This window comes from Rhinatrema bivittatum, chromosome 4 (genome assembly GCF_901001135.1).
Source record: "Rhinatrema bivittatum chromosome 4, aRhiBiv1.1, whole genome shotgun sequence".
In the NCBI taxonomy this organism is placed as follows: domain Eukaryota; kingdom Metazoa; phylum Chordata; class Amphibia; order Gymnophiona; family Rhinatrematidae; genus Rhinatrema; species Rhinatrema bivittatum.
The window spans coordinates 23734169-23878347 of NC_042618.1; the positions used below are offsets into that span (position 1 = coordinate 23734169).

A 144179-nucleotide genomic window follows, 5' to 3' on the forward strand; every position below is an offset into this window, starting at 1 on the left:
GGTGTGTGTATATGTATTAGAGAGAGGGAGCATGTGTGCGAGAGAGGGAGGGACAGAGGGAACCTGTGTGAGGGGCAGTACTGAGAGAGGGGTCAAACTCTGGGACTGGCAATAGAGTGGAAGGGGTTGAGCCTAGAGGTGGAGGGGCGAGATACTGGCAGGTGACCAGGGGAGTAGGCAGAGCGAGTGGAAGGGACACTCTTACAGTGAATTTCTAGGGAAATTCTGCATCTCTACGTAATAACTTTTTTCTGTATTAATTTAAAATGTAATTATTTAAAGATTGTCATGTAAATTGTTATTTTGACCAATATAAAGTTTGCAGAATTTTCAGAATTTTAAGTTTTTGTGTGCAGATTTTTAAAATATTTTGTGCAGAATTCCCCCAGGAGTAAGGTTATGCATGCAAACTTACGGCTCCATATTCAGCAATCTTTAGCCAGCTAACTTGTAAGTTAGCTGGCTAAAATGTCAACTTTTTAATATTTGGGCACTCATTACCTGGCTAAAATTTAGCTGGATTACGTAAGGGCATTCTGAGGGCATTTCTGGGTGGAGTTATGTCAGCTGAATAACATCCAGCTAACTCTGATCATGCCATAGGGCCATGCTAAAGTTAGTTGCATAAACTTACCTGGCTATCTTTAAGATAGCCAACTATATTCACTGATGCAGCCACACCATTGAATAATTCCCTAAAGTTAGCCAGAGAAGTTTATCCTATTAACTGGGTCATTCAAGTTGCTTTAAGGCTCTAACGCATGTTATATTGAATATATCATGTGATATATGTGATATTTTGCATCTCCCCACCCAGATACCCTCCCATATCACAATGACTTTCTTTGCATGCAATTTGCATGTTTGAGTAATGCAAACGCATGCAAAGAAAGTCATCAATAAGCAATCTATGCAAATATTGTATCGCAGATGACCAAGAAGGTGGTCAGCTGTGATAAAACAACATCGCCTCCTAGGTAAGTGTTAGATGTGCGGCAGGAGCCCCAGGACCCTAACACGGGTCCCGAGGCTCCTGTCATACATAGGGACAGCAACTCTGAAACAGCCACGTGGGCTCACATGTTCGCCCGCATGCCGGCTCACGCCAAAGGATGCAGCCATTTTATAGCATACACACGTGTATGCGCACAAGCTATAAAATAGCCTGTATGTGCATACATGTGCACACAATTTTATATGGACGCACACATGTCAACACAAATGCCGCCCCTACCACGCAAGTGGAGGAGTGTTAGTAGATAAGGCCACCGATGCAATTAACCAGTTTTCCAAGCTCGCTCCCAGTTCACCCAGGTAAAAGATAGGACTTCCTAATCCCCCTAGTTAATTAGCCTCCTTGCCCTTAAAACCCCGCTGACTCGTCTAGTTTTTTTTGTTTTAGGACTCACACGCCATCCGTAGCAGAAGTAAATTTACATTGTAGGGCACCCCGGCGTGCGCTTGTGTGAATAAGTATTTACGCGCTGGTTTCAGTCATAAATCCCTTTCTCGTAACAACATTTTTGTGCGCGGACCAGGAGATACACGCATATGTGGGTGCCCTTTAAAATCCGTCTGGTGCGTGCCGGCCCGACTTCTGCACATATCTCCCGGGTTTGGCGCGGGCCGGGCTTTCAAAATTCACCCTTTAAAGCAGCCGTCATAAAACAAAAAATAGTGACCAAATGGGGAGGTAGAGTGGGGATCAGTGCTGACCCGTTTCAACCCGGCGGTCCCAACTGCCCCCCAAATTAAAATTTACTGCAAATGTGCACGCGGCGGCGGCCCCCCCCACCCGAAGTCTAACCCCCGCCCCATCAGCCCCCAGCCGATGCTCCAGCTCCTCAGCCCCGCCCCCCTCACCTTATCCTGGATCCCGCGTCAGGGAAAGGTGCACCCTCGCACACATCCCAGTCGGCACCAGGTGGCCTGGGTTTGATCCCCGGACCTTGCCCCAGTCACATGGCTTGGGTGAGGTCAGGTCGGCGCCATTTTGGAAAATGGCGCCGACTGGGATGGGTGCTAGGGTGCACCCATCCCCGACGTGGGATCCAGGATAAGGTGAGGGGGGGCTCTGGAGGGCGGCAGGGGTGAGGGGCTTGAGCATCGAGGGTGAGGGATGGGACTACTGATGCTGTCAGGGGGACCAGGGGGTGGGGGTGGGGTTATTGATGCTTCAGGAGGGCCAGGGTGGGGAGCTTAGATTTGGGGGGGGGGGGCCACCGCCACTGCGTACATTACTGCAACTTATTTTTCATGTCTGGCAGAGTCGGGGCCTCCTTGACAGGTGGCCTCAGGTTGAAAAGGGGTCAACACTGACTCCCACTCAACCTCCTTGTTTGGCTACGTTTTTTTTTAGGGGTGAGGGATAGCGGCCCTTCAAGATGATGGCGGTCCTGTGTTTGGGCCGCCATCACGTTAAAGGGCCACTTGCTGCGTTCTTTTGTGTTGCGGTGTTTGGCCACGACACAAAAGAAAGCACCATACAGCCATGATGCTTTTTTGGGGGAGGGGCCCCACTAATGCGGCGACACCCCCCCCCCCCTGTGATAGTGGGACCCCCTCCTGCGAGACAACATCATGGCTTGATGAATGTAGATGTAACTTTGCAGTCTAGCCAGTGACTGAATATTACCCCCATCTCCCGGAAGTGTAGTTAAGATTTTTGTGTTAAATACACCTGCATTATATTTTGTGCATCTTAGCTCATGTTATTTTATGCTGCACTAATAGGTGATGAGCTCTTTAGCATACTTTTGCATCTCATTCCCATATTAGCATAGATTTTGCACTAAATCCAATGCAAGCCAGTTTATGTGCATTAACAACGCTGTTAGCTTACATTAACAGCTTGCATTATATAATGCAGGCATTTATCACAAATAAACGCATATTAACATTTGTGTTACCATCAGCATAATTTAGAACAGGGGTAGGCAATGCTGCTGCTTGAGTGCCATAAACAGATCAGGTTGTCAGGATGCCCCCGGTGAATATGCATGAGTTGTATTTGCAGGCACTGCCTCCACTGTATGCAAATCTAATCTCATGCTTATTCATTGTGAGTGTCCTAAAACCAGGCCGGTTTGTGGCCCTCCAGGGATGGCGTTGCCTACCCCTGCCTTAGTACGATGGCCCCTGAGTAAAGGTACTTAGAGAAGGAAGCCGATGAAGGGGGAAACACACAGCAGTCCCAAGCCTCACAGCTTTCTCTGAGTGAGACTGGCACAAGCCACCCCACCTCTCAGCAGATCCGAATCACAACCCCAATCTCAATCCGCTCTGCTCTTCAATTTGCCTCCCAGCAAACCGACATCCCATCCCCCTAAGTCTAACAGGCCATTCAAAGGATCACCCTGGGCCTCTCTTCACCTAACAATAATTAGATCACAATAATAATAATAATAGCAATAACAGTTCATTCTCTTCCTGTGGCGCCATTGCAAGTTTTAAATCCGAGAATGACAAATATGTATCCGACTGTCAGCCCTGTAGCTGAGTGTATGGGATTCAGTATCCTACAAAGTGTACTGTGACCCTGTTGGCAGATGACGTAAAAATCCAAATTTTAAAAAAAGCAAAAAAAAAAGGGTACAGCCTGTAAGGCAGCTTGCTTGCAAGGTCTTGAAAAAGTTCATCTTCTGCACAAGGATTTAATTTTCTGCAAATGCAGAGAGGGGGAGGAAAAAAAACCCCCCCCATACAATACAAAATCTTGTGCAGAACGCAGCATGGGACTTTTGCCCAGAGATGGTAAATTTAAGAGCTGGACACTTTTTCCTTCTCACAGGTGGAGGAAATGCAACCCTTGTGCAAAGGACGTGCTCTTTGACGAACGGGACGCCTGGCAAAGCTTTTCACTCTCTGATTGCCTTCATGATGTGCACAAATGAAGTTCGAACAGCAGTCTGCCCTACAGTGAGGACAGGGCACGGGGAGGGGAGAGGGATCCCTAGGCTTGCGGCTTCACCCTAGCATTCAGTAAAGAGGAAACCAGCAGAGGAATTAGCTAGAGATTATACATTTTATTAGGCCAACAACTGGCTTAAGATGCAGGTTTCGTAAGACCACTTAAAGGTCTTTTCCTCAGGCAATGTCTGTTTGTCATTAGGGAAGCCCAGCTGCCACCCAGATCAGAGCTGACTTGTATTACTCTGGTATTCTACTTATTATTTGTTGCGTTCACTTGCTTTGTGCACAGCCCGAAGGGCTTCTCCCTACAGCAAGAAGTTACCATACCGAGCTTATTCATTTGACATTAGCTTGGCCATCCAGCCAAGCAGCCAAGCTCCAAATTAAAAGCAGAGCGCTCTGGAATTGCTCAAGCAGCATAACCTATAGCCAGAACACAAAAAAAGCCAAACAATAAATCATTGTGGACCAAAAATCAATACATAAACAACATATTTACATTGTCAGCCTTCTCACTCTGCTTTTGTTAGAGATGGTACAGAAAACTTGAGCTAGTCACCTTTTAAGAAGATAACAGAGCCTCTTTAAAAGATGGATGGGATGCCATGTAACCTTCTTCACTGTGGGGTTTTTTTTTTTCCCCTGGCAGTTTCTATTTGCTTCTTTTGGCTTCTAGTTTAACCAAAATCGGCCTCCACTGCAGTTATATGAGCAAGAAATTTTGTTCATAACTTCCCAAAGCTTTTCTCACTCTTTACCCCCAGTCCATGCCAACCCAACAACTGTAGTGATGCTTGTCAGCCAGACAGCACAGACTGGTGCTTCCTCCAGAGCCCAATACACACATGCCATGAGCCTCCGAGTCTGGCCATGTGGTGTCGCCGTTGTCCAATGGACTTCTCCTCGCTCCCCGCCAGGGGCTATAAGCGTTGCCTTCCGTCTGGCGAGCAGAAGCTAGGTTAGGGAAACGAGGCCCAGTCCCCTGAACGGAAGGGTGCAGCACTGCCACGGAAGTCATCAGGCCAGCCCTATTAACTCCCTTCACTTAGAAAAATGCAGATGATTAGGGGCTCAGTGACAGCAAACCCAATCATCTTGCACACCGAGTAAAAAAAATATATATGGTGAGGCACAATTATTACAAAACCCCAGACAAAGTCAATGCACAGAGTCCTTCAGGTTAATATAATCAAAGCTTATGTTAACCACAAACAAATCTCACACAAATATTAAAAAAAAAAATATGAAAACAATTTTGAAAAAATGAATGAAAAAGTTTTTAAAAATTGAAAAAGTGAGAAGAGGTCTGTTCGTGCACTTATCTCAAACCTCCTCCTTAATAGGAAGGGTAAAAATAAATATTCCTTAGTATAATTATTACATACCAACAAAAAACATTTTTGGCAGGTAATTTTCAGAAGCCAGCAAAGGGCAGACTTTAACTCTACTTACAGAGGGTCACAGCAACTGACGGTCAGGACCAAGGCACCAGAACAGAATCAGGAGGCAGAAGCAGGGTCAGACAGGTAGGGTCGAGGCAGGCAGACTTCATGAAATGTGAAGAGGAAAAAACAAGGTAGCATCAGATGGAGTCAGTTTAATCACAGTCAAGAGGCAAGCAAGGCAGCAGTCAAGGCAGTCAGGAATCAATCTGGGTCACAGGAGAAAGGCAGCAAAAAACCCCAGCAATGCACATGACCACAGGAACCAAAATCTATTGCTCAGGCATCGGTTCTCAGGACTGAGCCTTCTTTTATAGGAGAGTAGTGATGATGTCATCAGAGCAGACCCAGAGGAAATCCTGTGCACTGGGCCTATGAAACTGCTGAGTTGGTGAGGGCCCTAGACAGAACTGCAGGATACTTCAAAGGAACAGGATGCTGAGGGCCATGCTGGATTCAAGACCTTGAGGGAAGGGATGCTGACCGCTGTGAGGCACCCTGTGGTCAGCAGTGTATTATATCAGGTGTGATATGCTCTCCTCCTCCAGAGGGGAGGAGTTAGCAATCTGTTGTCGCTCACCCCACCAGGAGGGCGGAGTTAGCAAACTGTTCTGCTTTTCTCCTGAAAGGGGAAGGAGTAGCAATCTGTCATGATCTGCTCCTCCAGAGGGGAGGAGTTAGCTATCTGTAGTGCTGACCCCTGCTGTTAGATGCTCCTGTAAGGGAAGGAGGTAGCAATCTGTTATGGATCAACTCCCTAGGGAAGAGGAGTTGGCAATTTGTTCTATGACACTCTTCTGAGGAGAGGAGCTAACAATAGGTATATTGTACTTCGCTACTGAGATAGCAATCTATCATGCCTCCGCTACGGAGTAGCAATCTGTTATATATAGGCTGCTGGCAAGTCCCATAGAAAGAGAAGGTAGCTATCTAGATAATACTTCCGTAAGTGGTCGGCAGTGGTTGGCTCCCACAGAATGATAGTAATATAAGGAATGACCACTTGGAGGAAATGGTGAATCCCTGGGCCGATGGCAGATGACAGCTCCCCCAGGAGGAGATCCTGAGAGGAACCACCAGCTAGGCTAGAATATGAAGTAAACACAAATAGTTCTTTATTAAGCTGGAAGCTGGACCACCAGTGGTGGCAGTAGTGAGTCAAGGTGTCCGGTAGGGCTGAAGTCCTTCTGATATTGGAATATAATCTCTGGGTCGCTGAGCTGTAGAGAGAGACTAGAAGTAGTGAGTAGACAGGGTATACTGGATACAAGATGGTACACTGACAATAGTAGATGTCTGCAATGGTCTCTATGCCACAGAGAGTCTTCAGTACATTCAGGAACAGGAGCCGTAGGCGAGCACTGGTTCCCACAAACAGTCTGTAATATGAACTCACAATTTCTGTATATGAAATGGCTTCTAGAGTAGAAGAGAGTCTATAAAGGATTCTAGGAACATGGACCCTTGTGGAGCCAGTACCGGTTCCTATCTGCAATCTTTCCAATATAACTCTCGATCTCCGTATCTGCGATAACGTCTTGGACGGAAGGGAGTCTTCAGAGCTATAGGAATGTAGGCCCTTGTGGAGCGAATACCGATTCCTATCTCAATAGAACTCACTGTGTTCACATCTGTGATCGCTTCCAGGCTATGAGGAGCCTTCTGAGTATTCCGGCAATCTGAAATCAAGAAGAGAGAGCGGAGCCCCCGTGAAGCAGGTACTCCTGGTAAGTTTGAAAAGGCCGAGCAGTGGAGAAGGATTCCCCTGGCTGACTCGGATCGTTGTTGCAAGTATCGTGGACTGCCGAAGCAAGTCCTGATGGAGTTCCTTGCTAACTTGTTAGAGGTTAGCAAACAAAGACCTTTTAAAGTGAAAATGGATGACGTCACTACGGGGGGACGCCCCCGAGGTTCACGCCCTAGCTGGTACAATGTCTGGAGCGCGCGCCCTTACATCATCAGGAACATGGCGGATCCGTAGCGTCGAGCCAGCCCGGGGACACCGGGACCAAGAGGCAGGGAGAAGCCGCGGCTGCATCTGTCCATCAGAGCCGAAGGGAGTCACTCCCAAGGTAGAGAGGGTGGAGCGAGGGGCGAGAAGAGGCACGAACGCAACAAGTTGGAGGCGTACATGTGGCCAGTTATATCTGCTCCTTAGGAGGTGTAACTTATCATATGTGCAGGTACATGCACTCTTATGAAAATCACAAGTATGCTTGTAAATGTTTTTCCCACCTCTACTCCGCATACACAACCCTGCTGCTCTCCGATCACCCCCCAGTAGCCTAGTGAAAAAATATGCAAGAAATCATGTTCTGCTTATACTTTTCCCCATACTACCACCTGGATAATTTTCAAAAGCAGAGTTTCAAGTAAATACTGAGGCTTGTGCATGGAAATTCTGTTTGACATTCTCTACTTAATTATCAATGGACTATAGTTCATTTTGAGCTTGCACAAATATTCAAAATGGTCAGTACTCTTAATGCAGAAAATGGCTGCTCCAAAGCTTATTTCAGAAAACTGCTCCAAAGGTGCTCTAAAACTGTTCAAAAGAGAGGTTTTGTAAATGCCAGGGCAAAGATAAAATGTGATTACCAGGGGCAATTCTATAATGAGGCAGGGTAAGGCGGCCGCAGAATTTTGAGGCGGCAAACAAATGCCTCTCTCCGAGCGCCACTGAGGTGTCCATCTCACCCTGCCTGCCCCTGCCGCAGCTGCCCCAGGTCAGGCCAGAGGCAGCCAAAGAACGGAAAGAGGCTTGGGGCAGCCACTGGAGCTCAGGCCGGTGGTGGCCGAAGACTGGAGAGAGGCCCCATGTGAGAGAGAGAAGCAGCTTGCTCATGTGTGTGTGCACGCTTGTGAGAGAGGCAGCGAGTGTGTTGGTGAGTTTGAGAGGCAGCTTGTGTGTATGTGAGCGTGTGTGTGCTTGTGTGTGTGTGTGAGTTTGAGATGCAGCTTGCTTGTGTGTGTGTACTTGGGTGAGAGGCAGCTTGTGTGTATGTGCGCGTGTGTGAGGTAGCTTGCTTGTGTGTGTGTGAGTGGAAGCTTATGTGTGTATGTGTGTGTGTGTGTGTGTGAGAGAGAGAGAGAGAGAGAGATTGTGAGCCTGGGGGGGCTGAGAGCATGTGTGAGAGTGCTTGGGGGCTTATGAGACAAAGCATGTGTGAGAGTGCTTGGAGGGGGAGCATGTGTGAGGGTGCTTTTGTGTGGGTGCCAGAGAGAGGGAGCCTATGGGGGGCAGGGGGGGGCAGAAGCAGTAGGGTGGGGGGCACCATTTCATCCCTCGCCTCAGGCTGCAGATTGCCTTGAGCCGCCTGCTATTACATTAACCTTACTCGCCTAGTGCCAGGGGGAAGAGCATTTCAAACAAAACATTTTTTTTAGAAAAGCAGGCAAGCACACGTAAGTGTCTTAATCGTAGGAACATGTTTTGCTTTTTCTGTTGATCAGAATTTTCCTTTCTGTTCCAGCTCATTGAAAATGCTAGTTTTGTAATCCTATTGCATAAGATAAAGCAAAAACAAACAAAACAATTCTTTCACCCTATATTTGCTTTACGACTTCTGGTGCTTGTAAAAATCTTTGCTTCTGCATGTTACCGAATATCTCCTTGCCTTCCTGAATTAACTAATCCAGTCTCGCTCTCTTGCACTCTCCTTTTAATGAGGTGCACAGTTCTGTGGTAGGGCCGTATTTACTATGCCTTTTCCCCACAGACGCTCAATGGAAGGAAATGTTTAGTAAACAGGCCCCGCAGCCATGTTCTTCATTATTGACAGGGAGGAACACTTTCAAAGAACTACGCATGGTGCACGAATGCACTTATAATGCCGCACGTAGATCCATGCAAGTATTTTGTAAGCTGCACGGATCTGACTCATGCACATTATAAAATACGCATACGTTCACCCCTTCATGAATACATGCAATGCCTTGCTTTACCCCCTATTTTAAAAATAGACATGCATATATTTTACATGTGAAAAAGGTAGGACTTAGTGGCGCGAGTCGGCATTTACACTCGACCTCGGAGAATTTCGAAACCTGCAGGCACGAGTGAAGTTACCAGTTTTACCGCTTAGTCCCCCCAGTCTGCCCAGTCCTTCTCTGGGTCATCGAGACCCTCCTGGTTCTTCAGCCTGCACGTCCATCCAGTCAGTACCACAAACAATGTGTTTATTATCAATCAGGCCGGATAACTAGCAGGTGTAAAAAATACGCAAGCCAGCTGGCACGTGCACATGCTTAAGTATCTTTTAAAATAGCAATTTACACCTGGGACTGTTGCCCTCTAGGCCGCCCCTTTTTTTTACACGCGTATATCTGCGCCCAAAAGTGACAATGCCCACACATTTCTTACTTTTATAAAATATAGGATACTCGAGTACAAGCTACTTGCATGCGTAGATGCTCATTTTTACGCACATAACCTTCTGAAAATTCACCCCAGACTGTTTACAAACTATGTATTGCTGGCTTGTTATTCAAGCCTAATAGCAGTCTCTCCTTTTCTGAAATCTGTAGAAGGGGGGGTTCTGGACATTGAAATTATCAATGTTCCAGCATGCCCTAATATTGAAACGGAGATTACAGGAAAAGCAGGAGCACAACATACTCAGCGTTAGCCAGAGCCAAGCTCCTCAAGGCATGGAGAGGCTCCTGAGAGAGTTCTTATACTGCCCTCTTCTGGAAAAGCTGTGTTAAGCTCACTTCTTTAACAGAATCCTGTCTTCATAATAACTACAATGAAACCGCTATTTATGAGCTTTATAAATGTCTGAGCCTTATAAAGGGACTATAAGAAAAAGCCTTATCTAGTCAAGTTTAAAGCTTAGATGAGAATATTTTTCCCTTTATACAACAGTGATACTAATATGTAGCAAAGTGAAGCAGATGATGATTTACATGCGGAAAGCCATCTATTTAATATATTTCGGAACATTGTTGAATTAACAATACTGATGTTTTTAATATTTGTGCCACTGAGTGTATGTATGATGAGCGAGTGTGCATGGGTGGGTTGACATGGGTGAGTGATGTTTTGTAATTAACCTGATAATTTTAAATGCATTTTTCTGGGTAGTATATTCAATTAATGTGTAATATTTGTGTATTTTCTAAAAGAAAATGTGTTTAACATATATGGATACACACTTCCTTTTTTCAATGTTCCAGCATTATTTGATATAGTTCCCTACCCCATTACCAATTAATGGCATCCACCTAGAGCAGAGGGTCCCAACCCTGACCTGGGGGACTCCCAGCCAGTCAGGTTTTCAGGATATCCACAACGAATATGCATGAGATAAAAATGCAAAAAACCTAACTGGCAGGGAGGGTTCCCTGAGTACGAGTTTGAGGAGCCCTGCAACATATCATTGTTTTTGCAAATTCCGCATTTCCTTGCCTTCTTGTCTTTTTGCGTCTCCTCGTGGTGCAGAGTTCTGAAGCACTGTCTCTTCAGGGTTTCTTCTGTTTTTATGACTGCTTTCTAAATAACAGGAGATGGCACCTCTTCAGGATCCTAAAACATGGGGATGAACTAAATCACATACAAAACAACCCAACAAAAAGCCATGAAGTTCAATGGTTTATGGTAATCATGTGCACTGTCAGGTCAGTTCCTGGCTCAGCTTTTCTGCTTCCCAGGTCAGCCAGGGTTGGGGATGCCATAGAGTCCCCGGATGGGAAGGGGTTCCAGTCATTCAGCAATGGTGGCACCTAGTGGCTGGATTTAGGGTCCAGGACTGCAGGGTTCTGGAAGGAGCCCCGGTGCATATAGGCATCACTACAGGATGGCAAGGGGTGTAAACGTGTTGTGTAGTATTTTACGTCTTCTTTATACCTGAGCAACTTAGATTCTTTTTGGACTTAAAGAAGATTTAAAAGCTTTTCTGGCAAGGTTTCTATTGTGATTAGAACATAAGAACATGCCATACTGGGTCAGATCATGGGACCATCAAGCCCAGCCTCCTGTTTTCAACAGTGGCCAAACCAGGTCACAAGTACCTGGCAAGAACTCAAAAGTTAAAAGACCTCATGCTGCTAATGCTCGGTAATAAGAAAAGGCTATTCCCCAAGTCAACTTGGTTAATAACAGTTTATGGACTTCTCCTCCAGGAACTTATCCAAACTATTTTGTTTTTTTATTTTAAGTTTTATTTAAACATCAAGCACACAACATATGAAGAAAAAAACAAGCATAGCAATAATTTTGCAAGAAACATCTCTGGATGTGGGTCTGAGAGTAACACAGTACAGTACAACACTAAGCTAACCCCCCCTATTTCTTGTTTCCAAATATTTCCAGTTAGGCTTCGATACTTTTTCACACAGAAACAACTTTTTGCACAAAGCATATGTCATTCTCTCAATAACTGCAATATCATGAATCTGATTAAACCAGTGAGAAGGAAGCGGTGGAGACTTCCAATATCTTACGGCAGTAAATCCGGCAGCGTGGATGAGGTGATTGCTAAGTTTATACTGGGCACTCGTCAGTCATAAATCAACCCAAAATCCAAGAAGGCACAACGCTGGAGATAAGCCCACAGGTCAGCCCAATATCTGTCACAATCGCCCCAACCCGTTTCTAGAAATCCATCACCAGTGGACATGCCCCCCGACACATGGAGATGTGAACCCTCATCCCCACACCCTCTCCTGCACCAGCTGGATGCCCCTGTAATAAAATGCACATAATATAAGGGATATCTGTAAGCTCTTCTCACAAATTTATTCATCAGCTCTGCGGCTACAGATAGAAATTTTGTTTATTCTTTTCCAACCTCTTTCTGTCAGTCGCAACCCCAGCTCCTTATTCCACTGAGCAATCAGAGCTGCATTAGCCTTTTGCCCTTCCAAGATGAATGCGATTGCTCTGTATAAGTGGGAGATGACCCTCTTAGTGGGGCCGGACACCGTGAGCACTTGTTCCATACGTGAGAGCTTCTTCTTTTCCCACGTCATCCCTTTGGCTTTAGATAATTGAGCCTTTATTCTGTCATAGTTCCCTCTGGTTCACATAGAAATATAGAAACATAGAAACATAGAAATGACGACAGAAGAAGACCAAACGGACCATCCAGTCTGCCCAGTAAGCTTTCACACTTATTTTTTCATACTTATCTGTTACTCTTGTCCCTTTTAAGTAACTTTTTGGTTCTATTTCCCTTCCACCCCCGCCATCGATGTAGATAGCAGTGCTGGAGCTGCATCTAAGTGAAGTATCTAGCTAATTGGTTTGGGGTAGTAACCGCCGTAATAAGCAAGCTACTCCCATGCTTGTTTATCCAGCCTGTGCAATTCAGTCCTTGTTGGTTGTTTGAATATAAATCCTCCTTTCTTCATTACCCCTGCTGTTGAAGCAGTGAGCTGTGCTGGATATGTATTCCAAGTGAAGTATCAGGCTTGATTTGGAGTAGTAACCGCCATAACAAGCAAGCTACACCCATGCTTATTTGTTTTACCCAGACTATGTAATTCAGTCCTTGTTGGTAGTTGTCTGAATATAAATCATCTTTTCTTCATTCCCACTGTCATTGCAGCAGAGAGCTATGCTGGATATGCATTGAAAGTGAAGCATCAGGCTTATTTGGTTTGGGGTAGTAACCGCCGTAACAAGCAAGCTACTCCCCTGCTTTTTTGTGGATGCAAATCCTTTTTTCCACATTTCCTCTTGCCGTTGAAGCATAGAGCAATGTTGGAGTCACATTAACCGTGTATATGTTTATTGAATAAGGATATTAATCTCCAGGTAGTAGCCATCATTCCCGCAAGCCACCCCCATGCCTCTTCTCTTCATTCACAACCTCTAGACTTTATGGATCCACAGTATTTATTAGGGATGTGAATCGTTTTTGAACAATTAAAATTATCGTCAGATAATTTTAAAATCGTCCTAAATCGTCAGAGTGCACGATATAATACAAATGCCCCCGATTTATCGTCATAAATTGTCATAAATCGTTAAATAGGGCACAGGAATTATTTGGGGGAGGGCGGGAAAACCGGCACAACAAAACAACCCCTAAACCCACCCCGACCCTTTAAAACCAATTCCTTACCCTCCCCCACCCTCCCGAACCCCCCCAAAATGTTAAATTACCTGGTGGTACAATGGGGGGGGGGGGGGTCCCAGCGCGATCTCCCGCTCTCGGGCCATCGGCGCCATTTTGGCTGCCACTAATTAAAATGGCGCCGATGGCCCGATAAAAAAAAAAACCCACCCGACCCTTTAAATCGACCCCCCTTAGCCTCCCCCCCCCTCCCGACCCCCCCAAAACTTTTTAACATTACCTGGTGGTCCAGGGGGGGGCCATCTTTACTCATCAGCCCTATAGGGACTGATGAGTAAAGATGGCGCCGGCCATCCAGTGCTCCTGCCATGTGACAGGGGCCAGCCAATGGCACGGATACCCTGTCACATGGTAAGGGCAAAGGGGCATCGGTGCCATTTTATTTTAGCGCAGCTGATGCCTGGGAACGTGAAATCGCTCCCCGAGGCCCCCCTGGACCACCAGGTAATGTTAAAATGTTTTGGGGGGGGGTCGAGAGGGTGGGGGAGGCTAAGGGGGGTCGATTTAAAGGGTCAGGTGGGTTTTGTTTTTTTAGCGGCGCGGGCCTCCCTAAAAAAAAAATTAGCAATGTGAATTGGAACCGGAAATGATTCCAATTCACATATCTTAATGATCAGATTTCCCCCCCCAGCCGAACCTGATCGTTAAGACGATCTGGCACACGATTCCCATCTCTAGTATTTATCCCACGCCCCATTGAAATCCTTCACAGTTTTGGTCTTCACCACTTCCTCCGGAAGGGCATTCCAGGCATTCACCACCCTCTCCGTGAAGAAATACTTCCTGACATTGGTTCTGAGTCTTCCTCCCTGGAGTTTTAAATCATGACCCCTGGTTCTGCTGATTTTTATGCAACGGAAAAGGTTTGTCGTTGTCTGTGGATCATTAAAACCTTTCAAGTATCTGAAAGTCTGTATCATATCACCCCTGCTCCTCCTTTCTTCCAGGATGTACATATTTAGATTTTTCAATCTCTCCTCATAAATCATTCGATGAAGACCTTCCACCTTTTTGGTTGCCCTTCTCTGGACCGCCTCCATCTTGTCTCTGTCCCTACAGAGGTACGGTCTCCAGAACTGAACACAGTACTCCAGGTGAGGCCTCACCAAGGACCTGTACAAGGGGATAATCACTTCCCTTTTCTTACTCGATATTCCTCTCTCTATGCAGCCCAGCATTCTTCTGGCTTTAGCTATTGCCTTGTCACATTGTTTCGCCGACTTCAGATCATTAGACACTATCACCCCAAGGTCTCTCTCCTGCTCCCTGCACATCAGCCCTTCTCCCCCAATCGAATACAGTTCTTTCGGATTTCCACACCCCATATGCATGATTCTGCACTTTGACCACTCTTCCAGTTTCCTTAAATCCCATCTCCTTCTCTCCACTCCTTCTGGCATGTCCACTCTGTTGCAGATCTTAGTGTCATCCACAAAAAGACAAACCTTTCCTTCTATCCTGTCCGCAATGTCGCTCACAAAGATATTGAACAGGACCGGTCCCAACACTGATCCTTGTGGCACTCCGCTCAACACCACTCTCTCTTCAGAGTAAGTTCCATTTACCATCACACATTGTCTTCTGTCCCTCAACTAGTTTGCAATCCAGGCCACCACCTCGGCACTCACTCCTAAGCTTCTCATTTTATTCACCAGTCTCCTGTGCGGAACCATATCAAAAGCTTTGCTGAAGTCCAAGCTCTTCCTTGATCCAATTCCTTGGTTACCCAGCCAAAAAAGTCAATCAGATTTGTCTGAGAGGATCTTCCCCTGGTGAATCCATGCTGCCTCTGGTCCAGCAATTCTTCCGACTGTAGATAGTTCACTATTCTTTCTTTCAACAGCGACTCCATTACTTTTTCCACCACTGAGGTGAGGCTAACCGGTCTGTAGTTACCAGCCTCTTCTCTGTTTCCACTCTTGTGAAGCGGGACCACCAACGCTCTTCTCCAATCACTTGGCACCACCCTCGTTTCTAGGGATCTATTGAACAGGTCACACAGCGGACCCGCCAGCACATCTCTGAGTTCCCTCAGTATCCTGGGATGAACCTCATCAGGCCCCATGGCTCTGTCCACTTTCAGTTTCCACAGCTCTTCCCATACATTCTCTACTGTAAATGTAGTTATATCTACTCCATTCCCTTCCAGTTTCTAAACATAAGAACATGCCATACTGGGTCAGACCAAGGGTCCATCAAGCCCAGCATCCTGCCTCCAACAGTGGCCAATCCAGGCCACAAGAACCTGGCAAGTACCCCAAAACTAAGTCTATTCCATGTTACCGTTGCTAGTAATAGCAGTGGCTATTCTCTAAATCAACTCAATTAATAGCAGGTAATGGACTTCTCCTCCAAGAACTTATCCAATCCTTTTTTAAACACAGCTATACTAACTGCACTAACCACATCCTCTGGCAACAAATTCCAGAGTTTAATTGTGCGTTGCGTGAAAAAGAACTTTCTCAGATTAGTGTTAAATGTGCCACACGCTAACTTCATGGAGTGCCCCCTAGTCTTTCTATTTTCCAAAAGAGTAAATAACCGATTCACATCTACCTGTTCTAGACCTCTCATGATTTTAAACACCTCTATCATCTCCCCCCTCAGCCGTCTCTTCTCCAAGCTGAAAAGTCCTAACCTCTTTAGTCTTTCCTCATAGGGGAGCTGTTCCATTCCCCTTATCATTTTGGTTGCCCTTCTCTGTACCTTCTTCATCGCAATTATAACTTTTTTGAGATGCGGCGACCAGAATTGTACACAGTATTCAAGGTGCGGTCTCACCATGGAGCGATACAGAGGCATTATGTCATTTTCCATCTTATTCACCATTCCCTTTCTAATAATTCCCAACATTCTGTTTGCTTTTTTGACTGCCGCAGCACACTGAGCCGACGATTTCAATGTGTTATCTAGTTAACTTGTAACTAATGACGGTCCTTCTCCAGGGTCCTCTTTAGTGAACACAGAACTGAAGTATTTGTTTAATATTTCTGCCATTTCTTCGTCTCTCTCCATACATTGATCCTTTTCACCTTTCAGTTTCACTATATCACTTTGAACTTTTCTCCTTTCTCTGATATATCTGAAAAATGTTTTGTCACCTCTCTTTACCTCCTTGGCAATCCTCTCTTCTGCTTGACTTTTTGCCATCTTGATTAATTTCTTCATCTCCCTCAGTTCCAGCAGATATTCTTCTTTGTGCTCCTCCCTTTGGGATCCTTTATATTTCTCGAACGCTATTCTTTTAGCCTTTATTTTGTCAGCCACCTCCCTTGAGAACCAGATAGGTTTCATTCTTCTTTTGCTTTTCTTTACTTTTCTTCTAGATCATATTCGTCCTGTAAATTCTCAAAAGAGATCCAGCCTTCTTCATCCCACAATTGCCCCAAATACTGGAAACCCTCCCATGCCCAACTAACCAGACCCAGGTGGAAAGTAGCTATGGTCGAAGATGGGTTGTCTCTTATCACTGCCATTGGAGCGTGAGCCCCTATAGTTAGCATCAGAGTCTTACATAATCCTCTTCACACCTTCATCATATGTGCAATTATAGGACATTCAGAAGTAACCCAGAAGCCTGAAAAGACGTGGGGGATAAGCATAGCAAAAGTGCAAAATGTAATGTTCCTGCCCTATCCGATTCAAGAGACGCCCATGGCTGAGTACAGGTATAAGAACATAAGATATGCCACACTGGGTCAGAACAAGTCCAGTATCCTGTTTCCAACAGTGGCCAAGCCAGGTCATAAGTACCTGGCAAGTACCCAGATATTAAATAGATCCCATGCTACTGATGCCAGCAACAAGCAGTGACTATTCCCAATTGTTTAATAGCAGTTTATGGACTTCTCCTCCAGGAAATTATCCAAACCTTTTTTAACACAGCTACACAGGTTGAATTAACCACATCCTCTGGCAATGAATTCCAAAGCTTAATTGTGCATTGACTGAAAAATAACTCTCAGATTATTGTTAAATGTGCTTCTTGCTAACTTCATGGAGTGCCCCTAGTCCTTATATTATCCGAAAGAGTAAATAACTGATTCACATTTACCTGTTCTAGTCCTCTCTTGATTTTAAACACCTCTATCATATCCCCCTTCAAACATATCTTCTCCAAGCTGAACAGCCCTAACCTCTTTAGCCTTTCCTCATAGGGGAGCTGTTCCATGCCCTTTATCATTTTGGTAGCCCTTCTCTGTACTTTCTCCAGTGCAACTATATCTTTTTTGAGATAAGTCGACCAGAATTGCACATAGTATTCAAGGTGTGGTCTAACCATTGAGTGATACCAAGGCATTATGACATTCTCTGTTTTATTTGCCATTCCCTTCCTAATAATTTCTAACATTGTTTACTTTTTTAACCACCACAGCACACCGAGTTTATGATTTTAATGTATTATCCACTAAGACGCCTAGATCTCTTTCCTGGGTGGTAACTCCTAACATTGAACCTAGCATATAACTACAGCAAGGGTTATTTTTCCCTATATGCATTACCTTGCACTTGTCTACATTAAATTTCATCTGCTATTTGGATGCCCAATCTTCCAGTCATGCAAGGTCCTCATGCAATTTATCACTATCTTCTTGTGATTTAACTACTCTGAATAATTTTGTGTCATCTGAAAATTTGATCATCTCACTCATTATATCCCTTTCTAGCTCATTTATAAATATATTAGAAAGCACCGGTCCAAATACAGATCCCTGAGGCACTCCACTGTTTACTTTTTTCCACTGTGAAAACAGACCATTTAATCCTACTCTCTGTTTCCTGTCTTTTAACCAGTTTGCAATCCACAAAAAGACATCGCCTCCTATCCCATGACTTTTTAGTTTTCTTGGAAGCTTCTCATGGGGGACTTTGTCAAATGCCTTCTGAAAATACAAATACACCACATCTACCTGTTCATCTTTGTCCACATGTTTATTCACCCCTTCAAAAAAATGTAGCAGATTTGTGAGGCAAAACTTCCCTTGGGTAAATCCATGCTAGCTGTGTCCCATTAAACCATGTTCATGTTTATGTTCTGTGAATTTGTTCTTTAGAATAGTTTTCATTATTTTTCCTGGCTCTGAAGACAGGCTCACTGGTCTATAGTTTCACAGATCACCTCTGGAGCCTTTTTTAAATATTGGGGTTACATTGGCCACCCTCCAGTCTTCTGATACAATGGAAGATTTTAACAAGTTACAAGTTATTACTAATAGGTCTGAAATGTCATTTTTCAGTTCTTTCAGAACTCTGGGGTGTATACCATCTGGTCCAAGTGATTTGCTGTTATGACTCTGCGCTTACCTCCGCAGCGCAGGAGCCGCTGACCTTCATGGCAGGAGCTGTGGACTGTAATCTTCAGTGCGGCATGGAGCCGCGCCTATTGAGACTCTCTTGTGGCAGGGAGTGCCGCTGATGCCCTCTTCAGCCTCGCGGCCCAGAGGCCGCGGTCCTCAGGCGCCCTTGTGGCATGGAGCCGCTCCCCAGCCTGCCTCCTGCAGCAGAGAACAGCCTTCGACGCTGGGGCCTGCTTCTCGGCCCAGCCCTACTTCTCCGGCGTCAGCGGCTGCATGGCCGCTCTCCATGGTTCTGACTTCCTCTTCCTGTTTCCTCCTAGGGCGCGGGCCATGCCTCCTTCATAGATTTAAAGGGCCATGGCCGGAAATGCCATGAGCCCCACCTGGACTCCTTCCAGGGCATCTCCTGATCTTCCAGTCCTTAGTTGCCTTCGCAATCTGTTATGCGGACAGCGGCCTTCGCAAGGAGTTAGTTCCTTTCCAGGACTTCTCGTCTTCGCTCTTGCTGGTATTTCCTGTTCTTCGTGGGATCCTTCATTGCTCTTCATGTTCCTGGTCTCTTCTGGATTATCCCTTGTCTTCCTGATGTCTCTTGGTCTTCCTGGACCTTGGTTCCTGGACCTTGGTTCTTCATTGCTACCTTCTCTGGCATGCCATGTCGTGTCTCGTCACCTCGTGGCATGGGCCTGCCTTCTTGTTTTGCACCACTAGTCTCCGGAGGGTCATCCTCATTTGAAGCCAAGTCTCGTCTTGGTCCCATGTTTCATGCCTAAAGCCAAGTCTCATCTTGGCCCCTACCCTATGCTCGAAGCCAAGTCTCGTCTTGGTCCCTTACCCTGGAAATCGTCTTGGCCCTCGGATGTTCAAGTGGCTGCTCCGTCCATGCCTAAGACTCTGACTGAACCTGTGCCATTCCAGCGTGGTCCGCGACCAGCCACGGGCGGCTGTGTAGGGCGCGCCTTGGTACAGGCTTCTACTGAATCTTCGCCATGTTCCGGCTTCAACTACCACGTATTCATCTGGAGTCTTCTTCGCACTCAAGCGTAGTCCGCGACCAGCCCATGGGCTGTGTAGGTAGCGCTGCATCGCAGCCTCAACCCAGTACTTGACTTTGTTCCTGAACCTTGATCCTGAGTCTTTGTGCTCAAGCTTCTCGTCTGAGTTTTCACATCCCAAGCTTCTCATCTGAATCTTCATGTCCCAAGTCTCCTGTCTCAGTCTTAATGTTCCAGAGCCTTCATCTGCCCTCGTCTCCTGTCCGGCCTGCTGCCATTGCCGCTCCCAGCAGCAGGTCCAAAAGGGCTTGGAGTAGTCGGAGGACCACTCAGAGATATGCAGGTCGGCAGGGGCCAGGGCTTGGCCTCGACCCAGACAATTATCTGTCTCACCAGCCTCGGTGTTTCCCCGGAGCTCCTCTCTGGGTTCACCGAGGTCCAAGGGCACACATCTCCTATTCTCGTGCCGCAGCTGCTCATAGCATCTCTTACTACATCTAGCCAAAGCCTGCATCTGCATAACAGATTGTGAAGGCTTCTCAAGGCCTCCCTTCACATAACATTTGCTACTTTTCAGTTTGTCAGTCTGGCCTACTACATCTTCCAGGTTCACCGTGATTTGGTTCAGTTCATCCAAATCATCACCCTTGAAAACCATCTCCAGAACAGGTGTCTTCCCAACATCCTCATTAGTAATCACAGAAGCAAAGAATTAATTTAGTCTTTCTACAATGGCCTTATCTTCCCTAAGTGTTTCTTTAACCCCTTGTTCATCTAACGGTCCAACTGACTCCCTCACAGGCTTCCTGCTTTGGATATTGAAAATTCTCTCTTAGCCTGTCTTATCAATGTTTTACATTTAACTTGCCAATGCTTATGCGTTTTCCTATTTTCTTCAGATGGATCTTTCTTCCAATTTTTGAAGGAAAATCTTTTGGCTAAAATAGCCTCTTTCATCTCATCTTTTAACCATGCTGGCAATCGTTTGGCCTTCCTGCCACCTTTCTTAATGCGCTTCTAAGATGGTATTTTTAAACAGTTTAAACCATTCTTGATACCCAGCAAGTTCTCCCAAAGTAGATGGCAACCAGTCAGAGTTAGATGATCAGATAGTGAGGTGCAGGTGAGAAGCCTAGCTCAGGAATAGCAAAAGTAAGATCACTCAGAAGAGCTGAAGCTATAAGCATTGTTCTCTGTGTTATGAATGAGCGGTGTTTGGGTGGATCCTTAGGTACTGTGGCAGATGATCACGCCCACGGGGAGGAGCCCCATGAGGATCCACAGTACTGGGCTAGACTCAGAACGCACAAACCCAGTTAGTTCTTTATTAAACAGCTTTGAAGTGTGCCACCAGAGGTGGCAGTAGTGAGGCAGTCTGGTAGTTGCAGTCTCAGGGACCTCGGCAGAGGGAACCCTTCTCACCCCGTTGGTCTTGGGAGGTTCCGAAGCAGGTTTCCCAGCAAGGAAATACTGTGGATGAGATAGACTGAGAGTTAGTGTACTCACTAGGTGTTTGCTGTAGATAGGCGATTCCACCAGATTGTAGAAGTAAGTGCAGGCACCGAGTCAGGGAGAGCAGGCCCTCGAGGAGCGAGTACCTGTTCCCTGTAAGGCACCTGAAATAAAGCAGAGGGCCCCAGAGGAGTGGGTAACCAGGTTAGCAGTTACCCCGAAGGGCAGAGAGAGAGAGCTTACAGCGGCAGCACAGAAGCGGCAGAGTAGCATAGACAAGAACGGAACGTATCCAGAATCAAATCCTTGCTAACTCAATGAGCTAGCAAAATAGTAGATGTTAAATACCCAGATGGCGTGACGTCAGTAAGGGGGAACGCCCCCGAAGTTCATGCCAAGGATTGCATAAACACGTGGGTGGCGCACGCGTGCACACCCTAGTAGGTACCTGGGAGGAGCATGGCAGGAGGCAGCACCATAGCCGTTCCAGGGACGCCGGAGAGGTTGGCTTGTAGACGCGGCGGTAGCCATCTTTCCTAGGTAAGCGGGAGGAGCCGTGAATAAGGTGAGACAAAAGGGGCGAAGCCGTCTAGCACCGAAGGATGCAACACTCTGATCATGGGGAACACATAATGCACAGAAGCAGAAATCATTCCCATAAAGCAGTGTGACAGAGCGCCGAAACTATGCACAGCTGCAAAGTGGCAGAAGTTATATTTGAGCAAAACCATGTGTTTTCTGGCTAAAGAATAAAACAGAGGAAGTGGATCAATTTTATCCCTCCACTTCAATTAATTAGACAGTGAGAGAGACACTGGGCATGGTTACTACTGTTGCTTCAAAATGTTGCCCAGGCTGTAAACAAGTAGGAAGTGAAAAAGTCCCAGATAGCTGGGTGGCGGGTGGGCGTGAGGATCGCCTGGTAACATGCCTACCTGGTGTGAAGGTGGCGGACCTCACGCGTCACCTAGATAGGATTTTAGATAGTGCTGGGGAGAAGCCGGCTGTCATGGTACATGTGGGCACCAACAACATAGGAAAATGTGGGAGGGAGGTTCTAGAAGCCAAATTTAGGCTCTTAGGTAGAAAGCTTAAATCCAGAACCTCCAGGGTAGCATTCTCTGAAATGCTCCCTGTTCCACGCACAGGTCCCCAGAGGCAGGCAGAGCTCCGGAGTCTCAATGCATGGATGAGACGATGGTGCAAGGAAGAGGGATTCAGTTTTGTAAGGAACTGGGGAACCTTTTGGGGAAGGGGGAGTCTCTTCCGAAGGGATGGGCTCCACCTTAACCAGGGTGGAACCAGACTGCTGGCGCTAACCTTTAAAAAGGAGATAGAGCAGAGAAGAAGGAGAGCATTGCCTGGGTCAGGAAGTTTTCCCGACCCTAACTATCTGTATTACCTACGTTTCAGTGCTTGGTGAAGGAGATGGTTTCGGAGGAGGAGGTGAGCCCCGCCCAGGACTTGACTGGCGCGCCACTGATGTCATCGGGGGAGGGTCCAGTAGGGTCTTAACCGGACCCCCCTGCGGCGCGAAGTCGACACCGGCGCGCTCCCGAAGCCGCACGCGCCAAAGGGGCGCACGGCTTTGTTCAGAAATTGTAAATTTTGAAACTTGGAACTTTGAAAACTTTTTCTTAAAAACCACTCCAAGGTAAATGCTTATACGAATGTAAAAAAATAAGAGCTGTATTACTTTTAATTATTCTTCTTCTTTTCCACTCGAAAGGCTTTAGATTGAAATTAATAATAGAGAATAACATTGAGAAGGAGGATAACTTCTATTTGTAGATTTTATGCCTCATACAAAGCGGAAGGCCTGGATAAGGGAAGCAATGGCTTTGTCTCCCTTACCGGGTTCAACCCAACCTCAAATTTCCTCCTTTTTTATGTCTATAACAAATAAGTTACCGGAGGCACAGGCCGCTGTGAATGAGGATACTGAGCGAGTATCCGATTCCCTGGCCGAAGCCATCTCTCTCAGCCCCGGAGCTCCCAATACACCAATAGTAGGAGATCCCTTTCTTGGAAAGGAGTCTCCAGATCTAAATAATATGATTAATAGTGAGAAAGGGATGGAGAACCTAGCTGTAGGGGGAGAGAGGGATAAATCTAAAGATGATTGTATAATACCGGTCAAGTCATCTGAAATAACTATGGATATACTCTGGGAGGCGATTAAATCCTTAGAGAAGGCAATATTAAAGTTAACTAATGTCAACTTAGAATCTTCCCAGAAAATCCTAGAAGTAGAAAAATCCTATTAGTCTTCAAAAAAATAGAAGTACATGAAGAGCATTTGAGAAAGATAGTGACTTTGCAGAATAATACTATTAAAATGGAAATATCTAATTTGACAAAAATGGAATATATGGAAAATTGTTTAAAATATGTAAATATGAGGATAATAAATTTTCCGTATTTAAAAAAGATTTCCCCTAGGGAAATGTTTAAAGAATATATAGAGCAAATATTGAAAATGCCTAGTCAGTCTTTCCCACCTCTATCTAAGATATATTACATTTTACAGAGATCACAATCAGGAGATTCGCCACCAGAGCAATCCATGAATGTTACAGATCTCTTGGAAATAACTACTGATACGGATATACCAGAAAGAGCAATATTGTTTGTTACCTTTCTTTTTTCCTCTGAAAGAGATACTATTTTGCGTATCTTTTTACGTAATAGATTAAAAAAATTTCATGGTCACCAGATCTGGATGTATCCAGATCTTGCTAGGGTAACCCAGTTAAGAAGACAGCAATTTCTTAAACTAAAACCTGATACTCTAGCAAGAGGGGCTAAATTTTTCCTACGTTATCCCTCAAATGCGAATTATGGTATAAAGATCAGAAATATGTTTTTCGAGATATAAAAGCATTACAATCATTCTTGGATGCCCACCCCCAAGAAGCAGTGATAGGATGAGAGCATAAGAAAATATTGTTGTATCTCTATTCTGTTGTAGCGGTGAGAGTTTTCTCTCAATACCTTGGTATCGCTTGTTATTACATGTTATCGCCTTTCGATATACTTGAAGGATTAGTACTGTATTATGGATCGTAGAAATTAGTTAAAGTGGGTTTAAAATAAGATTATATTCTGTTTTCCTAGTATCCATATATCAGTCGATTTCTGTGATATTTTTGGTTGTAATTTGCTGAAAATTCAAAATAAAAAATGAAAAAAAATAAAAAGGAGATAGAGCAGCTTTTAAACTAGAACAAAGGGGAAAGCCGACAGTCGCTCAGCAGTGCATGGTTCGGAGGGAGGTATCTTCAAAGGATACTAATGATGCATTAGAATTAGGGCATCCTGACAGTGAGGTTCCAATAATAAGAAAAGTAGTCCAAGTGCCTGTAACTAAAAATTCACCTGAGCTAAAAAATTCTAACTTATCCCTATCAATTAAAAAGCAGAATGAAAATACAAACAAAAAACAAACTTTGAAATGTTTGTATGCTAATGCCAGAAGTCTAAGAAGTAAGATGGGAGAATTAGAATGTATAGCAGTGAATGATGACATAGACTTAATTGGCATCTCAGAGACATGGTGGAAGGAGGACAACCAATGGGACAGTGCTATACCGGGGTACAAATTATATCGCAATGACAGAGAGGAGCACCTGGGAGGCGGTGTGGCACTTTATGTCCAGGATGGCATAGAGTCCAATAGGATAAACATCCTTCATGAGACTAAATGCACAATCGAATCTTTATGAGTAGAAATCCCTTTTGTGTTGGGGAAGACTATAGTGATAGGAGTATACTACAGTCCACCTGGTCAAGATGGTGAGACGGACAATGAAATGCTAAGAGAAATTAGGTAAGCTAACCAAATTGTTAGTGCGGTAATAATAGGAGATTTCAATTACCCCAATATTGACTGGGTAAATGTATCATTGGGACATGCTAGAGAGATAAAGTTCTGGATGGAATAAACGACAGCTTTATGGAGCAATTGGTTCAGGAACCTACAAGAGAGGGAGCAATTTTAGATCTAATTCTTAGTGGAGGACAGGATTTGGTGAGAAAGGTAACGGTGGTGGTGCCGCTTGGCAATTGTTATCATAATATGATCAAATTTGAATTAATGACTGGAAGGGGACAGTAAGCATATCCACGGCTCTCGTGCTAAACTTTCAAAAGGAAACTTTGATAAAATGAGAAAAATAGTTAGAAAAAACTGAAAGGAGCAGCTACAAACGTAAAAAGTGTGCAAGAGGCGTGGTCATTGTTAAAAAATACCATCCTAGAAGCACAGTCCAGATGTATTCCACACATTAAAAAAGGTGGAAAGAAGGCAAAACGATCACCAGCATGGTTAAAAGAGAATGTGAAAGAAGCTATTTTAGCCAAAAGATCTTCATTCAAAAATTGGAAGAAGGATCCAACAGAAGAAAATAGGATAATGCATAAACGATGGCAAGTTTAATGTAAGACATTGATAAGACAGGCTAAGAGAGAATTTGAAAAGTTGGCCGTAGAGGCCAAAACTCACAGTAAAAACTTTTAAAAATATATCCGAAGTAGAAAGCCTGTGAGGGAGTCAGTTGGACCATTAGATGATCGAGGAGTTAAAGGGGTAATTAGAGAAGATAAGGGCATCGTGGAAAGATTAAATAATTTTTTTTGCTTCAGTGTTTACTGAAGAGGATGTTGGGAAGATATCTGTATCGTAGAAGGTTTTCATGGGTAATGATTCAGATGGACTGAACCAAATCACGGTGTACCTAGAAGATGTGGTAGGCCTGATTGACAAACTGAAGAGTAGTAAATCACCTGGACCAGATAGTATACACCCCAGAGTTCTGAAAGAACTCAAAAATGAAATTTCAAACCTGTTAGTAAAAATTTGTAACCTATCATGAAAATCATCCATTGTACCTGAAGACTGGAGGGTGGCTAATGAACCCCAATATTTAAAAAGGGCTCCGGGGTGATCTGGGAAACTACAGACCAGTTAGCCTGACTTCAGTGCCAGGAAAAATAGTGGAACGTGTTGTAATATCAAAATCACAGAACATATAGAAAGACATGGTTTAATGGAACAAAGTCAGCATGGCTTTACCCAGGGCAAGTCTTCACAAATCTGCTTCACTTTTTTGAAGGAGTTAATAAACATCTAGATAAAGTTGAACTGGTAGATGTAGTATATTTGGATTTTCAGAAGGCGTTTGACAAAGTTCCTCATGAGAGGCTTCTAGGAAAAATAAAAAGTCAAGGGATAGGTGGCGATGTCCTTTCGTGGATTACAAACTGGCTAAAAGACAGGAAACAGAGAGTAGGATTAAATGGACAATTTTCTCAGTGGAAGGGAGTGGGCAGTGGATTGCCTCAGGGAGTAGCTTGCTATGACGGCAGTTACTACCCCTAAACAATTAGCTAGATACTTCACTTAGTTGCAGCTCCAGCACTGCTAACTAATATCTATGGCAGGGGTGGAAGGGAAATAGAACAAAAAGTCACTTACAAGGGACAAGAGAAAAAGATAAGTATGGGGAAAAAAATGTAAAAAAAAAAGTGAAAGCTTGCTGGGCAGACTGGATGGACCGTTTGGTCTTCTTCTGCCGTCATTTCTATGTTTCTTTGTAGAGTAGATAAATCACAAGCAGATTTATTTATTTAGTTATTTAGTTATTTAAAAACTTTTCTATACCGTTGTTCAGTAATATACCATCACAATGGTTTACAAATAGGCACATGAATAAATTCGAAATAGATTGTAATTTAACTAGTAGGTGCCGAAATTGTTCAGTTACATGATTCAAATATATGTATTGTGTATTGTAATTACCATTATGGACTATCCATACATGCGAGACCATACATGCGAGACCTTCTGAGACTGGAAAATTGGGCATCCAAATGGCAGATGAAATTCAATCTGGATAAATGCAAGGTGATGCATATAGGGAAAAATAACCCATGCTACAGTTACATAATGTTAGGTTCCATATTAGGAGCTACCACCCATGAAAGAGATCTAGGCGTCATAGTGGACTGGATAACACATTGATATCGTCGGTTCAGTATGCTGCGGCAGTCAAAAAAGCAAATAGAATGTGGGAATTATTAGAAAGGGAATGGTGAATAAAACAGAAAATGTCAGAATGCCTCTGTATCGCTCCATGGTGAGACCGCACCTTGTGTACAATTCTGGTTGCCACATCTCAAAAAAGATATAGTTGCGATGGAGAAGGTAGAGAGAAGGGCAACCAAAATGATAAGGGGAATGGAAGAGCACCCCTATGAGGAAAGACTAAAGAGGTTAGGACTTTTCAGCTTGGAGAAGAGACGGCTGAGGAGGGATATGATAGAGGTGTTTAAAATCATGAGAGGTCTAGAACGGGTAGATGTGAATTTATTTACGCTTTCGGATAATAGAAAGACTAGGGGGCAATCCATGAAGTTAGCATGTGGCACATTTAAAACTAATCGGAGAAAGTTCTTTTTCACTCAATTTTCACTCAATTAAGCTCTGGAATTTGTTGCCAGAGGATGTGGTTAGTGCAGTTAGTATAGCTGTGTTTAAAAAAGGATTGGATAAGTTCTTGGAGGAGAAGTCCATTACCTGCTATTAATTAAGTTGACTTAGAAATTAGCCACTGCCATTAGCAATGGTAACATGGAATAGACTTAGTTTTTGGGTACTTGCCAGGTTCTTATGGCCTGGATTGGCCACTGTTGGAAACAGGATGCTGGGCTTGATGGACCCTTGGTCTGACCCAGTATGGCATGTTCTTATGATAATGGAGGGGGGAGGGGGGGGAAACAGCCCAGAGACGAAGGAGGGCTAAAGCAGCTGGATGCAGAGTGAGCCCTGATGGAGGGAGGAAGGCAGAGCCTGCAGAGCAAATTTGCAGAGAGCTGCATCTGTCGGTCCACCTGAGAGAGAGACAGTAACAGGACAGAAGTGTACCAGCGCCAGGTCCCAAGCCAAAAGCAAAGCGGGTTACCACAGCAGGAGCCTCAGTGGCTGGAGGAGAGAGCCCAGAGGTAGCAGCAGCAGCAGCTGAGACAACTTACAGACTGGATGAACTGAACCCGGCGGTGTAGGTTAAGAAAGCTCAAGCTTCCTGCAGGCGCATGCAGCATAAGAAACGCCTTGCTTTCAGACTGAGTGAGCAGGCGTCGTGACTCGGTCCCTCTTTTTCATTTCTTCTGCGGCTGCACCTGCTGAAAAAGCCGGCTGTTGTGGCCCCGGACCGTGCCCCGGGTCCCCCACCTACCTCGAGGCCGGTGCGGGCCGCCACAGATCCGATTAGGCCTGTTCGGGCCTCTGCCGCAGCTCTCCCTCCTCGAGGGAGACGCCGGCGTTTTGCCGTGGCTGGCCCCGCCCCCTAGGCACGCGCGTGCGCAGGGGCTGGAGATTTAAAGGGGCCAGCGTGGGAAACCTCAGGACTGCCCCTGGATGACCTCAGATGCTCTGGCTTATTTAAGCCCTGCTTCCTGGTTCTTTCCTTGCCTTGCAACAAGGTTCCTCAGCTTGTCCGAGTGCTAGTTGCCGCTGTATCCTTGGATTGCGTCTGTCTTCGACCTGGCTTGCTTCCTGACTCTTCTTCTGCTTCCGCCCCTTGGTTTTGGTAATTGACGTCTGACTTCCGGCTTCTGACCTGGCTCCGTTCCACGACTTCGTCTCCAGCTTCTGTTCCTGGTTTGGTATTGACTTCTGACCTCTGGCTTCCGACCCGGCTCCGTCCACGACTCCGTCCCCTGCCTCATCCCTGGCGTTGGTGTGTACCTCTGACTCCAGGCTTCTGACCCGGCCTTGCTCCTGGACTCTGACTTCGGCTTCTTCCTCACCTCAGGCATCCGGTACTTGCTGGCCCAGAGGATTCTCCTATGTCCCAGCGGCTCGGGCTCTCACGGGCTCCTCCTGGGGGAGCCATGGGCTTCCCAGGGTGAAGACTCTTCTACTACCTGGGTCCAGCCGTTGTCCACCTCTTCAGCCGCTGCCTGGGTTCTTGGTCGCATAGGATCCCACCTAAGTCCAAGAGGTCCGGGTCCCTACGGGCTCTCCCCCTGGGGGGACCTCGGACTTCCGGTGGTGAAGCCTTTCCGAGTCTCTTCAGTGCCGCCTCCCGGCTGGGACACTCACTGTGGGCCTCCGCAGCATACCATCCACTGTCTCAGCTGGCCCAAGGGTCCACAACCGTAACACAGGCAGCTGATTGGTGCAGCACTCCACCACTTGTCACAGCTATAGTTAATCTGATTGGCTCCCGCAACAAGCGCTGGTAGGCCACGTTGCCTTGCTGCCTTGCCCGGGTTTTATAGTGTCCGGTTGCGAACCGTACAAGCAACTAGAAAATCGGACCGTCCGGTTCAAATCCGGGCAGAATGAGGTGCCTGCCACCAAGCAATATCAGCAGGGGTGGGGAGAAAGAAGGAGGATCTGTGGTCTACCACTCCTCCCTGCCCTGGTCCCCAAGAGAACGAGCCATGGTCCACCCTTCCCCCCCCCCCCCCCACTCCAAGGAAGAGAGGGCAATCCTGCAATCCTCCCTCCCTCTGAGAAATGCTACCTCTGTTTCCATACCAGATGCAGGCCGATGCAATGCAGTGCGCTCAGCCCAGTGCACGGCTCTACGCCCACTTGGACCCGCATTTCGGATGCGCCTCCAAAACCCCTTATGCAATAAGCGGCGATATCAACCGAAAAAAGGAGTAAGTGAAAAAAAAATGGTTTTTTTAAAAGAAATGTCATGGGCGGTCAGGTTAGGAAAACGGACGCGCAATTAACCAGCGTCCGTTTTCCTATCCCGCACTGACAGCCGACCTCTCCTGGTCGCCCGATGACGAGGAAGGCGCCAGGGATGCTCAGATTTCCTCTGGCGCCTCCTTTTTTTTTTTTTTACCACGGCAGCCCATTTAAATATTAAATCGAGTGCCCGGGAGAGGTGGACCGGCGCGCGTCAGGAGATCGGGCGCTCAGTCGTGAGGCATGGGGCCTGCATGGCAGGAGGGTCATCAATCAGTCCTCTCGAATGTCTCTCTCTCCCTCCTCCCCTGTAGAACTTCCTCTATTACCACTGGAGGAATGGAGAGAAGGAGTGACAGCCACTGATCCTCCGCCCACCCAAATTCCTTCCCTCCTCCCCATCCCCCCCCCCCCCCCCCCACAGGGCCATGCACAGTAGGAAAGCAGAGCTGCTCAGGGATCTCCCCCTCCGTGAAAGCGTTCTCGCAGGTGCCTCGGCAGCAGGAAGGGCCGTAAAACCATCTTCTCTCTCCCTTTCCTGAAGAGCCGCCCCGGTTGCCAGGAAGGAGGGAGAGGGGAGGACAGTACGGGGAGGTGAGGGGAATAGAGAGTATTTCGGAAGGGAGAAGAGGGATGAGCGCAGGAGGAGGCAGAAGAAATCGCAAGAGCGGCCAGGAAAGGGGCAGAGCGTGGCTGGAGGAAGAGCAGGTGGCAGTGCTGAAGAGGGAAGGGGGAGAAGGTATAGACAGGAAGGGGGATGAGTGCAGGGGGGTGGTACTGCGGGACCTAGGAGAAAGGTGGAGAAACGGAGGAAAGAGCAAAGGGGAGGGAAAACACCGTTGGAAGGGGCGAAGAGAGAAAGTGTACGGGAGGGAGGTGGAGAGTGAGAGCAGCAGAGCCCAGGAGAGCGTGGAGGAGGAGGAGGGGGATGGAGAATAAAGTAATGAAAGAAGGAAGGTGAGACAGACGATGAAGGACAGAGAAAAGGGATGGGAAATCTGAAAGAGAAAAGAAAAAGGAAGGAGGACAAGGCAGCGCCAGGGGCACACAATTTCCCCCAAGTGCCATCCTTTTTACCGCTTCACCCCATTTAAATCAGGCGCCCGGGAGAGGTGGATCGGCGTGCATCGAGGGAGCGGGCGCTGGGTCACCAGCACCCGTCTAACGTGCGCCGATACTGCATGGGCCCTGCCTGAGAGCTGATCCAAAGTCTCAGAGCCTGGATGCTGCACGGTACGGCTCTCGCTCTCTGGCTCACAATTCCCTTCTCCGCAGAGCACATCCTCCCCCCACCACGGAGTCCTCGTAGTGCCCCTGGGTCCTTATATTTAGTGATAACTAAGGGCGTTCCTAGCTATCAGAAAATTGCTTATTTTGAGAGCAGATTATTACAGCCTTTTCCTCCTCACTTCTGACCACTTTAGGACTTCAAATTGTTATCCAGCAAGGTTTTCTTGTAGGGGGCAGGGGAGAAGAGAAGTAGCTCATGGGTGTGTGTATGGTTTTGGGGGGGGGGGGGGGGCTGGGGATGTAAGCGCCCGAGCCCTAAATCCTTTAAGACCCCAGCCACACCTCCGTCTCCCTGCACCTTCTCCCTTTCTCCCCCTGCTTTCTCTCCCCTGCCTCAAAGGTCCCTTTGCGTCTATGCCGACTTGTTGGCTCAGTCGACCCAAACGTTGGTGATGATGGAACGCTCCTCCCCAACTGACTGACAGTGGCGGGTTGGGTTTAGAAAACTAAAGGTTTGGGCCAGTGTTTTCCCCTTTGATCATTATGGATTGTGTTGGCTGATAAATCTGGCACAAGTGTTGCAGCAGAGTAAAACTAGCGCCATCCTTTAATGAGTCAGCCCCCTAGGAAGCCTTTCTTCACTCCCCAGTGATATCCTAATCAGTGTCACCTCCTTGCTGGCCCACTCATGGACCCCCACACTCCTCAGAGACGCTCCCTGATTAACGTCTTGAAAACTGGCAGAATACAATTTAAAAACTTATTGACCTTAGTATGTAGCATTACATTTCAATGCTATCCACAAATGTTCCCTGACTCACTGCCTGCTCCTACCTTCTCTTCTGCCTAGAAGGATTCGCTATTCTTCAACACCAGTGAGTGCTACCATCTTCATGTACTGATATTTGTGGGAAAAAACCTTTCTTTCTTTGCACCTCCTCTCGCTATGGCTGGATACCTGGCTGCTGCGGCGTCTGCCTGCCATCCTCTCTGGTGTCCCCAGACTGGCTTGGGCGCTGCCTCCCGCCATGCTCCGCCGGTACCTTAGGGCGCGCGCGCGGCCCTCACTCTTATTTCCTACTTGGCGTGAACCTCAGGGGCGTCCCCCCTGTGATGATGTCACACTGCCCAGATATTTAAAGCCTACAATGTTTGCTAGCCTTTGAGTTAGCATGGGGGTGATCTTACGGATCGGATTCACTCTCTGTACGCAGCTACTCTGCCTCTCCAATTTCCATTGGACTCTTAACGCTAACGGGGTACCCGCTCCTCGGGGGCCTCACTTGCATTTCAGGTCACTATCAGGAAACCGGTACTCGCTCCTCGAGGGCCTATGTTCCCTGACTCGCTGCCTGCTCCTACCTTCTCTTCTGCCTGGAAGGATTCGCTGTCTTCAACACCAGTGAGTACTACCATCTTCACCTCAGAGCTGTTCCCTGGAACCAGGTACTCGCTCCTGGAGGGCCTGCCTCCGTTCCAGCCCTGGTGCCATCTCCTACATGGAACCGCTGTGTGAGTACATTACCTTCAAGCCTCTCAGCTCTCAGGGATCAGGTACTCGCTCCTCGAGGGCCTGCTCTCCCTATCCTGGGGTTCTCCATACTGGGGCTTTGTGCGTATTCCACTGTACTCATTATTCTCAGTTCTTTCCACTACAGCACTGCTACCGGAGGAGTCGCTGTTCCAGCGACTGAGGGATACTAGCCCAGCCAGGCTACTTCTGCTGCTCACCACTGCCACCTCTGGTGGCTTATTTATTTATTTAAAGATTTTTTACATATACCGGGGCACGTTAAAAACATCACCCCGGTTCACAATGTAACGTAACATAGCAACAAGCTTTACAATAATTTAATGTAATGCAAACAGTAAGAAAACTAAGTCAACTTGAGACAGGTGGTTACATAATTAACTCTTAAGGAGAGTAGAGGAAAGAGGTGTTTGTTTTTTTTAACTATTAACAAGGTGACAGGATATAAGGGATGAGTGAAAGGTAGAGGGATGGTGGAGGGGGTGAGGGGGGGAGAGGGTGGGAGGAAGGGGAACAGGAGGAGGTGGGGACGAGGGGGGGGGGGTCTGAGGTTGTTAAGTTCGATAGAGGCGTGTCAGTCGGGAGGGGCGTGAGGGTCGGGTATGTATCTTTGTGAGTAATCGGTTAGTTGGGGTATGCTAGTTTGAAGAGCCAGGTTTTAAGATTCTGTTTGAATTTTTTATGGCAAGGTTCTTGGCTTCACCACATTGTCTAATAAAAGATCAATCTCTGTGTGTGTGTCCTAAGCTGAGCCTGACCTGTGGCCCCTCATGGGACTTTCCCCCCGTGGGCATGGTCAGCTGACACAGTGTCCAAGGGTCCACCCAAACCTCACTAATTATAACATGATGGTTCCAGGGAAGCCCCGGGGATCGGGACAGGCAGAAGTCCCAAGCATTAGGCCCTCCGAGGAGCGGATAGCCAAGACGTCTTTCGCCAGGAAGCAGGAACTGGAACGCAGGGTCCTCAGAGAGTGAGGCGGATTTAGCAAGGAGGGATCTCTTTGCCAAGTCATCGGTAAGCAGGGCCAGCTGGCTTAAATGTCCTGGAGGGATGACATCATCCGGAGGGGACGCCCCCGATGTTCCCGCCATGACATGCTTAAGACTGGCCCGTGCACGCGCGCGCGCCTAAGAGGTTCCGACGGCAAGATGGCGGTCGGCACCGTCCGTCCCGCCCCGGGAGGCCTGGGGGCTGTAGGCAGGCTGTCGGCAGCTGGTGGAGGCTGCCAGTCTACCCCACGGAGTCTGGGAAGTGAAGAAAGAGGTGAGCGACAGCAGTCGCAGCCGTCTGCGACCAACGGGCGTAACACCTCTCATGAGGGACTTTGTCAAATGCCTTCTGAAAATCCAAAAACACCTCATCTACCGGATCATCTTTGTCCACATGTTTATTCAACCCTTCATAAAAAATGTAGGAAATCGGTGAGGCAAGACTTCTCTTGGGTAAATCCATGCTGGCTGTGTCCCATCAAACCATGTCTATCTAAATGTTCTGTGATTTTATTCTTTATAACAGTTTCCACAATTTTGCCCTGCATTGAAGTCAGGCTCACTGGTTTATAGTTTCCTGGATCTCCCCTGGAGCCTTTTTTAAATATTGGGGTTACATTGGCCACTCTCCAGGCTTCAGGTACAATGGACAATTTTAATGATAGGTTACAAATGTTTACTAATTGGTCTTAAATTTCATTTTGGAGTTTTCTTTAGAACTCTGGGGTGTATACCATCCGGTCCAGGTGATTTATTACTCTTCAGTTTGTCAATGTGGCCTACTACATCTTCCAGATTCACCATAATTTGGTTCAGTTCATCTGAACCATCACCCTTGAAAACCATCACCGGAACGGGTATCTCCCCAACATCCTCTTCAGTAAACACTGAAGCAAAGAATTGGTTTAGTCTTTCTGCAATGGCCTTAACTTTCCTAAGTGCCCCTTTAACCCCTTGAACAGTCTAACCGACTCCCTCGCAGGCTTTCTGCTTTGGATACATTTTATTATGTTTTAGCCTCTACGGCCAACTTCTTTTCAAATTCTCTTTTAGCCTGTCTTATCAATGTCTTACATTTAACTTGCCAATGCTTATTTCCTCTGACGGATCCTTCTTCCAATTTTTGAATGTAGAACTTTTGGCTAAAATAGCCTCTTTCACCTCACTTTTTAACCTTCCTCCTTTCTTAATGCATGGAATACTTCTGGACTGCGCTTCCTAGATGGTATTTTTAAACAAGTAGCGATAAAGAAATGATACAAGTCTTATTACACAAAAAATTTTATTAAGGTGAAATGACACAAATTTAAGGTGATATCACATAAAAATATTTTTAAAAAAGTATTTAAATGACCGATGATTATATATGGAGTGGTAGTGCGATATATACTACTTACCAGTCGGTACACTCTTTACATGAAGGCTCCGACCAAGAATTGCCTATATGAGGTCATTGATTGCGAGTGATGCAAACGATTTACGTTCATTGTATATGAAGACAAATAGAGGTTTTTTTGGTCTCTTTTTTGTGATGAAAGTTTAGTGCTAGAGCCATGGATTTACCTACTGTCCCCCTTCCTGAGCATTCCATCACTGCAGGAGTCCCCAAACGTGATCCTTGAGGGCCACCACCAAGATGGATTTTCAGGCTTTCCACTATGAAGGTCCATGAGGTCTATTTGCATATAATGGAGGCGGTATATGCAAATAGATCTCATGCATATTCATTGCGGAAATCCTGAAAACCAGATTTGTGGCCCTCGAGGATCACATTTTGGAGAGCGAGTCTGCAATACAATCTCGTTCCACCCGAAACAATATCAATTCAGCATCATGATCTTATCCATTTCAAATGCACAAACTACCATCTTACATAGTAACATAGGGGCGGCTTTTAAGAGCCCTGCTCGCCTAAATCCGCCCAAAACCGGGCGGATTTAGGCGAGCAGGGCCCTGCGCGCCGGTGAGCCTATTTTACATAGGCCTACCGGCGCGCGCAGAGCCCCGGGACTCGCGTAAGTCCCGGGGTTTTCGGAGGGGGCGTGTTGGGGGCGTGTCGGGGCGGGGCCGAGCGCCGCGCCGTTTTCGGGGCGTGTCGGCAGCGTTTTGGGGGCGGGCCCGGGGGCGTGGTTACGGCCCGGGGCAGTCCGGGGGCGTGGCTGCGCCCTCCGTACCCGCCCCCAGGTCGCGTCCCGGCGCGCTAGGGGCCCACTGGCGCACGGGGATTTACGTCTCCCTCCGGGAGGCGTAAATCCCCCGACAAAGGTAAGGGGGGGGGTTTAGACAGGGCCGGGGGGGTGGGTTAGGTAGAGGAAGGGAGGGGAAGGTGAGGGGAGGGCGTTAGAGGATTCCCTCCAAGGCCGCTCCGATTTCGGAGCGGCCTTGGAGGGAACGGGGGTAGGCTGCGCGGCTTGGTGCGCGCCGGCTATACGTAATCGATAGCCTTGCGCGCGCCGATCCAGGATTTTAGCGGATACGCGCGACTACGCGCGTATCCGCTAAAATCCCGCGTACTTTTGCTTGCGCCTGATGCGCCAGCAAAAGTTCGCCTATTCGCGCGGTCTGAAAATCTACCCCATAGTGAATGACGGCAATTAAAGACCAAAAAGCTCCAGCCTGTCTGCCCAGCTAGTTTATTTTTTATTTTTTATCTTTTTTTAGGGTGGTAACAGCCGCCACTTCTACAAGCTACCCCCCTCCATCTCAGATAGGCAGCCACAAAGCTGATCCCCATTAATCTCATGTATAAATCCTAATAACCTGGCTCCATCATATCATGCATTTGGGCAATCATATCCTGGTTACCCTCAAAGCCAGTTGGGTTATCCAGTTATCCACAGAGAACAGATGTGCACATGAAATAAATGTGCATAGGCTGAGCCTCCAAACCATGCAAATGTATCTCCTGTCTATTTAATTGCCTTGAACACAAATCAAACCCAGAAAGTTTTATGTCTATGACTGAAAAAGTATGAGAATGACATCATTTAAAATAGATGTTCTGCAACTATTTCTTTCCAGAAATCAAAAGATGTATCTCTCATATAGCACACGGCACTTGTCCCCTCTTGTTTTCTCTTGGCAATTGCAGAGAAGTCAGTGACAACACCTTCAGAAAAAAATGGAATTGCTAATGTATTCCACTGCTAATGTGGGCTGCCGGTTAAAACGACTCTTCTGCACCGGGACTGTTCTTCGCTGTGGTGCAAGGTTGCAGCCTTGTTGAGGCGTCCTGTTGGCTGTCAACCCAAGTAGACTTCATCCACTCGCCTTCAGCGCGCAGGATGCGGGTCGGGGGCTCCTTTGTCTCGTCTTTCTGTTATCATTTGTAGATTACTCCTACCCCTGAAACAGCAACATTAACTGTAATCTCTGACCCAGCCAGAGGAGCGATGCCTGCCCACCCGTGGCTGGGGGCCTAAGAGCGAGCTGAATGAGCTCGGGCTCGCTCAGCGTGAACACAATCGGCCCCATCCCACAGGGGGAATTGGCAAGTGAAAGGGAAACAGCTGGCGGAGTTAATCCTGTCAGGCCCTGATCAATCACAGCCCGGAAAGCGTTTCAGCGAAGGGCATTCCACACCAAGCGGAGCAAATCTGGAGAAAATAAAGTCCATTCACAAAATATTTGGCAGTTTCTACACCTGTTTTAAATCTCTCTTTTTTTTTTCTTTACTATTCTTCTTATTGCCCAGATTCCTCAGTACAAATGAAAAACAAAAGGGAACCAAATAAACAGTTCAAAGCAGCACTCGGGCCTGCTGAAATGACAGAAAGCAGAGGGATCTATAAGGCCATTAACAAAAGAGAGCGTCGGGACCATTTCAAACTCTTCACCTAGACGCCACAGAGGAAAGGAAGCAGAATGAGTGAGGAGAAAGCCCCCAGAAAAGAAAGAGAAGAGAAGCACAGAGATCCCAACCTCCGCTTGAGCAGGACCTGCGCGGGGCAGCGCAGCGGCCGCGGTGATGGAGAACGCGCGCAGCTGCATCCGGGAAGGGGAGCTGGCCGCGGAGCCTGCGGGCAGAGGGCAGCGCCGACCAGAGACTGCAGGGTCTATCCGGTGCCATCACCTGGCCATGAGGGCCAGCAGCCACCGCCGAAAGAATGCGTCTGATGCAAGCTGGCTGCTTCGACTTGTTTTATTTATTGCTCGCTTGTTTTTGTTTGTTTACGCCAGAGCTTTTAAAAAAAACCGGTTTCACCCCCGAAGAGCGTGAAGCTTAAAAGCCTGTCAGGTGCTTTCTGCAGTATGGGCGAGGGCGAGAGCTGTCATGTGCTGACATGTCACTTATGCCCCCCTTCCAAAGGCTGCCACAGCTGGTCCCTGTCTGCCCGCTGCGCTGCCCCGCAGAGGGGCTGACATGTTCGCAGTGGAAATGATGCATCGGCCCCTGGCCACTTCCTCTTGGGGGGGGGGGGGCGCGGGGAGGAGTGGCCGAGGCTGAATCGCCCCTGTCACTCGGACACTCGGGAAGAGCCCGGTCGCTCCGAGAAGCTGTGTAACGCCCGACCCGGGAAGAACTTAAGATGTGTTCATTTTAACCCCAGAATTGCCATCTGTCAGGATTCAGCTGCGAGCTGAAGAATTTATGGCCTCTTCCGGCCCGACCTGAATAAAGAGAGGAGATGTGGAAGTGGAAGACGAGAGTTATTGCTGTCATAGACTGTTTGTTTGTCATTAGTAAGGTGCAAAATTACTATTGAGCTCCTCAGAAAAATGGTTCGATCCCATTGGAGCCTTATTTTAAAAAATAAAAATAAAAAAAATAGTAAGACAATCGAGCAAGTATCTTGTCTCAATAAAAATGATTTTTATGTTCGAGCATAGAAAGAGAATCTGAATTCTTAAAGCCCCCGTGGGAGCCCCGCAGATCAATTTTGTGAATCCCATAAAATGAGGCCAAGCCACGAGGAATTCCGAACAGGAAGCCTCTCTCTCGTTTTAAGGCCCCTTCTCTATGATTCCGAATCAGTCGTAAAAGACCCGAAACCTTATTCAGGAAGCCAAGAGGCTCAGAACACAGCAGTCAAGTCTGAGTGACACCCCAGGGCCTGCCCTGCTGCGCTCAGAAAGCCCTGGGCGATGGAGAACCCCTTTAATTAAAAGAAGGCTTTTTTGCCATAGTCAACATCCGAGCCTTACACTGAAAGACTGGATTCAAAATAGCACCTCAAGACTGCCCATCATTTTACTGAAAGAGAAACACGAGAAAGGAGCCCAGAACGCCCAACCCACATCACCTCACAGGTTTTAGGATTCAGTCTGACCACACTAGGCCGAGACTGTGGGAAGAAAGCTCATTCCTGGTTGCTCGTCTAAGCCATTTGACCGAATAGGAAGGAACTATCCCCTTTGGTTTACTAGAACACAACCAATGCACCAAAATTGTTTTGTTAGTCCCCTGGAGTACTTAACACAATTAGCATTGGTTCCTCCCTCTCTGACCTACCTCTGCCATTTACAGCAGGTCTCTAGGCCCGGGACCTGAAGGAAACCTGCGGTGCATACAACTAATGGTTATGTTGCAGTTTTAAGAACATAAGAACAGGCCATACTGGGTCAGACCAAGGGTCCATCAAGCCCAGCATCCTGTTTCCAACAGAGGCCAATCCAGGCCATAAGAACCTGGCAAGTACCCAAAAACTAAGTCTATTCCATGTAACCATTGCTAATGGCAGTGGCTATTCTCTAAGTGAACTTAATAGCAGGTAATGGACTTCTCCTCCAAGAACTTATCCAATCCTTTTTTAAACCCAGCTGTACTAACTGCACTAACCACATCCTCTGGCAACAAGCTCCAGAGTTTAAATGTGCCCCATGCTAACTTCATGGAGTGCCCCCTAGTCTTTCTACTATCTGAAAGAGTAAATAACCGATTCACATGTATAAATCCTACCACCCGCTATCAGATGCTACCTAGCCAGGTAAATGGTTTCTATAAAGCCCCCTTGATGGCCGAGGCGGACCCGTACGGCAGCCGTTTTAAGGGTATCCTCGCCTTTTTCCTCCCCAGACCTGCCACTAGATGCGGAGATGCCACCCCGAGCCTGTTCTGCAGGAATCGGCTTTGGGGGTCCTTATTCTTTTCGCAAACTCTTTCTAAAGCATTTGCCGCAGGTCATCATTTCATGCTCACTGGAATAAGATAGAAAATCTCACTGTACTCTAGCAGTGTGTGCGCCCCACTAATATGTTGGACTGGGTTTACTGGGGGAGGGGTTCTCTTATTCTGGGAGGGGGGGCTGGGATACGCTTTTCTCAATTTAAAACTAATTTGGGGGGGGGGGGCTGTCACGTAACCATTGCCTCTCTTCTCTTCCACTCCCTCCTTGGATTCTGCTGCTGTTTAAGCAAATTTCTGAAAACAAAATCGTTGTTCTTTTTATTGCACGTAAATAAAGGTTAACAAATAAAAAAAATCTATATAGATCTATTAGATTTAGAGATAAGGTGATACTTTATTGTTTCTCACACCTGTACAGTGGGGCGGAAAGAAAATTGCATGGATTGTGGACAACATCCTGCATCCCAGAATAAGAGAAGAGGCGAGAACATCCTCATCGGCTCTGAGTGCCTTCCCCCACCCCGGGAGACGGCGCTGAACGGAAGGGCGCGCAATCCCCGTTCGCACCCTGACAAACTGCTTCACTGTGTGCCTACACAACAACATTATTATTATTATTATTATTATTATTGCTCCAAAACCATTGCAATTTCTTTACTCGTTTGCTGCTTGGCTTGTGTTTCTGTCAGTGCTTCTGGGGTGCTGGTTTGGGGTTTTTATTCCTCAGAGTATCTGCTTGAAGTGGCTGCCTGAGTTACTCCTGACAGCATGGGTCCCTGTACCAGACAGAAAGGATGCTTACGTTTCTTCTGTACCGCTCCTTTGTAAGTTGAATAAGGGAATAAGTTTGTACCTATAGGTGTCAGATCTATATACACGTGTTTACCCCATTGCTTGGTCCTGCCCTTGCACATTTGCATGGTTAATGAAGATATTCTGAGCTCCTAGAGGTGAACATAATAATAATAATAAAAAAAAGAGAGAGTGAGTGGGCGTCTGAGTGCTGCTTATTCTGAAGGGCCTTCATATTGCATGACCTTTCACTTGTCCAACTTATTCTCCTGCCTCTGCTGATTTACAGATGAGTTCTCCATCCTCGGATGCCCCCGTGCCATGATTTCACTGTACAGCTATTAAATTATTGTTACCTCCTGTGGGTGGGGGACTCATAGAGAAGGCAGGGGACTCGCCCCTCACACACCCCCCCCCCAGTCCTTCCCTTCCCTGTAGCGGGCATGCTCTCCCCTTGAAGGGGCTGTCCCGTTCCTGCCCCTTTGCCAGCGTTGGCAGGGTGACAGTCGCCGAGTGCGCAAACTTGTGCTATTGTCGCCCCCCCCCAGTCCCCCGGGCCAGAGGGAGCCATGGCGACTGCCTAACATGACACAGGAAAAAATGTTTGCTGATGGCAGTTCTATGGGCTTTGTTGAGCTCTTTCTCCATCATGACGACTCGATTTAAATCTCTGTTTGACTACAAATGCGAGAGCAGCGTCCAGCTCCAGGCCTTTGTCCGGGGGGTTTGAATGGGTAATTCAGCTTTTGTGCGGCTCAATTGAGGGGGCAAACAGAAGGACAAGATTCTTGAGCGCTCAAGCTCCCTTTCCATGGATATCTGCACATCTCTTTAGAGATCTGTTCCTTTACCTACCTTATCTGACATCATCCCCCTTCCTAAAGGGGGGGGGGGGGGAGAAGAAGAAGAAAATCCCGATGGAGAAGGGTTTTTTGTTGTGTTTTTTTTTTAAGTAGGGCCAGCCTGATCTGCAAGGCTGGGCATTGTCCTGTGGCACTGAAGCATGCCTAGTGCCAGTCCCCAGACGGCCTTCCCTTAACTTTGAGGGGGGGCGGGGGCGGGGGGGGGGGTCTATCTTCCTTTACTCCGCACAAGCACATCGTGTTTTATTGTGCAAAAAGGGGAGAAAGAGAGAAAGCCAGTGGCCGAAATAGCCGAGAGATGATGCTATTTCTCAGCTGGCCTTTTTTTTTTTTTTTTTAAATCGGGGGGTCCCCATGGCGACAATTTGCGAGGGACAAGAATGTGGGAACAGGGAAGGCTAATGCCTGATTGGGGGATGCTTTGTGTTTGCAAAGTGGCCTGGGATTGGTCTCAGGCCCCCCCCCCCCCCCCCCCTAACCAGAAGGAGCTGAGCTGCTCATTCAGTTTACTCAAGTGCTCAACTCCTTTCTAAGACACTTGCAGCTCCACTCGCCTCTCCAAAGGTTGGTAGTGGATAACCCGGCTAACAAGATTAGCCCCCCCTCAAGCTGCCCTTCTGCAGGAGCCTGCGAGAAGTCGGCGTTGCAGCCTCGGCCGGAGGACCTTTCCCAGCGGTTGCGGGGACGAGAGGCTGCGAGCCGGGGCGCTTTTCCTCGGTGCCACAGCTAAGGGCCAGCTTCTTGCCCTCCTGGCGACGAAGGTGTCCGCTCCTTTTCCTCGCAGGCTTCCGCGCTGCATGGGAGAACCCGCGCGGAGCCCCCGGTGAGATGGCGGCGGACAGCGAGGTGAAGACCCTGCTGAACTTTGTGAACCTGGCCTCCAGCGACATCAAGGCGGCGCTGGACAAGTCGGCTCCCTGCCGGCGCTCGGTGGACCACCGGAAGTACCTGCAGAAGCAGCTGAAGCGCTTCTGCCAGCGGCACGCCCGCCTGCCGCGGTGCCACCCGGGCAAGGCCGCGGACGCCGCGTTCCGACGGGGCGCGGAAGAGAAGGCGCGCAGCGGCCCCGCGGAGAGCGGCCGCGGCAAAGGGCTCAAGGAGAGGCCGCCGGAGGCCGAGGGGAGCTGCCGGGCCCACCCGGCTCCGCGGGAGGAAAGCCGGGACGGGGAGAGGCCGGACCAGGTGCCCATGAGGAAGAGGCAGCTCCCCGCGTCCTTCTGGGAAGAGCCCAGGCCCGTCCCCCGCCTCCTGCCCGGCAGCTTCCCTGCGGCCCCGAGAGGGCCCCCCAAGCGCAGGCCGGACCCCGCCAGGTCGCTGTACCAGGGCAGGGCCAGCTCGGAGAGCCCGGTCCTGCCGGGGGAGGCAGAGGCGGACGCCGGGGCCCTGCCCAGCAGGCTGGACGGCTGTGGCTGCTGTCCGTTTCAGTACCATGGACAAGCCGTCTACCCAGGCCACGGGCCCCCGCCGCCCTCCGCCTTCCCAGCCCTGGCTCTGTGGAGGAAAACTGCGGCCGCCCCCGCCGAGAGCTCAGACTTTTGTAAAGAGACGGGAGATGGACGGCACGTTTACCGACCCGTGGTGCTGAAACCCATCCCGACCAAGCCTGCGATCCCTCCTCCCGTTTTCAATCTGTTTGGATATATCTAGCTTCGGAGGACCTGGAGCACAGTAATATATATATATATGTTTGTTTTTTAAACATGTACTAAGAAATTAATTACTGATCTTATTGTAGGACAATGGGAGAGGTTGCCTGGTCCTTCACCGAGAAAGAACAACTCAGCTGTGAATATCCCCTGAACCCTGTCTTGTCAGGAAGCCCCCTTTGGGCTTTGAATGCAGGCTCTCCCTTTATCCGTTTATAAGTGACAGACTAGGGAGCTGGCAGACCGTGCCCCGGGAATATAGGGAAGGCCTCTCCTGACCGGAGCGTCTGTCTCGGGGGCACCCAAGACCTACTCCAAAACCCTTACAGGGATTCCAAATCATCTGCTGTGCACCCCCAGAACCAATCGGGATCTGATAATATTCGCTTTCTTTTTATCCATGAAGGATTTTTTTTTTTTTTAGGAGACTTTTGGACTACGAAAGGCTTAAATGTAACAAAGATTTAGGTAAGATAAGCCAGGGAACAACTATTTCATCAACCCTAAATATTTAGACTGGAACATAAGAACCCAAGAACGTCCATCCCGGGTCAGAGGCAGAGTCCGCACAGCCCCTGTATTCCGCGTCCAGCAGCGGCCGAGCCAGGCCACAGGTTCCTGGAAGAATCAATGCCCAAGCTGTAGACAAGGTCCCATGCTGCTAACGCCCAGGGATAAGTTGTGGCAATTCCCAGAGTCTGCCTGCTTATTAACAGTTTATGGCCTTCTCCGTTATTTTATTTTATTTTTTTTCCCACTAGTTCTCCGAATGCAGATGCATGCAAGAATAATAAGGAAGGTACTGAATTATAAAACGAGCACCTATCTTTTAGCACCTTTTTTCTAAGTTAGAGAATTATTGCTAAAGGGGACTTTTGCATTTGTCTTGAATGTGTGCAACAAAGAATGCTCTCAGGGTAAAGACAAAATGAGAAAGATAAATACAGAACATTGCATTTCAGTGAATACAAGGGGAAAACAAAAGTCTGTTGACAACAGTATTAAAGAGGCTTCTGCCATATACTTTTTTGAAGACAGAGGACTTTTTTTTAAATATTATTAAAAATAACAAAAAAAAATGCTTTTCTGAATTAAAACATTTTCTGAAGGTGAATGATTAGAAAACGGGTTGGTTACTGTTGAAGTTACACAACGTCAGGCTTGCTGACACCTTCAAGGCTAAGATTAATATATTATTTTGCTTCCCACTTTGTTGTTTTTGATTGAAAAGAAAAGTCCCCCACACATCCGTCTCTCTCTATAATTGCATATCTATAGTTTACTATGTCACCTAGGGCAATTTAATTTGACTAGGAAAGACCTCACAAATGTTAATGCTATGTACATGTTTTCAAAGAGTCGGATTTAGTAAGCTTTTTTTTTCCTCCAAGGACTAGAATGGGGGGAAAAAAAGCCTTAGTAAATCAGGCCCTAAGTGTGCTTATTTACAGAGTAGCAGAAAAAAAGACCAAATGGTCCATCCAAACTGCCCAGCAATTTTCCCAAGGCAGTAACTGTCGCTCTGTGCAGGTTACCTCCAAGTCTTATGTTAAGGGCAGTAATATTTACCGTCAAAACCAAGCAACTGTCAAACCCGTAACAAAATTACTGCTAGCAACATTTTTAGGGGCTGAGCAACTTTCTTAATAATTCATACAATGCTTTTGAATGTGCTTTGCTTTTGGACTTAGAGGCAGTCCTGTGCTTTTTTCCAATGTCTGTGTTATCAGTGCCCCGGACCGTAAAAAAAAAAAAAAGCCTTGGCGGTCGTCTGAATCCAATTCCCCTTTTCCCCTTTGCTCACCCCCCACTCCCTCCCCCACCCTATTGAAATGGACCGCAATGTTGCAGTTGCATCAAAAGAATCAAGGCTAATTGGTTAAGGGTAGTAATCCCCATGCCCTCTGCTAAGGGTAGTGACTGCCGCTCCATGCAGGTTACCCCCAGGCACCCTTTCCTTTATTTACAATCCCTAGTCTTTAGGGATCCACGGGGTTTATCCCATGCCCTTTTGAATTCATTTACTGTTTTCATCTGTACTGCCTCTTCTGGAAGGGCATTTCCTGACGGTTCTGAGTCATCGTCCCCTGGAGTTTCATTTCATGATCCCTAGTTCTACTGTTTCCTTTCCAGTGGAAAAGGTTCAAAGTTTGTGCATCATTAAAAGCTTTCAGGTATCTGAAGGTCTGTATCAAATCTCTCTGCACCTATTTGCGAAATTATTTTCATGAAATAAATTCCAGTTGTTGTTTTTTTTTTGTTTGTTTTTTTTTACAAACCAACCAACAAGAAAGCAGTCCTGAAAAAACAGAAGAGAGGCCTTGAGGGCACCACTTCCAGCCCTAAGCTAGAAATTCAGATTTCCGGTATACTTTGCCATGCCATGTGAAATAGATTGTTTTAAGATTGCACTTAACCCCTGTAAAGAAAAGAAATGCCTGACTGGGCTGAAGAAAAATATGTCTGGTAATCAGTGTTAACAGGGGACTGCTTACCTTGACCAGGAGCTTTAACTGGTGGGAATGCGTTCCCAAGCCACCTGCCTCAGTAAAAGATTTCCACGGATCGGTCTCTGACTTGTTATCAGTATAGAGGGACATGACATCAGGCCAAGGCCGAGGAATATTCTTACTATAGGCAGCGAGCGTGATGAAATGCCCAGAGGGCACGAGAGACTGTGCAGCCTCACCTCTGAGCTTTGCTGCTCAGCTCCAAGGCTTGCCTGGCCTGCTTCCTTGATCTGGGGCGGCTAACACTCAAAGATAAACTTGCCTCCCGCTTCATTGCTGCTGGCTCTTCAACTTTTGCAGTTAGCTGATCCGGTGTAAAATGATTTCGTGGCACAATCAGTTTTGACAGTGCTGGAAAAAATGCATTTAATATGTAATAAAAATATAATAATTACAATGTGCATTTAAATAGTGCTTTTCATCCAAGCTGGAACCGCCAGGGGCTTCCGTGTGGTACAACGGACAAGGTCCAGAAAGGTGTAAAAAGTGAAGAGGTAACATTGTTATTACGCCAGGTCAGCGTGAGAGAGTCAGGTGAAATGCTGCAGTTAAGTACCAGATTCCAGGAGTTCTCTGAATTTATATTTCTCTGCTTCAGGACAAAGTTACATTCCCCCCCTTTAATAAAGGACGACCTCTACATTTGCTGTTGCCATCAAACTGCATTGGTTTTAGGCTCTTTCCAAACAAAGCTTTACAGTTTGATGTGTCAAGAGAATCTGGACTCTGTACCCAATGTTTAAAAACAACCAGAAGAAAATCACTTCGCAAAATTACCACTTACGTCATAACATTTATTAAAACCTTGTGTACATTAGAAATGTGACACCACAATTACATTTACAAATAATGGGGTGAGAATAAGAAAACAAAGGTAAAAAAAAGCTTCTGTACAAAAAAAACAACAAAAAACAAGCACCTTATCCAAACAAAAAGTAAGTTTACCAAGAAAACAAGTGAATTGCACATCTCATTAAAAATAAATACAGTCATCTGGCTAACTAGCATTTCTACATAGTGTATCTCACTACCAGGGAACCACTTAAAATGTTCACAGACTCTAAAAAAAACCCCCCAAAAACAAATGGTATTTACTGTACATTGTAAATAATGTTCTGGTTACAAAACCCATTTCTTCAGATTCTGTAATTGCTGACACACAGGTTTGTCGTGTAATTGATTCAGTGCAAGCTCAGTGACAGCTGTGATCACAGTGGCCAAGCAGATAAACTGTTCTGTTACCGTAGGCGTTGGTAGGGTCACGTCCGGTCCTCCTCCGGAACCGGGTACGCACAGATTTAGTGCAATTCTGTGGCTCCACTTGGCTGAGAAAGGAAACCCTCTGGATGATGGGCTTTCACCCAGCTCATCCCTCACATCTGCAAACCATATGCCCTTAACTAGCCGCAGAGGTCTGTCCCAAAGACTCCTGTCTAATTCCATCTCATCAACAGACATGTCACATTATGACCCAGAATCACAGCAGCAGCGATTAGGCTGCATTTCCAAAGTGGCACTGAAGTAAAACAGGCCAGCCAAAAGCTGGGTTACGGATCAACACCCACCCACCACAAATCTGCACCACTTTTGATCACCTTAATCTCAAAAAGATCACCTTCTTCTCACTTCTGGAAGCCGACAGGGCGTCCCAAGAATATCTTCGTGTTTTATTTCTGTACGTAAGACTGCTCTTCTGACCGAGGGCATTAACTAGATACCCCTGCATGCTGAGGCAGTGGGCAGTGCAGCGGAGGAGCACAGTTTAGATCAGAAGAACAACTGTTTTCGGGGGGGGGGGGGGGCATGCAGAGGGGATGGCGTGGCAGTGCTTTTTCTGCTGTTAGCCCTAACCAAACGTCTCGAAAATAATATAGTCTGAAACGGCATGGTTCTGCCTGCATGCACGGCTGTGGCTTCAACTGAATCAAGTCAACATTATGGGGCTAATTAGCTGGCAAATACGGGCACAAATCACACCAATCTTCAAAGCGGGCTTAAGCACGTGAGTCCGCCTTGAAAATGCTCCCACAGCTCCTCCCTGCTCACCCGCTAAAATGTGCAGCAAATTCTTCTTGGGAATGTAAAGGTGTGGGGTTTTTTTAACAGCCAAGAGTGTGCATGCATGCAGGTCCTGACCTTCCCCAACTCCGTCCCCAGGAACGCACCTCCCTGCCACATCGGGTGAGAGATCTTGTAGAAGGGCCCTTGCTTCGCACACAACACTGCTTTACCCACAGGTGTCCCTCTGAAAATTATTCGCCATCTTCTCATCAAGGATACATCTCACAGCACTACAGAAATACCTGGTCATAGCTTTCTAGGATGAAAGAAAGTTCAACAACTTTTTTTTTTATGAAGCCGACTAAAGGGAGCCTCCTTCTGTCTGCATAACTAGACGTAAAGCTCTAGTGACTTACAAACTGCTTTTAAACCTTTTGGGAGAACATTAAACAAGTATGGAATCATCACAAATATTCTCAGTGTCTACAGTTGTACCCTTTAGTTTAGGGCCAGTTTCTCCAATCTTGGTGCGGCTTGCGTGCAAAAGCTGCTGCGCCATCAAATCAGATCCTCAAGATTGCAATCATGAAGAAGAGAGGTGCCTGGGGGTTTCCCGGGCAGTAAAACAGGTACAGGGCCATATCAAAACGTCACTGCTTGCAGATAGAATCCTCTGAAACTATATTTAGTTATTTGATTTACATTCTATAGAAATCTAGAAAAGTTTTGGGAAGGTGATTTTAATTTCCTCCGTAAAGGGTAGTTAAGTACTGGAACAGATTACTTTGGGGAATGGTGAAATATGTCTATGGTGGGGCAGGGGTTCGGAGCAGAGTAGACAGACATCTATCTGGAGTGGTTATAGACAGCGGATTCTGCCTGCAGGCAGGGAAAATGGAGCAGGTGAGGCCCCTTCCAGGTCTGTCTGTCTAAGATTCTGTGATTACGTAACTTCATGCCAAGAAAAATCTGAAATTCAGTTAAGGACTCTTTTTTAACATCAAGCTCTTCCAAATTTCAGTTTTTGAAGCCTTATAGTAGTCAGATCTGCTATTATCAGACTGAATAATTATTTCTTAAACACTGAAGCCTCCTGCAGTAGATATGGTGTGGTAGCGGTTAGAGCAGGGAAATTCTGCCATAATGTACCCTCTTGATACAGTTTCTTGGCTTCTGGGTCATGCATTATAAAACTGGACATTGGGCTTGATTAAAATGAAATTGCTGACTGCTTGGGTGGCTGTTTGAGGTTTTCTTATGCCACACAAACTTCTCACTTTAACGTACCTATGAAGATGGGGGGAGGGGAGGTCTAGGGGAGAAAATCACAGTGGGATTTGTAATGTACATATCACTTGCATATGTATTTGATTTTTCGGGTGTAACTCGATCTTTCTGTTAATGTGCTCTGTTTTCTGCAATTGATTGGAATGTCTCATTGGTAATCTATTTTTTGGTTTGTATATCTGCCACTGTTAATAAATCTTTAAATTACAAAAAAAAATGAAATTGCTGGTTAGCAGATTAGCTGCAGCGACCCTTATGTAGAGAAAATCTCAACTAATCAACCAGTGTCTAAGCAGGTGAGAATTCTGATTCAGGCTCAGTGTGAAATGGATGAAAACAGGATCCGATTTTCCAAAACTTTGTGATCCATCTGATGGCAAAATCTGGACATCTCGCATAGCTCTTTTCAGTGGGAATTTCAAGTTCCACTGGCAGAGCCTTGCAGATTTCAGGTTTCTGAATGCAAATCAATCTTCCAGAATGTAAGGTCCAGGCGGGGCTCCTGTCACAGGCGGCAGATTCAGCTGAGCAATCGAATTGTATGTGCCTCAAAGCACCAGCAAGTTTTGCATTCCTGTCGAGTCCTCACTGTCTTTCCCTGCTGCCATAAAGAACAGCTTCTCCACCCGACTATGCTGCAGATCCAAGCCTGCGGGACAGAGCTGCACTGGATTGCCATAATTTTCACCCCTCCCCCCCAGAATGATAGATCCCCATGACAGGTGCAAATTAGGGCAACGGCAACTGCACAGTTTGGCCCTGATGCTGATAAACTGGCCCCGAGGGTGTTCCACATAATTCCTCAGTGCCTCATCTCGCACGCATTACACACAAGTAATTGCACACACCTTCTCCTCTGGGTCTCTTTGTATATGAGCATAAACACAGAATTTATTTTCGGAGGCACGTCTGTGGTTTGGTGTGTCCCACCCATGCTGTTTTTCATTCTGTTATGTCTTCAGTTAAATGGTGTCTTGAGTGTCGGACAATTATCATTAGAGTATGTTGCATTGTACCAAAGAACCAACACATGCATGTAAATCAGATACAAGTGCTCTTCACTACGAGCACTAAAAGTTACACACCTTTTTCCTGTATGATGATAGACTGGAACAAAGAGTATTTTACAGACAAGGCTATTTCAATAGACAAGTTCAGGTTAATCCCTCTAATAGTGCAACAGTTTCTTTGTACTGCTGGAATATGCTAGAAGAAGTCCTCAGTACTGAAAAGCTTTCCTGACTTTTGGATACCAAGAGATGCATAAAGCAGCTCCACCGGTGCTTTACTGCGCGTGCATTTATTTTCTCTGTCCCAAAAAGTATTTTGCACATGGGGGCAGCGAGGTTGAGTTTGCCCGTTTTCTACTCCCCATTCCTCCATCCTCCTCACCAGCTGCTTGCAGCAGAAGACAGGGTCTGAGTGACTTCCGAAAGTACAGCACTGGGGAAGATCATCCAGAAAAAACCACACAAAATAGATTTGTCTGCCTCCTGAAGCCTAATTGTCTATAGCATTGGCTGAGGGCCAGCCAGATTTATTAGCGGCTAAGTCAGAAGCAATGCTCTAAACGTCTGGGTCTCAGAGAAGGTCCAAACTATTACAATGGGGAGGGGGGGGGGGGGGCAATACATTTCTGAGATGCCGGGAAGGGCACTGTCTGAAGTGTTTTCCTGCACCCACCCAGGAATAGAAAAATAACAGGGGGGGCACATTCTGGCCTTGTCTGAGGCTCTAAAGTCAGATCATAGGTTGGGGGTCTTTCTGCCATCCAGACCAGTGGTAGAGATGCTTCAGAGCCTAACAAAGAGGAGTTTGGCTCATAAAAAAAGGGGGTGGTGGAGGAGGCTTGTGAGACTGACGGGGAATATGCTAAGAGCAAGTCACACACTAAAGCAAGTGAGGTCCCCTCCTCCCCAAATACATTTTAAAAAAAGAAATATTTAGGGCTAGATTTTGTGCATATAAATGACTGTAAAAGTACACCCGGAAGTTTTTTTGTGAAACGGGGAGGCAGAGAAAGCACATGCACGCAAATGCTTTTCGATTTTTTTAAAAAGGACACGCGTACGTTAACCCGCACAAGTCAAACCCTGCAAAGAGCAGGCGTAACGTCGTGCAACTTACTCTGTCCGCACGACTCACAACTTTTCCAAGTGAACTTACAGGCATCAGTTCCCTTAGAAAATTCAGTGTAATGCACAGACTTTACCTGAACTCGCAAAGTTATAAAATTACCCTCCTGAAGCAAAACATTGGCTGGCATGAAGACCATAAAGCAAAGCTTCAATCCAAAAGAGAGGTCACAATGAATTTCACACACAATCACGAACTTCAGAGTCATTTTGCCTTCCGAATCCTTCTACAGAATCAAGAGGACTTAAATGACTCAAAAATTAGTCTGGTTAATGATTGTCTCTTTACTGATGGACATAGTTCTACTTTTCCCTCCATATAAATCAGTCTCTCTGACACTATCCCTCCCCTCCACAACCTTTTTTCTTTTGTTGACAAGAAACCCTTCTGAAAGCATTCCCTCTCTCTACTTTTCTTTCTAGCCTACACAGTCTCTTTCTCCGGTTCTCTTGCTTCCTCCCCACTTTCTCTCTCCTGTTTCTGTCTCTTCTCTGCTTTGGCAAATAAGTTGTGGCATCTCCCCTAGGCTCCTCCATTCGATTCATAGGCTCATTTCCAGGATGGACATTTTACTGTCTGTTAACTACATCAATGCATTTCCTTTGCCTCACTTTGGGAAGCTGTCGGTAAGCAGGTTACCTAGAACTCATCGTAGGCTACCTAGAACTCATCAGCATTCGTATTTTAGATACTGAATCAATCTGTGTGGAAGAGGCAGGGTATCCAGAAGTTCCAAACGGCTTCTCCCAACAATGTTTCGGACTTTCAGGCGACAGAGGTGTGTAAGAGGCCTTGGAGGCTCTAGAAAAGGAAAGCAATTGTTGATTTGGTTTGCATTGCTAAAGTCTGGATAATGTAATATCAATAATTAGGCTTATATTAGGGCAAAATGTTAGTTGATTTATAAAGGTGATGTGCACAAGTTTAAACCTCCTTCCTGTAAACATGTACATTATACATTGTCACTAGCACAACACACAAAGATATTGGGCCACTCTTCAGGCCAGGAGTTAGTCTGATGTTTTACAAGGCTACTGAAAATTGCAAGACCTCATCACGCTGAGCTCATCGCACTCTGGGAAACACCATCTTCTTGGGACGGCAGGTGGCAAGAAAACTTGGAAGCGAGGGCCTTTACTTTGACAGGGACCTAAAGTTAACCGTTCTGATACTGTCATCTCTCCACTGCAGACATTTTTAATGGACACTTTTGCAGAAAGTCTTTAAGTTGTGGATACAGGAACACTGGAAGCCTATCAGTACTTCCTAACATTTGCAGCTGATGAACTGAAAGAAAGTCCCCATTTGCGTACACCTGACTGACTCTGTTACCATGGTCAATGCTGTGTGTTTTCTCTGTTTGTGCTGGTTGGGCTGCAGGTCTATTGCTTGTGCTTATCAGACATACATCTTGTTGCACCGTTCCATCCTGAGCCTGGGTCTCCTTATTTTAAAGATATTTCTGCAGAGCAACACAGCCTGAACTGCAGACAGATAGCGCTTAGGGGGGAGGGGCCTTGCTAGCCATAAGCTCTGCCCAGAATCTATTGGCCAGTGCTGGATATCTCAATCTGTTTACTGCTCTAGCCCCTCCCCTCTGCAGGGAACAGGAGGGGAGGGGCTGGAAAAGACAGCAGAGCAATTGTGCTCTTCTCTGCTGTGTCTGCTCCAGACTCTCCTCCCACCAGGGGGCGGGGTGAGACTGGAGCAGCCCACTGCAGGCAGCAAGTGGGCAGAAACAGGAGGTGAGGGACTAGACAAGGGGGCAGAACAATTATTTTCTGTTCTGCTCTGTCATTCCTAGTCTCATACCATCCTGTCCTGTCCCCTTGTTTCAATGAGCGGGGAGGGGATGGATCAGACACTGCCACAGCCTGTGGTCCTGGGACTCGGGACTCAGCAGAGAGCAGAGTGGGAGAGGAGGAAGAAGGCATCCTAGAGCACAAAAAGGGAGCTGTAAGTGATTGATAGGAAGGGAGAGAAGGTAAATGCTGAAAGGGAGTGAGGTGAAGAGGGAGTGGATTTTTGTGATGCCAAAAAGGAGGGTGTTGTGTGAAATGGATAAATGTTGGGAAAGATTAAGAGGGGTGAATGCTTGGGGACAGGGCCGGTGGAAGCACTAGGCCTGGGCCTAGGGTGCTGAGTATTAGGGGGCGCCACGAGTAGTGGTATCCCGAGGGGAGCCAATGCCCCTGGGCGTAGGGAGGCTCATGCGGCCACCGGTGGACCTCATCCCACTGGCGGCTGAGCAGCGACACATAGCAGGCAGATCGGCAGGGCCGTGGTGGAGCTCACGTCACCACGGCCCGAAGAAAAAAGTCGCGTCTAAACGTGCAGGTGCTCCTCCTCCTTCCTGCCTGCGCGGCCCTGGATGAAAACGTTGCCGGAGCTACGCGGGCAGGAAGGAGGAGGAGGAGCATCAGCTGCGTGCTGTGCTGTGTGCCAGATGCACACAGCAAGAAGATCGGCAGGGCCGTGGTGGAGCACGGCCCGAAGAAAAAAGTTGCATCTAAACGTGCAGGTGCTCCTCCTCCTTTCTGCCTGCGCGGCCCTGGAAGAAAATGTTGCCGGAGCCGCGCAGGCAGGAAGGAGGAGGAGCATCAGCGCGTGCAGAAGAGGAGCAGCGCTTACGGGCCGCCACGAATCCCAAGTCGCAGTGGCCCGAGAAGAGGAAGAGGCCCGGTAGCAGGGCTGCCGTGGATCCCACATTGCAGCGGGCGGCCCGAGAAGATCAGGGCCGCTGCAGAGCCCATCCTGCGGCGACCCATGAAGAAGAGGCCCAGAGATGAGAGAGAGGCTGAGGGTCTGTAGAGTGTGTATGTGTGCGTGTATGAGATGAATTGAGAGACTGTGTGTGGGAGTGAGGACCTGAATGTTTGCAGAGACTGGAGTGCGTGAGAGAGACAGCATGTGACAGTGACAGCCTGTGCTTGAGCAAGACAGCATGTGGGAGTGAGAGAGAGCCTGGATGTGTGAGTCAGACAGCATGTGCAAGAGAGAGACTGTGTATGAATGATTGTATGAGAGAGAGCATGTGACAGTGAGAGCCTGTGCTTGAGCAAGACAGCATGTGGGAGTGAGAGAGAGCCTGGATGTGTGAGTCAGACAGCATGTGCCAGTGAGAGACTGTGTGTATGAATGATTGTATGAGAGAGAGCATGTGACAGTGAGAGCCTGTGTGTGTGTGAGAGAGAGAGAAATGCATGTGAGAATGAGAACCTGACTGTGAGTTTGAGGGAAGAAGATGGAGAGAAAAGAAATAGAAAAAAAGACAATATAAAAGGAATTGGCAAAAAAATAAGAAAGGGAAGGTGGAAAAAAAAAAGCCTGTGACCAACCTATTAGAAAACTAAGATCAGACAGCAAAGGTAAAAAAATAAATAAATTACTTTTTAGTGATTGGCACATGTAATCTTTGGGAATGTGCAAGAGTAGCACTTTCTCTATGTGGATCTCACAATGTACGAGATCAGCATGGAGAAAGTGGAAGCCCACGGGGCCTGCACAGAGGAGGCAGCAGAATGGGCTTCAGTGTCAGTAGCAGCAATCGGCGCCTCCCCAATAGCCACGCGGCAGCAGTGACAGTGGCAGCAGAGGAATGAGAGAGGTTCTGAGGTTACTGGCAAAAGAAAGAGAGGGGGGGGTCTGCCTTTAGTGTGTGCATGTGTATGAATGGGACTCTGCCTGGGGGTGATGTGTGTGAATGCATAGGTGCCTGCCTGGGGGTCTGTGTGAGTGAGAATGAATGTGTGCATGCCTGGGGGTCTGTGTGTGTGTGTGTGTGAATGACTGGGAGCTTGCCTGTGTGTGTGTGTGTGTTTGTGTGTATGTGAGGGAGCAGTGAGTGTGAGAGCATGAGTGTGTATGAGAAAATCCAGGAGAGTAAGAGTTTGTGTGTGTGGGGGTATGTGGAGGGGGAGAGAGTGTCTTAGAGCCTGAGAGTGTGTCAGTGTCTGTGAGAGCGAGAGGTTATGGTGGGTATAAGAGCATGAATGTGTATGTATGTGACAGTGTATGTGTGAGAGAGAATGGACATGTGAGTATGTGTGAGAGAGAGAGGATAACCTCCTAATCCTCGACAATATCAGGGTGACTGGAAATCAAGAGCTCCCACAGAAGGAAACAGTAGGGGCTTTTTAAAATCCTTATTAGTTTTAGTTTTAATTATTGGATGTTATTTGATATATGTGCTGTTTTGAAATATTTTATTGGTGTTTGGGAAATTGTAAAAAATGTATATGATTTTAATTAATAGAAATTCAATTTAGTAGTTTTAAAATATTCTTTTATTATGGTTTTACTATTATAACTGATGCTTTATGTTTCTTGATTTTGTTTGTTTTATGAGGAATGGTGGTTCTATTTTTCTATTATTAATACACGGAGCTGGCTTCTTGGAGTTTCCATTTCAGTTTTTGTCTAATTTGTGCTCCTTTATTTTGTATTCTGTATTTGGTGAGGGTCTGTCTCTGCTCTGTGTGTGTGACCATTATGAGAGATTCTGCTAGCATAGGGATCTATAGCAATCTGGTTTGTTTTGTTTCCTCAGTAGGTGGTGTATTGGTATTCTAGGACCCAGTGTAATATTTACCCTTGCTTTTTCACAGGTAGGGTTATTGTTGTTTGAGTCCTTGGTGTTATTACTGTTGTGTTACGATGGGATTGCAGTATAGATTTTGAGTGTCTTTTTTGCGGGGTTTTGTGTTAGTTCACAATATGGCTGGCAGTGGAAGGTGTTTGTGCTGCTGTTACTGTGAGGTGACACCAGAATTTGAAAATATCTTTTAGTATGATGAGCTGTAAGGGAAACATCCAAGCTCCATTGTTTGGGGAAATTTCAGTGGATGCACAGAGTTACAGAACTGGAGGTGCAGGATTTATATTGACATTCTGTCCCTTCCTATATATTCCAGACTTCACTCTCATAGCCATATAGAATTAGTTGAATGAGGCTATCAAATTATTTTATAGTGTGAAACTGGCCAGCTTTTTAAAATTACCAAGAAGACCCTTTGGACTTTTTTATTAACACTTTTCTTTTGTAACCAATTTTAAAGCAGGATCCATGCTATAGAGGTGGGTGTGATGAAGAAATGTCATTTTGGCTCCCCCCCCAACAATTCTTCTGTCTAGAGATGCCACTGATTTTCTGTGACCTTAAGCATTAGTACAAGAAGGATTAAGGAGGGGATGCTGGAGAGGCACACAAAGACATTGGCCCCCGGGCGCCGGAGACCCTTGCTACACCACTGGGTGCGAACCATATGGGGCCGCAAACGGCAGCAAAGAGGCGTGGAGATTTGGCAGGCCACAATCAGTGCCCAACCTGCTCGTGACCCAGAAAACCACACAGCTGGTGGGCATGATCGAGAACGATGTAGGAGTCGGGGCCGAGACTGGGGGGGGGGGGGGGGGGAGCGCAAGGGAGAAGGCTCGCCTAGGGTGCCTAATCCCCTTGCACCAGCCCTGCTTGGGGAGATGAAGATGGGGTGGCCCTAAAGGGGCTGAATGCTGGGGAGGCAAAGAGGAGGTTAAATGATAGGGGAGAGCAGGAGGAGAGGGAGGGGGAGGTGAATGTGGTTTCCTCCCCCATCTCCCATCTCCCTGAAATCAGCAATGCAAACTTGAGTAGTCTGAGGTGATGACAGCAAGCCAGGCTATGAGGGGTGCATGAGAACCATGTGAGAGGAGGGGATGTGTAGGTGAGGAGTGCAGGTGCACAAAACCTGAGGAGGGGAAGCAAAAGAGCTAGTGGTAATAGGGTGTGAGAGAGCGCGGGAGTGGGGCAGAGCTAGTGATGGAGAGTGTGTGTGATAGAGAGCCAGAGGTATGATGGGGATGGAATGGAGTGAGACAATGCCAAAGGTAGAGATTGGGAGGAGAGAGAGAGAAAGAGGAGTTGGTATGCAAGAGCCATAAGGGGTAATGGGGAAGCGTATATGATAGAGAGGATATTGGTGGAGGGGGGCAGGGGGCAGTATGCAAGGGGATGACTGGGGGTGAAAATAAATCAGAGAGATGGTGATGGGGAGAAGTATAAGAGGGGATAATTGAGGAGTAAGGGAGTCAGAACGGAGATGTTGAGAGAGAGACAGACTGGAGGAGAAAGGAGAACATGAAAAGAGGTGAGTGAAATGAAATGCTTGAGAGGGAATGAGGGATGATGAGGAGTGCTGCAAGAGGGGTGAGGGGCTGTTGGGGGTAATGGAAGGTAAGAGGAGCAATAGAAGGGAGAGTTGAGGAAGTGAAGTATTGGGACAGGGAGAGCTGGAGGGTGAGAGATGAAGGACAGAAGGATGATCCAGGTCTGAGAGGAGAAAGAGAGTGAAGTGATGGTGATGTAAGAGAGAGATGTAGAGGCAAAGAAGAGAGAAATGAAGGAAAATTAGATGAAAGAGGGGGTGAAGAACCCAACGTTTGAAGAATGCTGACTTGATCACAGCACACAGCTGAGGTTTTAAACAGAAAGCAGAATCCAGTAAAAAAAAATCAAGATCCTTAATAATAGGGGAGAACTTAATGAGATCCTTCAATAATGTCTGGCAAAACAACTTGGGCCATCTGCCTACTCAGTTACAAAGCTTCAACTTTATGGCTGAGATACAATTCACAGTGTTTTTACAAATCTTGACTATCGGATCATTAACAGGAAAGATAAGCTGAATATCATCAGCATAAATTTTAACTTCTTCCACAAACGATGAAATAATGCCACATAAAGGCTGCAAATAGAGATTAATAACATGGAAGATAGGGTGGAGCTTCCATGACGAGCTTCATTGATTACCCTTAATCTGGAAACAACATAGGGCTACAACAGTTATATACCATTCAAAAGTAGTCTCGCCCACGGAGACGTAGGGCTACGACAGTTATATGCCATTCAAAAGTAGTCCCGCCCACAGCGACGTAGGGCTAGGACAGTTATATACCATTCAAAAGTAGTCTCGCCCACAGCAACGTAGGGCTAGGACAGTTATATACCATTCAAAAGTAGTCTCGCCCACGGAGACGTAGGGCTACGACAGTTATATACCATTCAAAAGTAGTCTTGCCCACAGCGACGTAGCACTATGACAGTTATATGCCATTCAAAAGTAGTCCTGTCCACAGCGACGTAGCACTATGACAGTTATATGCCATTCAAAAGTAGTCTCGCCCACAGCGACGTAGCACTACGATAGTTATATGCCATTCAAAAGTAGCCTCGCCCACAGCGACGTAGGGCTAGGACAGTTATATGCCATTCAAAAGTAGTCTCGCCCACAGCAACGTAGCGCTACGACAGTTATATGCCATTCAAAAGTAGTCTCACCCACAGCGTCGTAGCGCTACGACAGTTATATGCCATTCAAAAGTAGTCTCGCCCACAGCAACGTAGCGCTACGACAGTTATATACCATTCAAAAGTAGTCTCGCCCATGGAGACGTAGGGCTACGACAGTTATATACCATTCAAAAGTAGTCTTGCCCACAGCGACGTAGCACTATGACAGTTATATGCCATTCAAAAGTAGTCCTGTCCACAGCGACGTAGCACTATGACAGTTATATGCCATTCAAAAGTAGTCCTGTCCCCAGCGACGTAGCACTATGACAGTTATATGCCATTCAAAAGTAGTCTCGCCCACAGCGACGTAGCACTACGACAGTTATATACCATTCAAAAGTAGTCTCGCCCACAGCGACGTAGCGCTACGACAGGTATATGCCATTCAAAATAGTCTCACCCACAGTGACATAGGGCTATGACAGTTATATGCCATTCAAAAGTAGTCTCGCCCACGGAGATGTAGGGCTACGACAGTTATATACCATTCAAAAGTAGTCTCACCCATGGTGACATAGCGCTATGACAGTTTTATACCATTCAAAAGTAGTCTCGCCCACAGCGACGTAGCGCTACAACAGGTATATGCCATTCAAAATAGTCTCGCCCACAGCGACATAGGGCTATGACAGTTATATGCCATTCAAAAGTAGCCTCGCCCACAGTGAGAAATTGAGCAAATAAGATTTTTGGGAATCAGAATTGAAATAAAAAGAATTGAATGTGGAGGTTTTTTAAGACCTGTGACTGAATTACCTGCTGATATGCTTGATATGTTCCATAAAGAACAATGCATACGTGGTTCTGAGGTCTTTTTCCCTCTTTTTTTAAAATTATTCCTTTGACAATTGTTAATTGAATTTCTTAAAAAAAAAGTTGCTGTGAAAGCAATTTGTGATTTTTACTATTCAGGATTGGCCAGACACTTTTCCATTTAAATGGACGAGCGTCAAACTGAAATATTTGGGAGTATGGGTGCCAAGAATTTTTACATGCTTTGTATAGTTTCAGTAGAGGCGAGACCCTCAATGTTATACATACACAACTGAAAACATGGAAGGAGCTTCCAGTGGTTTTTATGGGGAGATGTGCTCTCAGAAAAATGATTGTATTGCCAAAATTGTTGTACAGGATTCACATGCTCCCTTGTTGGCTGAAGAGGCAGGATCTCTCTTGCGGAAAAGCCTTGTTTGTGTCTTTTATTTGGAGAGGGAAATGGGCAAAAGCTGGTTTTGAGAAGCTGACCCAAACTGAGGAGGGTGGAGGACCAAATTCACCGGATGTTCAGCTGTACAATGCAGCCTGTCAACTGCGATTCATAGCAGCATGGATTACAGTGTTTATACCTATGGTGAGGTGGATAATTTGGTAACCCCATGGCCACCATTATACCTTCTACCTACTGGCAGATTTGGTAAGAAGAGATTAGCAAGTGAAAACGTTATGTTGCTTGCTTGTGTGGATGCTTGGCGATGGTTGCTGGGTTGGTGGGGGATAAAGGGACTCCGTTTCATGTTGCTACCCCTGGAGGGTAATGCTGATTTTCAACCGGGTCTCGACCATAAACAGATTTATCAAGGGTGGGAGCAAAAAAGGCCTCAAACGTGTCTTTCACTTATATGAAGAATCAAGATCTGCATTGCACTCCTTTGCTGCCTCCTAAAACATACAAGATAGGCCGCAGAAACAATTGTTTGCATACTTACAAGTGAGACAGTAAATTACTTCATTGCATTGGTCTAACAAGGAGACTCAAAAGGAATGGAACCTCTCACAGGTTTTATATACCATTGGGTTTGGTAAAAACTCAATTGCTGAATGGTATCTTTTTTTGTAAGCAAAAGCTAATCGATGGCTTGTATTGTCTCCCTGAGCAAATACCGGACGCAGGCCCTGAATACAGAAATATCAGTGCCAATCGTTCAAAAGCACTGTCACTTGTTACACAAGACTTCAACAGAAGTCAGACTTAAGGAAATGGCCTATCAACTAATACAACTAATACATCCTATACCTATATATAAATTTAAATATTTATTATACAAAATTCTAAAATATCACAAATAATATATCATCACAAACTCCACTCATTCACAACCACTCACGACACAAAAATATTACACATTATAACATAATTTTCCAAAAAGTACAACTTAATTAACATACATGAAACAATAGAACTAGGACTGTATCACCTGTTTAGGATGAATAGATAGTAAAAATAAGAATAACATATGTTAATATGGTTAGAAATGGAGCTGTAATTCTATTGTTTCATGTATGTTAATTAAGTTGTACTTTTTGGGAAATGATATTATTATAATGTGTAATATATTTGTGTCGGTGAGTGGTTGTGAGTGAGTGGAGTTTGTGATGATATATTATTTGTGATATTTTAGAATTTTGAATAATAAATATTTAAATTTATATACATGTATAGGATGAATTATTTGGGAATGTAATACCTATTTTACCCTTGTATTTGTATGTTTACCTATCAACTAATACACCATTCTTATATAGAAAAAGGCAAAAGATACCTATGAAATTAGCTAATACTCCTATGTGCTCCAAATGTGAACTGATACATGGCATCCTAATTCATAAATTGTTACATTGCTCAAAGGTACAGCTAGCTCTTCTGGACAGAGGTGCTGCCTGTAGTACTGTGCATAGTATTATCTCAGAATGGAGAAACAGTCCTATTCTGGTCCTTTTTAGGGAGCAATGATGTGTTAAGCGGAACTGAGAGATTCTTGTAGCATCGCCCTTCAAGAAGCATGTAAATGTCATTTCATGAAATGGACAGAAGCTGAGGCTCCAGACTACCTGCTATGGCAAAATAAGATGATAGACTACATGAACATGGAGTAATTAGATGCAAAATGGAGCAAAAAGCAAACGCCTAACAAATATATGCAGACATGGTGGACATCCTTTTGTCAGCTATCTGTGGATCAACAGCACAGTCTCATTGACACAGGATATCATTATGAATGGAAATGTCGCCACCTAGTGAACAGTGAATGTACTCAGTACAAATGATAGAGGGCAGGCTTGCTTCAGGAGTCAACATGTGAAATGCTAAGAACATAAGAACATAAGAATATGCCATACTGGGTCAGACCAAGGGTCCATCAAGCCCAGCATCCTGTTTCCAACAGTGGCCAATCCAGGCCATAAGAACCTGGCAAGTACCCAAAAACTAAGTCTATTCCATGTAACCATTGCTAATGGCAGTGGCTATTCTCTAAGTGAACTTAATAGCATGTAATGGACTTCTCCTCCAAGAACTTATCCAATCCTTTTTTAAACACAGCTATACTAACTGCTAGTTTGTCGGTGCCTCTCCTTAATGGGTTTTGATTCAGAAGGATTTATGCTTTCAAGAGGAAAGATGTGTGGCACAGATGAGTGTGTGGACGTGGGAAATGTAGGTATGTGTTTAACGGGTGGGCAAGTAGTGTGGATGAGTGATTGTGGGATATGCATTACAGAAAAAAACAGCAGGGTGGATAAGTAGTGTTCAAGAGATACAATGGGAGCTGTATATTATGGTTTGGCAATGGATCCCAATATTTCCTCTTGTTGTGGGTATTCTTTATGTTTACTTCTAGTATACTGCGGGGGGGGGGGGGGGAGGGGTTTGGTAAATGTGTTGATATTATGTTGTACTTGTTTCTCTGATGTAGGTTTGCATTTGTATTGGCATACTCAAAAAAGCCAATAATGGGCTAGTGAAAGATAACAACCCAAATCTGCAAAATTCTCACACTAAAATGTACATTAAAGAGAATATATTGGATTCATATTGTAATAATACGGAGGAGGAAAAGACCTCAGAGATCTGGCATACTGTGTCAGCCGACTTCAAGATGTCAGTATTTTTCTAATCATCGGTCAAAATACCTCCAACCAGCCAATTTTCATTCCAATATCAAAAAATCTTTTAATCAGTCCAACTGTCTTTTATATTTATTTCTGAATAAGATAAAAGAACATATCTTGTAATAACCGTTCTTTCTGATGAACCAAAATATCTCGGCAAAACACATATATAGATTAAGACATCCTACCACCTGCAATTCAAAATCTGTTGTCTATGCAATCCAGTTTCCCTGTGCTATGCTGTATATTGGCAAGACCATCAGAACTTTGAAAACACGCATGTGCGAACATAAAAGCTGCTTGAAAACAAAGAAGAAGGAAGTACCCCTGGTATAGCACTGTCTAGAGTTTAATCATGTTTTTGAGAATTTGACATGCTTTGCTATTGATCAAATATTAGGAAACATTTGGGAGGGAGATCGAGAAAAACAGTTATTACAATTGGAACAACGCTGGATTTTCCGACTCAAGACGGTGGAGCCAAAAGGACTTAATTCTATTATAGATTAGAGCTCTTTTTATTAAAGTCATATTTAGTATCGATTTTTCATAAATGTAATAACATCTTTTGTTAGCAATCAGACAGATTAGGCTCCTCCAGTATCTATAGACTTTATCAACATCTTTTTCCTCTGGCTCAATTCCACAATCAATGGAGATAAGAACATTTTTTAGAGCGGGAGTCAAATGATCACATCGTTGTTGCTACTGTACTTTATTTATTTATTTATTTATTTAAACTCTTTTCTATAACGTCGTTAAGCTAGTTGCATCACAACGGTTCACAATGAGGCACATAATTTAAAACTTAAATGAGTTGAGTTATATTAAACAGGTGCCATCAAATACTGTAACATAGTATCATATTAAATAGTATTCAGTGGTTGTGATAAGTCATGTCTATTTTAAGTATATCAGCTGTAGGATAAATTAACACTTAAGTCTGGTCCTCTGTTGTTGCAATCTAATAGAGGTAAAGTAAAATAAAAATATACAAAAATAAAAATATACACACACTCACCATTCGAGTAAGCTGATGAAGGATTACATTAGATGAATGATTACATTGTTAACAATTAAAGATTCAATAGCTTCATTTGCCCTCTCGTTTGATTATTTAATTGATTGATCTTTTGATTGGTTGCAATACAAATGAAGCACATGCGCCAATGTTTCTTAAGATTGCCATTAAGCAAGTGGTGAGAGCGTTGCTCCCTGTTGGAAGAAGATTTAGATCAGCAGCAATAGTAAGTGAAGTGAGAGGATTTCAATTCTAACTTTTGGTGAAAGAACATGGAATAATGCTCCTGTATTTTCAGATGTGATTTCTGTATCCAGCCATGTTTGTGTTGTTTCTAGAGTTCGATTCCCGCCCTGAGGCAGCCTATTGGTGAAACGATTGGCCAACGTCAGTGGTGGCTTTTGCCGAGATTGTTTGATTCGTCAGAAAGAACAATTATTACAAGATCAGTTCTTTTATCTTATTCAGAAAATTATATAAAAAAAAACCAGTTGGACTGGTTAAAAGATTTTTTGATACTGGAATAAAAATTGACTGTTGGAGGTATTTTGACCGATGATTAGAAAAATACTGACATCTTGAAGTTGGCTGTCACAGTATGCCAGGTCGCTGAGGTCTTTTCCTCCTCCAGATTATTACAGTATGAATCCAAGATATTCTCTTTAATATAACCATTTGTATTGGTATGACATCTTGCTGAATAAAATAAAATATTTTTCAGAAAAAAAAAAAAAGAATTCTTGAATTACAACGGATTATTGAAAGCTTGTGTATCTGATTTCTCCTGCCTTTTTCTTTTTTTTTCAAAATAATCTCATGCGTTGCCGGAACAGTGCTGCACACTGGTTAAAAGGATTTCAAATATTCTGGCACCCAATAGGATGGCTAAACAAATGATTGAGCATGCAGTGGCCATGATCATGGAAACGCACACAAAAAAAATAAATCCCCAAAGCAATAGCGACCTGTTTCATTATTTTTCTGAAACTCCCGATAATAAATGGTACCTGCTTTCCTCTTAATGTCCGCCCAGTCTTCGTAGCTGTCTATGTGCTCCTGCAATCTGGCGCAAAGCTGCACGTTGCCCACGTAATCCAACAGCACGTCGATGATCGGCCCCGCCCAGCGGCTGAATTCAGGTGTGGAAACCATTTCACAAAACTGAAAGAAAAGCAGATTCACTGTAGGTCAGAGTGAGGTGGAAAAAAAAAAGGAGAGGCAAAAGGCCACCGTGTGGGCATCAGGGCAAGGCAAGGAAAGTGGCGTCAAGCGAGACTGCGGGTGCTTCCTGAGGGAGAAGGAGGGAATGGGTGCAACACTGCAAACCGAGTACAAATGAAGTAAAATACATCTAAAAAGGTAAAAGTATAATACAGAACATAAAAAACTAATAAGCACCTAAAATAATTCACATAAAACGCTGTTGTTTTAGGTGCCTATTATTATTATAGTAAATAATTGCACTTTTCACTTGTGTTATTTCACTTTATCTGTACTCGGTAAACAGATTTACACCCGTTCCCTCTTAGACCTTCAGGGTCCGTCCTGGAGTCTTACTTGACACCTCTCTCTTTGCTTTGTCCAGCAGGGATCAGCGAGAACCGCATGGGTCCTCTACCACTGCCATAGCCCGATGATCTCTCCTTTCTAGTGTCTAACGCAGAGTATTTCTTTTTTTTTTTTTTTTTTTTTAATTCTTTATTTAATGACTTTTAAGTATTTTACAAACCAAAATAGTTTATAACAGAAATTTCAGATCTATCACATATTAGCGAATCGACATTAAAGAAATTAAATATCTTATACTCAAGTATTATATGTGATATTTCTTAATGAGAACAAACAATGATTCAAATTCAGGCTTGGAAATGGGAGAAATACAATTAAACAGCAATATCTATATGAAACTAAGATTGACGACAGGGGGAACATCTGTATCATTTTTTTCTATGTTTCTGGTGTTGACGTGGGTTGTTTTTTTAATTCTATAAAACCTGCCAGTTGTTCTGGAGTGAAAAATATATTACATTCATCCCTCTTTTTTATCAAACACTTGCAAGGAACGCAGAGTATTTCTATGGCCATGCTGAGGCAGTTTGAGGAAACTAGTGCCATCTTGAGGGCATGGTATGCCTAGTTCCTGATACAACCCTGTTCCCTGGCTTTTAAAAGGGTGCAGGTGTGTTAATGATGGATGCAGAGTGTTTATTGCACAGAGCTGGGAATCCTAGGGACCCAGGTTCAAATCACAACTCAGTCACTTGTAGTGTTGCTTTGAGCAAGCCAAAAAGAGCCTGACGCATGAAAAGTATTTTTTTCCCATTTGTGCCTATGGGAAAAATACTTGGTACCCAGAGCTGAAAACTCCCTGTGTAAATAGACCGTAAATGTCTTTGGGCAGAGGCACTGACCATCACTGTATGCAAGTATGCACTGATGGCTTTTGGTAAACAATGCAGCAGCAGCTCTCACTGGGGCATTCAGAGCTGATTCTACCACCACCTGAGTGGCATCAAAGTCAAAACAGTATACAGAAGCATCTAAACACTCACTAATTCTGTATCTGTGAAGACTTAGGCTTAAGGCCCCCTTTCTGAACATATAGAAACAAAGAAATGACGGCAGAAAAGGATCAAATGGTCCCAACCAGTCTGCCCAGTAAGCTTATGGTGGCATCTGCCACGCCGTGTAGGTTACCCCCCATGCTTAGTAGTTCCCCAGACTGTAAAAATCGGGACCCTCGTTGGTTGCTGTCTGAACACAGTTCCCCTTTTCCCTCTTCCGTTGAAGCAGAGAGCAATGTTGGCGTTGCATCAAGAGTATGAAGGCAAGATACCCCCGTGCGTGCTTTCTTCACTTCCATCCTCCAGCCTTTAGGGATCCACAGGGAAGCAGCATTTTCTGCATAAGGACCGTGCACCACGCACAGCACCATACAGAACCTGACCTTCACTGCTTACAGGTGTGCGTGAAAAGAAGACCCATTTCCACAATATAAATGTTCTTCTACACTAACGGCAAAACTACTACAGTCCTGGAAACTCTAGCTTGCAAAAAAAAAAAAAAAATAAAGAATCGAATTGTCTCTCTTTTGCCAAGTTTTATATCTGCTAAGTTCCTTGCAATAATAAAGATCATATATCAATTGTGATAATTCTTCTGGATTGAACAATCTCTCACCTTCCCAAAGACCTCATATTCCCCTCTCCTTGCTCTTATTTCCTATTTCCCCTCTCCCGACACCTTTTCCTTTCATAAAAATAGATGAAAGGTCAGATTTAAGGAACTGTCAAAATTAGAGGAGAACAAGTCTATAATTGCATAAAAGTGTGCATTTTATGTTTTCCCCCCACCCCTGTCCTCAGCTGCTTTCCTCCTCCTTTCTTTCCCCATAAAGCTTCTTTCTTCCCCAGTTATTCTCTCCCTCTTTTAGCCTACTACCCCTAAGCTTTTGCCTTCCCTCCAGGTTCCTCCTCCAGCTGCTCTCCCCCTCCTTCAAGCCTCTACTTCCTCTGTCCTCTGCTTTCAGCCTACCCCTTCTCCCAGCTTCTTCCCTCCTCGGTTTGAGTTCTGCCTTGGCCTACCCAACTTCTCCGCCTGTGGTTGACTTGCACCCTCAGCCCAAGCCCAAAGTGGTGTGGTACTGTTGCCTTTGGTCCAGGCCTTGACCACAGTAGCGGTTGTTCCTTTTAGGCCTAGATTGTAACCGTGGAACTTTAAAGCCTTCTGCCTTGGGCCTGGGCCCCAACTACAACAGGCTACCGGCTCTCAAAAACCAGATTCTCAGCCCATGGTGCAGGCCTCAGCCCATGGTGCAGGCCTCCCCTGCAGAGGACGGAAGCAACGCTCCATCTTCCCTTCCTTCCTTCGCCCCAATGGCAAGGAGGCGGCAGCTTCCTCTGCGAGTGCCTCTCCCCTCTCAGACACATATTACAGACCAGTGTCCATTGCTCACTGGCAGGAAACAAAAACCGCACACGAGGAAGCCCCTCAGTCACCGTCTGCCACTCGTGCTGCTCCGGCAAGTTTTTCCGAGCCACCCACTATTCCCTCTGCATTTATGTTATTGGTTTGCCACATGCCCGCTGGTCCCTGCCTGCGACATCAGAGTTGCAGGCGAATGGACGGAATGAACCAACTGACAACGTAGGTGTGGTTGATAGCATAAAGCATATTTTAAAATAGTGCCAAAGCCAGTGAGGCAGTTTGCTCAGGCGGTTGGGAAATGGTGCATCTTTTGCCCAACTTTTCAATTTCCTGAAAAATGCCAGAGGGAAAACATTGCCCAAAAAGGAGTGGCAGGACTTTTGCCCCCAAGGACTAACTATAAAGAACAGACAATAGTCCCACGGTGCTTTCTTGTGCAGACTTTTGCTTGCAAAATCTTTTCTGGAGGAAACTGTTTTCCCCTTGCAGAAGGAAAGAAAAAGCCTTGGTAGAAAATTATTATGGAGAAATTTGGCAAAACGGAGCAGGGGAAGGAGAGGAACTGCATAATTGTACAGCACCCCTTTGAATCACTCCAAACCCCCACACACTTCACATTACTTCCGGTGTAGTTAAACCTGTTTAATAATGAACACCACTTGGGGAATACATTACTGGACTGTAGACTGGAGGTCAACTATTATCCTCGTTGCCAGTTTGTGATCCAGTTCTCCATTAAAACTATGAACCAGTAATGGAATAATACAACTCCACAGTGGAAACTGGGACCACCCCCAGTTCGTGAATGGTAAACTTGAGAAGCTCTCTTGAAAAGTTCTTATTATGAACTTGCCTGTATAATCTTTGGCTGTTTGTTGACTGGGTTCTGAGCTTCATACTCTCGCCTTCTGGTGTCCTCTACTGGAGGATGAGGTCCATTGCCATACTCGCAATTAAAACATGAATCCGCATCACAGCCAAAATCCATCAAGAACTTTAAAAGGCTGAGGTACTTCATGGCGAACATGATGGTGGCAGGGAAGGACGTGGGATGGGTGGCAATGTACGCATCAATATTTGCCCCGTGATCAAGAAGCATCATCATTGTCTTGAGGCAGCCGTGGCGGATGGAGATTAAAAGGGGGTTGATAATATCCACGTTAGGGTTGGCTCCAGCATCCAGGAGCATCTCTGTGGCATCAATGTTATTATTAATAACGGAGAAGTAGAGGGCGGTGCTGCGCCTGTCCTCGTACAGCCTAGCACGTTCAAAAGACAAAGTAGCATTCACATCATAGCCAGCATCGATCAGCTCTTCCAAACTGTTGTTATTGTTACGTTCTGCAGCAATATGGAGGGGGCTAATCCCACTGCGCTTGATCCGAATCCGACTTGTTACTGGAATCAGCATGGACACAGTCCTGGAGGAGATAATTGAAAGGAGACAACGGATGTGTTATGTGTGTTAATGTTGTAAAGTGAAATTAATAAAGATTAAAGTTTAAAAAAAAAGAAGAGGGAATTGGATTGAAATAATTATATGTGGGGTCATAAAGGACAAATCAGAATCCTACATACTCTTTAATCTAGGCACATGCAAAACAGTATGGCCCATATATAAATATCAACTGGGGTGGCCTTCCACTCTACAACTCATCAGATGGTTGAGAAGTTCAAACAGCTCTGGATTCCAGGGTAACTAAAATATGCAAATAAACCTGGATCTTAGACTAAGGGTCCGAGTCATCAAGGACTTTTCCCCAGAGAATGAGAGAAAAGACTTTGTGAATCAGGCCCTAAATGTATACGTATACATTTCGTCAATATTCATTATGGATATTCTAAAAGCTGGACTTGTAGAATATCCGAGGCCGTATTTGAAACAGCTCTATAAGTTTTGCCATTCCATTCCCCGTAGGCCCATAACCTCCATATTGCATTAGCTATGGTGTTATAACTTGGTTATTCTACATTTGGATCCCACTATCGTATTTAGCACGACAGGGGTAAAAGAAAGGAGAGAAGAATTAAAGGAAAGGAAAGAGCATGAAAAAATAGGAAAGGGAAAAAGGAAGAGAAAAAAAAACCAAGGAAAACCCATGTGCTGTAAATTGTGTCTAACTGGTATTTTTGTTCCTCTTCTGGCACGTGAAGTGATGAAACCTGCACTCATGGATACCTACTCCTCATTATCCTTCTTCTTGGCCGCTATGTGAAGGGGCAGAAACCCATCCTTGTTGGCTCTGTTTGCATCGGCACCTTGGGCCAAGAGGAAGGCCACGATGCCGGTATGCCCGTTCTTGCTGGCTTCGTAAAGAGCGGAGGCACTGTCGTTGGCCTGGGTATTAATGTCGGCGCCTACAAAAAAAAAAAAAAAAAAAAAAGGAGCTCAATATGTGGGAGGACTGACATTCTCCGAGCGCGGGGCGGGGGTCACGGTCACCGCGTCCCATTCGTCCTGTGACTGCTTAGCTCCTGAGCGGCAGGTGTGGAGGGGAGGGGAGGGGGTGGAAACAAAGGGTCTGGATGCCTGATCCAACTTTAGAGACTAAGAGTTATTTTTCAAAGGATTTCGATGTTCACCTTTCCAAAGCTGCCCTTTCATTGCTGGGGCCCTTCAGGTGGCGCTAAGCCCCAGCCTTGGTGCTTCAATACAGCAGAGGTAGGAGCTTGCGTGCAGCCAGGTCTGGGCTGTGTGAAAAGACAAGCCCGGCTGTCAGGACAATTATCCAATTACTTAAGAGACAAAGAACCTATGTGGAAGATATGGGCCTGCACTCTGAAAGCCAAATGTCTGACTGCCGAGGGCACTGTCGCTAGTAAAAACAGGAAAATGCAAACCCCTTCCAAACCACCTCAGCTGCAGTGCTTTTTAAGGTCTTTTTACAAAACTGCCGAACCAGCACCAAGATTCAGCTAACAGTCACGGAATCCGGCGGAAATGCTCCCTTTCCTGGCACCGGTTAACCCGAGTGACCCGCAAAGCAGCATCGCAGGAAAAGAAAACCGCAGCAAACGCGTAAGGCTCAGCGCGCGATGAGCAATCCCCAGCAAGCGCGCTTGGTACTGGCGTGGCGAGTGAGTCCAGCACAATATGGGGGAAGCGGCATGATCGTGTTAGCGCCCGGAGACATTTTCCCAGGACCTAATCCAGGCGAGCAAGCACTGGCGTGTGCTGAGTGACTCGCACTGCAATTAGGCCTTCGGCCGGCCCATAGCTCATGTGCTCGCACAGCACCCTGCAGGGCCCGGTTTTTCTCAATGGATCAGTCACTTACCGTTTTATACTGCTCCGGCGTTTTGTTTTGTTTTTTTTCGTTTTCCATAAATTAAGCTTCGCATGCAAAAAAAAAAAACCTTCCACTGTGCTCACGGTACTCACCGCACTTAGCAAGATATCGCAGGGCATCCATCTGCCCGCTCTGAGCCGCCACAAACAAGGGGGTGATGCCGTACGCGTTCTTCGCTTCGATCTTCGCCCCCGCTGTGACCAGAATCTCGGCGATTTCAAGGTCGTTGCGGGCCACGGCCTCGTGCAAGGCAGTCCACCCCCGGTTGCAGCGGTGGTTCACGTCGGCGTTGTACTGGACCAGCAGCTTCACAGCGTCCACATTTTTATATTCGGAGGCTGTTTCAACAAAAAGGAAAGAAGACGCTCATAATGCCACATGCAGAGGGAGCAATGCACAGACAGATTATGCAGAATCCCTATTCAAAGGGCTTGAAATATCTGGCCCCTTTAACTGAATATACTTTAGCCGGCTCAGTCATTAACCAGATAAAATTGTATCCCGGGGCAGAGTTAACTGAGCCAAATAACTTACCCGGCTAACTCCAACAGTCGGCGTTAACTGAATAAGTTATTCAGATAAGTCTGGATATGCCTGGTACTGTATATGTACCCAGATAACTTTTATTCTAACCCTTTATATTCAAAAGTATAGCCAAATAAGTGGCTACAAAATTAAACAAAAAAAAAAATCCTAGCAGGCCTGCCAGCCCGACCCCCCCATACCCCCTAACAGACTGAAATGAATGTTGGGCTAAGCACCCAAATGCCCCCACCAAGCCTGCACCCCCCTCCCCCCCCCCAAAAAAATAAAAGATTCTAAAAACATTGGGGTAGATTTTCCACTTGTGCGTGCCGCGACCATGTGCCCGCGCTTCCCGGCACGTGTGCGCCAGATTTTATAATCCGTGCACGTAGCGTGCGCAAGGAGGGGAAACTTACGCAATTTCCACGCAGCGACACATCCCGGCCTTCCCGAGTTCCCTCCCAGTCCACTCCTTAACTGGAACCTCCCTAACCCCCCCCCCCCCTGCCCTAACCTCCCTTCCCCTCTCCTCCCTACCCCCCTAAACTCTACTTTTTTTTCCCCTTTGTTTAACAACTTACCTCAGCTCCCAAGCTGAGGTAAGTTGCATGCGGTGGCAGCCGGCCGGCGCGCGAGTCTTCAGGACAACCATCAATAGCGCTGTCCCGGCCCGCCCCTTCCAGGAAGCCCAGCACTTGTGCGCGCACTGGTCTTTACGCTCGTGGCTGTGGCTCTTCGAAAACTGGTTTGGCGCGAGCAAGGCCCAGCCACGGGCGTAAAGGCTGAATTTTAACTGCACGGGGCATTGAAAATCCGGGCTCGTCTGTGTTTATTGATTCGAGGGGCCTCTCCACCCCATCCCCTACCAAATTCAGCAAATACATTTGCCCTCCGAGCCCCCTTCCAGGCTCCCCTCCAAATTCTCTCTCCCCCTTCCCATGCAACCCCAACCTGAACCCTCCTGCCCCACCCAGCACCCCCCCCCCCCCCCACCAAATCCCCCATGCTGCTGGGAGTGCAGTATTATCATAAAGCTCCTAGTGGTATTGTTAGGAACCGCAGACCCCCAGCTGCTGCCTCCCAGCCGCCCGACTTAACTGGCGTGCGGCTCCTTCTTCCAGTCTGAACGCCACCATTATGCGCACACGAATGCACACACAGCAGGGACCCAGCAATGGACGCCCTGGGTGTGCGTGCACCCAACTATGCACATAATATACTGTATGCACTTTGGTGGGAAAACCACTGCAGTCGCCTCAAGGTGACGTCACCCTCCTCGATGCTTAAGCCTTCCCGGCCCGGCACTGCTTGCCTTTGCAACGGGTCTCCTGAGTGATCTGCTCCTCAGGGCGTGTTGCTTCTCCCTGCATGGTTTGCCTCTACTTCTGGTTCCTTTTCTTCTGGTGTTCCTGCTCCTGTTGTGGTTCTGTGTCTTGGTCTGTTTGCCCTTCCTTGTTCCGGTCCTTTGCGGTGTTAATCTGTTCTCCCCTTCCTTGCCTTGCCTTGTCTCCCCTGACTTCCAGATTTGACCTCGCTTGTTCTCTGACACTCCTGATTGCCCCCTGGACCAGACCCCCTTGCTTTGGACCTGACCTTTGCCTACCTGCCTCCTTCCCCGACCTTGGTTTGTCTGCCAGATCCTGCTGCCTGCTGCCTGCTCTGACCTTGATCAGTCTACTGGAGTCCGCCGCCTGCTGCCTGCCCCGAAGCTCCAGTCAGTCCCTGTCTGGGCTGCATCCGCCAGTGGTCTGTGTGGGCCATACGGGCCTGCCCACCCAGCTGCGTCAGCTGTATCACCGCACAAAGGTCCTCATCTCTAACAGGCATCCAGCGTTGCTGTCAGATAACACTCTGGCAGCAGCCACGGTCGTTTACGCCAGCAGCCCTGCTGTCAAAGCCATGCTGGCCGCCGCCGGCAGTGCTATGATCATATTGGCAGCGTGGGGGATCTGGGGCAGGCTGGCTGGGGTGGGAAAGTTCAGATTGGTATTGCGGGACAGAGGGGGAAAGGGGGATACAGAGCGGGCCCAGAGGGAGGATATATTTGCTGACTTTGGGGAAGGAAGAAGGAAGTCGGGAGGGGAGGTCCCTCATGCCAATAGGCCTGCAATAGTTTTGCAAATTTTTGGGGGGGAGATGGGTTTCAAATGCTTTGTTCGACAACAGTTTATTTGTTAGCGGGTGGGGGACTGGCCCGCAAGGCCAGGTAGGAATTCTTTTTTTTGGTTTAAATGTTCAGTTTTAATATAGCCAGTTAAGTTAGAAGTTATCTGGATAAACTTTCTAACCTAACCAGCTCTATTAGGTCATAGCCAGTCAGGTCTGTAAGTTATCCAGGTAGCATTAGGTGAGGGTAGTCAGCAGGACCTTTATCCCACTGAATATCCCTGGCAAGTTATAAAGCTAGCCTTAGCCAAATTAAGTTGTCCGTTTTTCTGAATACTGCCCTCCACAAGACTAGCAACCAGAAACTCTTTTTGCTCCCCAGCGGTTAACCTTCAATGGGTTAACACAAAAAAAACCTGGAGCCAATATCACCAAGGTCACAGCTACAAATCCTGGAAGCCCGATACATCTCAGCAGGTAACCAGAGTAAGCGGCGGCGGCTGTGAAACAACAGAGGCCTCATGCAGAGCCCCCTTCTCTCTCTTCCGTACAGTCTCAAAACCCAAACCTGACACTACAGTTTGATAGGGCCGGCCTACTAGAAAAATGAAAGGAAGCAATCCAGCTGGTCACAGTTCGTTAGATTTTTCTGCTGATACTTTCCCCTTTAAAAAGAACGTGAGGGGGCGCTAGTGAGCCCTAATGGCGGTGGACACGTTTCTGTGAAGCTCCGTCCACCCTCCCTCCCCCCGGAGGTCCTCCCTCCTGCCCACCTGGTTTTGTCATTTTAAAAATGCGCTTTTAATAGTTAAATTGTGCAGCAGTGTCCCCGTGTACATTTTCGTTATGGCATTAAGGAGTACCCGAAGTACCGGGGAGCAGCAAATAACGGACTTATTACAAGGAGACAGGTGAGAGCGAGTCTGCTCTGCAGAGCAGGAAGCAGCGACAAGAGGACCCCGTTCCAGAGGAGGAGACGACCGAGGATGATGCAATGTCCCTCACATTGTCTGAAATAAAACAACTCAGGTCTGTCAGCCGTGCTAGTGGCTCTTGGAGGGATAAACGAGAAGCTGGAGGGATATTAACCCTAGAGTGGAGGAGGACTGGGAGGCGTCTATACTACAAACTCCCCAGTTGTTCTTTGGAAAGAAGCGGCAGCCTTACAGGACAAAGTTTTTGATTTAGAGGATCGATCCTGCTGATCTAACGTACGCGTGCTTGGCACTCCGGAGAAAATGGAGGGCAGAGGTGCTGTTACTTTCATGGAGCAGCTGTTTTCCTCAGAGCCCAGGACAGATTTGATCTGATAATTCTGCCCCACAGCCCTTCTTGGTAAACTTTCATGGGTTCCATGCAAAAGAATGGGTTTTGCGGAAAGCAAGAGAATAAGGGGGATTGCAGTTCAAAGGTTTACTTAGGGAATAGCCACTGCTATTAATTGCATCAGTAGCATTGGGATCTTCTTAGTGTTTGGGTAATTGCCAGGTTCTTGTGGCCTGGTTTTGGCCTCTGTTGGAAACAGGATGCTGGGCTTGATGGACCCTTGGTCTGACCCAGCATGGCAATTTCTTATGTTCTTAACGTGTGGCGATATATCCTGACTTTAGCTATGAAATCAAAAGAAGAGGGCAGCTTTTCTGGAAGCCAAAAAGATGCTTCATGAAAACAGCTTAAATTTCGTTTGCTATACCTGACAAAACTGAACGTTTTTGTTAACGGGGTATAGAAGCATTTCGATACTCCAGAGGAAGCATGGGCATTTGTGAAACTGCTGCTCCAAAATGGCGGTGCAGCCAGGGCATGGGACTGTGCTTTTTCTGCAGGTTCCCCCAAGAATGCAACAGAATCGGATTATAGAGGATGTGGTGGTTCTTTGACTGAGGGGGAAAGATCCTCAGCTAAGGTCTAATGGTTGAATGGTTTAATGCCATATTACACTTTCATACACCACAAAGAAATTTGCGTTCATCAAATAAAGGATTACTATCAATACCGTCCCCCAAACTGACTCATCTAAATACAGTTAGAGAGCGGGCACTTTCCTTGGCAGGGCCAAAATTATGGAACTCCATACCAACAGAATTGAGAACAGACGTAAATCCTCAGATATTTAAAAACAAACTAAAGACCTGGCTATTTCAGCAAGCCTTCCCAGATTGACTTTTCCTCTTTTCCTTTGTTTTAGTATTTTATTGAGCCTTTTATTTGTATTTGTATTTTATTGAATTTTCTATGAACATTGTTTTTATATTTTATTTATGATGTGTATGTTCTATTTTATTTTTATACTGATGGATTTTATTGTATTTGTTTTTCCTATGTAAACCGATATGATGTTATTTTGAATACCGGTATAGAAAACCAAATAAATAAATAAGGCGGATACCCAGGGGTGGCCAGCATTATCAGCATCTGCCAGATCCTTTATGGCAAAGTTGCAAACCCAAAATAAAAAGGACAAGGGTTGGAGCCTTGTGTCTCGTGGTAGGAAACATAGAAACATAGAAACATAGAAATGACGGCAGAAGAAGACCAAACGGCCCATCCAGTCTGCCCAGCAAGCTTCACATTTTTTTCTCATACTTATCTGTTTCTCTTAGCTCTTTGGTTCTATTTCCCTTCCACCCCCACCATTAATGTAGAGAGCAGTGATGGAGCTGCAACCAAGTGAAATATCAAGCTTGATTAGTTATGGGTAGTAGGGGAAGTAACCGCCGCAATAAGCAAGCTACACCCATGCTTATTTGTTTTACCCAGACTGTGTTATTCAGCCCTTATTGGTTGTTTTTCTTCTCCCCTGCTGTTGAAGCAGGGAGCTATGCTGGATATGCTTGTAGTATCAGTTTTTCTTCTCCCCTGCCGTTGAAGCAGGATATGCATTGAAAGTGAAGTATCAGGCTTATTTGGTTTGGGGTAGTAACCGCCGTAACAAGCCAGCTACTCCCCGCTTTGTGAGTGCGAATCCTTTTTTCTTCTCCCCTGCTGTTGAAGCAGAGAGCTATGCTGGATATGCGTGAAGTATCAGTTTTTCTTCTCCCCTGCCGTTGAAGCAGAGAGCTATGCTGGATATGCGTGAAGTATCAGTTTTTCTTCTCCCCTGCCGTTGAAGCAGAGAGCTATGCTGGATATGCGTGAAGTATCAGTTTTTCTTCTCCCCTGCCGTTGAAGCAGAGAGCTATGCTGGATATGCGTGAAGTATCAGTTTTTCTTCTCCCCTGCTGTTGAAGCAGGGAGCTATGCTGGATATGCGTGAAGTATCAGGGCTCATTCCAACCATCCTGGAGCAGATGGTTGAAGTTAGCGGAGACGGATGTATACTCTGAATTGCCATGATCTTCTGGTTTGCAATGTCTTAATGCCTTTAAGTCTGAGGTGTGGTTTTCACAGGCGATACTTTATTTGATGAGATTCCATATTTTGAGAATAATAAAAATAATATATTTTTTGTTTGATCCTATGCAAATGCTCCTGTGTTATTGATGTGGCTTGGGGACCTTGGTAATGAGTTCTATAGTACCTAATTTGTTGATGGTGGTTGGGTGGTGGGGTGGATCTCCGGGGGGGGGGGGGGGGGGGTGAGTTTGCCAACTCTTGGGGTGATTAGGTTAGGTGAAGAGGTGGGAGGAATGGGGGATAGAGAAGGGTTACAGGGTGGAGGTTGGGAGGGGAATGTAGTATAGAATTGGCTAGAAGGATCTGAAAGTCAACCAGGGAAGGAGAAGGAGGCTAGGAGTTATGAGGGTGGTGGGCAGGATTATTGGGTAACCAGTTTGGTATGCAGTGGGGGAGGCTACAGTGGATAGGGTCAAATGGGGTTCTCTGAGCACTGTGCAGAGTTATAATGACTTAAGTGCTGTTCATGGAATGTAAATGGGTTAAATAACCCAATTAAGCTGAAGAAGGTCCTGATTATTTTGCAGCATGTGAGAGCGGAGATGTACTTTTGCAAGAAATGTGCCTATCAGGGAAATACTATGATAAATTGAGATGTAAGAGGGTTGGGGATTGCTTTATATCCTTCTGGAAAGGAGGCAAGTCTTGAAATACCGCCATTCTGTTTGGGAAAAATGTTTGCTTTCAGTGCCGTAAGAAAATTCTGGATCTAGAAGGGAGATTTATTTTGCTGCAAGATGTTTTGAACGGGGTAGAGGTGAACTTACTCAGTATATATGGTCCTAATGAAATGCCCAAACGGTATTTTTACGTTTACTTATTCAAATTACTCTGTACAGAAGGTAGGGGTGCTCTTAATGGGGAGGGACTTCAATATTGTTCTGGACACTATAGAGGATAGAGCCGGGCCCGACCCTCAGCATGTGAAAGAGAAAGGGTTGACAAAATTTGTAAGAAGAAGCAGGAAGGAGATGGGCTTAATAGATACCTGGAGAAAACCGCACCCCCTTGGGAGGGATTACACTCATTATTCACCTCCTCATACGTCATAGTCTCGTATCGATATGTGGTGGGATAGGGAGGAAAACTTATGGAGGGTGACCAAACTGTGAGGTGGGCACAAAACACATATCAGACCATGCCCCAGTCTCCGTTATTTTAACTCTCAGTTCTGATACGCAGGGCACGTGCAGATGGGTCTTGAATGAATTGCTTTTGAAGGATCCAATAATGCAGGAGGGATTTATTCAAAAGTGGGAGAAAATATTTACACTTGAATGATAATGCAGAAGTACAGTCAGAAACCCTCTGGGAGGCTGCAGAGGTGACTTTACACGGTCATCTTATTTCAGTGGCCTCATACGGGGAGGCAAAGAGAGGCGAGGATAAATGAGCTTGAGACAGAAATTTGAAGATTAGAAAGGGTGCGTGTGCATGGCGGTAGTACACAGTGCTTTACGGACCTATGGAAGGCTAAAAGTCAGTTAAATATCTTTTTGCTTATGAAAATGTCTGGATGAGCATTTTTTGAGAAAGGTAATAAACCAGAGGGCCTTTTGGCCAGACAATTAAAAGGAAGAGTAGTTCATTGCTCAATTAGAGAAATCCAAGATGGAGTTCAAAAAGCCATCATCCCTCTGAGACAGCTGAGAATTTTAGGACTTACTTCAAAGCTCTCTATACTACTCAGGAAGAGACAGATATAGCACAGGTTGCAGCGTTCTTGGATGCTGCAGAGCTGCCATGCCTGGAGGCCGGGGGCTGTGAACAATTGGACGCTTCTATTACTATTTTGGAAGTAACTCAAGCAATTAAAGAATTAAAGGCTGGTAACGATGCACGATACTCAAACCTTTTTGCATTGGAAAGGAACCAGTAGAACTAGGGGTCATGAAATGAAACTCCAGGGGAGGACGACTCAGAACCAACGTCAGGAAATATTTCTTCATGGAGAGGGTGGAGGATGCCTGGAATGCCCTTCCGGAGGAGGTGGTGAAGATGAAAACAGTAAACAAATTCAAAAAGTCATGGAATAAACCCTGCGGATCCCTAAAGGCTAGAGGTTGAAATTAAGAAAAGAGCGCATGGAAGTAACCGGCATGGAGCGGCAGCTACTACCCCTTAACTGCTTTAGATGCTGAAAAGCCATTCAATAGAATGGAATGGAGTTTTTTGCACCCTGTCCTAGAAAAGTGGCTCTTGGGGTGGATATGCGAGGTTGGTCTGGGGCCACATATCGATGCCCCCGGGGCTGTGGTGCAGGTTAACGGTGTTACGTCCATCCTGCCCTCTTATGGCCGTCTCTTATTTGCCTCAGTTATTGAGCCATTAGCAGCCCCTATTCGGAGCTCCTTCAGAAGTAAGGGGATTGGTACAGGGGGAATCAAGCAGAAAATTGCAGATGATGTTTTACTGTATGTGACACATTTAAGAAACTCTGGTAACTTGGGGGAATTTGGAGCTCTCTCTGGATATAAGGTAAATATCAGCAAATCCGAAATGATGGTTTTGAGAGAAAAGACTCTTGGGGCTCTATGGACTAGGGCAGAAACAGGGAATTAAATATCTAGGGATTTATTCTGTATGTGAACTATTGTAAACCACTTTCTTTGTTTGTCAGGTTATGTGGTGTATACATTTTATAAATAAATACTTCACCTCTAAGTTAACAGAATTGCATGATAGGACTTGTGGAGTTATTTTATCCAAAATGATGGAGGACATGTGAACGTAGTGCAAATTAATTGGTTGCCTCGTCTCCTTTATTTGTTTTCGACGGTTCCCAAACCCCTGCCCCCATCCTTTTTTCATACTTTGGACAGAATTGTTGAGGGATTTGTACGGCATAACCCAAGAACCTGTATTAAGTTTATGACATCACAGTTGTCTAGAACTCAGGGTGGTGCAGGTTTTCCCAGTTTCCAGGATTATTAATTAGCAGTGTTATTTAGTTATTTAGCTCCAGTTTATCGTCCTCACCCCACACAGCACTGGTTAGAGTTTGAGCTGGGGCCTAGCTGGGGCCTAGGGCGGTTTGACATCTGGACATCCCTTGGAACTTAGATGGTGAGCAGAAACCTTTTGGTTTACGAAAAAAGACCAAGAAATGGTGGCTGTGTCTTGCTCTAAATTAACTGTACTCTGGTCACAGAAATCGGAAGATCTGATACAGTACTCCTTGCTTAGGACTCTAGGGCAGCTTTTTGTGAATGGGGTATTTTGCTCTTGGACAAAGTTCCAGGAGAAATTCAGTCTGTCTAGTTTCCCTTTATATGGGGTTTTTGCTTTAGATAAGGGCATAAGGTGAGAATTCCGAAGCCTCCTACGTTGGTGGAGAGGGCGGGGTATAGGCAAGACCCTTCTAAAGGTCAAGTCAATCAAATATTTCAGGTTATTAGAGGGCATTCGGAGGTTGCGAAGCTACCTGTTACCAAAACTTGGGAGAGAGCGATGGGGGTAGTGTGTGAAGAGGAGGACTGGATGGACATGACAGCGGGTGTGTGGAAATGCGTGATATCTGCTGATATAGTGGATCGAAGATATTGAATCCTTCAGGGAGCATATTTAACCCCGGTTAGGCTGGAGCTTGCAGCTTTGCTGGCAAGAATGTGGGGCAATTGGCCATCTCGCTCGCATTTTATATGCATGTCCTGTGCTTTCCTGATATTGATCAGCGGTGCAGCAAGCGATAAGAGCAATCATGTCAGTCCTAGATCCCAAAGGATCCTAGATACGGCAGAAGGGGACAGGACACGTACTCTTATTAAGAAACTCTGCTTTGTAAGAAGAAGGGTTATCCTGCCTAACTGGAAGAGTAAAAATGCCAGTATGATACAAGATTGGTATTTATTTATTTATTTATTTTCAATTTTTATATACCGGAATTCCTGTATGCAATACAAATCAGTCCGGTTTACAAGTAACGAAAGAGGTTGCCCTGGTCTGGGAAGTTAGACCTGGGTTTTTTTACATAGAACATGGAACAATAACAATAAACCATTGAACATTATTACAAGTAACATAGAATGTAACAATAGCATTTAACAGATTTAACCTTTTTTACAAAGAACTTTAGTAGCGAATATGGTCTGCAGTAGACGGTTATATAAAGGTGAATAATGACTGTTAGAATTGCGAATAAGCAAGTACGGTATGAAAATTAAGTGGCAAGGTGTTGGTGACACCCTGCAATGGTTGGATCTGAAAGTCAGGAGGAGGTGCCTATTGGAAAGCTTGCCTGAAGAGCCAGGTTTTTAACCTTTTTTTGAACTCTAGTAGATTGGGTTCGAGTCGAAGGTCTGGTGGGAGCGCATTCCATTGGTGTGGTCCCGCAGTGGAGAGTGCTCTTTTTCTTAGTGTTGATTTGGCAGGAGCTGCGGCTAACGTGCCTTTGTAGGCGCTTCTGATGGGTCTGGAAGATAAGTGTGGACGAAGTTGGGTTTGTAGAGATATAGGTGCGACGTTATGAATTGCTTTATGAATGATGGTTAATGTTTTATATAGGATTCTCTGTTTGATGGGTAGCCAGTGGAGGTTGCTCAAGATGGGGGTAATATGGTCTCTTCTCTTCGTGTTAGTTAGGATTCTGGCTGCGGCATTTTGTACTATCTGTAGGGGTTTGATGCTGTTGGAGGGGAGGCCAAGTAAGATTGAGTTGCAGTAATCAAGTTTCGAAAAAATAATGGATTGAAGAACGAGGCGAAAGTCATTGAAGTGAAGGAGTGGCTTTAGTTTCTTTAGGACCTGTAGTTTAAAGAAGCAGTCCCTGGTGGTTGTGTTTATGAATTTTTTTAGGTTAAGTTGATTGTCCAGCCATGCTCCTAGATTCCTGACGTCAGCAGAGAGCTCAATGTTTAAAGATGTGGTTTGTGTCAGGTTAGGTGTGTGGGTGTTCGGGTTGTGTGAAATCAGTAGCAACTCTGTTTTGCTGGAGTTTAGAATCAGGTTCAGGCTGGAGAGTACTTGTTTAATTGGTTGAAGACAATTCTCCCAGTAGGCGAAGGTTTTTTGAATAGATTCTGTGATAGGGATGAGGATCTGGATGTCGTCTGCATAGAGGTAATGAGTAAGTTTGAGCTGTGATAGCAGATGGCAGAGGGGGAGGAGGTAGACGTTGAACAGGGTGGGAGAGAGGGAAGAACCTTGAGGTACACCTTGGTCTGATAGGATGGGGTTAGAATCCTTGTTATTAATTCTGACCTGGTAAAACCTGTTTGATAGGAATGATTTGAACCAACTGAGAGCTGTGCCTTTAATTCCTATGTTTGATAGTTGTTCTAGGAGTTGTGAGTGATTTACCGTGTCGAACGCTGAGGATAGGTCTAGTAGGGCCAGTAAGAATGATTGTTTTTTCTCCAGGTTCAAAAGTAAATTATCAGTGAGAGAAAGCAAAAGTGACTCTGTGCTTAGTGATTTTCGAAAACCATATTGTGCAGGGGAGAGAATGTTGTGCTCCTCGAGATAATCGGAGAGTTGTTTATTTACGGCTTTTTCCATCAATTTGGAGATCAGGGGCAGGTTTGCAATGGGTCTGAAGTTAGCTGGGTCCGTTAGTGATGCATTTGGTTTTTTCAGTAGGGGTTTGATGATTGCAAGTTTTAGTTGGTTAGGAACTGTGCCCATGGCCAAAGAGGTGTTGATGATTTCTGCAATAGGTTTTGCGACGGTGCTAGGGATGGCGGTGAGCAGATTAGTAGGGAGTGGGTCCGATGGATGTGCAGATGGTTTAATTTTTTAAAGTAAATTTTCAATCTCCATGGCGGATGTGGGCTCGAATGACTCTAGTCTAGAATTCAGAGTGGGTTGGTATGTGCTATGAGGTATTGGTAGAGTTTGATGGGTTGTGAGGGAGCTAGTAAGGTTTGAGATTTTTGTTTTGAAGTAGGTGGCTAATTCGTTGGCCTTGCTGAGCGCTAGTTGGTCTGGAATGGATGGTGGTGTCGGTTTGGTGAGAGATGATACGTAAGAGAATAACGCTTTAGAGTCGAAGATGAAGTTATGAATTCTTTTTGCATAGAAGTCCTTTTTTGTTTTGTGTATGGCGTTTCTGTAGGTGTTAAGGGTGGCTTTGTAGTCCAGTCTGGATGTGGGTGTAGGGTTGTTTCTCCAGCTTTGTTCTTTGTTTCGTAATTTTTGTTTTAGGGCTTTGAGTTCCGGGGTGAACCATGGTTTTCTGTTGTCTCGTGCCGATTGGATTACTTTTGAGGAGGTTGGGCAGAGTTGATCCGGTATTTTGTTCGTGAGTTTGATCCATGAGGTGGTGGCTGTGTTGGCGTCTGAGAGGTCTATTTGTTTGAGATCTTTGGAGCAGTGTTCTGTGAGTAACTCCAGAGAGCATGGTTTCCTGAAATGAATGGTGGTTTTGGAGATGTTTGGAGGTGGTGAGTTTTTCATTTTGAGGGTTGTGTCTATGATCTGGTGGTCTGACCAGGGGATTGGTGTGCAGGTGGGATTGGTATGGATGGACCAGCTATCGTTGATAAATATGAGGTCTAATGTATGACCTGCTTTGTGGGTGGGCCAGCTGATTATTTGTGAGAATCCAAGGTGACTGAGGGAGGAAAGGAAGGTTTCGCAGTTAATAGATTGAGGGATGGAGTCCACGTGAATGTTGAAGTCTCCCAGTATGATGGTATAACGCCTTGGGAGCCGTGATGAAACTGGAAATTCTAACAGGAAAAATTAGGGGTAATTATGAGTGGGTGAAAGATCCGCCAGTCCCAGTGTGGAGATTTCTTTCTACTAATTGTTAAAAATGCCATGTTCTTGTGTATGTAGTAGATCTGCCTCTCACAGATGTATTGGGTTTGAATGACAGATGGAGGAAAATTGGTTTGGGATGGGGTGGGAGATGGGGGGAGGAAAGAGAGAGGGGGAAGGGGGTAGGTTTTGGGGTTGGAAGGGATTTTGGCCTGATGTTGAAAGAGTTGCACTTGCATGCTGAATGTTGATGCACATAGATTGCATGCTGTGTTGTTTGTTGTTATATAAACCTAATAAAAAGTAAGTTTTAAAAAACAAATGTGACCCATTTGGACAATGCAAAGCCGCACGTGCTATCGCTTTACCCAGATTTAACCCTGCCTCCGATACCATCTCTTTTTGCCCGGCTAGCAGTGTGCGCGTCGCTGATCCCTACACCAGGGCGTCCCAAATCTTTAGCCAGTGTGACCCCATTTTAGCACTAGAAAATTCTCGTGACCCCCCCCCCCCCCAAGGATGAGCAAACTAAATTAGGAGGTGTGTGGTCCTCTTTCAACCAACTCTTTACTCTCACTATTCCTGCACTCCAACCGATCCCCTCTTTCAACCTCCACCCTCTCCAAGTCCTTCTTGAAATTTTCGGGAAAAGTGAGTGCGCAGGTTTTCGCACGTGTGATTGTGCACGGGGGGAATAATTCTCAAAGCAGACTTATGCCCCTTAAATCTACTTTGAAAACTGGTGTAACGTGTGCAGACATTTGTTGACTTTTTTCATTGTGATGTTACACAATTTCCACCTTAAACTTCAAGGAGCCTGTTCAACTTTGCCAGTGCACAAAGTAGGATAATTTGTAAAACTTCCTGAGGTGCATAGTGCTAAAACATAGTGCTACAGCAATTGTCTATTTATATGCATCTATTTCCATTTCTAACAGGTTTAATCCTCCTGCTGTGGCCAGGATTGTTGCGTCATTGTGACCCCAATGGGGATGGGGGGGGGGGGGGGGATAACCTGCCTTGGTACCAGTTCTCAATCTCAACCAGAAGGCCTGGAAGAGACCGCCCTCGGCTACTGGTTCAGAGCTTATCGCTTAGCCAAAAGGCCCAGAACTGTATTTTGGCCCAAAAACTCGAAGCCGTTCAATTTCATTTTGAATGAAAGGGATCGGGTCTGTAATGCAGGGCCTTGCTCTGGGCGCCATGCGCACTGTTGCCCTTTCACCCCTTGCTCAGCCTATAAGGGAGCTGTGGCGTGATGACATACAGTGCCCCGATAGGCTGAACAGGCAGCTATGCCTGATGGTACAGTCCCAGGGTGCATTTCTGCTGGGCTCCCTTCAGTGCTCCTTTCACTTCCAGGATGTCTGAAGTTTCATAACCGCCCTTCGTGTCTATCTGCACCTCAAAAAAAGGAATTCCAACAAAGAGTCTACTTCACCTTTATACAGGGGAGTCTCCCTGGACTTGTTTGCGATGTCAGGCTCGGCACTGCAGTGTAGCAGGTAAGTCAAACAATCGATATGCCCCCGAACGGTCGCCAGGTATAGGGCGGTCTCCTCCTGAAGTGTTCGCCGATCGATCGTCGACGGGTAGGCTGTTGAAAACACCAGTAGAAACGTTTTACTCAAAATGGCCAGGAACGTGCAGGATAGAAACATGGAGTGTGACGGCAGAGAGAGAGAGGACCATCTGCTCTGCCCGAGCTAGAAACTCTGCAAGTTCTGGCAGATCTCAGGAGTTCTGCAAATGTCGGGAAGAAACCCCACCGCCTACAATCATCAAAGCACCAAAGGCAAGACCCACGAACTGCCCAGTAAACATCATGGCAAAAGTGGCGAAAGAAATATTAAGGAAAAACAAAGAATGCGGTCATGTCCCTTCTTCCAAATCCCAAAGAGTTGCATTGAAATGCTTTTATTTCAGGATTTCGACAGCGTCTTACACCCAGGCACTTGTTATAATTGCAGATTGAGAGGAGAAGTGGCCAGTGGTTAGAGCAATGGGCTGCAAACCATGGTTCAAATGCACAGACGCTCCTTGTGACCTTGGGCAAATCACTAAAGCACATTAAAACCGCAAGGACACACAGGAAAGCTAACACAATGACCGTTTACTAAAAAGGAACATTTACACACAGTATGAGGATTTCGGTTGGTACGGAAAAGAAATAGTGTTTTGACGCTGCCCTGACCTCGTTCATGTTTCTGGTGCATCCAGGCACACCATAGGGCACTCTCCTACGGCAGAGAGAGAATGATCTTAAAGGTCTTCCTCGTTTCTTCTACAGTAAATGACCAACCTCGAGGATTTTGCCTGTGCCTGAAGTGAAACATTTTTCTCTTATGCTGTGCCACCCGACTTCAACTTAGAACAGGCAGTTCAAGAAACAGGCTTGCCTGTTCTAAGTTGAAGTCGGGTGGCACAACATAAAACTATTACAGTTTATTTTTAATCACGACCACCAGAAACCTTATTGGTTCCGAGTTCAAGTCTAAATATTTTGAAGTTGCAGTTGAAGTTCAAATGCTTTGAAGTTCACCAGAAACCTCATCGGTTCCGAGTTCAAGTTTAAATACTTTGAAGTTGCAGTTGAAGTTCAAATACATTGAAGTTTCAGTGCAACTAATATCTTTGAGGTTGCACACTTCAAGGCAACAAAGAATTTTTTAAGAAAAATCAGAAAAATATATGGGAAGATTATAGACCGGTGATTGTACCAACTCAGCTTAAAACCTCTGCTTATTGTCAGAATTATATGCCGGTGCTGAGGTCTAATCTTCTCTTTCATAAAAATAATTGATAAAATGGAAAAATAATAAAATTGTCAAATAAAATATATGATTAATTTTTTTTTTTTTAGTAATAGCAGAATAAAGCAAGATATTTTAATTGCAAATAGCAACTTCGAAATTACAAGGCTCATTGTGGTGCCTTCACAAGGAACATTAACTAGTGGATTTTTTTGGCTTGTTAAATGTATACTAGTTAAATCTCTTATATATTTTTTTACATTTATAGTGACAGAAGCATTTTTGCTACAAAACCTAAAACCTCTTAGCAAAACCACACTAGAAATTTTCTTTTTTTTTTTAATAATAACTTGCTATTGAGAAGGGCACTGAAGACAGAAATATACAAATAACACCAGACCATCAAAACTATATCTAAACAGCATAAGTACAACTTGGGAAAAGCCACCGCTCATCCCTGGGAGTAAGCAATGAGGCACTAGAACTGCTCGTTGGGATCTGCAGGGGACTTCCTAAACAATCCAGACTGAGCACTGTTGGAGACAGGACGCTGGGCTTGATGGTCTGATCCAGCATGGCAGACCTTTATGTAGGATGCTGGACTTGATGGTCTGATCCAGCATGGCACACCTTTATGTTTTCACGTTCTTAAGCTGTTGCACATTAGCATCCCTATCCACAAAGGTGAGTTACACATTAACACAGGCAAATGTGCTTTATTTGCCCCCCTACTCCAATTATTTCTAATGAGGCCTACTCACTAATAACGCACATTATCTCGCATTAACGCCAATGCACCTTTGTGGACAGAGCTGTCAATATTGGTTCACAGATCACCTGTCCATCATAATCTTTTCCAACGACCATGTCTACCTCTCGGGCACGCACTGGCCGTTCTTTCTGTCTGGATTTCCATAAAACTCTTCATTCACACCAAGCATCCACCTGGCACAATAACAAGCACATCTATGGCTAAATATCTGAAAAATCAACAAATGAATCATCCATGTACACAACTGAATTTGAGAGCATCATCAAAAGTTCTATTGACTTCAGTAGGTAAATTATTAATAGGGCCTCTCCAAATTCTATGTCACATGTCCAGACGAGACCATACCAACAACTATTCTCTTTGTATAATATTGAACATTAATTCTTTCCGTAGCCCCAGGTCATTGGCTCCTCAGCAATCCTCCTAATCAGGATATAGCTTCTGGCTGCTAAAAGTGAAAGAACCACATATTATCTCCTCTTACTATTCCTGTTTAACTCCCAGCAATGCTTTAACTCTGTCTAGTGAACATAAGAACATAAGAAATTGCCATGCTGGGTCAGACCAAGGGTCCATCAAGCCCAGCATCCTGTTTCCAACAGAGGCCAAACCAGGCCACAAGAACCTGGCAAGTACCCAAACACTAAGAATATCCCTTGTCACTGATGCAGTTAATAGCAGTGGTTATTCCCTAAGTAAATTTCATTAATAGCCTTAATGGACTTCTCCTCCAAGAACTTATCCAAACTTTTTTTGAACCCAGCTACACTAACTGCACTAAACACATCCTCTGGCAACAAATTCCAGAGTTTAATTGTGCGTTGAGTGAAAAAGAATTTTCTCTGATTAGTCTTAAATGTGCTACTTCCTAACTTCATGGAGTGCCCCCTAGTCCTTCTATTATTCGAAAGTGTAAATAACCGATTCACATCCACTCGTTCAAGACCTCTCAGGATCTTAAAGACCTCTATCATGTCCCCCCTCAGCCGTCTCTTCTTCAAGCTGAACCTCTTCAGCCTTTCTTCATAGGGGAGCTGTTCCATCCCCTTTATCATTTTGGTTGCCCTTCTCTGTACCTTCTCCATCGCAACTATATCTTTTTTGAGATGCGGCGACCAGAATTGTACACAGTATTCCAGGTGAGGTCTCACCATGGAGCGATATAGAGGCATTATGACATTTTCCGTTTTATTAACCATTCCCTTCCTAATAATTCCTAACATTCTGTTTGCTTTTTTGACTGCTGCAGCACACTGAGCCGACGATTTTAAAGTATTATCCACTATGATACCTAGATCTTTTTCCTGGGTGGTAGCTCCTAATATGAAACCTATCATCGTGTAACTACAGCAAGGGTTATTTTTCCCTATATGCAACACCTTGCACTTGTCCACATTAAATTTCATCTGCTATTTGGATGCCCAATCTTCCAGTCTTGCAAGGTCTTCCTGTAATGTATCACAATCCGCTTGTGATTTAACTACTCTGAATAATTTTGTATCATCTGCAAATTTGATAACCTCACTCATCGTATTCCTTTCCAGATCATTTATATATATATTGAAAAGCACCGGTCCAAGTACAGATCCCTGAGGCACTCCACTGTTTACCCTTTTCCACTGAGAAGTAGTAAAAGCAATGAATGAATTTGCCCACAGATGAGATACATGGGAAACATTTATCGGATTGAACAAAACTCAACTTGAAAACAGTACACATCAAAGTAAGCGACGTGTAAAATTTTTAAATTTGCATTTCTTTGAGATATGCGTTTTTAAGAGTTTGGTATGCTTGACGGAAGAACCCAGATAAGCCTTCTGAGGATGCCTGACCTTTTCAAGGTGTCAGATTAGAATTTTGCATTAGAGTCCAAAATCATCTCGTCCACAGAACTGCAATAAAATTGCATCACGGCTGACCAGGTGGCTGGGTGGCACTGCCAGGCGGAAGATCCCCTGCTTGATCTTTCACTCCCCGGATCAACTGAAGCTGGGGATGCTATGGAGACAGCACTGATAGCCCCTGGCAGGGGGGTGGTCATTATGCAAGGATGGCACTTAGTGGCCAGATTCAGTGCCTGTGATTGTAGCAGGGTTTCAGAAAGGAGCCCTGGCACATGGTTCTCAGCTCAGGACTGTCACTTCAATGACCAGACCAGAGGTAGGTGTCTCTAGCTTGTAAATATGCCAAGAAATGAGTCAGGGCTAGGTGGAATAGATCTTAAATGTATGCAAAGGAAAACCCATAGTGCTATACATTGACCAATTCAGAAAAACCCAAAATTCTCCATTCCTGGCTGGAAGATAGGGGTGTCAGAAAGGGTTAACATTAACGATGTAGTCACACTGAGACCCTACTCTTCTGTTTCCTCAAAAATCGCCAAGCCTGCACACCCAGGCACATCAATTTAAATAAATATATACATAAAACCTATCTTTTCCTGTTCTCGGGCAAGACACCCTATTGCGGCTTGTGTTTTATTAGATGGAGGGTAAAGGTGAGGAATCCCCATTTACTTAATTCCAGATTAACAAATGTGTTCTTCTGGTTCCTACCTTAAAAATAAAACTTGCTGGACAGACCAGAGAGTCTATTTTGGTCTTTATCTGCCATCATTTACTATGTTACTGTTGCACCTGTGTGACGGTTGTGGACCCTTGGCCTAGATTGGTATTGACGCTACCCATGAGGGTTGAGCCCCCACGGGTCACCAGCGCTAGGAGGCGAGACCTGAGGCGAGCAGGGCCCAGCTGGAGCTTCACCACTACCAGCCCTCGTCCCCTGTAGGTTGAGCCCTTGGGTACCGGGGCTGTCTGGTCTTAGGTGGGGCCCTTGCGGAGATGCTGGTAGGTAGGGTGAGGTCCGAGTTAGAGGACCGAGGCGGGTGAGTAGCAGATGAGAAGACTTCCAGTCGGAAGGTCAGGGCAGGCGGTGAGCAGGCAAAGTGATATCCAGTCCGATAGTTGGGGCAGGTGGCGAGCAGGTGTAGTGATGTCCAATCTGGAGGAAAAGGCAGGCGGTGAGCAGATGAAGTGATGTCCAGTCCAAAGGTCAAGCCAGGGAGATCTGTCTGAAGGGAAGCAGGGAGAGAGGTCCGGAACAGGCGGAGGAAGGGAGGAACAGGTACGGGACGGTGGAGGCAGGAACCGGAAAGCAAGAGCAGGAACAGGAGCAGAAGCAGGAACAGAGGCACAGCGAAGAACACACCAGGAACGTGAGAAGACTCGTTGCCAAGTCGTGGGAGAGCGCCTGCAACGTGGCTTTAAAGGGCAAGGCCCTGACGTAACAGGAAGGGGCCAGCGGCATTTTCCTGCCACGGGCCTTTTAAATCCTTGCTGAAGGTGTGCACACGTGCCTAAGTGGAGAGTCGGTTGGGGATGGTGCCAGCGGCGTCCTGCAAGCCGGAAGGCCTGTGCCAGTGCCCGCAGCAAGGGAGGCCCTTCGACCTCGGGGAACGGCGCCGCGGTCCATGAATATAACAGTACCCCCCCAGGTCCCCCTCCAGGAGGCTTTGGCTTCTTGGGATGAGAAGCATGGAATCGTTGAAGTAGGCTTTTATCCAAGATGTTGGTGGCGGGTTCCCAGGAGTTCTCTTCTTGGCCAAATCCCTCCCAAGCGAGAAAATAGTCCCATCTCCAACCTCGTTTCCTTAGGTCCAACATGTCGCGAACTTGGTAGGTTGCATCGTTGTCTGAGGCTACTGGTTGTGGTTCAGGAGGCTTCTTCGTGGGCCAGGAGAGGACCAAAGGTTTCAGGAGCAAGATGTGAAAGGAATTATAGATCCTCAATGATGGGGGAAGGCGGAGCTGAAAGGTGACAAGACCCAAGCGTCGGAGGATCGGGAATGGCCCAATATATCGAGGAGCTAGGCGCATGGAAGGAAGTTTAAGACATATATATTGGGTGCTGAGCCAGACGTGGACGAGCCTCTTCGACATATCATAGACCCAGCCTGGATCATCCTCTAAGTGAATTCCACCGCTCCTCTGGGGAAAAGAGTCGTTCCTCGCCGGCTCCAGAACACTGTCTAGACCAGTCCCCCAGGCTTGAACTGGGGGACTGGTCTTCGATGGGCATCCCCGGTCCTCTTGGCTCTCTGACTGGCTTCTTGGAGGAGTCGTTGGGTTTTCTTCCAGAGGAGGTGTAGCTCTTAGGCCTTCAGCTGGGCTGCAGGAGATTGTACAGTCAGCTGTACCGGTAGTGGAGGCGAGCAGGCGAAGTGATATCCAATCCAATGGTCGGGGCAGGCGGCGAGCAGGCATAGTGATGTCCAATCTGGAGGTCGGGGCAGGCAGCTAGCAGGCAAAGTGATGTCCAGTCCAAAGGTCAAGCCAGGGAGATCCATCCAAAGGGAAGCAGGGAGAGAGGTCCGGAACAGGCAGAGGAAGGCAGGAACAGGTACGGGGCGGGGGAGGCAGGAATCGGAAGGCAAGAGCAGGAACAGGAGCAGAAGCAGGAACAGAGGCACAGCAAAGAACACACCAGGAACGTGAGAAGACTCGTTGCCAAGTCGTGGGAGAGACGCCTGGGTCTGGCTTTAAAGGGCAGGGCCCTGATGTAGCAGGAAGGGGCCGGCGGCATTTTCCTGCCGTGGGCCCTTTAAATCCTCGCTGAAGGCACACGCGCGTGCGCCCAAGTGGAGAGTCGGCTGGGGGCGGTGCCGGCGGCATCCTGCAAGCGAGGGAGGCCTTCCGGCCTTGGGGAACGGCACCGTGGGCCGTGAATATAACAGTTATTATGTCACTTTGTCACGTGATTGAGCCAATCTGCCCAAAAATTTCAAATGGCAAGCTATATTGTAAATTCTAAAGTCACCTAAGATTTTGGGATGTCACAATTTGTGTAACCCAATAACATGCAGTTTCTTCCCTTTCCATTAGAAAACAGATTTTTTTATTTAACAAATTAACGTCTTCCTTTTTTATCCAGCAGGAAATCATTTGAAGCACATATAACAGCCTCGGACGCAACAACATATGCCAGTTTTGCCTTTTGGCTGCCCTGGGGAGCTAAAATGTTACGCGTAAGTTTGCTACCCAGCTCACTTGCATGGGCGGAAACTTGGAACACAAAACAGGCCACTACCGAGCTGGAAATCCCATGGGCTAGTTCTTTCCTGCGTGAAAACACAAGAGCTCAGTATTCACAGGCCTTGTCCATGTAACTTTTGGAGTTATCCAGAGAAAGCCTGAGATTTCAATATTTCCCCCAGGCAACTTCTTATACCCAGGGGCAAAGAAGCACTGCTGGGGGCATTCCTGGGGTGCATTTTTTGTGTTGTCCAGGCAGCGCTGATACTCAAGCGTAACCTGGACAACGTTAACTGGATAAGTCTGGCCGAAAGAAAATACCCATCCTTAGTCTGAATATATTCATCAGAACACTTATCTGGGGAAGTTTTTATTTATCGCATTTCCGGCCTGCAAAGACATCGTTTGTAGGGAGCATGGTCACTGTGGCACGAGCATCGGGCAGCCAGCAACAGGAGTGTCCTGGTATTGCTGAATTGCAGATTAATGTGAAAACTGGTGGGGAAACTGAGGTGAAATCATGACAAATGTTTTATTCAGATTCCCCCTCCCCAACTATTTTAACATTTCATTATCTGTAAAAACATAGTGGCGGATTTTAAAAGCCCTGCTCGCGTAAATCCGCCCGGATTTATGCGAGCAGGGCCTTGCGCGCCGGTGCGCCTATGTTCCATAGGCCTACCGGCGTGCGCAGAGCCCCGGGACTTGCGTAAGTCCCGGGGTTTTTCGAGGGGGGCGTGTCGGATCGGCGCGGCGTTTTGGGGGCGGGACGCGGTGTTTCGGGGGCGGGCCCGGGGGCGTGGCCGCGCCCTCCGGAACCGCCCCCAGGTCGCGTCCCGGTGCGCTAGCGACCCGCTGGCGCGCGGGGATTTACTTCTCCCTCCGGGAGGCGTAAATCCCCCGACAAAGGTAGGGGGGGGTCTAGATAGGGCCGGGGGGGTGGGTTAGATAGAGGAAGGGAGGGGAAGGTGAGGGGAGGGCGAAAGCGAGTTCCCTCCTAGGCTGCTCCAATTTCGGAGCGGCCTTGGAGGGAATGGCGGCAGGCTGCGCGGCTCGGCGCGCGCCGGCTACACAACATCGGCAGCCTTGCGCGCGCCGATCCTGGATTTTAGCTGATACGCGCGGCTACGCGCGTATCTACTAAAATCAAGCGTACTTTTGTTGGCGCCTGGTGCGCCAACAAAAGTACACGAAGGCGCATTTTCTTAAAATCTACCCCATAATATGGAATTGCTATTAAGCGTTATTTAATGTTTTATCTTTTTTTCCTAGGTATGGTTTATTTATTTAAAAACGTTTCTATACCGCCTAGCCAAATTTCCATATATAGATAGATAGATAGATAGATAGATAGATAGATAGATAGATAGATAGATGGAGATATACACTCATACACACACACACACACACACAATACAGGTATAGCAATTTTACACAATGCCAACTAATTTTTGCGAATTATAAAAATCACAGTAATTGCATAGGTAGTGCAGGAAAACCAGTGTGAGGACTGAGAGATGCAAACAACAGAACGTGTGAACGTGCTCTTTCCAGTGGTTGAACGAGCAGGTACAGCCCGATTCGTGTTGGTGTTTTCTTTCTCTCTGCATTCTTTATGCTCTGCAGATAATTCTCGCCGGTCGCTTAACTAACCTTTCAGCAGTAGCTTTAAGCATTCCAGTTGCCCATAATACGAGGCATCGTGCAAAGGCAGCCACCCTTCTTTGCTGGGCTCCGAAAGGTTTATCCCTGATTTGATCATGTCGGTTAGTGTTTTGTCATCTCCATTCTTAATCGCCGTCACTATCGGATCTTGTTCTCTGTGAAATATATCACGTATTAAGTGTTTATAGAGCGCTAGCCAAAAAAAAAAAAAAGGATCTGAAAATGACTCAAAGGACCAACAGGAAAACCACCAGTGACTTCAGATCAGTCCCTGAGCTTGCGTCTTTCACTTAGCATGGAAAACACTTTTAATAACAAAATTGTTTGGGGGGAAAAAATAAAGTTCTCTTAGTTAGTAACACAGTATTAGTACATGATGACAGAAAAAGATAAACCAACCCCTCCAGTCTATGCAATTATTCTCATTCATACCACCAAGGATATATCCTATTTGCCAGTCATACAGCCTGTCTACATGTAGAAGATCATTTCTTATCCAAAATAGTATTTCTCAACTTCCTCCTGTACCCCAGCACCTTGGGTAGACGGAACATACGAGATCCCCTGTTTAGTTCACACGCAGCACACCTTCCTTCCCATAAGGCTTTCTTATTATTTAAATGCCAAAAACATCTGGACTTCTACATCCCCTCGCTGCTACCAGCCCAGCCATACTCTGAGGGAGTGCTCAGTGCTGATAGCAGAGGTGGCATCTGCTGGTGGGTGAGTAGATTTGTCAGAATTGATTTGCTAGGAAAAGTGTGGGTTTGAAGCTTGCAGAATAAATAAAGGGTTAAATTATTAATATGTGTGTGTGTGTACAGAGTGTATTAAAGAAAACAGAGAGTTAAGTTTTATTCTGTGTGTCTATAAAATATGTAATACAAAATTGAGAGTTAAACATATTTTGTGTGTTTATAAAGTGTACTAAAGTGTACTAAGGAAAATTCTGTGTGTGTTAAAAGCTTGTAAAAGTCAATTCTTTTACTGTGGGAAAGTGTGAGAGCCATTTCCTGAAGAAATAATCAGGGGTGTTTGATTTGAAAAGGTATTAAATAGTTAAATATATGGTCTTTGATATTTCATAATGTTTATACTGAGTTACCATCCGGGTTATAACTACTCCAATAATGTGCTTTGGTAACATTCTCCCAAGCTAGGACTGACACTGTTTGTTCTGTGTTTGTTTTAAATTGCATTTGTTTTTAAGTGTGTCTACTGTCTTAGTTTTATATAATCGTTGATTATATAATTTGCTTTTTATCTGCCTAGATTTTGGGATATCACAAAAACAAACCCACACTCCAACAACTATTTACCCCTTTTTTAATTTATATATATATATATATATATTAAATAGTTTTATGATCTTTTTAATCACTCACAAGTGATAATTTAATAATTTCAAAATGTTTTGTAGCCACGTTTTTCACACTCACTTAAGAGCCTCAAAGAGACTTCTAAACAAAAATTTAAAAGGTGTAAGGTGATGCTTCATAAATTTTCAGGGCACCATCCAGGTGTACTGTACTTAATCTTTATTTAATCATGAGCACCGCCGTCCACCTCATAGTCCTTTTATTTATTTTTTCAAAAAATGTTCACTTGTCATTTTGTACTTGTTCAAAAAAACTCCTCATCCGAAAGTGTGAAAAACACAACAACAGGAAGGCACAGTTCACCAAAACCACATTTCAAAAAAAGGAGAAAAAAGTTTTAAAATGTCACTGAGCTTCAATGTGAAATTCCAGTGTGTCCATTGGCATAAAATGTATGAAGCATCACCTTACACCTTTTAAATTTTTGTTTAGAAGTCTCTTTGAGACTCTTAAGTGAGTGTGAAAAACGTGGCTACAAAACATTTTGAAATTATTAAATTATCACTTGTGAGTGATTAAAAAGATCATAAAAATATTATATATATATATATATATATATATATATATATATATATATATATAAATTAAAAAAAGGGGTAAATAGTTGTTGGAGTGTGGGTTTGTTTTTGTGATTTTACTAGGATTACCCCCACTTTGTGTGGAGTGGGAGTTTTTTGGTGTTAGATTTTGGGATAGGCAGGATATACATTTTGTAAATAAATACCTATTAACTGCAAATATTGTTAGAGAAAGAAATGGAGAATATCTGACAGTGTCACTCTGTCAAACTACTTGCAGGGTCAATCAAAGGAGTTTTGGTTTTTTTTACATAATCGCCTTAGAAGCACAGATATATAGGGAGGCAAGAACTGAGTAACTCTCAGTCCTAAGGGAATGCTGATAGCAGAAGCTGCATCTGCTGGTGGGTGAGCAGGACTTGATTAGCCTACTGTTTGGACCACAACGTAGACTGTGGACCCTTGGCCTGAGTTGGTGTTGATGCTACCTGAGAGGGGAACCCCCAGCAGGTCATCAACGTCAGGAGACGAGGCCAGAGGAAAACAGGGGCCAGCTAGAGCTTCGCCGCTACCAGCCTGTGTTCCCCGCAAGTTGAGCCCTTGGGTACCGGGGCCGGCTGGTCTTAGGTGGGCCCCTGTGGAGATGCTCTGGAGTATGGTCAGTGTGTCCAAGGGTCAGAGGCAGGTGGCCAGCAGGCAGGGGGAAGTCCAGTCTGAGGTCCAAGGGCAGGTGGCTAGCAGGTGAAGTGAGATCCAGTCCGAAGTCTAAAGGCAGGTGGTGAGCAGGCAGGGTGAAGGCCAGTCTGAGGGTCAGAAGCCAGAGAGATCCGTCCGAGGAGAGAAGGCATGAGAGGCAAGGAACGGGAACAGGACTCAGGAACTAGAACAGGAGTCAGAACTGGAACAGAAGTACTTTGAGGAAGCAGCGCAGGATCCCAAGAGGAAGCAATACAGGAGACTCTTTGCCAAGCCATCTAGTTTCAGCCCGGAGGAACCTTAAATAGGCCCGGGTTGATGATGTCATCCTCCAGGGCTGGCCTAGGTTTCTCACCGTTGGCCCTTTAAATCATAGCCGGAGCCCCGAGCACACGCGTAGGGGAACCCCGGGTGGGGCCGGAAGTCAGCGGCGTTCCATGCGCCGGCGAGGCCGGGGAGGCCCTGGGGTCAGAGAGAGGAAGCGGAGCCAAACAGGGAAGACAGGCCGCTGCAGCCAAGTGCCCGGGAACCAGCGGCACGGCAGGGAGGCGCCGAAGAGCAGGAGGAGCCGGCCTAGGGGTTCCGCGGTCGGTGAGTGCAGCACCTACTGGGGGATATGTGCCTCCAAAGCTTGCAAAAGAAATAGAGGGTTAACCTTTATTCTGTGTGTGTGTGTGTGTGTGTGTGTGTGTGTATAAAATGTGTTAAGGAAAACAGCATATTAAACTTATTCTGCATGTGTAGAAACTGTGTTAAGGAAAATAGAGGGTTACACTTATCCCATGTGTGTTAAGATCTTGCAAAATTCAATTACTTTGTTGTGGGAAGGTGTGAGAAATATTTCAGGGAAGCATAATCAGCAGTAATTTGATTGACGAGCATGGCAGTGCTGGTGCACAAAACTGAAGTAAGCAGGTTGGTATCTGGTGCCTTCAAACTCTGGCGTCCTAGGCAGCTGCCTATGTTATCTATGCTTGAATCTGGGCCTGGTTCTAGAACTTCTTTACCATTAGAAAAGGTTTACCTCTTGTGCGTTGTTAATATGTTTAGGGTATTTGAATACCTCTACCATACCTCCCCTGTCTCTCCTGTTCTCTATAGGATATTTAGGTCATTAATCTCATCTCAAGGACCTAAATATGTATACTCTAGAACCGAAGACAGACAGAAGAGGATTCCCCTGCAAGCACACTCTATACACAGAATGAGAGTGTATGAAACATTTAGTTGGTTTGGTGATCCAACAAGGTGAACATTTTCAAATGCTTTAGAATATTAGGACTTATCACTAAACAAAGGTCATTTCTACCTTCTATTTCACATTCTATGTCAGTTGTGGCACAAACTCACTGTTATATTCTTGTTTGATTTTTCTGCTTTATTAATTATCAGCTGAAGTTAGTGCTGACAGTGTAAGCAGACTATGCATGTAATTGCTTAAGGCCTCAAGCAGCTTACGGATGATGTTGGACTCACTTCTATTAATATTGCTCCTTCATTCCCCTCCTTTACCCCTCCCCCTCCCCTGCGGGCCAGCATTGCTACTGCTCTTTATTTATAGCTGGAAGTGCTAATCTGAGAAAGCAGAATGCAGGATGGTGCACTTAGGGAAATGTTGCATCTGCACAGTTTTGTTCAGCGAGGTAACCCTGTGTGGTCTGGTAGAGCCCTGGGAATCAGCGTAATTAGTCTAAAAGCCTCTTCATCTGTGCCTTTATTTCACCCCTCACCCCTCTCCCCCCTCCAGCCCTGCTTTTCAGCATCAGATTATATCCAGCCATGCGAGTGCTCGCTTGTTTATTACTGCACCTCTATTATTATCCCTTTGCCCCGGAAAATGTGCACAAGCCAATGCTTCTGCTCAGGAGCCACCAAGGGAACTGTTTTCTGTTTTCTACAGTAATCCTAATACAGTGCGAAATAAAAATATTACATCCTATTTTCTTAAACCCTAAGAGACAATACAAAAGGCGGGCAGGTTAAGAACATTAGAACATAAGAAATTGCCCTGCTGGGTCAGACCAAGGGTCCATCAAGCCCAGCATCCTGTATCCAACAGAGGCCAAACCAGGCCACAAGAACCTGGCAATTATCCAAACACTAAGAAGATCCCATGCTACCGATGCAATTAATAGCAGTGGCTATTCCCTAAGTAAACTTGATTAATAGCCGTTAATGGACTTCTCCTCCAAGAACTTATGCAAACCTTTTTTGAACCCAGCTACACTAACTGCACTAACCACATCCTCTGGCAACAAATTTCAGAGCTTTATTGTGCATTGAGTGAAAAAGAATTTTCTCCGATTAGTCTTAAATGTGCTACTTGCTAACTTCATGGAATGCCCCCTAGTCCTTCTACTATTCGAAAGTGTAAATAACCGAGTCACATCTACTCGTTCAAGACCTCTCATGATCTTAAAGACCTCTATTATATCCCCCCTCAGCCGTCTCTTCTCCAAGCTGAACAGCCCTAACCTCTTCAGCCTTTCCTCATAGGGGAGTTGTTCCATTCCCCTTATTTTGGTTGCCCTTCTCTGTACCTTCTCCATCGCAATTATATCTTTTTTGAGATGCGGCGACCAGAATTGTACACAGTATTCAAGGTGCGGTCTCACCATGGAGCGATATAGAGGCATTATGACATATGTCCATATGTCCAGCACTGCTTCCGCTCTCAAACAGATAGAAATTCCACATGACTGAGGCAAACCCCTTTATAATGGTGCAGGTCTCGAAATGTATTTATTTTATTTTATTATATTTAGGACACGTTGAAACGCCTGAACATTCTAAGCACTGAAATGAGTGAATACCAGGCACCCCTTTCTAAGGGGTAAAAAAGGAGAGGGGATGTCAATCTGATTTATGCACCTAGGGGTCTCTTTTCACACTGTCCATAAGACCGCGCCGGGTTTGGTACCCATTCTGAAAGCGAACTTGCACGCGCACGTCCCCTGCTGAAACCTGCGCGCGGTCTCCTGCTCCCTGCTTTTTGCACGGGTCGAATTTTGCTGGAAAAAAATGCACGAGTAGATTGGAAAATGCGATCTGTGCAAGATCTTTCTCCTCTCCGGACCTAAACACGCTGACCTCCCCCACCCCCTCCCCCCCATTGGGAAGGTTTCCTCCCCGTGCAGATAAAAGCCGCGTTGAGGGTGGGAAATTTTCGGATTAACGCTGAAAAAATACTTTAGATCTGCACAAGCCTCTTGGAAAAACGACCACATTCATTGCTCTGCATTTGTTTTGCAGTGCAATTAGTAAATATTTTGAATACAATGGAGTGAGTACCTTTTAGTGAGAACTTCCTGCAAATTGATCATTTTCTTTTAAGCCTTTTTTTCCAATGTATTTTAATAGAGAAAAGCACAGGTTACAGTGATAGAAAGACCAGGAATGGTCCCTCCCCGTTTGCTTTTTTAACAATATCTTAGCCTCCCCCCGTACGCTACAAAATTCTACAGCTATGCAAACAGCCGAATATCTGGAGGCATTTGAAAGGCTGCAAATTTTTTTTTTTTTTTTTATCATGCTGCAAATTAAAAGTGGAATATAAATCATGTTTTTAAAATGACAAATATTGCAGGCCTGGCTCGGGGATATTTTATGATGCCCCATGGAAGTTTATGCCTGTGCATAATTTTTTGCACCTCTCCAGCTTTCACAGAGTGGAGATCTTAGGGTTGAGGCAGCTTGTGATCGCTCAGGTGCTGAAGCAGCCACGCCCGACTGACCAGTTCAGGGTTTAAGCGCTCCTGCTTGGCTAAAGCAATAACTAAACCCCGCTGGTTCAGCGAAAGGTTTTCCTGAGGGTGCACTGCAGCATACATCGGCTGGGGAAGGGAAAAAAATCTATTAAAAAAAATAATAATATAAACCCTTAAGAGGCGGCCATGTTGGAGAGCTGCTCTAAGCACGCAGATATTTCCAGGTAAAAATAGCGTCCGGCGTGAACAATCACAGGGCCTCGCCTGGCAGATCCCCGTTAAAGGGGAAGCACCTTACAAAAACGCTCCCCCGCCTTACATCGCAGGGTTATTCTGATGACAGAGCAATGGAGGTAAGGACGGGAAGGCGGCCAGCTCGGTTCCCACGGCCTCTCGTGTTTCACACGAGAAGGCGCCCTCCTTTGGCGCTCCTTCAGGGTGGCCGGGGTGGAGCTCATCAGCGCCTTCACTGCCTCTGCCACCCCATCTGCCCCCCTGTCCTGCTGGTGCAATCCCGAGCAAAAAATGCCGGGGCACCAGATCCACTTTCTTTCTTGGTGCTGCGTCTTTGCCGAGTTTATCCAACTTCCCCTTGGCTTCTTGCTGTTCCCCCTTCAGCCTTCCTCTTTCACTCATACACTTAACGAAAGTTGCACGCCTTGGTTTCAGCCTTCCTCTTTCACTCATACGCGTAACGAAAGCTGCACGCCTCGGTTTCAGCCTTCCTCTTTCACTCGTACGCGTAACGAAGGCTGCACGCCTCGGTTTCAGCCTTCCTCTTTCACTCGTACGCGTAACGAAGGCTGCACGCCTCGGTTTCAGCCTTCCTCTTTCACTCGTACGCGTAACGAAGGCTGCACGCCTCGGTTTCAGCCTTCCTCTTTCACTCGTACGCGTAACGAAGGCTGCACGCCTCGGTTTCAGCCTTCCTCTTTCACTCGTACGCGTAACGAAGGCTGCACGCCTCGGTTTCAGCCTTCCTCTTTCACTCGTACGCGTAACAAAAGCTGCGCGCCTCGGTTTCAGCCTTCCTCTTTCACTCGTACGCATAATGAAAGCTGCACTCCTCGGTTTCAGCCTTCCTCTTTCACTCGTACGCGTAACGAAAACTGCACTCCTCGGTTTCAGCCTTCCTCTTTCACTCGTACGTGTAACCAAAGCTGCACTCCTCGATTTCAGCCTTCCTCTTTCACTCGTACGCGTAACGAAAGCTGCACTCCTCGATTTCAGCCTTCCTCTTTCACTCGTACGTGTAACGAAAGCTGCACTCCTCGGTTTCAGCCTTCGGCCGCTCAATGCCCTTCCCGTCTCCCTTTCGTTTCTCCCGCTGGTTTGCCCATCGCCCTCTTCTTTCTTTCCTTCTTCCCTGGTGAAGCACAGTGGTCTCGTTATTAACATTACTTAACAACAATAATAATGCTCACTTTTACAGAGCTGCTAGATGTAAGAATTCCAATTTAATAAGCCCCTTCTCCCAAAGAGGTAACAGGAGAGAAGTGGCTGTGAGTTACACGCCTGACACCAGGACTGGCTGCCATTGCAATATCCCTTGTCATTGCTGTCCAGTTCCTCTGCACTCCCTAAATCCTCTGCTCCTTACAAGAGACAGGAGGAGTGCCGGCTAAGGGTCAGATGTACCAGGCACTCCCCCACGTACACCAAGCGGGAGAAAACCTTCCTTGCACAGGGCCCCTAAATCCACGGGGTTTCAACAGCTTTTTCTATACAGATCGACGTCGTGGTTTTTAGAAAAATGAAAGACCTGGCGTCGGCTGAGGGTCCCACTGTCTTCCAGATCACTCGGTCATGGCTCTGTGGCCTTCTCTTTATTGTTGGCATTTAAAAAAGATCTGTCCAGCAGGGGGGTCTGCAGATGATCTTTTATGCATTTTCACAACTGTTTTACTGTCACCTGCACCCAGTGCAACAAAGAATGATCCCAGTTGTGCCTTTCCTGCTGCCGCTTGTCTGTGTGTAAGCTGCTCCGAGCTGTGTGTAACCTGTACAGTGCTGTGTGCATGTAACAGGGCTATGGAAATGATTAAGTACTAAATAGTAGCAGTAGCCTCAGTGGACAAAGCTAATATGGTAACTGCGGGTGTTTAATAGTCCTGCAGGCAATGTCATTGGGCTTCAAATCCGCAAGTCAGGAAGGTCCTCAGCATTTATTTTCTAACTGAATGCAGTCCTGTTCCCATCAATAAGAAGCATCTTCGCGGCGGCAGATAGAACAAGGGCAAAAACGTCTTGGCTTCCTTCTGTGCTGTAGCAAATCCCTCCAGTTGTCTCCTTATTGCTCATCACAAATGTATCGACTTAGTCCAATAAGAAGCAATTATTCCCATCTTGCCGGTTGACCCTTTGTTTCTACGAATCCAAAATGGGTAGAGTATGAAGTTGAGGTACACGTCTTGCCTTGTTTTTCTCATATTTATTTAATGGCACTTATATCGCTTCTTTGACCGAGCATGGTGCATTTCTGTGCTAAGATCTATTTTATTTTATTGGAGGGAAATACCATGGATGTGCTCCTGCACACGGCCCCTGCTCTGCTCCAAACTCAGCCTGACCCCCCAGATAACTCATGAACTCTCGAACAGTCATCATTACACCTGCTCATCTCTCTTTTAAACATTTATAAACCTAATACGCATTTATTAGTAGGATTTACTCCCCCTTTTCAATACTGCTCCACATGAATCAAGGAAAACATCCTACAGTTTTTGCTTTTAAAGAAATACGCCAGGACAACACAGGAGCGATTCTGGCATGGAAGCAGCATTTTCTCAGCTGACAACTGTTGGGGCCTGCAAAGTGTAAATTAAATGGCAGCTTGCGATTTTAAAGTGAAAGTGCATTTCAGACTGACTCCTGCTCCCCCATCTGAGAAGCACCAGGACCCGTCTGCTGATTGCTGGCATTTACCGTGTTCTGCAGGGAAACTGGAGCCAGCCGACAGCCCTGTCAGACTTCGGGATGAGAGGAGGTTGAGACCCGGTGGTCTTTAGGGAAACGACCCTTCAGGGGACGGGAGTGGGGAGGCAGCTCAGAATCCAGGCAGTAAACTGAGCAGATCAGATTCTACCTCTGAGCAGCGCGTCCACCTCAGCCTCCAAGGGTGGCCAAATAATACCCCATCATGCTCACGGCATTGTTAAAATATATAAAAAATATATATAGTTGCTCACTATTGGGGGGGTGGTTTGTGTTTATTTTTGAAAAGCTGGCTCCTATGCAAAAGGCTTTTAATTAACCTCAGTCGACAATCCGCACTGTGCATTACAAGGCCATGCATTTTTGGTGTTGCTTAACCTTCTAGCCTAAGGGCAATTTATTTTACAGGTGCGGTAAAAAAACCCCAAAACAAAACATTTCTTTCATACTGCTAATCACTTTCAAACAATGCATGGTAACCCCCCTCCCTCTCAGGCTCTGTTCTTTATCAGGGGCTGGCCCGGCCCAGTAGATGCAGGAGGTGGGAGCCCTTTCTGACTGCGGGGGGGGGGATGGAGAAGCCCCTAGCGGTTTTCAGGGCACCGCTCACACCACTGAGGGAGAGGGAGAATCGAGAAATGAAGGAGGCACTTACACCGGGTGGGGGGCGGTGAAGAGGCTGCCGTCGTATCTCCTCCTGACCCCTCGGCCGGACCCCGCGCTGGGAGGCTGCGATCCGCTGGGCTGGACGGGCCTGCAATGAAACAGAGACAAATAGCGCGAGTAGGACGAGCAGCTCATGGCCGGGGCCGAGCCGGAGGGCACTTTCTGTGCGGGGAGGAAGTGTCGCTCCGGGGACGGCGATGGCCATATGAGACCAAGAGGAAGCCCGATAAGGAACTGGAGCCCTTTCACCCCTCCCCTCCTCCGGGGGGAAATCACCCAGCAGTGACCTTACACGCACGTCTGGAGGGGGAGGGCAGAGGGATGCAGCGGGGGTTGGACCTGAACTCGGAGCTCTGGGACTCGAGCCAAGAGCAAGAAAGCATCCCAGGAAGGCAGGGAGAGAGGTCCTAGAGATTCTGTTTATGGGAAAGCCGTGATTTCTTCAGGAGCCAACAATTAAAAAGAGGTGCTATCTTTCATTGCTCAGGGACTGTTGCTGCCAAGTACTTAATGCATATGAGATTTGCTCTTTCTTACCGGGAGCAATGGAGGTTTTACTGATCGTAAAGTAGCCAGACCCTTCATTAACATCTTTGCAAGACAGAATATTTCTTGCCCGGAGATTGCCTTCTGTCTGCCTTAATCTTCTGCTGACGTTTCATGAACAAACTAAGGGGCCTATTTACTAAATGGCTTTTTTTTTTTCTATTCTGTGTCTATGGGGGGGAGCTTAGAAAATCAAGCCCTATGTTTGTTGTTCTTTGCAAGAATATTTATTTACTGCTCCGATTGTGAACTTGGGCCAAAAAGAAAGGCTCATGAGGCTGGGATCCCCTCCATGCTGGAGGGCACCGATCCAAGGCTCCCGGGGTGGACGGAGCCGAGGAACGGCCGATCCAAGCCCACACTGGGCCAGACACATCCTGCTCGGTTCTGAAACCTGCGTTCTAGAGTCGGAGCGGCGGAGGAAGCGCTCACGACCTCTGCAGGAGGGAGCTGCCCGGCGCTTCCTCTGAGAGGCACAAGAATTTACACGTAGCCGGGTTGGGCGTGCAGATCGGGTCCAAGGAAAAGGGAGAATTTCGAAGGAGTGTCGAGCAAACCAGTTTGCAGTCAATCTGAGCCAGGAAGGGGGAAGACGAAGGATTTGGAGCCTTAAGGTTAAACCTGGCCGTGCTCCGCCCTATCTGGCATGAATCCGGAGCCTTGACAGCTCTCTTCCGATCTTCGTGTTTGCCCAGATCTAGGCTTTCGGACTGCATGTACAGTTATGTGCTGACGATCCGCCTCTCTTTCATTGCTAGCAGTAGTTTGGATCTGGAAATGCTCTCAATAATCGGAATGCATTTGAAATATTTTAAATCGTAATGACAAGTAGTAGGATTTTTAGCCAAGGCAAAGCTGATTGATTACTCCATTGAACCTTAGTCAGATAGTTGCAGATCTGAATGAAGCTGGGAGGGGGGTTAACCCATCCTGCAGCATACTGTATGGCCAGACTGTAAACATTAAGCACCGAGTTCTCAAACGTTCTTCCCCCACCGGCACATGTTAAGAGAACAGGGACCACCAGCCTGGGGGCTGCGGAGCAGCACTGCCCACTGCCATGCAGAGGGTCCTCAGACCTGGCCTTCCACATCTCGGGGCAGCTGGGGCTGGGGATGCTGCAGTGCCCAGATAATGGGAGGGAGGGTCTGGGATCCAGAATCCCAGCCCTGGTTCCAGCTGAGCTGGAAAAGAAAGGGAGGACATGTCATGGCTCCAAACAGAGAGCAGAGCTGAGTTTTTGCTCCCATGTTTTGTACCACGTCTCATATTAAATTGCATTATTACACTAAGCCGCAATAATAGCGCATTATGCGTTAAGCTGCAGTGTTCCACAGAATCCCACCGCTGAACTATATTCAGTACTTCTGATGCATTTCCACTGTGCACCTTACACTATTTTGGGAAGCATTCTTGAATTTTGTGGCTCAAAAGCAAGCACCGAGCTTCTCCCATCCCTAAATAGTTGCTCCGTCCTCGCCCAGGCACTGTGATAGTGTTAAGCCTCAGCGGTAAAGGAGTCTGTTTATTTGGTGAAGAAGTTGTAACCTGCATCCCTTAAATACATTCAGATGTTTCACTCATTATACCCACTCCCTTTTAATTTCCATCCTTTTTTTCCCCCCCAGATATGATTGTTTAACATCATAACACGCTACAAAATCTTTCAGCAAACGAGAGAGCAGCCTCCCTTTATATCCAGGGTCAGCCTAGCGTGCCCCGGCCCAGAGACGAGTAGGCTCGGAAAACAGAGGATCATCGTTTGAAAAATAAAAGAATGAACTTTTTCTAACAAAGCGTGTGTGAAGCATCGATCCATAATCAGGCTGCGCTCTGGGGAGTACCAAGTGTCACCTCAAGTGTCTGCATTGGGCCGGCCCGGTTCGTGGTTCCCACAGGCTGGGAGTGCACAAGCTGACTCTCTGGATGCGCCCCCCCCCCCCGCACAGCGCAGTGTGCTTGTGTATGTACCAACACAAAGAAAAAGAGAGGATTTTTCACCCTGCAAGATCTTTAAGGGATAGTTTTGCAGAATTTCTCACAAAGTCTAAATAGCTCCAAAAGCGTTCCGTGGCAAACGCCTGCTATTTTCTTTAAAACACGTTTCATGGCAGGCCCAGCCAGCTGGATTAGTGGCCGGGTCGGGCATTGCCGTGTGGGAGGCCTGGGTTCATTTTCAAAGTCTGCCTTCTTTCTCCGTGGTTTGGCGGGAGCTGATGCACTGCCGCTGCAGCCCCAGGGGAGTCCCGGTCATTGCTGAACAGTGACACCTCCTGGACAAACCCAGGGCACACATGCACCAGGCTGTGCAAGGGAGCCTGTGGCCCTTGGCTGAGGGTTGCTGCTGTTGGGCCTGCATGGAAGGGGAGCACCAACAAGGAGAAACCAAGGTTTTTTTGTGCGTGGAAGTTCATGATGCTGTAACCCAAATTTACAGTGAAATCAAAGGCCAAAGCGCAGCAGAAAGCTACTGGTCCAAAATACTCCCCACATTTCATGCTGCTGTTCTCCGTTACCGGTAAATGAAAGGACGCCCATGGCTCTGCTTTGCTTACCTGCTCTTGGAGTTCGGCTGCACTTGGGAACTCTGGAGCCGAGCAGAAGGATGAGGTGCTCTGTTGGGCCGGCTGCACGCGGCTGCCTCTGCATTTCCTGCCACCGCCAGCTTCTGATGGCCCTGGGCAGTTGCCTGCCCCGAAGAGCTGTCCGTCAGACTCTGCTCTATAGCCATCTGGATTAGCTCCTCCTCGCTCATGCTGCTGTACAGGCTGTACTCTTCGGAGCCCAGGGTTCCCATCTGCGGCCTTGAGGTTGAAATTTCTGTGGTCATTCTGTTTCCCCGGTCATGATGGAGCAAGACAAGGCAGAATTAAATAATGGAAAACGGATGCAGGTTCAACCCCCTCAAACCATGTTCTTTTCCTTCTTTATCTTGACCAAAGGGGTTTTGTCTCTTTAGGCCTCCATATCTGACTCTCATCGGAGAGTTATGATGCATAGGATACAGCGTTCCCTCTGCTCTTTTCCTCACTGCCTTCCATACGTACAGGGGTGGCTTTAGTGCTGGCAGAAGTGTCCCCGTGCCAGCGCCTTCCATGGCCCAGGGGCCATATATATATATATATATATATATATATATATATATATATATGGCCCCTGGGCCATGGGCCATGGAAGGCGCTGGCACGGGGGCACTTCTGCCTATATATATATATATATATGGCCCCTGGGCCATGGAAGGCGCTGGCACGGGGGCACTTCTGCCTATATATATATATATATATATATATGGCCCCTGGGCCATGGAAGGCGCTGGCACGGGGACACTTCTGCCTATATATATATATATATATATATATATATATATATATATATAGGCTGAGCACTCACATTAGTTTTGAGGGAAGGGGGTTTCACATTGCAGAATGCAACAAAAGTTAAATTTGAGATAAATGTTTCACTAAATTTCAAAGCAACAAAGACCTTCAATTCTTTACAATATAAGTTATATCAGTGGGGGGGGGGGGCTGCTAAATTTACTAGCTAGACTGGTGAGAAATGACAAAAGGAAAGGTCTGAGGATGCAGCTATCGAGAAGAGCAATTTACAAGTGTTCCAGACGTAGCGCTGGTGTTTGAGCAGTAATCTAAGTCTTTGTATTCCATAGCACCAAACTGCACTAAATCACGTGGAAAGTGCTACAACTGGCTGATGATCCACGTGCATTTTCTGCATACCTCTATTAAAGAACTTGAAATTAGGAGGGTCATTAGTCAATTAAAGCTGGCAAAAGTTGCCTGCACCTGATTGGTTCAGACCAGAGTTTTACTGAATTTTATGTGATTCTTTTTTTTTAATATAAACTTTATTAAGATTTTTTTTTTTTAATTCTTTCTTTATTGCAAGTTTTTACAATAACACAATGTATATGAAACAAAAACTAGGAAAATAAAAAAAAATAACCATGTATCAATTAGCAATTCTCATCGTGCATGATTAAGCCCCCATTACTTCGGAGCTGCTAATTCAAAGCAATACCAGAAAACATAAAACAACACAATCCCTGATCAATTACCCCTCACTAAACACATTAATGCCCCAGACCAGTGTGATGATGATTTATCACCTATAAAGGTTTCCAAATGCATGGGATCAACAAAAATAGGTTTATTGCCCTGGTAACTTACAGCACATTTACAAGGAAATTGGAATTTTATGTGATTCCATATTGACTCATTTGGAAAATATACTTCAGGAAGCAAGGAGTGTTAATGGGAAATCAAGTCAATGAGATTTGATCTACAAAGAGGGACTAGACAAAGCTGTCCCCCTCTCCCACCACCATTGCTTTATATAATATTAGAAAACCTCTAGCAATTCAGCTAAAGGAAATGCCATCATTTTAGGGAACTGAGATAGGAACAAACCAATGAAGGCTATTGGCTGATGAAATCCTTCTTTAAACTGATAATCCAGTGGAGCCACTGGGCAGGATTATGGAAATGAGCAAATGCTTTGAAGCTTTTTTGGGTCTCAGGAGTAACTGATAAATCTGGAGCACTCCCTTTGCATGACAATCCAACCGAACACCCATTTCTTCTCAGCCATGATCTCAGCAGAACAGCTTAGCAATTCCCACAAGGACATTGTATTTGATAGGTCCTCATAGGTGCCACCGGGCTCTATCTGGGAGCCTAGAGGTTATAGTCATACTTCCAAGGTAGAATGGCCTTGCTCAGCTCGTTAAATTAGCAGATCCATCCACCAGGATCCCCTGCTGAATACCAGATGTAATCTCTCAGGTCTTGCTGCACAAAAAGAGAGCCACTCCCACTCTGAGCACAAGCTTATATTGAAACCAAGGTACACTCCCAGTAGAGGTCCTTCCTAACATCATGACCTAAAGAGGCCTCTAAGAAGCAGGCCATACCCTTACTGTAAAAGGAAAAATCATAATCTAATCAAAGGTAGAGCTCAAGTGACACAATTTAGGTTCAAAATTAAGGACACATTTCTAGTGGGCAAGGCATAGGATGCTCCCAACTCATGACCTCACCAGGTACTAACCTAATGATGTTGTCAGTAGAGAGATTGTAGCCTGGACTAAATATTCAGCCTCTCATTGAAGAGCTGAGAGGGTAAAAAGGTGACTCTATCTAAGATAAGGAGGAGAGATGACCAGGAAGATCTAGGTCAGAGAGGGACATATATGACACCCCAGCTTCTTATTTGTACAGATGAGGGGGGAGGTTTCACTACACAAATGCTATGTGTGGCACCATAGCAGCATAGAAATGTTAGGTGTGCTTATGAAATCTATTAAGAAGAGAACGCTTTGTGGGTTGCAGAAGCAGCCTATGACAGACAGATATCCCGTGATAAAGTATTGATGGTATCCCATAGGATACAATCGGTGGGCTATGGATTTCGTTTTCAGAACCCGCCTTATTGCATCGGCCCGATATTTAAGGACCTCTAAGACCACCCAGCTGGCTCCTCTGCCTTACCTCTCAGATCACCCACCATTTCCCTTCCTTGCCCACAGCACACCTTCTCCATCTTTCCGGAGCATGCTGGAATTCGGCAGGTGATCCACTACTTCATCAGTAAAGTAATACTTCCTCACCTTTCCTCTGAGCCCCCTACTTTTCAACTTTATAATCACAGCCTGGCGCTCTGGAACGTTTTCTATGCTAAATGCTACCTTTTCTTGTACTTTATTGAAGACTGCTACATAGCTGAGTGGTTTTTTTTTTGTTTTTTTTCACCATATCTCTCTCGTTCCCATCCTTGGTCAAGAGAATAGATTGTGAGCTCCTCGGTCAGCCTTGGACTCCGACTGATCTCTTTGCACAAAGCGCAAAATCTGCAAAGATCCACATCCCGATGTCCTCTTCTTAGCCCTCAGTGAAGTGTGAGAGAAAGTGATTTAACTAACTGCAGGATGCACCGAAAACTCTTGGATGTGAAAGAGCCTCGAGAAGCCCTGCAGCTGAGCATCGGTGGTGATTCGAAGCTTTCTGCATTCAGAGGTCCCTGAGGTGGAGTTTTAGGCTAAGTGTAACCAGCCCGTGATTAGGGGCGGACGGGTTTTACTGTAATTCCTATAGTGTTACTTCCTTAGCTTTGATTCCTACGTCCTCTGGGGGCAAATTTTGCTCAGGCTTACTCTCAAGCTTCCTGTTTATCCTCCTGGAGGGAAAGATAGATGCCTGCCCCTCTCCCCCCCCCGAGGGTTAATAAGGATTAATGCAGCTACAAAATGGGTGCTTCCTTACACAAGAGTGGGCTTGATATATTACACATTTTCTCCATTGGCACAGGCTGGTGGAACCTCCTCCGTAAACAGGACCCCACTGTGTTGCAGAACATTTATTTTAAAGCAGGCCCTTAAATGATGGCAACCTTAGCTCTCATCTCTTTCCAATTTTTTTTTTTCACATCTATTAGGCACCTGCTGGCAGCAAACGGGTTTCAGTACTACAAGAGGCTTTCTCGTTCAGCAATGCCTTGCCCTTTGGCTCCGTGGCACCGACTTTGTCACCAGTTGCCCTTCCTGGCTTCTTTGCTGGTCCTGTTTTCATTTCAGATCCTTGTTCTGGCAAGAATTCCTGAGCACACAATCAGCCTCGGAAGGGCGCACTGGTGGATATGAGTAGCGCTGGGTTCTCCATGGTTAACTTCTTCCTTTTACCTTCCTGGGTGCGCCATTGTTAGCATATTCCTTCCCCTTATGTAGTATTGGTGAATGCAGGACCTGTTATGATTCTGCACTTACCTCCGCAGCGCAGGAGCCGTGGACTTTAATCTTCAGCGCGGCTTGGAGCCACGCCTATCGGGACCCTTTTGCGGCAGGGAGTGCCGCCGACGCTCTCTTCAGCTTCACGGCCTGGAGGCCGCAGTCCCCAGGCTTTCCTGGCGGCTGGAGCCGCCCTTGGTGCTTCCAGCAGCAGCAGCTGCTAACATCGGGGCCTGTGTAGAGGCCCGGCTTCTCCCTGCACTGCTCCTGCAGCATGGCTGCTGGCCATGGTTCTGCATTCTTCCTGCTTCCTGTCTCCTAGGGCGCGGGTCGCGCCTCCTTCAGGGATTTAAAGGGCCAGCCTCCTGGCCCCACCTGGACTCCTCCCTGGGCGTTTTCTGATCTTCAACCCTATATAAGGGCCCAGCTTCCAGTCCTTAGTTGCCTTCGCAAGGAGTTAGTTCCTTTCCAGGACTTCTCGTCTTCACGCCTGCTGGTATTGCCTGTTCTTCGTAGGATCCCTCATTGTTCTTCATGTTCCTGGCCTCTTCCTGATGTTTCGTGGTTTTCCTGTGATGTTCCAGCTCCTCGAGTCCTCCAGATGTCCATCCCGAGGGTAAATACATTTCATCCGGTTCCTGTTCTCGGATTTTGGAGCCTTGGTCAGTTGGGTTCCTTCCTGATGCCTCGTCTCTGCTTCTGCTTCCTGGACCCTTGGTTCCTCATGGCTACCTTCTCTGGCGTGTCATGTCATGTCTCGTCACCTCGTGGCATGGGCCAGCCTTCTCGTCTCACAGCACTAGTCTCCGGAGGGTCATCTTCACTTCGAAGCCAAGTCTCGCCTTGGCCCCCTTCTCTTTGCTCAAAGCCAAGTCTCGTCTTGGTCTCTTACCCTGGAATTTGTCTCAGCCCTCGGATGTTCTGGTGGCTGCACTGTCCATGCCTAAGACTCTGATTGAACCTGTGCCATTTCAGCGTGGTCCGCGACCAGCCATGGGCAGCTGTGAGGGCGCGCCTTGGTACAGGCTTCTACTGAATCTTCACCATGTTCCGGCTTCAACTACCACGTATTCGTCTAGAGTCTGCTTCGCACTCAAGCGTGGTCTGCGACCAGTCCATGGGCTGTGGGCTGTGTAGGGCGCACTGCATTGCAGCCTCAAACCAGTACTTGTTCCTAAAACCTTGATCCTGAGTCTTTGTGCTCAAGCTTCTTGTCTAAGTCTTCACATCTCAAGCTTCTCCTCTGAGTCTTGATGCCCCAAGTCTCCTGTCTCAGTCTTCATGTTCCAGAGCCTTCGTCTGCCCTCGTCTCCTGTCCAGCCTGCTGCCATTGCCGTTCCCAGCGGCAGGTCCGAAAGGGCTTGGAGTAGTCAGAGGACCACTCAGAGACCAACCAAGGGTGGTTGGTCTCACTAAGGTATGCAGGTCGACAGGGGCCTGGACTTGGTCTCGACCCAATCACGGATTTGTCTCACCAGCCTCAGTGTTTCCCCGGAGCTCCTCTCTGGGTTCACCGAGGTCCAAGGGCACACATCTCCTATTCTTGCGCAGCAGCTGCTCATGGCATCTCTTGCTCCATCTAGCCAAAGCCTGCGTGTGCATAATAGAGGGCAAAGGCCTCTTAAGGCCCCCCTTTCTGTAACAGGACCTTAGTTAACAGTGATCCTTATCCAGGCATCTGGATACTCGTTTTCAACAGAAGTGTGTAAGGGAAACCAAAGCAGGGCGCGTTCGCCAACACAACGCTTGTCTTGAAATCTTTGTCCCACAGGCCTCGAGGTCATAAATGCCAGCTCCTAATCGCCAGTTATTTCTCATAAATTCTCTGTTGGTAAATATATTTCAGCAAAAATGAAAATTTGATTTCTGCAGATACTTGGAGATTGAATTATCTCAGGCTACCATAGGTGTTGGAATCAAAGGTTTTTAGTTAAAAAACAGGCTAAGCCAGGTCCGGATTTACCCCCTAGCAAGTTACTTCTGATTTCCATAAGAAAAGTTGCACTACATCTCCCAGCATACAATGAGGTACATTTGAGACCGCATCAGTTTGTACCTTTGACTGAAACTACAGGGTTGCTCTGTAACATAGCTAATCTTTGCAAGGTCCTATGATTTGATAGAGCAGGATACAATTTTTTATATCTTCAACTAGAACTTATTAAAAGTTCTACCCTAAAGAAGAAGTGTCAGCTTTTTAGTACTCTATAGTTTGGCTGCAATCCAATAGACCATGCCCTGCCTTGCTGATTTCAGCTGAGCTAGTTTATGTTTTGAGTTAAATAATCCCTACAGAAAAAAAAAAATCTCTAAAACACACGTTTACTGGTCTTGCAGATTTTTGAGACTGTTCACAAGTCTGCCTGGTGGGGACATCCTCATGGTAAAGGTGACCTCTCCAGCTGCCACCTCACAGAGTCTATAAATCAAGCCAAGGTGGGTCCAGCTTCATCCGGCATGTGGGTAAACTGGGCTCGTGGTCAGAGGAGTTAGGAGGAAGACCGTCCAGATCCGAAACTGGAAAGCTCACCTGGGGAGGGGGGCATTTCCATAAACCCACCTCCGAGAACAATCCCAGTTGTGAATAAAAGCTGTGAACAATTAATTGCTTCTTTCACCCCTTTTTCTTCCTTATCTGCAAATGTTTATTTAATTCATTTACAGCCCGCCTTTAGCAAACATTTATCTGGCATTGCCCAGCAGGTCATACTTTCTGCAACCTTGCCCACGGGTTAACAGTAGCGATGCCAATGTCTGATTTACCTGGTGCTTCACGAGGTCTTCAGAAGGAGTCGGACGGCAGACAGCCCGCAGCCCTGTCCGGAGGGGGGCCAGACCGGGTGATGCAATCCTGCAAAGGGAAGAGATATCAGGTTATGGGGTCCCAGACCAGCAGCACGCGCGCGGGCTTTCCAAGTAAACACAAACAGTAGCCCGGGCACCTTCAGCTGTCAGGACGCATCAAACCCTGCTCTCACTGCAGCTCTTTGCCCTGAGGTCCTGCTGCAGTGCAGCCTTCTCGGCCTTGCAAACTCCAAATAGTGGGACGCGCCTCCGACCTCATTCTTATGACATTCTTTGCAGCATCTAAATTTAACACCAGCTGTGCCTAGACTGGCCTGGGGTCACCTTGGGGTCTTCCACCTGCTTTATAAAAGGGTTGCCCCCCCCCCTTCGGTTTGCCCTGGGGGGGTGAAAAGGAATGCATCTGTAAATCAAGCCAGGGGTACCTTGAATTCCCTGAATCGTGTTCCTAGGGTGCTTGCAGCTGTAAAAGCAGACCGAGGACACACAGAAATGCAAGGCTTCAGTTTGCACGCAGAGTTAAGGAAAACAAACATGGTTATTTCTGGTTCCTTTCCAGCCGAGAGACGCGTTTGAGGACGCGCTTTCTCCTCAAGAGCGTTACATGTCGGCGTTACGTTCATGCCCCGCATTAAAAAAAAAAGGCAGGCTCGTTCGTACATCGCGCGCTGTGCCCAGGGAAGGGAACGCGAGCTACCTGGATGGCCGGGCTGCGGCGAGCGCCTCTGCTCTCTCCTCTCCCAGCTCCTTCCGCCTCTCCTGCGGCGGAGCCCGGCGTCCCTCGCTTTGAAGCCTGCGGTCTATTTCGGGACCGCCGCATGATCAGCAGGGACGAGCCAGAGTCTCAGATTTCCCATGCGGAGAGTGCAGGCGAGGAGCTCGCATCCGCACAAGCTTGCTCCTTCGTGGACCTTCCGAAAGAATAACACAGAGTCCACTTTTCTTCCCCCCCCCCCCCTAATTTCCTCCTCACCCATTGCCCCTGACAAGTAGGCCATATATGGGCAAGTTGTTGCAAGTGGAAGAAGACGCGAGTTTTATTGCCATAAAGATTTCCAAGTGAAGTGAAGTGGCCTGAAGTGTACCTGAGCTTTCACATGCGCGCGCCTCTCTGCGGCCGATGACTTTTGGAGAAAACGTGCGTTTTCACAGGACAGTTCTTAATCTCAGTAACACATTTTAGGCCAACCCAGGTTTAGAGTATTGATTTATGGCGCCTGTAGCTCACGTTCATCTGTCTAAATCTGCCCTAGTGGCTAGCTCAGAAAGGCATTGTGTGTGTGTGTGTGTGTGTGTGTGTGTTACACACTACAGTCAGGCGTACAGTACACAATAATCAGCTTCAGACCCGTTTTACCCCATTACAAGGAGGGGATCCCTGAGGTGGCCCCCTCTTCTGTCTTTCTCCCCTCTTCTTCTGCCACAACATTTTTATGCTGTTGTAACCTTATTTCTTTATTTGTAAAATAAAATGGTCCTTTCTCTAATTTTAGAGGTAATTAGGAACTAATTAAAGTTTTGAGAAAAAGATATAGACATATTTAATTTACCAGTACTAAATAAGAAGGGGCATGGGTGTTGACACCTTGTCTACAGCGAGGCTATTGAGCCGGGGTTGATGATGTCAGGGGTTTATCCAGCTGTGAGTGCGGTATTTTCCCTGGCAGAGTTGCCAGGGCCTCTTTATTTAATACCACAAATGGGTGTGGTTCGTTTGCTGGGGGGCCCCACTCACTGCCTGTGGCTCCGCAGTAGCCCCGCCGCGCCCAGGAGTCCAGAATGAATTTCCCATCCAATGGGGCTGGGCAGAGTCTGGGCACAACACAAGCCTGATATAGATTTGATTTATGTATACTGTGCATTTCAGCCCAGGTGCTGACGCTTCAGTCAGGCTAGGTAGAGAGTACAGTGTACACATCTACTTTTCCTTCAACTCTCAGTGCTTCACAGGGATCTACTGTGCTGTTTGTACCTGTGACAATGTATCTAAAACTGGCCCCCAAGCCTTCCCCACCTCCAACCCCTCACCACGAGTTTTAAGTCCACCCTATTATAGTACTATAAATAGGATGTGTTATCACATGCATTAACTGGTAAAAATGACCATAAACTCCACCCTAGCTCCTCCCACATGAATAACTACTACCTAATTTGCATGTTGCATATTAACACACATTGTAATAATTAACGCACGTTAAGGCCCTAACGCAGGCATGAAGCCCTTATGGCAAAATGATAAATGACCTTACAACTCTCTCTTACTAGGCCTATCTTCAGGACTATTAAAACCACTACAGTTATTATAAAATGCCTCAGCAAGGCTTTTATTATCCAGCAGAAATGCAGAAAACCACTGTGGACCTGTTCAAAATCTCTTATGGATTTCAGTGACTTGGCAAAATTTCCATAGATCCTCGTCGGATTTTCATGGATCATGTTGATATGATGCAAACATTCCAGCTGGTTTTAATACTGCCCTTGAGGTCATGCCCAAGCCTCTCAAGACGCTCCCAACATGCGATTTTGGTAACGGCTAGGGAAGTCAGTCTCCATGGCCACCTGGATTGCCTGCCCACCTTCCTGCCCAATACTGGGGCATTGAGGAGGTAACCTAGCAAAGCCTTCTCTTTGCCTCAAGAAGTACTTTCAATCTTTTTCATAGGTTTAGATCTTAGACATTGGTAAATGCGTGCGTTGTACATATTTATTAATTTACTTATCTAAAATATTTATATTCTGCTTATAACGGCACATGCTAAGTAGATTACAAATTCATGTGTATCATACATCACAAAATAAAATAGTAAAAAACGACCTTAACTTCCTAAAAATAATAACAACATTCATTTTAAAATACATTACATAAACAATAAACATCTTAAAAAGTGAGTAATTACATCCTTCTGCTTTAGCAGAAAAGGCTTCCAGGAAAAGGATGCCTTTTATTTGGTTTCGGAAAATCTTTAAATCAGTTATAGACCTTACCTGTCAGGAAGAGAGTCCCATAACATAGGGCCCATTACTGTTTATGGAATGGATTTCTTGCAAGTGAGCATCCTTTCCCACTACTCCTGGGGGAATTCTGCACACAAAAACTTAAAATTCTGCAAACTTTATATTGGTCAAAATAACACAATTTACATGACAGTCTTTAAGTAATTACATTTTAAATTAATACAATAAAAGTTATTACTTAAAGATGCAGAATTTTAAATATTTTGAGCAGAATTTCCCTAGAAATTCACTGTAAGAGTGTCCCTTCCACTCACTCTCTCTACTCCCCTGGCCACTTTGCCCTCTCAGGCCCCAACTCCTCCACCTTCCAGTATCTCTCCCCTTCCACTCTATTGCCACTCCAAGAGTTTGACCCCTCTCTCAGTACTGCCCCTCACACAGGCTCCCTCTGTCCCTCCCTCTCTCTCACACATGCTCCCTCTCTCTAATACACATGCACACACCCTCATACAGGCTCCCTCACTCTCTCACACACACACATCCCCTCATACAGGGCCCTCTCTCTTGCATACACACCCACACAAGCTCCCTTTCTCTCTCACACATACATCATCACACAGGTTACCTATGTCTCTCTCTCACGCAGCCCTTTGCACAGGCTCTGTCTCACACATACACAATCCCTTCACACAGGCTTGCACCCTCACATACACACAATCACTTTTTCATACACACGAGCTCCCGATCTCTCACACTCATACACACTCCTTCACAATCTCCTCATATAGACTCCCTCTCTCTGAAACCCACTCAAGCATCCCCCCGCTCTCTTACCTCCCATTCTCTCTCTCACCCTCCCCTCCCCCACACCCCCTCTCCTCATATAGGCTCCCTCTCTCTGAAACCCACACTCAAGAATCCCCCCACCCCCGCTCTCTTACCTCCCATGTTCTCTCTCACACCTCCTGCTCTCTCACCCTCCCACACCCCTCCCCTCATATAGGCTCTCTCTCTGAAACCCATACTCAAGCATCACCCCATCCCCTCTTACCTCCCATGCTCTCTCTCACACCCTCTTGCTCTCTCTCACCTTCCCCTCCCCCACACCCCCTCCCCTCTCTCACACATACATTCTCTCTCACCGGCATCCCCCACCCCCCTTACCTCCCATGCTCTCTCTCACACCCCTCCTGCTCTCTCTCACCCTCCCCTCCCCCACACCCCCTCGCCTCTCTCACACACACATACTCTCTCATCGGTATCCCCCCACCCCCCTTACCTCCCATGCTCTCTCTCACACCCTCTTGCTCTCTCTCACCCTCCCCTCCCCCACACCCCTCCCCTCTCTCACACACACATACTCTCTCATCGGCATGCTGCGAACAGAGCGCGTCCCGTGTGTGCCGCAGGATGCGCTCCTTTCACGGCAAAGATGAAGGCCTGGGTACACCGTTTGCAGCACATGGGGGCCTTCCATTTTCACAGTGAATGGCACGTCCGGGGTTTCATTTTCACCGCGAATGGAGCACGTCCCGAGGCACATGCAGGACGCACTCCGATCACAGCATGCCGGGGTCTCCTCTGCTATTTTCTGCGCAGAATTTGGCAATTCTGTGCGGGGGGGGGGGGGGAATTCTGTGCAAATTCTGCGCTCGGCAGTAGTGCAGAATTCCCCAGGACTACACCAGTCCCTAAATACCAATACACCTCTTACTGGGAAAACAGAACAAGCCAAGCTGCCTAAAAATACCTGTAAAACAGAAAAATACATGTACCTATAAATATTATGCAAAAACATTTAAAACTAAATAGATCCCTTCTTCAGATGTCAGATCAGAGATATCTATTTATTTATTTATTTAAAATCATTTGATTCCACCTTTACTCACAATGTGGTTCAAGGCAGATTACAAGTCAAACATTCACAATAATATAAACTGCAAATAACAATATAAGGAATTGCAATCAGTGTTGAAAATATAAAACAATACAGAATAAAACACTTGTATTATTTATTTGCCTCACTTAAAAATAGAGCTTTCAATTGTTTTCTAAAATCGTTTAAACCCTCTTATCCCTCAGACTGGCTGGTAATGCATTCCATAACTGGGAACCCATGTATTAGACAGCCCTCATCTGTGTTTGTCATAGTTTATAATCCTTTAGAGCTGGGATACTTAATAATTTTGTAGCAGTAGGCCTAGCCTGTCACCTAGGGAACAAAAGCCTGTAAGATCTCTGGACCCTTGCTGCTGTGGTGAGGTAGGCCCTCACTGACAGCTGGCAGAAAGACTGAATAGGAGCTTCACCCATATCAACCCCTTTCCCACTGGACTGAGCACTTGAGTTCCAGGGGCTGGCAGGTCTTAGGCGAAAGTCTCTGTGGTCACCGAAGAGCAGCCACAGTGGTGCTGCAAGTGGGGCCTATCCTGCTTGCGGCAAAGAGAAATAGAGACTGTGTGCTTCTCAGGGCTGCTCGGGGCCCTGAGAAGCACACAGTGTCGCGCACCCCCCCCCCCCCCCCCCCCCACACACACACACCTGTTTCGGCACCAACTGTGTGCTTCACAGTGTCACGCCCCCCCCCCCCCCCCCCACCTGTTTCGACTCTGACTGTGTACTTCTCGGGCCGCGAGCAGCCCTGAGAAGCACACAGTCTTTATTTCTCTTTGCCGCGAGTGGGATAAGCCCCGCTTGCAGCACCACGTGGCTGCTCTTCAGCGCCCCCTACAGCTCTGCGCCCTAGGCGACCGCCGAAGTTTGCCTAATGGACGCGCCGGCCCTGGTCGGGGCAGGTGGCACACAAGAATGGTCAATGTCCAGACAACGGTCAGAGGCAGGCAGCAATAAGAATAGTCAATATCCAGGCAAAGGTCAGATCCAGAGGTCAGTAAGAGGAAAGGCAGAGCGATGAGGAGCAGAACTGTCACGGCAGGGAAGGACGGGAGGCAGGAAGTATTGGTTGAGACGAGGCTGAGCAAGCAAGGAAAGGCTGGGCTAAAGAGTTGAAGCAAGGCTGGGCTGGAGAGATGAGGGAAAACTGGCAGGAACAGAAATCGGCAACACACACTACACCAACGATGCAGGAGACCCATTGCTACGGCAGAGAAGTGTTGCAAGACTGAGGCTTATATAGGTCTGAGAAGATGATGTCATCAGAGAGCGCTGATCCTGCTTTACCGCCACTAAGCACATATTATGTGCACACACGTGCACACGTGCGCCTATGGGGAAGCTGAGACTTGACGGCATGGCGGTCTTGGAGGTTGGAGCCAACGGCGTTCCAAACATGCCGAGGATGGCCATCGAGGTTGTAGGCATGGTGGCGTGGGAGCGGGGCTGCGGCAGCTTCCTGGCGTGTGGAGGCTGAGTGGCGTCGGGAGATGAGTGCAGTGGCTTGCAAATGGCCAAACGTAACAAAGCCTCTGACTACAAATATTTATGCGATAGAATTAACATTTTAAATTTTACTCTCCATTTCATTGATAGCCAATGACGATGACTCAGCACAAGGAGAAATATGGTCATTCATTTTCTTCCCAGAAATGAGCCTAGCCGCAGCATGCTGAATTAACTGAAGTACACACAGCAGCTTGTTTGGGAGTCCCATACAAAGGCTGTCGCAATAATCAAGTTGCTCAAAAATTGTAGTTTGGAGGCATCTTAACATTTGAAAAATGCTACTTTTGCCACATGTTGTGTTTGTGGTTTAAATGAGAGATTAGAACCTAACTAGGGGCCCACATTTTTTGCTTCGGTCTTCACTGGCGTACACATTCTGCCACATTCTAAAATCAACAAGCGTTCACTAGGGGAGGCTTGTCCTAGCCAAAAGGATAGATGTTTTCTGTAAGTTCAAAACCAGTTGTTACTTTGCAGCCGTTCATTAAATAATCTTTGAGCAATTCTGGAAGCGGATGGCAAACAAAGTCTCCTGAGATGTAAACGAAAGAAAAAAAACTGAATATCATCTGCATAAATAAAATATATAACTCCTATGGAACGTAAAACAGTATCTAGGGGAGACAAAGAAATATTAGACAAAACAGAAGATAAAGCTGAGCCTTGAGGCATGCCAGAATGCAATTGATGCTAAGCAGAGTAATTACTACCTGCTTGAATATGCTGCATCCTATGATTAAGAAAAGAGATGAACCATGAAATCACATTCCCATCCCATCCAAGGTTCAATAAGCAATCCAATAATATCTTATGGCTTACAGCAGCAAAGGCCGCTGTAATATCCCATTTTACTAAAATTCAAGAAATAGTTTTATCCAAAGAGCAATACAGTGAGCCTAGCACCGACAGCAATAGCAGTTCTGAGCTCTGTGCCTTCCTAAATCCAGACTGTTTCGTCTCCAGCACATTATTTTCTTCCAAGAATGTTTCTAATTGAATTAAACCACATTTTTCCAATACCTTGCATATTGAGAGAAGGTTTAAAGTAGGCCTGAGATTTGCTAATCGGTCAGAAGGAAGTGTGGGGTCCTTAAGCACTGGATGAATGGTGTAACAGTAGTGCCAGGCACCTCACCTTCCAATAGAGATTTAGTTACCACTTCTTTTATGAAGTTAAGAACAGTAGTACCATTACCCTTAATTAAATAGAAAGGGTAAGAGTCCAAAACTGAACGTGTAGACTTTAGAATCTCCGTGATGTCTTTGATCTCCCTGTCTGACACTTGTCTAAACTCTGTCCTCTAGGCCTCCATGTTACTTGGACACAGGCAGGGCCGGAGAGAGCAGGAAGTAGGCTCGTGCCAGCTAAGAAAAGTAGGCCCCTATGTAAGGTTCTGATGTGATACTTAATAAGAGAAATCGTTTTCTAAATTTCCCAAATAATTTTTATTTATTTAAGAAGGCTTTACGAGCTTTTTTTGTTAGTAAATTCTTCAATTACAATTGAACTTTTTATTTATACATGTTAGAAATAGATATATTTAGCTTTTTTAAAAATTTTGCCCAACAAAAGTAGGCCCCCTTGAACATTGTAGGCCCTAGCGAAATGGCCATGCTGGCACCCCTGCTCTCCTGGAGTGGACACAGGATCTCACAAGAGGAGGAACTATTAACTCCTTGAAGATGAGTTTGTATCTGTACAATCTTGGTCTCAAAAACACCTGCTATTCTATCACAGAGCAAACCATTCTGAGTATGTATAGTAGGCTTAAGAGTCAACCAGTGTACCACTGCAAACAACTCTAAAGAATTTTAACTGTCAGGTACACTCTTTTTGGGGGGGTTTTTTTACATGATGCCTTGTAAATTCGTAGTTGAGAAGCATATTCAGCTTCAGCAGTAATATCCCTAGGTTTACATCAAAGTCGTTTTACTCACCTTAATGATTGTCGCTGAAGGAATAACTCCTTGCATCTTTTGGTAGCTGACCTAGCAGGAGCTATTATATCATATGTCTCGGACAGTGACTTATATAAATCTTCAATAGTGGCTGTGGCAGAAAGCTCGTGCTGCATTTCCCAAACTAAGACCTAGATTCATCATTTTGCTATAAATTTCACAGGAATAGCACCCACGATAAAAAGAAAAAAAGGAGGGAGGGAGAGAGAAAGAGAGCGAGAACTCAACTCTTTATAAGGCTTTCATATTAGTCAACTATTTATAGGACTGTAGGAGGATGAACTAATAACTCAAGGTGAGGTTTAGGTGGTGGTCTAGGGTTTGGGGGGCAGTTTTACATGCACAGTCAGATGTACGAACAGCACAGTACACATCAATGAAGATTTGATGTGATTTGGAATGAGGAAAGTTACACAAAGATGAGATTTCTACAATGTACTCTCAACCAAGTTTGAGTAAACTCTTCTCTTCTGACTCCATTTTAAAAATGTGCACACGCATCTCATGATGCATTTTTTTTATCACAGGCGTTATGGCGTTATAGTGGGCGTTAGGGTCCTAATGCATTTGGATGAATGACCCTGTAAGACAGAAGTCCAGGTGTTTCTAAATTCCTCCAAAATAATTTGAGGTCCAACAGTTCTTTGTCCTAGGGACCCCACAGGGAGCTTGCAGTATTTGTTCAACCCCATTATGTTCAGTTGTGAAATATTATCAGACCACTTTTCATGAGCAAACAAGAGATTTAATGCATGCCCAGCCTAATGCATGGGTGCATGAATAAATTGCTTAAATTCACCAACTTGCATGAACGATAACAACTCGTTTGCATGGTGGGAATCAGCACAATCTACATGCACGTATAAATACCCTACGATAATACGTTTCTTGCATTTCAGCTGCAAAGCAAGTAAATTATCTGCTAAAGTAGCAAGCTCCAATAGGGTAACTCCTGGAGGATAATACAGGATGCAAAAGGCCCAATTTTGTATATGTCCAGTCAATGTCTCCGGGAGACATGAGTCATCAAAATTTACTCTATTAGGATGTAGGCCTGGTCTGCAGAAAAAAGCAACCCCTCCAACTTGGTGCTCAGGACGAGCTTGTTTCAAATATATATAGCCAGGGGGACAAGCATGATTTAGCAGTAAAGTATCATATTCCTTCTGCCAAGTCTCTGTTATTAGTAAGACATCTAGTTTGTAGTTTATTATAATGTGAAAGAGTAATTGTTCTTTATGCCTTATAGATCTAGAGTTTACACAATCAATTATTAACATAATTTAGAGAAAATGCCAATGTTAGAGGGTTCCCTATTTAAGAGAACTAGACCCACTCTATTGGTAACCTGTTTTTTAAGACAGGATAATCCAGCGTACCTACTACTCCTGCCCAAAACAACAGATATTTATTCAACCATGAGGCTGCAAGTGCAGATAAAGCCCGAAGAAAACCTTGACGACCATCATTATAACATCATCAAATCAAGAGAGCAGCTAGCAGTAACCAAACATCTCAGCAGTTGTAATAGTCCATTATCAGGTCCAAGGTCTAGGGTCTAAGGCTCACTAAGAGGTGCATGAAGGGGCTGGCCCTTAGGTGAGAGCCCTTAGGTGGTGGCTCACATAAAGAGCCTCCTTTCATGCAGGCCTTCCTGGTGGCGACTGATGACGTCATATGACCCGGATACAGGCCTCGCTCCTCCTGCGGCAGTTTGCAGCTCAGGTACAGTGCACCCTGCAATTAGTAGCAGTCTGGGGGATGAGAGAAACAGCAGGAGAAGCTCCAGAATCCTATACTGTTTCAAAAGTGCACATACAGTGTTTTTGGATAAATCTTACACAGTCCAATAACACCTGTCGTAGCCTGCCAAGAATACACTTTTCCCCAAGAGACAAACCAGGACTCATGCAGCAACAACCTTACCCAGGAAAGAACAACACTGCTAGAAAACGAATTCACCTCCTATTGAAAACAGAACAAGTCAAACTGCTATAGACCTCTACAGAGAAACTACACAAGCAGAATCCTCCCCTTGCATCAAAACACAAAAAGACTAACAAACAATAAAATAAAAAAATATAAAACTTCAATCAAAGTAGTAAAACCATACTAATAAATAGAAAAAATATTTCACAACAGCTGATGAATAGAATATCCAATAATTAACAATGGATAAAAATGTATATAAATTTCCCAAAACATCAATATAATATTTCAAAATAGAAGACGCCAAATAACATCCAATAATGAAACTAATAAGGATTTTAAAAAATCTCCAACTCTCCATACCTGTGATTTTGTAATTTCCGGTCATCTTGAGATTGTCATGGATTGGAAGGAAGGTGGGGCTTTATCCATTCTTTCTCACACGCATACACACACACACAAACACACCCTCTCTTTCTCTTTCTCACATACACACACACACACACACACACCCTCTCTTTCTCTTTCTCACATACACACACATACACACACATGCTTACACACAGCTCTCACAAACATACCGGCTCTCACACATACTCCCTCCTTCACACATACTGTAGCTCTCTCACACACACGCTCACACACAGCCCCTTTCTCACATACAGGCTCTCACACATGGCCTCCCTCTGACTTTCATACACACACCCACAAGATCTCTGGCTCTCCCAGTCCCCTCTCCCCTCCCAGACTTCCCAGTCCCCAGTTCCTTAGCCTCCCCTCTCCCTTTTCAAACTCTCTAACTGTCACTGAACGTTTCTGCTCAACTAATATGTCAGCACTACATTCTTAAGAGAAACAGCTGCACAGAACACTTATCCTCCTACCGCCCACCCTCGGATCCACACAGGTACAGGAGCCTGCTCCAAAGGTCCCGACCCGGTGCCACCCTCCCTGCTTTTTGCACAGGGTAGAAGACGGGACCTTGTTTCTAGCCAAAGCTTGGTCCCGCTTGAAGGTCCCTATGACTGGCCCTGCCGATGAGGCCCCCTGTGGGCCTCTTTCCTATTGGGCCCTGTCTGTTGTACTGCTGCAATCAGGGGTGCAGCCCGCAGGCAGTCACAGACTGCGGTTTCCATTGGCCACATAGATGCATGAATGAAAAAAAAAAATAACAAAAAAAAAAAAAAGCTGAGGGCAGAGGGATTCACTGAACCACTTGAAGGCCCTGACCACACGCCGCCGCCTTAGGAATTTAATATGAAGAGCCAGTGGTATCATTTTTCTAGATCACTGCCCTTTCTAGATCACTGTCTTAGCTTCTTGCCTATGAGTAGATTTGTCCTTATATTTGGAGAAGACGCCAAGGAAGTTTGCTTGGACAACATTTATCTGGGGAGAGGGGGAGAAAATATTCGGATCCAGGGCTTTGTCCAGCTAGGTCCAAACGTTAGCCTGACAAACCTTTTGAATATCAGCTTCTGTGGTGATCATGGACCTTTCTCAGTGCGGCTGGAGTTTCCTTTTTATGTGGAAATAATTTTTTAAAAGTTATAAATCAATCAATAAATCAATAAAAGCACTTTTGTATGGAAAACGTTACCATGCATTTATTAATAGGGGAAGGCTCTTCTTTTTTTTTTATTATTTCTGAGAAGTTATCTGTAAGGATAACTTTGCTTCATTTAATGACTATTTCATTTCATTTTGTACATGGGATCAAAATAAACATTAAAAAAAAAATGAAACAAAGTCCCGAAGCCTTCCCAACATCCTCCCCTGCTCACTCCCGGGGGCCAGGGACCTCCCCCTGCCCTCACTTACCCCTTCCGTGGGGTGTTTAGCGTAATTGAAAGTAACTGATTGGAATGGGAAGAAAGTATTATATACATTTCATAAAATAATTTAATCTGAAGAGTAAGGCACCTGGAAGTTAGCCGTTTGCTGAAGACAACACGATTCAATTGCAGGAGACCGTTCCGGACCGCCGCTGGACCCCCAGGTAATTTAAGGCATTTGGGGGGGGTTCGGGAGAGTGGGGGATTTAATTTAAAGGGTCGGGGTGGGTTTTAGGGTGTTTTAGTGTGCCGGTTTTCCTGCCCTCCCCCTTCCCCCGATTTAGCTATGGACCGCCGCTGGACCCCCAGGTAATTTAAGGCATTTGGGGGGGGGGGTTCGGGAGGGTGGGGGATTTAATTTAAAGGGTCGGGGGTGGGTTTTAGGGTGTTTTAGTGTGCCGGTTTTCCTGCCCTCCCCCTTCCCCCGATTTACGATTTTTTGACGATAAATCGGGGGAATTGGTATTGTATCGTGGCCCTAACGATTTTTGACGATTTAAAATATATCGGACGATATTTTAAATCGTCAAAAAACGATTCACATCCCTATTAACTGCTATTAATCAAGTTGTCTTAGGGAATGGCCTCTGCTATTACTGGCATCAGTAGCATGGGATCCCGGTGTTTGGGTAATTGCCAGGTTCTTGTGGCCTGGTTTGGCCTCTGTTGGAAACAGGATGCTTGGCTTGATGGACCCTTGGTCTAACTCAGCATGGCAGTTTCTTATGTTCTTATATCATCCCTGAAGAAGAATACATATATTCGAAACGCTGCAGTTTTGGGACTTTCTGAAGAACAGAGCACGTGTTTTAAATGTATTCTACTCTTATCTTTTATCTGTTCAACACCGGGCAGTAAGAATCTTCAATATATGAGATAAGTACCCTCATTACTAGGCAGGATCAGCTATGAGAGAGATTTGTGACCCTTGGGGGACTAGATTATTGTTTTAATTGCAAAAAATGTTTAAAAAAAAAATAAGAAAACTGTGACCGATGATTATAATCTTCTGCACACAAAAGGCACAAGTCATAAGATCAGTTTTGTGCAGGTCTGTGCTTGTTTTATGAGAACGTAAAACAGGCAGAGTAAATAGCACACACATATATAAAATATCCAACAAATGAATATATCTTAACAATAAAGATTTTAAATAGTGCATACAATCACAGATGTGGTGCATATATATTTTTTTTATAAAATATACAGTCACAAATCCATACAGTCACAAAACCATAATACACACTGTCCCAGTGTGTATTATGGTTTTGTGACTGTATATTTTATTAAAAAAAAATATATGCATCACATCTGTGATTGTATGCACTATTAAAAATCTTGTTTTATGAGTGTCACATAAAATCAGGTTTTTCCTTTGTGTCAGTAGTTACGCTGCTACCATTCTAACAAGTGGAATTTAGGACTATATATCTATTCCTATCATACAATACACACCTTCTTTTGTCTTGCTAGTTGATATTATTTCCTGAAACCTCCTTCTAGTGTTGTTTTACTGTTGATGTAAAGCAACGATCAGTTTTGAAGATGTGCTATTTGCTCCTATGATATCATGAATTGCTTTTTTTTTCTTTGAAGTTTCCTTACCGTATATCTTATTTTTTCACACAAACATCCTCTCCCTTCCTTACACCAAACATTCATTGCATATCTCGCTGCAGCTCATTCGTTCTATAATTAAAATCATTATTAATCTGTTGATTTTCTCAGTAAAAAAAATCTCAGAATAATCTTTGTGTGTATGATGGTCCCAAACCAGAAACTGGAGTATTGAGAAACTTTAGTTGTCCACAAATGCACACTTGGGACGGAGAGGGTGGGGGGAGGGGTAAGGGGGGGGGGAAGTGGTGGTGGTAATGCCCTGTCTGTGCTCAAGTGAAGCCACAGAACAGAAGCGCCAACTTGTAAAAATCTTACTTGATCGACTCTCCCTGTACATTATCAACCTGGTCAGCTGCTTGGCTACCCAGGATTATAGAGAAATTCCCAGTTAACACTGTCCCTCCAAGAGGGTTTGAAGCAAAGCACCACTTGCACTCTGTTACAAATGAGGCTTGCTGCTCTCCAGGTACCTCACCCTGTTCAGCCTTTCCTTTCTTTTAAACCAGGAGTAGGTGAAAAACCCTGCTTGGGTGTCTTTCTGTGTCAGGAAGAAAGACACCCACACACACACTCTGTCTCTGAAACACACATTCTGTCATTGTGCTGCAGCTGCTCATATGCTCACACGGTGAGTACCCCCGCTCCAGTGCTGCCACATGATTATCTAAAATGTTTTTGCTTGTTGCCAGCCCTTCCCCAGCCTGCAGGTACACTCACCCTCTCCCTCTCCCTTTCCCATTCTCATTCCCACCCTCACTCCAGGAGACTCACTGTTTCCACAGTCAGTTGATTCTTTCAGGAGGAAAGCTCAGCCTACAGAAGGCACTTCATCTTGGCTCACCCCACCCCTTTTTGTGACTGTAGAACATAAGAACATGCCATACTGGGTCAGACCAAGGGTCCATCAAGCCCAGCATCCTGTTTCCAACAGTGGCCAATCCAGGCCATAAGAACCTGGCAAGTACCCAAAAACTAAGTCTATTCCATGTTACCATTGCTAATGGCAGTGGCTATTCTCTAAGTGAACTTAATAGCAGGTAATGGACTTCTCCTCCAAGAACTTATCCAATCCTTTTTTAAACACAGCTATACTAACTGCACTAACCACATCCTCTGGCAACAAATTCCAGAGTTTAATTGTGCATTGAGTAAAAAAGAACTTTCTCCGATTAGTTTTAAATGTGCCCCATCCTAACTTCATGGAGTGCCCCCTAGTCTTTCCACTATCCGAAAGACCATACCCTCTACCACCATTCCAGTGCATTCCCATTGACTAAGTGCTACAGAGTCTGCTGCTTTTATAGTTTCCCAGACTCCACACTGCCTACCTACTCTATTACATTAGGCCCTAAAACACCAATACACCTGATATTAGGGTAACAGAACAAGCCAAGCTGTTATAGATCCTTAAAAAGAAACTACACGCTAGCAGAATACCTCACCTCAGTCACACATGCAGAGCACACAGCCCCTCACCAAATACAGAACAAACAATAAAGTTTAACTAGTAACATGCAAACAAAACTGAATTGGAAACCATAACAAGACAGACTATGTATGTAGTACAACGATGGATAAACAGAAACATCACCATTCCTCATTAAACATCAAACAATAAAATCAAGATATATAAACCATCAATCATAATAGTAAAACCATACTCATAAAAAGTGAGACAGCAGTTTAATTTTATATGTTGATGTTATTGTTTGTAGTGGTTTTATTGTTGTAAATTATTGTTTAATTTATGTTTCATGATTTTTATGTTATGATTTTTGAATTGTGAATGTTTTATTGTAAATTGCTTAGTAATTTTGATAGGTGATATATAGATTTTAAATAAATAAACATATACATATTAATTGTCTTGGGATCTACTATCATTCTGCATTGAAGCATGAGTATAGTGTATAAAGTGTCTAGTGTTCTGGATCCTGTCAGGGAGGTAGTCTGCAGGATCTGGGCCCCTTGTGTTGTTATGTTCTCACCATACCCACATGCAACATGCGACAGATCAAAATTGGCATAGTCAATTGATAAAGGTGTGATAACAATTTGTAAAGCCAAGAAAGTAGCGTAGAGCCTGGATACCGGTGGGTAGAGGCCAGTCTTGTATGCTTTTTGTCTTCTGGGGATCCATCTGAAATCCCTTACTGGACACGATGTACCCAAGGAATGGAACAGACTCTTGATGAGCTTGGTTATTGTGATTTCAGTGCTTTCAGTATCTAATCAGTGTGACTGTTTATACATGATGTTAGTGTGTAATATGTGGTGTAGGAAGAAAGGATCAGGGGAGTAGACTCATAAGGTCCCAGGGTGAACTAAAGCCCCCTAGGAGGTAGTGACATAAGCTTGGGAAAGGGCAGAAAGGGGCTAGAAATATATAGATTAAGCTATTTGAGTATTATGTATTTTATTATATTTTTATTTGTTTATGAATATGTATACATTGATTGGATTTTATTGTAAACTGCTCTGGCCAGATCTGGTATCTGATGAGCGGTATATAAGAAATGAGAAATAAGTAAATAAATAAATATTTAAAAGCAGCTGATGAATAGGACATCTAATGATTAAAAATATATAACATTGTTTTTTTTATTTTAATTTTCCCAATCAATAAAATATTTCAAAACAGCAGATGCATCAAATATCACCCAAAGATTAAAGCTAAGTCTAAAAAAAAATTCCTTGCTCTTCATACCTGAGAACTTTAAATTCCAGTCACCTGCAGGTTGTCAGGGATTAGTCAGGGATAGGAGATATGCACAAACTTTCTCCTCTCACTTTCTAACATATATGCTCATTCTCACACAAACTCCCTTATATTCTCTCTCACATACATGCTGACTGGCTCACAATCTCTGGCTCACACAGATGCTCACTGTTTTAAATAGTCCTTTTACTCACACAAATACTCATTAGTGTGCTTGTTCTCTCTCACTCACATGCATGTTCGCTGGCTCACTCACTCTTGCTCACACACATGCTCTGGAAAACCTAGCAAGCCTGGCTATTATGCAGTGCAACAATAGAAAAACAGGAACAGCATCATTCTTCATAAAATATTAAGCAATAAAGTCAAGAGATATAAAACATCATTCATAACATTAAAACCATATTAAACAAAGAAAAAATGTCAAGCAGGCAACAGCCAATGAACATCCAGTAATTAAAGTAACTCACAAGTTTTTTCTAATATTTCCCAAATATTTCAAACAGCAGACAAATGAAATAACACCCCAAAATTTAAAATAATAGGATTACAATTTTCCAACTCTCCATACCTGGGATGTTTTGATTTCCAGTCACCCACAGATTGTTGTGGATAGGGGAGGGGGCCTCACAATCTTTACCTCTCTCTCCCTCCCCAACACACACACGCATGCTGTCACACACACAGGCTCTCTGTCCCTCACCTATACGCTGTCACATACACAGGCTCTTTCACTCTCTCTCTCACACACACAGTCTCTCTCACTCTAACTCGCACACAGGCTCAGGCTCTTACAGACCCATGCAGGCATTCTCACTCTCTCATACATACGCAGTCTCTGACGTATACAGGTTCTGTCGCTCTTTCATACATTTGCAGGCTCTCACTCACACACACACACACACACAAACACATATGCAGGCTGTCTCATACATACAGGCAGGCTCTCTTTCATACACACAAGCATATACAAATATAGCTTTCAGGCCTCCCCCTTTCTTCTGGCCTTCCTTTCTCTGCTGTGGGATGGCAGTGCTGCTCCTCAATGCTGGAAGGGGGGTGGAAGAAGGCCTGCAAGATGGGCGGGGGGCGGGGAGGGGGGGGAGGAGGGCCTCAGCTGCAGCCATGCAGGCATCTCTTTGGGCCGCAGAAAGATGGGCACGCAGGTGACTCTTCGAGCTCTGGCAGGATGGGCTCTGCTACAGCAACGCAGGACCTCTTTTCGGTCCATGACAGGATAGGCTCTGCCGCAGCACTGCAGGTTTCTCTTCGGGCCAGGAAGCTGGAAAAACAACCACATGATGAGCGTGACTGGCTCACTGGGGGATGCCCGATCCCCCGATGAGCCAATCTGCCCCTGAATAGAACTGGTCCCAAAAGCAATCCTTGAGGCACTCCACTTAACATGGTTCTCTCCTCAGAGGAGGATCCCTTTACCATTACGCGCTATCTTCTGTCAGTCAACCAGTTTGTAACCCACTTTAGTACCTTGGTGCCCAATCCCAAACTTCTCATTTTATTCACGAGCCTCCTATGTGGGACCGATTCAAAAGCTTTGCTGAAATCCAAGGAGATCACATCAAGTGCTCTTCTTCCTTGATCCAATTCTCTAGTCACCCAATCAAAAAAATCCATCAGATTTGTCTGACAGGACCTGCCCCTGGTGAAGCCATGCTGTCTTGGGTCCAGCAACCCACCGGACTGTAGATAGTTCACCATCCTTTCCTTCAGCAGAGTCTCCATTAATTTTCCCTCCACGAAGGTGTCAGGCTAACTGGTCTGTAGTTTCCAGCCTCCTTTCTGCTACTGCTCTTGTGAGGCAGAACCACCACCGCTCTTCTCCAATCCTGCGGCATCACTCCCGTTTCCAGGGATCTATTGAACAGGTCTTTCAGCAGATCTGCCAGGACATCTTTGAGCTCCTTTAGTATCTGGGATGTACCTCATCCGGCCCCATGACCTTGTACACTTTCAGTTTTCTTAGCACCTCCAAGTCATTCTCTTCTGTAAATGGGGTTGTATCTACCCCACTCCCATCCATGGTCCTATCAACCAGCAAAGCTCCTTCTCTAGGGTCTTCCTTAGTGAACACTGAACTGAAGTATTTGTTTAATATTTCTGCTTTTTCTTTGTCTTTCTCCACATTGCTCTTTTTCACCTTTCAGTTTTACTATACCACCCCGGGCATTTCTCCTTTCTCTGATGTATCTGAAAAATGTTTTGTCACCTCACTTTACCTCTTTGGCAATCCTTTCTTCCACTTGATGTTTTGCTTTCCTAATTTGTTTCTTCATCTCTTTCAGTTTCACCAGATAGTCTTCCCTTTGTTCCTCTGTTGTGATCCTTTGTACTTCTAAAATGCTGTTATTTTTGCCTTTATTTTTTCAGATACCTCCTTTGAGAACCAGATTGGTTTCTTTATGCTTTTACTTTTGCTTATTTTTCAAGCATATAGATTTATTGCCTTTGTAATAGCTCCTTTTAATTTTGCCCACTGTTGTTCCACCTCACCCATTTCCTCCCAATCTTCTAGTTCATCCTCCAGGTATGGTTCCCATTTGGATGAAGACTGTATGTTTTGAAGTTCAAAGCCTGGATCTGTTGCTTTTGGTTGGCCACGGAATGGACCCACGACCAGCTGCTCTTACCTCCAGCCTCGAGCCAAGGAGGGGACCTGCCGACACCAAGGTAGGCCTCCTGAACTATGAGGAAGCAGCCTGCCACACCCGAGCAGGCCTGGCACACCGCACTAGGGACGCCGCTGCCAGCCAATTGGGGCATCTCGAAGTGCGCATGCGCTCTACTCTCCTGAATTTAAAGGACCTGGAACTAGAAATCCACTGCGGCGCCCTCTGATGACATCATGGGGCCTCCAGTATATAAAGCTTGCCTGGACTTCCCTCAGATACCTCAGCAAACACCTCTGCAAACTTCCCTCAGACACCAGAGGCAATCGCTTGGTTTGCCTCTGCGTTCCTGGTTTCTGATCCTGTGCCTTGTCTTCGAGTTCCTGGTTCTGTTGTGTGTCATCTGAGTTCCTCTGTCTTGTTCCTGGTCCTCCTGCAAGTCTGGTCTTCTCCTGAGTTCTTGTCTTTGTGGTCCCTCATCTGTCTTCAGCATCCAGCCTGCCCTGTTGTTCCACCTCTCCTCGTCCCTTGGATTAGACTCCTGGTTTTGACCTCAGTTCGGACTCTTGACTCTGTCTTCAGCTGGATTCCTGGCTTGACCTCGGTTTGTTCTTTGACAATGCTTGACCTCAGCCTGCCTTTCAACCAAGGCCTGCTCATTGTCTTGCTTGAACTCTGCCAACCCAGACCCATGCTTAGTCCATGACACCTCACGAACTCCGCCTGTACCAGTCTCTGCTGTCTGCCACCTGCCCCTAGCACTGCTTGTACTGACTCCGCTTCACTCCTGCTGGCCTGCAATATTTTCTACTTCAGATCCACCTCTCCACAGACGCCCGTGCCTAAGTCCAGCTGACCCCGGCACCAAGGTCTCAACCTAAGGGGAACAAGGGCTGGTATTGGTGAAGTTCCTGTTGGGCCTCTGCTCCAGCCAGCTCCTCCTGCTGATGATGGGGACCTGCGGGGCTCCTCCCTGTGTGTTGCACCAGCCTCACCTCAGTCCAAGGGTAACTTCCACAACAGATTGCCAAGGCCATGAACCTGGGTATCTCTCGGGCCTCCAGGCCATTCCAGGCTTGGCACAGAAGATCCAGCAGCAGCAGCAGCAGCAGTTCCTTGAGCTTTTGGCAGGCTCCATAGAGCACCTCAGCACCTAAATGCAACAGCAGCCTCAGCTTCCACTCCACCTCCTGTAGCTTCTCTGATTCCACAGGCTATACCCATGATATGGTTACTGGACCCAAAGCTGAACCAATGCTTTATGCACTTCTCCCTTCAGCTGGCACTGTTCCCCAGTGATACAGTCAAGACCATCTTCGTGCTCTCACACCTGAACAGGAAAACCTTGGCCCGGGCCTCTTCCTTGTGGGAGCGTAGGGATTCCCTTTTGCAAGATCTGCAACAAATTGTTAAGGTCTTCAATCTCGTGTTTAACGTATACAGCCGGCTGGCTAATGTGGGTTCAGACCTCCTCCACCTCTGTCAGGACAATCGGCCCTTAACGGACTACACCATTGAGTTCTGGACCATGGCCACAGAGTTGAATTGGAGAGAGGCTAGCCTCCGTAGCACATTGGGTGAAGAATGTGCTAGCCGCCAAGGAACTTCCTGAGACCCTCGATGCTCTTATTGACCTGGCTGGGAGAACTGACCGCAGCCTCCAGCAGTGGCCAGGGAGTTGCGTCCTCCATGCAGACAAATTGTTCTAGCTCCATTCTTCTTATGCCCCCTCACTCCTATACCAGCGATGGCTTCCACTTTAGCATGGGCAGAGGAGCCTATGCAGTTAGGACAGGGATATATCTCTCCTGAGGAGAGGCTCCACTGCCTCCAACAGGGCCTCTGCTTTTACTGTGCTGGGACCGAGCACCAGCTGGTGCACTTGACTCTGAAGCAGAGAAACTAGCAAGCCTAGCATCTAATGGGGAGGTGATCCTAGGCTTTACAATTCCAGCTCCTCAATTAACCCTTCCTGAGGCCATTTCAGTGAAGTCACAAATTCCCCACCTTAGTGCTAGTTGACTCAGACACCAGGAGAAACTTTATAATGAAAGCCCTCATGGACCATCTGTGGCTTCTGGTAGTCTCCAAGAAGATACCCCTCGTCATCTCCTCCATTCATGGGGAGCTGCACCCCGGCCGAATTACCTTGGCTACAGTACCCTTGAGCCTCTGCACCGGTGTTCTGCATGTGGAAAGTATCATCTACCATGTCATCGACAAGGTGGTACACCCCATTGTGTTGGGAATATCTGGTTACAACATCACTCTCCTCACTTTTACTGGGGCTCACTACAGCTGGTGAGCTGGGGACCCATTGCCACGACTCCTGCCTTTAACGTGTTGAGCCTCTACTGAGCCTGCCCTTGGCAATGACCGCTGTAGGACTGCCTCCCCAGAAAGCAACTAGGAAGATGATCTATCGTAGCCATATGGTAAACAAAAAAGGGATATATCAAAAGTCCTTAAAAGAAGATTCTTTATTACAATTGTGAAAATTGCTGAGTTTTGCCCACATACAAAGGACTGTTTCAGGGGCTGTATTATGAACTGATGGTAGTATGATAACTGATGAACCAGGACATATATATTGTATGCTTCCAATTCTTTCATAAAAACATAAGGTTGTAAATTATTAATTGGTCCTTATAATCCAAGGGTTTTTGTATAACTTGGCACCTATCAAATTGACTGCCATAAATGTCTTAGCTTCATAGCGTCCCAATACCATGTCCTGGTTCATCAGGCCAAGTGCATCCAAGACTGGCCACAAGCCTGTGGTCTTTGCGCCTTGCAAAGATTCTTGGGCTTCACAAACTACTACCGGCTTTTCATTCCCAATTACTCCCGGATTGTGGCTCCACTCATGGCGATCACCCGAAAGAGAGTCAACACCAAAGCTTGGCCCTCCAAAGAGGTTACTGCTTTTCAAGAATTGAAGAAGGTTCATACAAGAACCTTGTCTCCATCACCCCGATCCTGCATGTCCCTTTGTCCTGGAGGTCGATGCCTCCTCCTTAGGGGTAGGGGTTGTGCTGAGCCAACACTCCAGTATGGGGGACCTTCGCCCCTGCTCCTCGCAGAAGTTATCTCCTGCAGAGCGCAATTATGGAATTGAGAACAGAGTATTGCTGGCCATCAAGCTTGCACTTCAGAAATGGTGACAATGGCTCAAGGGTACTCAACACCGCATTATTATATACCAGTTAGGATTTGTGGGCCCTGGGCCGAGGTGAGAGATGGTACCACCCATGGGAAGGAGCCCTGTGAGCCTCACAGTCGGGAGGCAAGGGCTCAGCTGACGTCAGACACAGCTCAGAAGTGGTAGAGTCTTTATTAGAGAAGTAGATAGGCACTGCCTGCGAAGTATGGCAATGGTCTGCAGAGCGGGGTACACCGATGAGGGTTCCTCAGTAGAGATGATACGGCAGTGGTCCTCAGAGCGGGGTATACTGATGAGGGTTTCTCAGTAGAGATGATACAGCAAGGGTTCGGAAGCGGAGTACTCACTGTAGCAATGGTTCCAGAGGAAACCCCAGGGAACGGGGCAGACAGCAGTCCTAGGTGCAAGGCCCTCCGAGGAGCAGATAGCCAGAGTCGAGGAAAGGGCCCCCGAGGAGCGGGTACTCGGGACGTCTCATGCCGAGGAAGCAGGAGCTGGAACGGGAAGTCCATAGTGAGTGAAGCAGATTCAGCAATGAGGAAACTCGTTGCCAAGTCATAGGCAGACAGGGCCAGCCGGCTTAAGAGTCCACGATGAATGACATCATCCAGGGGGGACGCCCCCAAGGCTCGTTGGTCGAGTACTCGTTGCTGCCAGAGATTCGTCTCTACTCTCTGTTCCTGATCCTCATTGTTCCTGGTTCCTGTTTCCTTGTTCCTGCCCTGTCTATGCTGCGGATTGATTTCACGGACTTTGACATTGCTTCACCTGACTACGCTACAGCCTATCTCCAGACCCAGACCTCTGCTTTGCATGACCAAGTATTGCCTGCCTCCAGACCCAGACCTCTGCTTTGCCTGACCACGTATTGCCTATCTCCAGACCCTGACCGTCGCTCTGTCCGACTACACTATTGACTTCTCTGTGATTAGACCTCAGCTTCGATTGACTACGCCATTGACTTCTCCGTAATCAGACCTAAGCTTTGATTGACTAAGATATTGATTGTCTCCGTGATCAGACCTCAGCATTGCTTGCCACAGCCCTTGGATTGCCGCCGGCCCTGACTCAAGCTTACCATTGGACGCCTCTTCAGCCTACTCCCTGGACATGGACTTACTAGGCTTCAGCCTACCTTTGCTCAAGCGCCCTCAGTCTGCCTTGGTTTCATTGGCACCCGAGTTTCTAGAACCTGACCCAGTCCAGAGTAGGACTACATCTTCCCTTGCCTGCTGTCTCTGGGCTGAATCCACCTTTCTTGCTATTCTATCTCGAGGCCCACCTAAGTCCTACCGGCCCCAGCACCCAAAGGCTCAACCTGCGGGTAACGAGGACTGGTATAGGTGAAGCTCCAGCGGCCTCTGGCTATCAGCCCTCTCCACCTGCCGACGATGGGGACCTCACCTACAGGTTGTGTCAACCCCACCTCGGCCCAAGGGTCCACTTCCGATGCAACATTGGAATGAGGAACATGGCTTGGAATGAGGAACATGGCTTGGAACTAGGAACATGGTAATCTGCTGGCTGGACAAGCTCCATAAGCTCGAAACTAGGAACAAGACTAGGAACTTGGAACAAGAATGGACTCCGAGGTCTTAACTCAGCAAAGATAGACTTGGGGCCAGGCCTTGTGCCAGAAGGTGCCCTACACAACCTGCTGTGAGCTGGTCACGGACCATGTCGTTGGCACGCCTGGAGAAGAGACAAGAAAGGAGCTGGAAGGCAGAACTTGGAACAAAGACTGGAACATCAGGAACTTGATCGAAGACTTGGAAGATGTAACACCAGGAACAGGCGAGGACACAGAAGACTTGGACAGGGCGAAGTCTCAGAAGACTTGGACGAGGAACTGACAAGAGACCAGGAACATGGAACAGGCAACTTGAAGACCATCAAGACAGGAGCATGACAATGGAAGACCTTGAAGGACAAAGACCCCATGGATGACCATGAAGATTCTTACAAAGTCCTGGTGTGAAGACAGAAGAGCCTTTTATAAGGCTGCAGGCATGACGAGGCAAGACGTCATCAGAAAGGGCCAAGGGATTTTTCCTGCTGCTTATCCTTTAAATATCCAGGATAAGCATGCACGCATGCCTAGAAGATGCCAGGTCTAGGAAGAGGCAGAAGATGGCAGCCCTCGGGCCACAAGGATCACAACTATAGCAGCGGTGCTTCTCCACCACTGCACAAGATGGCAGAGGCGGCACCAGTGGCACCAGCTGCAAAGGAGAGAAAAGCATCAATAGCACGAGCCACAAAGAGCAGTGGACAGTGTCAGCAGCACGAGCCATAAAGAGCAACAAAGAGCATCAGCAGCCTCCCCAGGCCACATCGGAAGGTAAGTGAACCACTCGCGGGCCTGTCCTGCGGACGGTAAATGCAACAGGAATCAGGCACCAGTGACTAGTTGCTCAGGAGCCAGTTATCTCACCTTTTTAGATCAAATAAGTGATCTTTGCAAACTCTCAAACCTAATACATACAAATTCTATCCTTTACTAACTCAGAAATTAATGCAAAGTCTATTTTCCTTAAACACATACAATTCTTTATACTTGCTAACAAATACTAACCTACACTAGCTCACAAAATTAATCCAGTTTATAACCCTAAACCCAAGCAATTCATAACACTTGTAAACAATACTTGCCTTAAAAACTAATACGCACACTTGATTTGTGTATGTATGCCATGGAATATTTAATAAATAAAGAGTTTTAAAAAACTAACACATGATATACACAGCAATAACAGTTTAACCCTTTAAGAAATTTGTTTTCAAGATTAATCATTTTTTCCCAATAAGTTCAGCTTACCATCAGCAGATGAAGGTTCTGCAGCCAGCGCTCCCTCTGGACTGAAGAGGAAAAAGCTGTTGGAATTTGTTTGTGATGGGATGATACGACATAAGGGGATGGTGAGGCTGAGATGGGTGGGGTGGGTGGATTAATTATGGCTGGTGGGGTAAGAGGGATATGTGTTTATATCTATATGGCTGTAAATAGTGTATCTATTATTCTGCTGTGAGGGATAAGGAAAGACAGACATCAAGCACAAGCTGCTTAGGATCCTTTTTGACCCTTAGTTCCTGCATAGTAATGGTGGAGTACACAGGATGTATTCATTGACATATGTTTAACATGTTTTAAGAACTCAAAAGTACATTTTTCTGAATGCCTAAAGGGCTACTATAGTTCTTGGACTTCTATAGGAATGGACTGTGGTTTGAATAGCCTGCTCTTTACTCCTGAATTCTCTAGTGGCATCTCCAGTCCTCTCTAGACCGCTTCTTAACCTGTCCTGATCTTGTAGGAGTTCTCAAGCCTCAGTTTGGGAGGCAGTGAGCTCCTGTATTGCAGCCACTTTTGCTGGATGTCACGATGCTGGCCCCCTTTCTCCCCGTCCCAAAACTCAGCGACAGTGCAGCGGGACAAAGGGGCCTGAAGAGCCATCCAGGAAAGTCCTTAACCTCTGGTGACGGTGTTGCGGCTCTGCGGCAGTTCACCTGCCTGCTGACTCAGGCTAGAAGCGGCAGACACAATTAACCTGACGGAAACCCACAGCTATTGCAGTGCTAAGCTTCTCTCCACAAATGCCAAGCTAAGGTCACTGGTTACGTAGCTGTAAGAGGGATGAGGAGGAGGAGGAGGAAGGGCCAGGTCATATTAAAATCTAATCCAACTAAAACCAAACAACCTTGGGACCAAAATGTGCACAGCTATAGAACATGTTTGGATTCACTGCGCTGAAGGGCTTATGTCTAGGACTAAAGGTGTTTCATAATCAGGCTGCAGGAAAACACTCGGTGTTTTGGAACATAACACCTATTTTCATTGCCTCATCGTCTTTATTTACTTGTCATGGAAAACAACAAGTGGAACTATAACTTGCTGCACTTTAACGTTAGAGAATGGAAGCCAAATGAATTACATGCACAGTCACCACCCGCGCATGGCTAGGCCATCCACCCCGGCTTCAAAGTTTCTGTTCTCTTTTGCAGCCGAGCAGCGCTGCGGATGTTTCTCTTTCAGACTCCACGGCTTAGGGGTTTACACCAGATGGCTCGCAAGAAGCCAAATTTAGCACAAGAGTCAGACCAGAACATCACATGATGCTAAATGCATGCCTGTTGCACAATGTATCATAGGAACTTGTTAAAAATAACTTTGAATATGCAGCCAATGCTATCTTTGATTACACTTTCTGCAAAGTGTAACAAACCGTAAGAAGCTGGATAGACTCAGAGACAGGGCATTGCTGGCTAAACCAAGGATGAGTAACGTTTTTGCTTTGACCTGATGAAGGGAATGGAGCTCTCGAAAGCTAATTATTCATTTGGGTGACTAGTAAATGTAAGTAAATAAAGATATTATCAAGTTATTTTAACACAAAGGTATCCACCTACAACTTTATTGGCCCTCGCTTGCTAAATCAAGAAAATATAAGCCACGCTGTCCCTGAGCTGATTGTAGCTCAAAATGTCAAAAAAGATTTTACAAAAAAAGCAAGAAACCATTTCTAAAAAGAGCAATCAACCTACCGCAGGCACCATCATGCCTTTTAAATCATTAACCCATCAGTGATCGATCATGGAACAAAAGAAAAAAAAAGAAATCAAAACTAAAAAAAAAACAAAAGCATAACCTGCTGGGAATAAAACAGCCTACAATCATATTTTTATCAAGAAAGGGCCTCTGACAAATGAAAGAAATCCCCACGTGCATTCAGCACTCAAAAAATAGTTTATCAAATGTGTAAGTCTAACTGAACCCCCTTGGTATAATCCAGCCACCAGCGACGGCTCACGGCAATCTGCTGCCTGAGGCGAGAAACAAAGGCGCCCCCTTCCCCGAGGGATGCCATAGCTCCAAACAGTGAGGACGCGAAGGTAGAAGGTTCCCACTTGGAGTCTGGCCCTTTTGGTAATTTGAAATGCTGGAAGGGGGAATGCAGAGGTTAGGGTTCCCAGGGAAGTGACAGATAGAGCAACAGTGATACTATTTCTAGGAAGCCAGTAATCCTGTAACACTCCTAGGAATCCTACCATCTGCCCCCTGGGGACGTGGGAGATGGGCGAATGGTGGGGGTCTGTGTGTGTGGTGCATTCTTTCAGGCCAGTGCAAGAGTATTAAGCATCCCAGGCAAACCTTATAGTCCCCTCCCTCCAGCCCTCCCCACAGTTATAACTTATGCAATTATTTTTATGTTCAATATGGTTTTATTTTAGCAATCACAAAAACAAACGAACGAAGTGTGTTGGTTTCTTATACACCTCATGGTCAACAAAGAACAGTAAGCAAGAATAACCAAAAGAATAACTATGAACCCTAGAATCCTCCCTTCCCATACCCAACCCCACCCAATAACTTGATAGACACAGACAGCAAAAATGTCCAGATATTCATGCGGCAGGATTTAGAGTTAAAAACTCCTCACTCTTGAAGAAAGTGATTGAAGATACAAGTTTCACATTGCCAAGAAGGAACATTTCCGTTTAAAAGAGGTTAGCGCTGGTCTGCGATCCATTTGTAACATATCATGTAGCAAATTGCGCCACTGCCAAAAAGATGGACCTTTAGATTCCCACCAATTCAACAAAACAGCTTTTTTTTTTTACCCAGCAAACAGGCCTTCCTGAAAAATAAGGCCTCTCCCCTAAATTTAAATGTGGATGACAAAAAAACGTTCAAAAAGAACAAGCTCCGGGCACATTGGAATTGAATAACCCAGAAGATTAGAAACATATCCAATCAATCGAGACCAAAAAGATTGGGATATCTGACAAGCCCAGAAGGCATGAAATAAAATTCCTGCCCCCAGCTTGCAGCGTATACTTACATCTGAATCTGTCAAGCCAGCCTGGTATGCTTGAATTTGAGAAATATATGCACGTAAAGAAACATTACCGGACAACTCTCGGAGGTGAAGAAAGCTGACTCCTAGCTCAGTGTCCAGAATGTTAAGTCCTCCATCTTGCGACCTTCAATTAGAAAGGGTTATCAGACTAACTTCAGGAGCTTGCCAGCATAGCAATTTTCTCAGGCGAGATAGCGATTTCTTACTATATTCTGGGCAAAAAAAGATCTTCCATAGCATCCACAAATGCAGAAGTCAGATCTTCTCTGGACAGGAAACCAATATAATACTGCAACTGAAAATAAGAAAAATAACTTTGCATCTGATAACCCAGAAGTGACCTGCAAAGAAGAAAAAGGAAGCAACCATCAACCCGATAAAATATTTGAAGCAAAGAATCCAGCCTTGAAAGGTCTAACTTCAGCAATTTGAGGGGCAATTACTGAAGCATATAGAGCCAACGGGGAAACATCAGCATTTTGTATAGATTTGTTCTGCCTACCAATGAAAGAGGCAAGCTCCCCCACGGATGAAATCTCTTCTTCGTGTAATCTCTAAGACGATCTATACTGAGACGGGAAGGTTCAGCTGGGTTATATATCCCTAAATATTTAAAAACCCCAGCTGCCCATTTAAGTGGGAAATCTTCTCCCCAACATGTCTGCAAAGAAATGGGATATGCCAAAGCTTCAGATTTGTCCATATTACAACTTTAGTCCGGAAAAGTGCCCAAAAGTGGAAAAGTGTGCCAGCAGACATTGAAAGGATGATATTGGATTGGTGAAAAACACCAAAATGTCATCTGCGAAAGCTGCATATGTGAAGTAATATGACACTACTTGTACGCCCTGTATGGGCACATTCTCTTGTAAAGAACTTAGAAAAGGTTCTAAGAACAGCAAAACAACGAGGGAGATAAGGGGCATCCTTGCCTCGTGCCTCTGCCGATGCTGAGAGTGATTAGCAGTAGCATGGGATTTGGGGTCAGAGTAAAGCAAGGCAATTAGTTTTAAATTCCCTGACCCAGAAAGAAAGATTTTAAATGAAAAAGGACATTCAATGGTCTTCTGAAAAAGAAATATCATTTGCAATAACATGATTATTATATTTACAGGCACTGCTGTGGTACCAACCAGAAAACCCTGCAAAAAAAATCACATGGAACTCATATGGTATTAGGCCTCTTGTAATGTATGTTGGGTGTTAGTTAAGCCAAGAGCAAACTGAATTACAATTGTATTATAGTAAACTCCCATACCAAAACAGCTCTAACTGCCAGCACTCAAACAGTAGCAAGCCTACCTATAAAAAAGTAAAGTGATTCTGCAAATATTACACCAGGCCCTAAAACACCAATGCACCTCCTATAAGGAAAACAGAACAAGCCAAACTGCTCTAGAGCCCTACACAGAAACTACACACTAGCAGAATATCTCACCTCGGTTATAAACACAGAGCACAGATAGAACCCCCACCAAATAGAGAATAAAGAGAATGGTAATAAACATAAATGTGCAGACAAACCTAAGTGGAAACCACTTACTGGACTCTATATGTATTGCAACAGTGGAAAAACAGAAGCAAGCCTTCCTCATAAAATAAAGTCAAGAAATATAAACATAATAATAAACCATACTAATAAAAAAAAATGTCAAAAGAGCTTGACAAATAGAATAACACCTGATAAACTCATGACAATTTTTTTTTAATTTTCAAAAAGGAATAAAATATTTCAGAACAGGGGACACATCGAGTAACATCCAATAATCAAACAATGAGGATTAAAAAATGTTCTCGCTCTCGTTATCTGGGAACTTTTGATTTTGTGGATTAGTGAGGGGAAGGAAGGAGGCACAAACTTTGCTCTCTCTCACACATGCTCACTCTCTCACACACACACACATGCACTCTCTCTCTCACACACATGATCACTCTCTCATGCACAAACTGTATGTTTGCTCTCTCACACACAGAGATATGCTCTCACACACATGCACTCTCTCTTTCTCACACTGTTGCTCTCACTCACCCCTTCCCACTCACTCACACCCCTCCTCCCCTTACTTCCCTTTAAGATTCACTCCTCCCCTTCCCTTACCTCTCATTCACACCCCTTCTGTGTCCTGTTACCCATCTTCCTTTCCTTCCTTTTTGACTCACCCTCTCCTCGCACTCTCTCCTTTATCTTCCCATTCACATCCTTCCCTCTCATTCAGTCCCTTCTTCACTCGTTCCTTCCCTCTTAATCCCTCACCTTCTTCTCTTACCCCTTACATTCATAGAAACATAGAAACGACAGCAGAAGAAGACCAAACGGCCCATCCAGTCTGCCCAGCAAGCTTTCACACTTATTTTTTTCTCATACTTATCTGATACTCTTGGCCTTTATTAGTAACTTTTTGGTTCTAGTTACCTTCCACCCCCGCCTTTGATGTAGAGAGCAGTGCTGGGGCTGCATCTAAGTGAAGTATCTAGCTTAATTGGTTAGGGGTAGTAACAGCCGCAATAAGCAAGCTACTCCCATGCTTATTTGTTTACCCAGACTATGTAATTCAGTCCTTGTTGGTTGTTGTCTGAATATAAATCCTCTTTTCTTCATCCCCCCTGCCGTTGAAGCAGAGAGCTATGCTGGATATGCATTGAAAGTGAAGTATCAGGCTTATTTAGTTTGGGGTAGTAACTGCTGCAACAAGCAAGCTACTTACTAGCTCACAACAAAAAGATGGAACCCTGCTGAGGTGTCTGGACTGGAATCTCCTCTTGAGGTGTGCAGGTGCCA

General features: G+C 45.9%; 2 protein-coding genes across 6 annotated transcripts; one reads left to right on the forward strand and one right to left on the reverse strand.

Moving 5' to 3' along the window:
- Positions 1–33320: 33320 nt before the first annotated feature.
- On the forward strand, positions 33321–43008 carry FAM181A (family with sequence similarity 181 member A). The gene is made up of 2 exons (XM_029597396.1): positions 33321–33356; positions 42190–43008. Exon 2 carries the CDS (start codon positions 42190–42192, stop codon positions 43006–43008), a length of 819 nt encoding a protein of 272 aa, XP_029453256.1. The 5' UTR covers positions 33321–33356.
- A 3273-nt stretch (positions 43009–46281) lies between these two features.
- Positions 46282–114265, reverse strand: ASB2 (ankyrin repeat and SOCS box containing 2). Of its 5 annotated transcripts, none has more exons than XM_029597858.1 (11): positions 114031–114265; positions 113292–113379; positions 106345–106620; positions 103233–103331; positions 93332–93498; positions 84565–84720; positions 70490–70735; positions 69291–69465; positions 67961–68528; positions 64188–64341; positions 46282–51742 (listed from the first exon to the last, which is right to left on the reverse strand). In XM_029597858.1, exons 3-11 carry the CDS (start codon positions 106617–106619, stop codon positions 51612–51614), a joined length of 1971 nt encoding a protein of 656 aa, XP_029453718.1. In that variant the 5' UTR covers position 106620; positions 113292–113379; positions 114031–114265; the 3' UTR covers positions 46282–51611. The 5 variants fall into 5 exon arrangements, with proteins under 5 accessions (XP_029453718.1, XP_029453722.1, XP_029453719.1 ...); XM_029597862.1 differs by having other exon boundaries at positions 106345–106633; XM_029597859.1 differs by lacking the exon at positions 114031–114265 and adding an exon at positions 113759–113908.
- Between the last annotated feature and the right edge of the window lie 29914 nt (positions 114266–144179).

What these genes read in the sequence shown, in the direction of transcription:
- FAM181A (XM_029597396.1), top strand. Translation starts at nt 42,190, where the DNA reads ATGGCGGCGGACAGCGAGGTGAAGACCCTGCTGAACTTTGTGAACCTG.
- ASB2 (XM_029597858.1), bottom strand. Translation starts at nt 106,619, where the DNA reads ATGACCACAGAAATTTCAACCTCAAGGCCGCAGATGGGAACCCTGGGC. An exon ending in CTTAAAGCTACTGCTGAAAG is followed by an intron (nt 84,721 to 93,331) that starts GTTAGTTAAGCG and finishes TGTTTTCAACAG; the next exon opens with CCTACCCGTCGACGATCGAT. An exon ending in GCGATATCTTGCTAAGTGCG is followed by an intron (nt 69,466 to 70,489) that starts GTGAGTACCGTG and finishes TTTTTTTTGTAG; the next exon opens with GCGCCGACATTAATACCCAG.